Source organism: Micrasema longulum, unplaced genomic scaffold (assembly GCF_059751315.1).
Source record: "Micrasema longulum isolate JH-2025_06_02 unplaced genomic scaffold, ASM5975131v1 h1tg001094l, whole genome shotgun sequence".
NCBI classification, from domain to species: Eukaryota; Metazoa; Arthropoda; class Insecta; order Trichoptera; family Brachycentridae; genus Micrasema; species Micrasema longulum.
Window position 1 is genome coordinate 107,456 of NW_028278282.1, and position 144,179 is coordinate 251,634.

General features: G+C 33.4%; 5 protein-coding genes and 1 long non-coding RNA gene across 12 annotated transcripts; 4 read left to right on the plus strand and 2 right to left on the minus strand.

The window, feature by feature from the left end:
- Positions 1-19,359: 19,359 nt before the first annotated feature.
- Positions 19,360-38,109, plus strand: Liprin-beta (liprin-beta 1). Of its 4 annotated transcripts, none has more exons than XM_088233404.1 (13): positions 20,729-21,026; positions 21,133-21,282; positions 21,379-22,172; positions 22,572-22,751; positions 25,125-25,358; positions 26,739-26,973; positions 30,105-30,312; positions 31,761-31,983; positions 33,220-33,430; positions 33,962-34,186; positions 35,136-35,344; positions 36,899-37,009; positions 37,895-38,109. In XM_088233404.1, exons 1-13 carry the CDS (start codon positions 20,864-20,866, stop codon positions 38,006-38,008), a joined length of 3,057 nt encoding a protein of 1,018 aa, XP_088089530.1. In that variant the 5' UTR covers positions 20,729-20,863; the 3' UTR covers positions 38,009-38,109. The 4 variants fall into 4 exon arrangements, with proteins under 4 accessions (XP_088089531.1, XP_088089530.1, XP_088089532.1 ...); XM_088233406.1 differs by having other exon boundaries at positions 26,739-26,907; XM_088233405.1 differs by lacking the exons at positions 20,729-21,026; positions 21,133-21,282 and adding an exon at positions 19,360-19,968 and having other exon boundaries at positions 26,739-26,907.
- A 5,060-nt stretch (positions 38,110-43,169) lies between these two features.
- Positions 43,170-45,509, minus strand: LOC148277048 (testis-specific serine/threonine-protein kinase 3-like). The gene is made up of 4 exons (XM_088233409.1): positions 45,277-45,509; positions 44,117-44,891; positions 43,756-43,851; positions 43,170-43,319 (listed from the first exon to the last, which is right to left on the minus strand). Exons 1-4 carry the CDS (start codon positions 45,376-45,378, stop codon positions 43,246-43,248), a joined length of 1,047 nt encoding a protein of 348 aa, XP_088089535.1. The 5' UTR covers positions 45,379-45,509; the 3' UTR covers positions 43,170-43,245.
- A 79-nt stretch (positions 45,510-45,588) lies between these two features.
- On the minus strand, positions 45,589-53,627 carry Edem1 (ER degradation-enhancing alpha-mannosidase-like protein 2). The gene is made up of 8 exons (XM_088233408.1): positions 53,369-53,627; positions 52,043-52,339; positions 51,274-51,517; positions 50,663-50,813; positions 50,109-50,288; positions 49,443-49,699; positions 48,329-48,573; positions 45,589-46,335 (listed from the first exon to the last, which is right to left on the minus strand). The coding sequence occupies exons 1-8, from the start codon at positions 53,473-53,475 to the stop codon at positions 45,663-45,665; spliced, it is 2,154 nt and encodes a 717-aa protein (XP_088089534.1). The 5' UTR covers positions 53,476-53,627; the 3' UTR covers positions 45,589-45,662.
- A 1,742-nt stretch (positions 53,628-55,369) lies between these two features.
- On the plus strand, positions 55,370-66,212 carry LOC148277050 (cyclin-A2-like). Of its 2 annotated transcripts, XM_088233402.1 has the most exons (7): positions 55,370-55,812; positions 55,898-56,136; positions 57,680-57,890; positions 58,580-58,803; positions 60,746-60,950; positions 62,063-62,343; positions 64,587-66,212. In XM_088233402.1, exons 1-7 carry the CDS (start codon positions 55,669-55,671, stop codon positions 64,759-64,761), a joined length of 1,479 nt encoding a protein of 492 aa, XP_088089528.1. In that variant the 5' UTR covers positions 55,370-55,668; the 3' UTR covers positions 64,762-66,212. The 2 variants fall into 2 exon arrangements, with proteins under 2 accessions (XP_088089528.1, XP_088089529.1); XM_088233403.1 differs by lacking the exon at positions 64,587-66,212 and having other exon boundaries at positions 55,376-55,812; positions 62,073-62,337.
- A 15,081-nt stretch (positions 66,213-81,293) lies between these two features.
- Positions 81,294-88,334, plus strand: LOC148277051 (putative polypeptide N-acetylgalactosaminyltransferase 10). Of its 3 annotated transcripts, none has more exons than XM_088233399.1 (11): positions 81,294-81,405; positions 81,729-81,896; positions 82,123-82,195; positions 83,239-83,550; positions 84,047-84,235; positions 84,319-84,496; positions 85,315-85,543; positions 85,949-86,170; positions 86,628-86,791; positions 87,368-87,479; positions 88,014-88,334. In XM_088233399.1, the coding sequence occupies exons 2-11, from the start codon at positions 81,735-81,737 to the stop codon at positions 88,188-88,190; spliced, it is 1,818 nt and encodes a 605-aa protein (XP_088089525.1). In that variant the 5' UTR covers positions 81,294-81,405; positions 81,729-81,734; the 3' UTR covers positions 88,191-88,334. The 3 variants fall into 3 exon arrangements, with proteins under 3 accessions (XP_088089525.1, XP_088089527.1, XP_088089526.1); XM_088233401.1 differs by having other exon boundaries at positions 81,326-81,645; XM_088233400.1 differs by having other exon boundaries at positions 81,326-81,529.
- Positions 88,335-97,820: 9,486 nt separating this feature from the next.
- Positions 97,821-101,856, plus strand: LOC148277052 (uncharacterized). Its single transcript, XR_015823604.1, has 2 exons — positions 97,821-98,050; positions 101,471-101,856. It is a non-coding gene; the product is annotated as an uncharacterized LOC148277052 (long non-coding RNA).
- Positions 101,857-144,179: the final 42,323 nt, after the last annotated feature.

Genomic DNA, 144,179 nt, shown 5'->3' on the forward strand with positions numbered 1-144,179 from the left:
TTACAGTATGTATTATTTCATTTTGACGACGCGTCCTTAAATCGACACTATGAAAATAATCAGGGGTTTGCTTGCAAAGTGCATGCAGGACATGCAAAGTATATAACCCAGTTAAGCTCAGAGTATGCCCTTTCTGAATGAAAGTGCTACAATTTAATTGTGTGAATCTTCATATGATAAGCAATTAATTTCTACCGCAAGAAAGAATTGTGTTTTATCTACCATAAAAAAAATGTTTCAGCTTTGATCAACGGAATTGCGAACAATAGTCGTCCAAATACTGCTTGACTCCCGATAGTTAAACGCACATTTCAAATTATTTATTAAGTTTTTAGTGTTTAGTATTACTATTTTTTGTTATTATTTTATTTTTGTTAAAAAACATTCTTGTAGATTTTTTTTAGTAAAACGCGGGCGCGTTTTCGAAGAAAATAAATTCGTATCTTCAAATTTTTTAATCTTGCTTTGGCGGACAGGCATGTAATCATTATTTTAATAAAAATATAACTCTGACCATTAAATTACAGAAAATCGTAAAAAGCTTTTTTGACCAGAAATAGTTACCTACAATTTAAGAAACATAAAATGGATTCGTAATATGATAATACTCAGCTCGTGGTGTGTAACTGTCAACCAGACGTTCGCGCTCGTTAGATGTCTCCCCTCCCCCATCACTAAAGCGTACTTTAACAAAAAATAATATCGAGGGTATTAAGCTCAAGAGACAAAAGTTTTGCTATAACAACCAAAAAAGAGCAACGTCACATTTTTTCTGTCAATATTGAGGATGAAATATAAAACGGATCGGAAAACTTAGATACTAAGATTATTGCCATTAATGCTCTTGTTAGAATCCTTAAAGGTATATTAAAGAACTCGTCTAATAAAATTGTATTTTCGAGATATTCCTCTTCGATTATTTACTGGCCTGGCAATATTGACATCAAAATAATATATTATTTTTCTTTGTTTGTATGTTCTCCAGGCGGCGATACAGTGTGAAGGTTATTTTTAATTGTCTTTAAAGTAAAATCAAATTTTGTAAACGAAAATATTATTTTTTTATATAAAATTGTTTTTGAGACATGTTTAATTACAGGTTACCGATGAAAAGATTTTAAATCTTCGTACAAATATACACATTTAAGTTCCAAAATTCAATTTTACCTCATAAACAATTGACGATAGCTCTGTTAACTTCCCATTGTAATCGGGGCTTAGATATATGTTAGATCTTAGGGAATTTTAGTATTTGCTCATTGCCGGGATAAAGCCGTCGGAATCCAAACTTATTTAGTTTATTTTCGTCAGTGGTCAATGGTATAATGTTTTGCACTCGTGATTTTTACTTTAACTTTATATCGGCACTTAATACTAGTTTCGTTTTCATCAGATTTTTTTCGCGTAGATTTATCGGATTTCAAAAAAAAAAATTCTCCACTGCTCTCCTTTGAGCTACAATGATTACCTAAAATTTAAAAAAAATGTATTATTGTTTATATTCATTACCCTGTTTCTTCCTTTTCCAAAACACGATAATATATCGTGTCAGACGTCGATATTTTATAAGCTGGTTTTAAGCGTGTTTTGGAGTTTTTTTTAGGTAATCGGTGCGTCTCAATACTGGCTTTAATTTATTTAAAAAAAAAACAAAACGCCATGTGGGGCAAATGTGGTGGTTTTAAAAAACGATCCTTAAAAGGGAAATATCACATTTTTTTACAATCTTAAATCATTAAGCGTCTATGAAGTACCTACGGTCGAGTAAAATTTTTTTACTTATCGGTAGCATAAAAACATTTTTTTATTTATAATTTTAAATTCTCGAGAAAACGGTTAATTGCATTGACCACGCCTCTTATACGTCACGATTCGGTTAAATATGTCTCGTTTTTTTAAAGACATATTTTTTAACAATTTAATTATAATTAAAATGCAGTTCCACCAAGAAATGTCAGTAGAAAAACTCGATATTTTAACAATATCATTTTTTTAATTATGTATGAAAATATTTCTCCACAATTTCCATATTGATTTTGAAATCCAATTAATTTTTCTAAATCCATTTCACATGTTTTTATCGGTATTCGTAGTATGTGATATTTCCCTATTGTTTAAGTGCAGTAAATAATACATAATTAATACGAAAAAATAGGTAATCATTTTCATGTTTGTATATATTTATATTTAAATCAATTACTCGAATTATTATTCTCGTTTATTGTTCTATTTCGAAAAAATAAAAGGTATTTTTATTTCACGATGTTGTTCACTTCAATTCTATTAAAACAGGCTATAACTGTCAATTCGAGTGTATTAAATTAACCAGCAATCTAGTCGGCTACATATTTCAGCTAAGTGATTACTATTTTTAGCGCTTAGTGAAATAACTCTCATCTCTTCTTCTCTTATTTTCTTAACTTTCATTTGCTTAATCAATGAAAACCCCGAGAAAGTCTAGTTGTGCTCGTTATATGCCATAAAGTTTAACTTTTGAAGAGAAAATCTGAAAAGACATTTATTTCGTTGTTTTTTAGAGCCTTTTTTAAAACTATTTCAAAAGGTAAAATTGATCGTTATCTAACAATGTTTTGAGTATGTCCAAATGTTTATGGACAAGCCGGATTTTCTACCTAGGGAGTTAGATCTAAATGTGTTGCAACAGAGAGGGAAATAACTACCTAGGGAGGAAATACAGCTAGTCCGCAAACATTTGGACATACTCATTAACATTGTTGAATTAACTAACTGTTAAAAGAAGAAGTACAAAAATTGGAAAATTGTTTTCGGGCGTTGCCTAGTTGATGAATTGCTTCAGCCGGACGAATCTCACCCACATGATAAACGTTTTAGCTCTTTTACTTCACAAAAGTCAACAGATGGAAGAATTGAAGAAATGTGGATGTTTAAACATAGGCAAAATGGCGAATGTTACACAGTGTGTAAAGTGGCCACTTAAACCAGCCAATGACAGGCCATAAGCACTGTAAATGCCTAGACTTCCATATTCCCTTCACAAAAATGTTTTCCCTCTCTATTGCAACAAATTTTGTTCTTTATTATTTGCCATGACATCATTGACATTTATGACAATCATGGTTCTCACACAATTTGTTTTATATGTCTTCTCGATCGATTTATTATGAGTTTTCCTTAGAATGGTTTGAAAATACTTTGGTTTACTATTTACTTGAGCCTACCTCTCTACTGTCTGTCTGGAAAATATTTTTATTTGAGTTTTTGTTATAAAACGAATAAATATTGTTGTTAGAATCGTATTTTTTAACATCAAAAGCAAACATGTTCAAAGGAAAACAATACGCGGTGAAGTTAAATTTAGTTTTAAATACCGTCAGATATAAAATTTTAACATTTTCGTTCTAAGACTTTATCACAAATACATATTTATACATTTGAATTTATTCTCAGTAGATAAAAATGTTTTTATTTTTTACAGTTATTAAATGAAGTGTGTAAGTATTTCTTTTTATTTCACGTAGGATCATACTCAAAGCCCATATTAAGTAAAATTTTAAACTTTAGGGCGTAAAAGTGGAGTCAGTTAATCAATTTGGATTTAAGATGATTGGAAAATTGTTGTTTGCAAGTTAGGTTCGTTACTTTACTTCGAAGATTATCAAATTACAAGTTTTTAGAATATTTTTAATAAACCATTTTACTAATACGATAGTTTCAGATAAAAATTGGGGTCATCCCCAGTTTAGCCGATATTAAATTCCACCTTTTAATATGAAAGCACCCCTGTCAATTACTTATTAGAAAAGGAATTAACTACAAATAATACACCCACAATATTAGAGAGTGTGGACTTGATGATGCTTCTCTATTTCTGGAATGGCACACGTGTGCGTGAATTATCAAATAAAAATATTTTTCCTCTCTTTGAGTTCAACGGTCTATCATCTCCTTATCATATCTACTATCTATGTACCTACATGTGCTTTTCGACTCGAGATTTGATATCTTTCTCAAAATAAAACTTTGTGCCTGAAAATATAAAATATATTTATTATTATGTAAAAAACTATCGTGTTAAATATATTGAATTATTTTCCGATTCCCCGAAAATTTTTCTCAATATCAGTTTTTTAATTCAGAAATCCAATTCAAAGTTGTATAATTGACCTCGCTGAATTTTCTGAATTTTATTATTTTGTATATTGTGTATGTATATGATTTGTTTACGCAAAATGATTTTAGAGTCCTCCTCATTCTAAGGAGGACTGTACCTGGACAGTGTTCAAATTTTATTGTGCATAACATCGCATGTCTCTTATTTAAAAAAAAATTTTTTTTTGTAATTTAGCTTGTATGTTGTTGATTTATTGATTGTTCTCGCTTGATTTTTTTTTGTTGGTTTCAATTGACAATCGTTAAATAGTGATCACTTACGGCAGATGTAAGAACTGCAGTCTACCCAGCAGTTTTAGTTTTAATCATTATGTGGTGTATATGACGCTAACAAATAATTTATTCAGCCACTAAATTGGGCGTCTAAGCTGTTTGTGAAATGCCGGCATTCAATTGAATGGCTAGGCCGTTCGTTGAATTAATAAGGATAGCTCAACGTTCCACGTGTTGGCCGGTTGAAAGCTAGCCCTTTGGAAACGGCCAAACCAAAAGCCGCCGCGTAGTTAGCCGGGTAAGTTTTTTTCAACCTTTTTAAAAATATTATTAAACTTAACTCCACATAACAAAATAAGTTTAAGAAAAAAATAATTACTATTTTTGTATTAAAATTAAAGTGGCTAAGCGACGTTCAGCCCTTTCGTTAAACGTTGATTTCAACATGTTGGCTAAGCGTCCGTTAGCCATTCGACTGAATGCCGACATTTAGTCTAGCCGCCCAGTTGAGTGGCTGATTTAACTATTTGGCGGCGACATATACATGATTTTGTACTATTTGAAATTCGTGTAGGAGCATTGATTAACCTTCTTAGTCCATGGTTTGATAATATTTGTAAGTATTCATATCTCCTAGAATATGATTATTCTTTGTATTTTTTCATATTTTTACATTAGACTGAAACAAAGTATATAATATCATGTAATCAAAGTAATAAGTGTTTTAGTTAATTTTTATTACTCTTAAAATACTGTATTGAATAATTCTTGCGCGCGCAGTGATGTAATATCGTGTTACCACAAGCAAAAGACGGAATATTCTAAGGTTAAAACATTTTTAAAAAAACACGAAGACATGCTGTCAAATAATTCATTTTTCATTATTTATAAAAATAAACATATGATCTAGCCCTGCTAGAGCAAAATAAATAAAAAATCATAAATACGCCGGTCATCTTACGTGCGTGCGTGCATCCCCCGCCACTGTCAATAACCGACTGAATCTCTTCTCACAAACACTGGCCACAGAACAACGTCTCTGTCTTCCTTGTTATGAGTTCCATCTACGTGCTCTCTCTTACACATACACATTTTTTTCTGTATTGGCGTCACATTTATTCTTCGCGTAGCAAGGATAAATGTTTTTTGTATTAAAATCCAGCATAGTTTTACATCCAGCATAAATTTTACCATACAAATCCGATGTGAAAATATCCATTTGAAGACAACAAAAAAAAACTTTATCGTTTAAAAAAATAAGAGAGTTATATCAAGTCTTATGTGGTATGTAGACTAGTGTGACATCACAGCCACACAGGAATTAACAACAAAAAAAAACAATCGGTGATCATAATTTGTGTGAACGATTATTATTATATTTACTATATGTTCAGTGTTAAATTGTTTTTGAAAACGAATATTTTCAGCACACAAAGTAATATTGACCTTAGGTATTTGTCATTCTGACATCACAGTGGGTTTTAAATATATGGAAAAAATGCTAAGTATAATATGTATATTGAATCGGGTAACTGATAAGATATGATAAATATTAACACACCTAGAATTTTACCTTTTAAGTTACTCTAAAACAAATTTAGAACAATATTAAAACAATGATAAGAATATCAGTTAAATCAACTAGATCTCATATTAATAATACAAAAAAGTGAACCATAAAAGCACATTTCATACAATACTAGCGGACCGGACAGACGTTGTCCTGCCCGAACGTTGGCTTGCCTGCTATCATCTTGGAAAAATACTTTTCTTCTAGGTACTTGTTTGTGATTAAAAAAAAAACAAAACTAAAAATTGTTGATATTTAAAAAATATTGAATTTAAGTAGGTACTTTTTTATGGTTGAATTCCAAAACATAAAATAAATAATTTTTCAAATATGGCATTCTTTTTACAAACGTCAAACTCCGGTCGTCTCACCAACAAAGTGGTGTTCTTATGTAGGAATACGATTTTTAAAAATGTATTGAATTTAATATTATTTTAGTGTTACCAAAAATCTAATAAAAATAGATAAATGGGTAGAAATTATAAGGAATTTAAGGAAAGAATCTGATTGAGATCCACAAAAAACAAATGCTGTTTGTAAACATTCAAAAACAAACTTTTTTATACACAAAAAAAAACATCTTTCCATTTTTTTGCAAATGCATTCTCCTCGAATGCAACCCTGGTAGATTGATGAATAAAACATTTATGTTCCTAACTTTTTTTTTACATATTCGATTGAAGATTTTAATACCTACGACTACGCACAGCGCAAAGATCTATATTTCTCCGAAAACCGCACGTAAATCGGTTAAGCCGTTTAGGAGGAGTACGGTGACATCACACGTACAGAGGTATATATATATAAAGAAGATGTATATAATTATTTTTTTATATCAAAATAAATATTTGCGTTTTTATGATTTATACAAATATTTTAATTTTGGCGGCCATTTTCAATAAGTTGTTGATAACTGACTATTACAAAATGTAATCAAGTTGGGATAGAGTGGGGTACGAACCTCGGACCTCTGATCCGCGAGTCCGCGACTCTTGGCACGATATATATAATTTTGTATAGCTACTTGTATAAAATATTAAATGTGTTTTTTTATGGGGAAATAAAAATTACCTGCGTAAGTAAGTATAAAAAGTAGTATTAGATATTAAAAATAACATTTTGATAATCGTACATCATAGATATATGTAACTACATATATAAAAACTGATCAGCGTAATAATTTGTTAATTAGGCAATCTTATTGTTAATACACCAGCTACGTCACTATTATTATTATTATTATTTTTTATTTTTTTTCTAATATAAACAATTAAATAATATGATAATCAAAATAATATGACCTCACTTATCCGTGCCGAGGACACTTAACAGTATACTTTTTTTATATTTTTAGTGAGAATATTCAAATAAGACTTAATATACAGAAATAATTAACAATTTTATTAGACAGTTTAAACACGACGTATTTATGTTTATATTTAATTAATGTATACCTATATTTATATTTTAAAACGCACAATACAAGACCAAAAACATAACATAAACTATCCATTTGAAAAGCAGTTGATTCAATATTGGTTTGGGCGAATAAGACAATCCATTTTACTTCTACCCAACTCCACTATCCATTTTTTTATAGCCTTTTTGAACATTTCCTCGTTACTTATTGTTTTAATGGACAGTGGAAGTAGGTTATAGATTTTAATTGCATAATATTTAAAATCCCTATGTCCGAAATATATACTCATTACCGAAATTTTTTTATGTAAATTAAGCATGTAAAATTTAAAATTATTCATGTAAAATTGAGTTCTATAAAATAAACACTTACTCGATCAGTATGTGGCTTTATTTTTATCTTCGTCCGTGTGTTTCAATTTCAAAGATAAATTTAGGTTTTGACATCTGGTTAGTGTTGTCTGCACCAAATCTGCCAGGAACCACCGATAGTGCAACTATTAAAGCTTTGATTTAGACAGTGAAATCTAAAAAAATGATTCATTTAAACTTCGAAAGCCCTGTGCTTAAATTACACCTATATTCCGAGTGCTATTGTAAATATTACGCAACGTTTTTCTCAAGGTGTAAAGCTAGGGTTTCCTAGGACAGCGGTGCCTGTATTTTAACGGCCGTAGTGAACGGTGATGCAGTGGACAGCCGTCGTAAAGGTGACTAGAGTGTGGTTTTCTAGGAAAACGGTGTTATCAACACCATTTAACACCGTTTTCCTAGGAAACCACTCTCTAATCACATTTACGACGGCTGTCCACTGCATCACCGTTCACTACGGCCGTTAAAATACGGGCACCGCTGTCCTAGGAAACCCTAGCTTAACAATGAGAAAAGCTATTGTTTAGTATAGTGGCTTTATTTTACCTCTATATTCAGTATAAATAGATATTATACACATCGTCCTTGTTGTGTAGTGGTCAGCTCTTTTGCCTACCATGCAAGAGGTCTCGGGTTCGATTACCGACATGGTTGACATGAAATATTTATTTAAAGAGGTGTTTTTACACTAGAATATTTCTTAGTCCCTGGACTGGTAGCTGAACTGGTACCTGAAGCGTAAGACTGATCGTCCTACCGTCATAAAATGATCGCTGCGATTGATGTATCAATGCAGTGCCCTATGCACCATTAGGTGCGGAAAGGGAATGATGATGATGATATATGTAAAACTAGCGCGTGTTGTAGTGGGTGTATCAGAAAATGACTAAAATATTTTCAAATTATTCTCAATTACCTACCGAAATATCAATAAAAAATAAAAATATCGTATAGGTAAAGTCGGGGTCTACGTTCTTGGCTCGCGATAGGAATGCGGTTTTGTCTTTTGACGCTGCCCGGTTGAGTTTCTATAAAAATTGACGCCTCGATATTCAAGTAAATAAATATTTATGAATTAACAATTTACAACAGGGATGGATAACATTTTAGAGAAGGGATATAGAAGTCTAGGCATTTACAGGGCTTATGACCTGTCATTGGCTCTCTAACCACTTTCATACACACGTTTGTCTAATAATAATGTAAAAAATAAATCGAATTGAGCGGGAATTTCATACTCATTATAAAACTAAATAATTCAGACTAAAATGGATACAAAGTCGTTGGAACAATATGCTTGTTTCCCCCTCTGGCAACTACACATGGACCGGACCATCTAGGAATTTAGCAAAAACATGTGTTTGCACATGTGCGATACTGCAACAGTGACTAGTGACTACGAAAGCTACCCTTCAGATATTGTTATCTGTTATGTTATCCATAGTGTTGAAGTGCTTTATCTGTTTAGTTTTTTATTGTTCACTTTTTAGCACGAACACTTTACAAATTTACTATTATGCTCAATGTTTGTTTTTGTAAATTTATTGATAATTTTAAGTTGCCAGAATTTCACTCGTCCATGCATTTTGTAGCTGTAAGACGATTAGTAATCTAGCTTCAATAGGTAAATGTTATCAGCGATGAAATATCCAAATTTAGTAAATGAGGTCTAGAATTCCAACTGTCCATGCGCTCAGTAGCTGCAAGACTTGTTGTTATTTAACTTCTGTTTTTATAAATTTGTTTTTTTTTTTTAAATATCACTAAATCTCTAAACTTTATTGTCAAATAAAAAAATGTAAATAGGGGCTAGATTTCTTATTGTCTATGCGCTCTGTAGCTGCAAGGCGTGCTGTAATCTAGCTCCTGTATATCATAATTGGAGACGAGGAACAAGAATCCCAACCGTCCATGTGCTCTGTAGCTGCAAGACGTGGTGGGGTATTTATTTATTGTACAGCGCCCTTGAGGTGATTTTCACAAAAACGGCGCTATATAAATTATCCAAATATATATATATTGGCTGGTTTAAGTGGCTACTTTACACACTGTGTAACATTTACCATTTTGCCTTTGTTTGAACATCCATATTTCTTCAATTCTGCCATCTGTTGATTTAGTGAAGTTGAAGAGCCGAAATCTTTATTGTTGTGAAGAGATTAATCTGATCGAATTATTTCACATACTAGGCAACGCCTGAAAATAATTTTCCAATTTTTAAACTTCTTCTTGGACCAGTTGGTTTTATTACAATATTTTGAGGTTGTCCAAATGTTTGTAGACAAAATACCGGATTCCACCCCCTAGAGAGTCATTAAGATTAACAAATTACAATAAACAAATAAAATATTTATATATTGACCAGCTAATTTTTATCTAAACTCGGCGTCACAACACGATACCGCATTTCTTCCGCGCACCTCGACCTACTTCCATTTTAGTTAATTGTGTACTGCAGAAACTTTATCAAACAATATTTTGATATAATTAATTTACATTATTCATTATTATTATTTATTATTATTATCATCATACATATTTTTGAAGGTATAAAAATTTTCGGAACCAAAATATGTATCCAGACGGGTAGATTGGTATACAATAATTTTGTTTTTGTAACACAAATTTCATTACGAAAAACTTGACATGTGTACAGTGCGTTTGAGTGTTTGATAGCCTATTACTAATGTGTGAGTGCCTGTGATGTGCCTAGTAAACATACTATTTTTGTTTGTGTTAGTACGCACATTTTAATGTTTTATATATGAAAACTTTCTGCTGCCCACGCATAAGCAAATAGAATAGAATGGACTGTACTTTATCTGTGCACGGATTTATTTATTGGCATGTAAGAAAATTAATTCTACTACCATCACGCTATTTCCCCGTAGGGGTAGGCAAAGAGAATGGACCGCCACACACGTTTATCCTGGCATACATTTCTAGCTTCTTCCACATTCATACATCTTGTCATACATGCCCTTCAGTTCTGCCTGCTTTTGACGTGACCAGACTTAAAATTTTGGTTTATCTGATCATGCCACGTTTTCCTTGGTCATCCTCGTCTCACGTTACCGTACATTTTCGCCATGTGCACTTGTTTTACCATTTTTTCGTCATCCATTCATTCTACATGACCAAACCATCTCAGATACCCTTTCTAAATCTTATTAATTATACCTGTCTCAGATTTACACTCTCGCCTGATTTCATCATTCGTAACATTGTCATTCATCGATTTCCTACACATTCGTCTAAGAGATCGCGTTTCGACCGTGTTTACTCGGCTTTCATTCCATGTTTCACTTCCATACATAAGTGTTGGGACTAAAACTCCGTTGTGCACTGCCAGTTTCGTTTCGATTTACATATTTTTATTAGCAATCACTGTGCTTCGTGCGCCGTTCATTTTGTTGCCCGCATTCACTCTCCTTTCAACATCTTTTTCTACTATTCCAGCTCTTGAAAACATGCTTCCCAGATACACAAATTGTTCTACTTGTTCAAGACATTCGTTGTTTACATTTATTATGCAGTCAGTAACCTCACTTCCCCTTTCAAATAATATCACTTTTGACTTACTTTCGTTCATCACCAATGCTATCTCCAGGCATACATCATACAATAAAATTAATGGATGCAATTTATTTTATTGTAAATCTTACTTAAAAAGAATTGAATTAATGTAATTATTTTTGTCGGCCTCTTGGTGTAATGGTCAGCGCATTTGCGTACCATGCAAGAGGTCTCGAGTTCGATTCCCGACATGGTTGATATGAAATATTATTTAAAAGGGTGTTTTTACACTAGAATATTTCATAGTCCCTAGACTGGTACCTGAAGCGTAAGACTGATCACCTTATATTCATGTAACAAAATGATCAAGATACGCTGCGATTGGTATACCAATGCAGTGCCCTATGCACCATTAGGTGCGGAAAGGGAATGATGATGATGATGAATTATTTAACAATATTTTGAGTTTGTCGAATTTTTGTAGACATCGTCGTTTGTCAAATTTTGCGTTAGCAGGTCATTAGCCCTTTAAATGGATAGACCTTCATTTTTTTTTTATTTCATTGAAATAAACGGCACTTAGTGCCTTTTACATATTAGTTACAAATACAATTAAATATACATACATGTAAGCATAAGTAATACAGAGCATTTAAAACAATATTATTAATTGACAAATTAAGAAAGTTTAAAAAAGATAAACTATATAAAAGAATTAAATATTACCAGTTATAGAATTGTCGATAAAAAAAGATAATTTGTTATTAGAAATACTTGGAACCAGTTTTTAAAAAAAACTAAGAAAAAAAAATTGAATAACATTAAAAATTATTATTTTTTAATTAATGTATTATTATTTAAAACTAATACTTAGGTTATATATCATATACCGTTCTCTAATATGGTCTCCATTTCTGTTGTAATGTGTTAATTATGTACTAATTTTTTTTTAATGATTTACTCTATGTATATTTATGCTTGACTACCGAGTTCCTTTGTAGTTTCTTCCTAGTACATAATGGCTCTGATGATTTCAGATGTATTGATAGATATGCCCTTGGTGAATTTGACGTCAGTGTTATATTAAATACGAGTATTCCTTACTTACATCTTCGTTTTGGAATTTGAATTATGGGTATCTTTGCGCCACACACCCTGTGACCAAATTAATAATTATGTAAGGTGAATCAGGGTAAGTGTGGCATGTAAATTGAAACGAAATTTAAAATTATATTAAAAATTAATTTTGCAAAATTATAATCTATCGACTCCAAATATAATAACTTGTGTGTACTTATTTATATATTGGTTAACAATGTTATTAAAATATTGAGAAATCAGCAAAATAACGAAAAACGAGCGTATGGGCACACTTACCCCTGTTTTACGGTAAGTGTAACTTTTATACAATTTCTTTAGTATTACTGACTACGTACAATAAATATGAAAATTGATTTATATTTATAATGAAGCACTATCGAAAATTCTTTGTTTTTCTTTTGAAACAAGGTTCAATTTTGAGTAAAATATTGAAATTTATTTTCTCGGGTTTTGCTAGCTAAACTAGTACTAATGAAGCATTTTGCGACCTACAGAAATGCCACCTATTGACGAAGTTATTAAAATGACCTTGTGTTATTTAAAACTAGATGGCGTTTTTAATAGAATATTCTTTTGAAACTTAGGTAGATTAGTTGCAACCTTTTACTTAAACCGATTCACCTTACTGTTATTGTAATTTATTTCAATCTAACTCTACCACGCCTGTACGGAATGAATTGTAATTAGCCCCAAAACGAAAATTAAGTTTCCGTAACTTAAAAAATATGGCAATTTACAACTTTGTCATTGTTAAAAAATACCATATCGCCGTTTTAACACAACCGCAAAAATCCACACGGCACGATAAAATAACTTTCGGTGGATGGACATGAATTTATCGTATTATAATTAGTATTTTTATTTATTTAACGCCTGGTAAATGTACTAACCAGTAGGGGAGAGCGGGGGAATTGAAGCCTACTAAGGGAAAATGTTGATAAAAACCACATTTGTTTACTTTGTTATTATTTTTCATTAGTAACTTAAACCTTGTTTATTTGATTATCTTTTCATCACAGTTTAAATCAACTACAGCCATGCATTAAGGTACAGTAAATATTTAATTTTAAAAAGTAAATCGCTCCCATTACCCATTTAACGCTCATATGGGAAATGGGAGCCACAATGTTTACTTCTCCAAAAAATAAAGCTCAAATTATTTAAAAGCAAATCTTTGTTGTGTGTTTGCTAAGATTTTAGAGTGAAGTTTGATCTTCAATACCTAGTTTTTATTGATGTACGGTTGTGGCATTGGGCTTACAATGGACTCAATAGGCTCCCATTACCCGCTGATTACCATCTTTAAAAGTAATAACACAAATATCTTATTCGACTTTCAATCACAATTTGACGAATGGCACTTGAAAGAAGACGAATCTAGGTATGTAATAAGCGTAAACATAATACAATAAGAATATATCTTCTTCCTTACCTGAACGCTGGCAATTGGCTGTTTTTTATAAACGCGGACCGAAAAACTCACAAATGTCTCTCGTGACTCAACGCAGGGCACTAACGGCTCATGTGCATCAGACGAACTTTCTCGGTGGTTGACAGAAACGGCCGAGTGCTTAAGGTCACTCGATTGTGCATAGGTTCCGTACAATTGCCATCGCTCCGATTACCTCGCAGTGGTCAAGACGCTTGACTCACAGACGGAAGGTTCCGGGTTCGATTCCCGGTGAGAACACAAAAATTAAATGTGATTTTTCTCAAGCCTGGGAGTTCTGTGATGTAATTCACCACTGTAATTAGGTCTCCTGGCCTGTTGTGGTGAAAAAATAAAATAAAATAAAAATGAAAATGAAAAATGAAATACCTGCCCGCTCTCATTACCCCGCGCTCCCCTACACCATGAGGCCGACTAATCTCCATTAGATTTTCTTTCCCAAGAACTTCGCCTAAAAATAATCGCTAAATAAATTTTAAGAAATACAAAATAATATTATAAATGTCAATCCACCCCAGGATTCCGACGACACGTGTGAAATGGGCTTATATCTTTAAATTACAATATAATTTTTAAATTCCCCTTTTCCCTCGGTAGTGCAGTTTTTTCGGCCACCATAAATTCGATTTGTAAATCTTTATTTATATTTTTATTATCCAACGCAATTTCGTAACTAAAATCGGAATCTGTCGTCTTGTAAAAAACATTTTAAAATATTAATAATTAAGAATATACCTACTCCGTGGAAGTATAAAATCTTGTTATACAACACCGTTTTATGCAACAACAAAAAAATAATCACCCTTTAAACTTAAATATACAATATATAACATAAGTGGGTTCCTTTGTAAAATTAAAATACATATGTGCATAATATATACATGTTCATAATTTTTTTTGACGTATATCTGTTTCTCACTACATATCTTTATAACACCCATACCAATGTCGTTATTAATATACAGAAATCAGGCTCAGTATACCAAAGGTAGAAACCTAAGTATTTATAATATATGCAATGAATTGTAGGCAACTGTTATTTTTAAGTTATTTTACATCTATTGTTCCTTAAGAATATTTTACCACACTTCGTTTACGCAATGTATGAAGCTAATATTACTTAAAATTCAATTTCCCAAACATATTGTATCTAATGAACTATGTGTCAGGTACAGTTGAGAAGTTCAGTGCTACGGGAAATTGGATATAAAAATATTTTCTTGCACGCGATAAAAGTTATTGTATTTAATTCTAAAGCGAAGTTTCTCGAAAATGTATGAAAACATTAATAAAATTGGTTTTAATAAAAATGAACTACTTCGAACGATGTCACAAGTTCATTCGAATAAACCGATGATAGAGTGTTGTGATAGATTTCCGGTATCCGAGAAGCCAACTAACCAACCAGCAAAACTTTTCGACGAGAACTTGTGACGTCGCGTGCGGAGTGATTATAAATTACAAAAAAATTAAAAATCCTAGCGCTGATAATACGATACATATTTTTTTTAATTGGCTTAGTTTAATAGTCTATTAACAAATAAATAAAAATACAGAACTTCCTCATTCGCCGGCTTCCAGTTTCATTTTACTCATATATAATCTATATTTTGTATGATTTTGTTAAAAACATCAATAAAATTCCTCGGTTAAGTTTTGCTTTGTTTAATTTGAGCAACTAGCGCTTTCGCCGTAGGCATCTTGAGGACTGGTAAATTGTTAACAACATTTTCAGTATTTTTATTACTCCCGAAGATCCCTACTTAGGCGAAAGCGCTCGTCAGTCAAATGAAACAAAGTAAAACTTACCGAAGAACTTTATTTATCAAAATCATTAAATATGTAGTTTTATCAAAATCATTAACATTCAAGTACACCGTTCGCCGTGTTCACTCTTTTAATATTTTTCTCAGTCTTTCCATCTCTAGTAAACATACTTCCCAGATACACCAATTATTCTACCTGATTCAGAATGTCTCCGTTCACACTGATCTTACCTTTATCCCTTTCAAAAACTATCATTTTCGAATTATTATCGCTCATTAGCAAATCGCTTTTTTTGCAAAACAAATAAAACATTATTTAAGTCCCGAATTGATAATTCCTGGGAATGTAATTCATATGTATTATCATCATCACCATTCCCTCTCCGCACCTGATGGTGCATAGGGCACTGCATTGGTACACCAATAGCAGATTATCTTAATCGTTTTTGGTACATTAAGGTAAGATGATCGGTCTTACGCTTCAGGTACCAGCCCAGGGACTATGAAACATTCTGGTGTGAAAACACCCTCTTAAATAAATATTTCATATCAACCATGTCGGTAATCAAACCCGAGACCTCGTGTATGGTAGGCAAACGCGCTGACCATTACACCACGAGGCCGACTGTTATTTTTAGATTTTGTATATGTTAATTTAATTGCGTTTTTATGCTCATCAGGACGCAGTAAAAATTTAACATGTTTATTTACTTAAAAAAGTACATTACACAATATATCTTACGTATAAATCTTAATAAAATTCTTATTTTAATCAATTAATTAAATTAGTTTTCATTTTGACGTGTCATATAAACTATCCTCTATTCAATTGACGTTTTTATTCGCGTTTTATTGTTTTTAACCATCTACACGTCGGGCCTTACTCATAAACTTGGCATAAAGTTACGCCTAGGTATAGTGGTAGAATAAGGATGGTGTCATCATGCCTAGGCGTAACTTTATACCAGGTTTATAAGTAAGGCCCATATGTTTTTTCTCACGCACTAAAATAAAATATCTTTCAACGCTCGAGATATTTTTATAGAATTCGCCTAATGCATAAATCCCTTTTAGCGATTCTTAACCGTAAAACAAGTATTTTTTTATATTTACATCAGTATCTAGTCAGAAAATTTATAGTTCTTAGAACGCCATAAATCGATGTTTGTGATTTTTAGATAGTTTTCTCATTGTACTTGTTAGATCTCTTTCTTCTTCTTCTTCAGCCTTATTCTCTCCACTGCTGGATAAAGGCCTCTTCCAAACGTCTCCATTCCTTCCTATCACCCGCTTTCATCATCCATGTTTTACCGGCAATAGAGGCGATGTCATCGACCTATTTTTTCTGTGGCCTTCCAACAATTCTTTTGTTTGCCCATGGTCTCCACTTTATTATTCTGGGTGTCTACCTGCCATCATTTTGCCTCGCCAAGTGTCTTGCCCACTGCCATTTCAATTTCGGTGCACGTTCCATGATATCCACGACTCTGGTTCGGCGCCTTATTTCTTCATTTCTTACTTTGTCTCTTAGACATACACCGAGCATCTGTCTTTTTTCCATGGATCTTTGCGTGGATTTTAATTTCTGGCTACTTGTTTGTGTTACAGACATGGTTTCTAGTGCGTATGTTGTCACCGGCAATATGCACGATTCATATGTAGGAATAAGTAGTTGAGGGTTGGTTGGAGTTCCTACCCCGGTTAGAGATTGACAGAGAAGACACGAGGTTGCTGTTTGATGCGTATTTATTACATGGCGAATAAATAATTAATTATGTCAGACGAGTGTTAGGTCGATGATGGGTTGAAGTAACTGCACTTGAACTACATGCTGGAGCCGAGTGAACTGCACTGATCTTGTTGGGCTGACTGAACGAGCTGACTGATGTTGGCTGCGTCCAGTGGTCTCTTTATAGACCATATTCCTTTGTAGTTCATTTATTCATGGTAGGGGCGATGTAAATGTACTGCAGGGCGACGATCCCGTCTTTATGTGCAATATTGCTAGAGTTGTATATATAAGTTGTATTGGGTTCGATAGAAAATGATGACATTGCATCGTCGGTCATTAGTCTACTTCAGGTGAACTAATTTAACACGCGTGTGTCATCGACTATGGACCCTACACATATACTAGTCTTTTTAAGCATATATGGAATTTTAGCTGGCGAAAGTAGCCCTATTCTTCTTGGTAACTCCTCTGTCTGGTTATCTTTTCCAAGTTTGACTTTGTGTCCTAGATATATGCATACTTGTATGTATGCTTGTTAGATAATAATATTATAAACTATGCACAATTTAGTCTTCTCTTTTATAACCGAACAATAACCGATGTTTTTTTTTCTCCAAAAGAACGAGGGAGCATTTTTAGCGTAAGCGCGTCACGTTGGGACTACAAAAAATGAGTAAATATTTTCCCTGCGTGGTTATATTACGGTTAGTAATTGCTTTAGCAGTGATTTTATTATCTTGAGCATCCTAGCTGTCGCTCTCCGTGACCGACATTAATGTTTCAAGGGCTTATAATATGATTATGATTAGTTGTTATATTTAGCTGCTCCAATGAACTCATCAACTCTGCTGTACTTTGGTGAACTGTGATTCTGTAGGCGTGATTTTGTGGACTTCGCTTGTTATGGTCTGAGAATTCATACAATGAATATTTCTGAACTAATTTTAATGACCCTGCCGTCGTTACTCGGTACTACTCGAACCATTCATTCATCTCAGCTGTTGCATAACATCACCTATTGTTTTATTATTGTTATGTACCTAGGTACCTTTTATATTTCCTTTTGTAAAAATTGCAATGCCTAGTGCAAAGAAATAATTCTTACACGTTAAATGGCTAGAGACAATATTATTGAATTGCGTATTTGAAACCGCTTTTTTTTCAATTTTTCGATAGTTTTACTGCTAAAATATACATAGATACATTTCGTTTTTATAAAACACTAACAGGTATTTATTTTGTTTATTTTATTTTATAAGGTAATTCAACAAATATACATACTAGAAAACATACAATTTTAAGGTATTCGTCGATACAATTTCACATGCATATACATATCTTCAATTATAGAAGTACACAAAATAGAATTACATTTTGTTGTTTGTTTTATTTGGTTATATGTATATTTTCAATTTCTTTTACTTACAGGGAAAAATACAATGAAACATAAGTTGTACGTGTGTACTTATTGACTAAGATTTTTTCCCAAGAGATTATTCGCAAAAGTTGGGAGAGTGTCATGAAAAATTACAATTTTGATTTTTCGGCAGTATACATTATATTCCCGACACATGCAGGCCATAGGTGTGTGGTATGTAGCATTACCTGAAAACAAAGGTATCAGCATAAAATATGTGTTTTCAAATAAATAAGTACACGCGAATTCATATGAATAAATTATTATTGGTTTTTAATGTTTAAATGACGCTGCTATAAATAATATTCCACTGATTTAATGTATTATTTTACTAAGTGCAGTATTTTTACATTCAGTGATGAATATTCCACCCTAAAATTGGAATCGCTACATTTATGTACACACGTGTGCGTAGTACTATGGACCCCTCCGTAAACAGCAGCGATCCAGATGATAAATCCCAACATAACCCATATCCGCACCCTCGCCTTTCCTATCAGCTGGTGATTGGTGACCCCCCGCTATAGCGAGTTACGCGTACGCCGTGCCGCGTGGCTTATAGAGAAAAAATAATAGTTTCCGAGGGGTGCAGCACATCCCTGCTCAGTTCTCCGTTCCCTGCTCCCTGCCCACAGTTTCCTACTCCCGGTTCCCACAAAGGCCGACCATCTGGCTCGAGTCAGTTCGCGGGCTACACTCGAACCTGGAGTCGCGCGGCTATTTCCATCTCCCAGTTAGCGATTCGGTTCGTTTAGTTAGGAACTCGGTTACTCGCGCGCCGGCAATCCCACTGCACCTCTCGCCTCTTTCGTTCGGTGTATCGTCCAAATAATAACAACGCCGTTTTCTCGTTTCGGTGTAAATCGCGCAACTAACGTGTGCCCGGGAGTACCCTCGCGCATGCCGCGCCGATGTAAACACGGCCGCGATCGGGCGGAAGAATGCGAGAGCTGGGGCGGGGCGGGGCGCTCGTAGCGGCCGCAGTCGCGCATCTGGAGAACAAGGCGCAGCGTCGTCCCGCGCCCGAAGCGTCCTCGTCCGGAGACACGAGTGCGCACATGCCGGGGGAGATGAAGAAGCCGCAGCTGCAGCCGGCCGAGTGCCGAGACTCCAGCTCGGACGACAAGGGAGACAAGGTGGAGTCTACCGCCTCCGAATCCGCGCGCTCCAGCGACCGGGAGTCGGACGGCAGCGGCAGCTCGAGCTCGGGCCAGAGCAGCCCTACTTTAGGGGCCCCTACTCAGGAAGGGCCTAACCGAGGTTCTCGTCCCGACACTACTACTATCCATCACCTTCTCCTCCAGCATATTCTCATTGTGGCTGTTGTTTCGTTGTTTACATTTTACTTTACTTAACTTCATTTTCGCATTTTTAATAGTGTTATTTTCGTAGAGCATTTCATTCCGTATAAAATTATGTTTTAATCATTGTAGAAATAAGTTTTGTGTGTTGAAATATAATATTAATTAAATGTGATTTTCTTCTTTTATTATTTTCTTTCACGTTCATAAGATTTTTTCAACTCATCGATGATAGTTATTTATGTGTATTAACTAAGAAATTTGACTCGGGTATTTTAAATGTCGAGCGGAACGTAATATTTTTATCAGGTACTCGTATACCGAGTGCGGGTGAGAGGATGGAATGGAGAAAATAATATTTTTAGTTTACTTTTCCAATTTTATCAACAAAATGTACGAGTATTTACGCACCTAATAAAGCGATACGCTTCATTTGTGCAAAACATATAATTCCGAACGTTCTTTGTGTTTTTTATATTCTTGAATATTTAAGACGATTCATTCTTATGTTTTTTTTTTATAATGTGTCTAAAAAATAAATAAACATTCTTCCGACACCTCGGTAAACAATACTCGTAGGTGAATGTTAGTGGACTCGCGTATCTCACGTTTTGGCTGTGTTTACCAGCGTACGTGAGATTTGCTGGAAAGCCGCCAAGTTCTGCAACTCATTTACTGAAATAGAAACTGTCTATTCTCGGGCGTTTGACATCTCTTCGCGTTAGTTAAACTCGAATAGCGAACTCGGTGCACTCGCTGACCTCACGCCTCGCTCCGATCCTTTCTGTCAGCGCTAATTACTTCCATTGACACGTCGTTGTACCTCTCGCGCGGTCTGCCGCTCGGTCCTGCCGATGTGCGACGAAGATGACGGCTTCCCGCTCGACGGGGGCCCGTGGCGCGGGGGGGAGGGAGAGGACGAGGGCGCGGACAGCGAGGAGGAGGGAGACGCAGAGAGCGTGGTCACGGTCAGCGGACTGCACCCGGCCGTCAGCTCCTATATGTACTCGGTCATGGGTCAGTATGAGGAGCGCCAAGCGGTAGTCGCCCCTGTCGACTCCTTCCCTGCCTATCTTTCTGTCCTTTAACTTTGAATAACTTTTTTCTCGGGGCTGTTCTCTAGGAAGCGATTCTGACAGCCCGGACGATTTCTCCACGTTAAAGCGCGGCACTCGATCAGACAGTAATTATTCCGTCCGCCGCCGCGGCTCCTCCAGTTCGCGCTCTTCCTCGTCGTCCGGAAAGTCGTTCAAACAGGAGGATGATGCGGAAGGTCGAAATTTTATTATCCAAATACTGTTTGAGTGATATTTTCTTATATTTCATACAATTTTATTTCTCGATTACCAACATTCGCTGTATTACGCAGACACGACTCGCTGTGACGACTTCCGATGGATCAAGTCGGAGCCCTCCGCGACTTGCAACTACGAAAAGGCGGCTCGAAATCTCACTCGCGTTTCTCCCACTCCGGACACCGACGACGATGAGAGCGCCAAAGCGCCGCAAGCGAAGAGATCAGACGGGCCTTCGAAGTTCTGTAGCGACAAACCTCCGGTCCCTAGCGCCCACGACAGGGTCGGACCCGGTAGTTTGGACCGGCGGAGATACCACAACACTAACAGGGTGGACAGAGATCAGAAGTCCAGGTCCAGTCATAACCTCAAGTCGCACCAGCAATCTCCCAGCAGGCAGTACGCAAATGGAAATGTATACAGGAATACTAACGAGAGTCCGGGACCACCGAATTCTTATCCCGTAGACTACGCTGGCAACCATTTACGAGACATCTATCAGCCGGATTACCCGCATCAGTACAGCTCCTACACGCCTCCCAGGCAGCTGAGCGATTACCAGAGGAAAGCCATCTCTTACGAACACTTTAATAGACGTCACGAACACAATGATCCTCAGCGATATGGTAGTAACTCTATGCTTATGGAAAACAAAGATCCTTACAAGCAACTGGATTATCACGGTTATCATCACGATGGGAGGAGCTTGCCTTATCAGTACGGCAGCCGGCCGGAGCTTCACGGTTCCCACGGGGAACTCTCGTACTGCGGAGCTCCATACCCCACATCCTGCTACTACCACCCCCCTCCCCCATGGTGCGGTTGCCAGGAGCAGCAGGGCCGATACCGGACTCCCTATGGCTGCAAGGTATAAGGAAGTCTGGACTGAAGTTTTACTGATTAACAGCATTGCATGTTTGCGTCAATAACTAATAAAACCATCCATCCAAAGAGTTAAAACATGTTTAGACTAGTTTTAATTATGCTGTCAAATCTTTATGTATAAATTAGCACAGTTCCATTTCAAAGAACTGCCAGTTGACTTTGCTTATTTTAAGGACTATATCCTGCTAAATCCAAAACCTCAATTTCATATGTTGCCTGCTACCGTATTCTGTCTTTTTTTTCTACTTCAAAATATTTTTACAAATCTTATTTCCTCTTTTCCTATTTGTTGTAAAATTAATTTATGTGGTCAATTAGTTGTTATCCCAAAAAAAAATTGATATTATATTTGGATTATTGAAGTTAAATATTTATTTTTCAGAACTCGGAAGCTGTAGATGACAAAATCAGAAGACTAGAAAGCGACAAGGAATCTCTTCAACTGCAAGTATCGGTGCTATCGGAGCAAATTGCTGCCCAATCGGATAAAATCAATGATCTGGAGAGGTTACTAAATGAAAAGAGAACACTTCTTACCAATGCTGAAGAATTACTTCAAAGAGTAAGTATTTTTATTCAGTAAAAACATAGTAGTTTCAAAAGGCACATGATTAAATCATCAGCTATAAATAAGTTATTTTTGAACAGTAAAAACGTTTCTATGTCTATTAAATTCAAATCTGAAAGTGAGACATCCTCCCTTTTTAAACCCCTAAAAAAAAATTCATGTTTGCCTGCTATAAAAGATAAATGCATAAGATATCTATTTTAGTGGAGTTATGGCGAAGGCATAATTCTACTCCATCTAGGAAAGTTTTAAAATGTAATTTAGTGGGTAAGTAAGTACAAAAGTATTTTAAATGTATAATATTAGAAATCGAACATTGATTTGAGTCTACTGAACACTTTTTTTGAAAATGCCCTAACAAGGCAAAACAATTGTCACGAAATTTTTGTTTTTATATTTTTTTTTATATTTGTAAAAATAAAATAAAGTGTTCAGCAGACTCAAATCAGTTTTTGATTTCTAATATTATAAGTTTAAATATGGAGTTCTACAAAATAAACACCAAATCAATCAACAAAAGAATTTTATTTTTTAAAATGTAGATTTTTAGGCAGTATAAGTCAGAGACTTATTATACAGGGTAATTATTTTGTGAGATGTGTTCATAGATCAGACTAGATATTAATTTATTGTATTATGTGAACAAACAGTTTGCACAACAATTTTCTCTAAAATTATAATTGCTTTTTTATTCCCAATTAACAAATGGTCGAAGAAAGTGATAATGTAACTTTACTTGTATAACTTGCAATTCTTTGGGATAGATCTTCCGTCTTTTTATAGATCTCTTCGCCACTAAAACAGTGTGGGATAAAGATGGATTGGCATGGTTTAGCTCGAAGTCTTATTTATATTTTATTTTATTTTATTTTGTTCAGAAAACATACAGTCATACAAAATAAGTATTAAAAACATTAAATGCGACAAAAAAATAAAAAAATAAATAGGAATTTTAAGTGAGAAAATAATAATTGTTGACATTTGCTATGTTTATCGTGTTTATGAATGTATTGTATACCATTATTTTATTGCCCTTGCTTGTCTTTAGTTTTTTATTATTTTTGTTCAGTTTCTTTTTATATGTTTCTTCGTATAACTGTTGTAATTGGCTTAGGCCGTATATATAATAAATAACTAAATAAATAAATGTTGGAAGACAAACTGAATTAATGATGTCAAATGATCATTACATTGTCAATAGGATAACATTTCTATGATTTTCTGTTTAAATTACGGTTAATTACCCACTAGACCACTGAATTAGCATAAAAATTTGCATGTTTTCAACTTTTGTGTGGTTATGATGTCACACTCATCTACAATGAATTACATACAGAATATTGACTACATATGGGTTAGTATTACAACCTCTTATTTTTGCATAACCTTCTTATCTCTAAACATGAAGCAATGTCACAGTAGCATCAGATGTTCGATTAGTACTAACCCCTAATGGAATAAACAGTTACCAGTATAAAGCTGTATTATTAATTTTCTGTTACAAATCCACATCTTTATTTTTAAGTACGGTGATCACCCTGTCTCCAGACCATATCTTGCCTGTGAACAGCTTTCCTCACTTGAAATTCTCCTATGCTGCTCTGTTAACATTTTGCGCCAAAAGATCTGACTATTCTTTGATCAAGCTACTCCATCTTATCTATTGATGTCCTTGAAGGCTTGTCTTAACAAATAAAAATTCCATGAAAATGTTTCTTTTTTATAGATTTTTCCGAGAAATTACTATACTATCTTGTGTGGAGTTTTGCAGTACAAGTCAAGAGACACGATTACGGCTGTTATTTTTCAGCGTAGATCGCCAAGGCTTGACAAAAATCACATTTTAACTATTGTGTCAATATGGGAATCGAACCCAGAACCTTATGCGTATTTGATGCGTGCGTGTAAGCATGTTTGAGGCCCCCAGTGAAATTGCTAACAGAAGTTACTAATTAGTTTTCTTGCTATCTGAATTATTCTAAAAAAGCGTTAATAAACTGACAGATCCTATTCTCGCACATGGATAAATTTTTGCAATTTAGTCATGAGGAAGAATGACAATATCCGACGTGCGCCCTCCATATAATTTGCTAAACTCACAATGAAAGGGACAATAAACGCAGTTTACTTCAATTAAATTTTATTGTGATTTATTAAATTCCAATTAAAAAATAAAGTTACTTACTTGATTTTTGCCAAATTTTTTTTTTAATATGAATGAAACGAATCAGTAGACCCTCGATCTTAAAAACAGTTTTCTGCTATGTGAAGGGAATGCTTTCACTGTATGTATTTTTTCTTTCTTCTTTGTTCTTCAGCTGGTAATCGATAAATATGCTTAGTAACTATTTTTATTTCTTTATTTAGGAAATGTTGACACGCTCCTCCCTAGAGACACAGAAGCTAGAGTTGATGTCCACCATATCGGACTCTAGGTTGCGTCAGGCCGCTCTGGAGAGGGAGAATGTGGAGCTGAGGGGAGGGATGAGCAATGGGGGAAGAGGGGTTATAGGAACTGGAGGAGTGGCTAATAGTAACCGAACTAGCCCCTCTCCCTGCCCCTCTCCTGCCCCTAACCACCGGGAAGGTTCCACTCCCAGGGTAATTGAAAAATTATAATTCTTATATTTACGCAACTTTGTGATTTTTATTAGCATGTTTTGTAAGTTGTAAAGTTATCGTAGAATTTATAATCAATCAATATTATTATTATTTCAAGCAGAGGCCTGTCTGGTGCTTCTGTTTCCACACAAATAATGCGAAAGGTCTTTTTTTTGTGATTTATTCCAGTATTATTTTTGGTTTGGTGCTCCGGGCCTCTTTCTTACCCAGCAATTTGCCCCCCGTAACCTAAAGCTAGAAGGATAGTAAAATCAAGGCTTAAGTCACAATGTTTAAAACGTGAATTGAAAAGTTCAAAAGATGTTTTGACCTTTTTTACTCATTATCCATTGTTTGGATAATGGAAAAAAATGGTTCGATTCTCACCAGTTGCAACAAAAATCAGAGAAAGATTTTTTGTCGTGCAGAACTTTTTATAACTTCCTTACATATTCTCTTTTTCCTACCTGCTGGCAAACCTCTTAAGTAAGTCCTTTAAAAAAAATCATTATTATAGTTGCGTAATAATTGAATTCAATTAAAATTAATAATAGAATACGTTAGTATCTCTGTATGATAATTATGCAGCTGTGTTCAATAGGAGAAAGACGAAAAGAGAATTTTAAAAATTTAGTTTTACAATACACTGGAACCGCTTTTTACTCAGTGGATATGTTACACAGTATTGTGTAACAAAAAAAACAGTTTGAATAAGTTACAATGATGAGTAGGTTTCCTTCCATAAATATCGATTCAAGATTTCAAAAAGCTTCAAAGAGTATTTTAATTTATTGTACCTTAATTTTATTCAAAAATATAACATGACAACTAAATACTTATCACTATCACAAATATATATTATACGCTAAATAAATAAAATAGCGATGTGGGGAATTCCAAAAAGGAATAATATAACTTTATTCCTATTATGTATTGTTTAATTAATCTTTAAAAAATGAATTCTTTTTGGTACCTTTTTATTTTGAAATCGTGTAAAAAAAACCTCATAAAAAGAGGTTTCAGTGATGCAATTGTTTTAATCAACGGCCATTAATTAAACTAACTGGCATGAAAAAAAGTATAAAAATTGCAAAAAGGCGTTGCCTAGTAAGCGAAATAATTCAGACATGAATCTCACCTACATCAATAAAGGTTTCAACGGTTTTACTTCACAAGAATCAACAGTTGAATGAATTGAGGAAATAAGGATGTTTTAACATAGGCAGAATGGAGAATTTTACCCAGTGTGTAAGTTAATCAATGACAGGTCATAATCCCTTGACTTACATATTTTCCTTCCCAAAAATGTTTTTTCTGTCTGTTGCGAAAAATTTAAAACGATTTTTTTGTTTATATCATTATTTCCTCTTCTTATTCTAGACACCTCCCTCGACCTACCGCCGCCTAGTGAACCCAGACCAGTCTCCGCACTCGTACAGCTCGCTCCCGCGAGGCTCGTCTCTGTCCTCCACCCCCACGGGCAGGCCCCCCGGCCCCGCCCCCCCCCAGCATTCCACCCCCCTGGACACGGCCGTGGTAGTCCGCTTCGGTAAACCAAACCAACAACACTGTATGGTGGTGGCCAGGGGCCGGGGACACTCTGTACCCAACTTAGGTTTTGTGCCGTTACCTTTTGATGTGTATTGTTGTCACTGTAGTTTGGCCCCCTTGTCGTCACTCCCGTAGCATGCCTTATGGTTATTTTATTACTTCAGTATGATTTATTTTGATTTTAGCACAATATTTAACGTAGCACCTCGAGTCTTCTAATCTAGTAATGCTGTAACCCGCCCCTGCTAAATGTTTACAATCTATCTCACGAGACTTGTTTTATAATCCTCACAGGGTTTTTATTCATCGTGTATTAGTTTTGTTGATTCTTATAAAAACACAGAATTTTGTCAAAAAATAAATAAAAGTCAACATGAACACAAAATACTAGAGAAAAGGGAAAGATCAGACTCCCATTTAGAAAGAAGGCGAAGTCACAGAATGCAATTCTATATTAAAAAAATATTATGAAATGGGAAAAAATATTTACAACAAAAAAAAAAATTAAACTTAATGTTAAGACATGTGTTAAAGAATTTATTAATAACATGTATATATTATGTATGAAGGGTACAGGATATAAAGGATGGATGCCAATTTTTATGTGTTTCAAACTAATAATGGCATCTGACATGATCTACATTTCTGTTGAATAAAATTTTACATTAAGGCTGTTCTTTCCAAGATACCAGAACAAGACAAAAAATGCATCCAGGGGATAAAGGATGAATGCCAGTTAAATACTGGAAATAGAGCGATAATTTAATATTAACGAAAACCATTTTAGATGCTATAAAACAGTTTGGGCTATTTACATTAGGCTGGTTCTTATATGTTTATAAGTTTATTTAAATGTCCAAAAGGTTTAAAAACTTTAAAATGTTATATATCAAGACTTCCTTTTTTTATCCTTTATACCTTGTACCCTTCATGTACTTTATAATGTTGTTTTTAGAGAACACATAAGAATATCTTTATTTGTGCTCTGTTTTAAGATTCAAATATTTTATTTTTTTGATTCTCGGGTTTGATTCTCAGTAAGGTTTATTCACTATGAAGTCCTCAGTTTTCCTTGACTAGAATTTGGATTGTAAGACTAAGAGACAGTTGGCGTGACTATGAGTGGTTTAAAAAACTTCTCCACAAAATAACTCCTTATTGTTTGCTGATTGATAATGCTTGTATTTTGTCTGGATTTTTGAATACCTAGTTATAACATTTTTTCTTTATGAAAATCTTTCACATTTATATTTTGATTTAATATATTTTTTAATATTTTGTTCAAAGTTAGCTTTTATTTATTTTGCTGATTAGTGATATTATTTTCAACAATATATAAAATACACGTAATGCACTAGAATTTTTATATATATATTAAAATAAATCAATTCTATGACACACCTTCTAAAAATCTTGTCACATCACAACATATGTTTTTAAAATCAAATATTCTATAGTTTTGAGAAACAAAGATAAGTATCTCCGCAAGTGATAATCTTAACCGGTTAAGTGCCATAAGCGCATTAACGCGCTCTTTGCGTTTGTGCTTGGAGGCCATACAGAAATAGCGCATAAAGACGCGTGCCTTTGTATGCGCTTTACGCATCGAGGTTGAATTCATACGCTTGGAAGATATCTGTCAGAATCTAGAAGAAACACTAGGACATGAGGAATTATTAAAATAACAGCAATTTAAATGAGAGCTATGTTTGACGTTTGACATAATGCAAGATTGACGCTTAATTTTGGGAGTCTCCTTGAGTATTGCGTTTTATTTTTTGGCAAACTTTTATAGTGAAATGCGCTAATCCATGTTCGTTTATTTTATTATGTTTTTTTTTTTTAATATTGGGACCTAAATACGATGTGTTAATGTTTAATTGACGGTTTTTAAAAATAGTTTTCTCTTCTAAATAATAATAATTGTTTGTATGGCTAAATATTACTTAAATTAAACTCTAAAGATAAAATTTATAATGATGTATAATATGAATGTATGTGGCAAGTGACAATTCAGACATTTTATGAAAAATTTAATTGCATTTTTTTGGGGCAATGGTGTCTTAAATGACACATCGTGTATTTATTTGGTAAATTTTGATCATTCCTTTTGGGCATACATATTTTTAAAATAATCATTTAAGGTTTTATCTTTTCTAAAAATTGCCTCAAATTTCGCAGCCTACTGGGAACTGCCATAGCAATACCTAGCGGCACATAAAAGGTTAAAAGCAGTTATCATATTGTAGCTTATCTTGCATGATAAAAGCATGAATTAAAGCACATATCACCAACATAAGCATCAAGTGTATTTTTGATATTGTAGCGTTAACATTGTGGTTTGGGTTTTTTTGGTAAATTTGCACCTCTACTTATTAAAATAATAACGTTTTATAATGAAATTACTGTGAAAATTCCACCCAAAACTGTGATAAAAGTAAGCACCAAATTGTAATTTTTCTATAAAGTTTTATTCAAAAAGTTTTGTTTTGTTCAGCATATTGTTTGTTCCGCATAGTGTTCTTACGCTAGAAAAGGTTTTTGATGTGTGAAAAAATGTAAATTTGTTTAAACAATGATGTTTTTGTTTAAATTTAATATTTAAACTCACACATATATTAACAAATCACTCAAATATGCTATGCTAAGGAAATTTATCAATTATTAAAATAAAAAAACAAAATCTCCCAAAACATATGTTTTTTATGGAGTATAAAAATCCTAATTGATTTGGTTGAATAATATAATTCCAAAATGCATTTTTATCACCATTTTGAACATTTTTGTTATGTAATTCACTAAAAAGCATTGGAAGTAACTATTTAGAAAATATTTTTATCTTTTTGACAGTTCTGTTTAATTATCATTGCATACAAATTAAAACCGGGACCTCAATGGCTGAAAAGAATGAATTTTCGAGGTCCCGGGTTCGAATCTTAGCAAGGTCGACATGAAAATCTTGTTTAAAGGGTGATTTTACGCTGCTTTATTTCATTGTCCCTCGACTGGCACCTAAGCCCGAAGTGTAACAGTTGATCGAGATACGATATGAACCATCGGGTGCGGATAGAAGTATGATAAAGACTATGATGTACCGAAGCAGTGCCTTATGCAGCGTTAGGTGTGGATAGGGAAATGGAAAATATGAAAATCTATATTTCATACTTTAGTGATGTAATTTGTTGGTTATTTCAGCGGAGAAAGACACGGTGCTTGGAACAGCCAGTCCCATTCTGGGCAAGATAGGGGGCGGCAGCAAGGGATGGGGCGGGCTGTGGAGGGGGGGCAGCGGGGGGACCCTGGAGGACGTGGAGGCCAGCCCGAGGAGTGGGGAGCCCTTCCAGAGGGGAGGAGTCAGAGCAACCGCTGCACCCCGATTGCAAACTACGCATATCGATAGATGGTAACATTATTAAATATTATATATACCGCCTATGCGCTATGTAGCTACAGGACTTGTTGAAATCTAGATTCCATCTGTAAATTATTATTTTTAACAATATGTATTTTGAGTTGATGTCCAAATGTTTGTAGACAGATACTGGATTACACCCCTAGACAGTTTTCCAAAATGGATATCACAACAGAGATGGAGAACATTTTAGAGAAGGGAATATGATAGTCTAGGCATTTACGGAGCTTATGAACTGTCATTAGCAAGTTTAAATAAAATATTTTTTTATATAAATCATATAATACAAAGCAATGATAATATAATTACATTCCAAGGACTTACTGAAACTCAATTCTGGACTATAATAAGATTTTAACATAAAAATAAAAGTACATATCAAGAACAATAAAGAAACTTCATCATTCCCTTTCCGCACCTAATGGTGCATAGGGCACTGCATTGGTTCACCAATCACAGCGTATCTTGATCACTTTTGTTACATGAAGGTAAGAGCAGGTACCAGCCCAGAGACTATGAAATATTCCGGTGCAAAAACACCCTTTTAAATAAATATTTCATATCAACCTTGTCGGGAATCGAACCCGAGACCTCTCGCATGGTAAGCAAACTTGCTGACTATTACACCACGAGGCCGATAAAAGAAACAAGTAATGGTGAATGTCACATATGTAGTACGTAAAAGTCATGGGCTCCGTAGATTCCTAGACTTCACATATTATTATTGTCACTATTATTATTAAACAACATATAAATAAGAAAAACCACTTTAAAATTGTTAAACATAGAAAATCACATAGTTAGTTTCTCAAATATAAATTTATTTATTATTATTCAAAAACTCAATCCAAAATTGATTATTTACTTCCACGCGAAAGTCAGCCTAGTTTTTTATTTAATTTATCATTTTGTTTTTACAACATTAGTTATGGAATCGAAAATTTAATTAATGATCTAAAAATGAATGTTTTTGAATGCAATTAAATGGCACACGGCAAAATGTCATCATCGATAAAGAATAATTTATTATTGTTATTTTTTTTTTTGCACCACAACAGGCCAGAAGGCCCAACTACCACATTGAGAAAAATCACATTTATTTTTTGTGTTCTCACCGGGAATCGAACCCGTGACCTTCCGAATGTGAGTCAAGCGTCTTAACCACAGGGGAGCATACAGGAGAGCAAAGACAAGTCAAGTTTATGGAGCAATGTGCCCTTTTTTGTGCGATTTCTCATACAATGAGCCCATTTTCATTGTGACACTATACTTTTTTCCTACAATTTAAGATCCAAGGGGCCCAATTTTGATTGTTTTAAAAGTGCCATTCTATAGTACTTATCCAGAAAAAAAAAATAGCATTAATATAACAAAAATCTAATAAATGTATTGAGTCCATTTTTGCCTTCAATTGTTAGCATAATGAAATCATTTTCCAGGAGCACATCACCAGTAAGAGAGTGGGATGCAGATATTACGTGTGAATGGTTAGAATCCATGGGCTTAGATTGTTACAATGCGGATGCTAAGAAGTGGCTCACAAACCCGGCTGGGAACAAAGGAATTATCGCCACTGCATCGCCACAACAAATAGAGAAAGAATTAAACTTGAAAAACTCCCTTCACAAAAAGAAGATCGTTTTAGCATTAATGGACTTACAGGTAGTGTATAGTTTCCCGTCATTTCATATTATATAACAATACTAGCGGACCTGACAGACGTTGTCCTGCCCAAACGTTGGCTAGCCTGCTGCGAGCTGGTATACCAAACGTATTTTTAAATACGAATTTTCGATAAACTCTATATATGGTTGACATTGAGTTCGGCATTTCAATATTTTCCTTTCATCATTGGGTGATTTTCTATTACCCAAAGCAAAATAAAAAAAAGTGCAATATCACCAGCCGTATACATAATTTTTCTGTATGTATGATGAATTATTAATATTCAAATATTTCATTTAATTAGGTACCTTGATACTTATTTATGGTTGAATTCCAAAACATAAAATAAATATGTTTTAAATATGGAATTCTTTTTGCAAATGTCAAACTTTTGCTCTTCTCACCAACAGGGGTGCACTTATGTAGGAATACGATTTTTTTAAATGTATTGAATGTCTGTTGATATTTTTTTGGATTACAAAAAATCCAGTAAAAAGAAATAAATGGGTAGAAATTATAAGGAATTTAAGAACAGAATCTGATTGAGATCCACAAAAAACTAATGCTGTTTGTAAACATTTAAAAACAAACTGTTTTTATACCCAAAAAAACAACATCCTTCCATTTATTTGTATATGCATTCTCCTCGAATGCAACCCTGGTAAATTGAAGAATAAAACATTTATACTCCTAACTTTTTTTTTACATATTAGATTGAATATTTTAATATCTACGAACACACGCAGCGCAAAGATCTATATTTCTCTAAAAACTGCAGTAAATCGGTTAAGCCGGGTCGTAAATCGGGTTGTGGTCCCGTGGCTAGTGTTGCGGACTCACAGATCAGAGGTCCGAACCCCAAACTACCCCAATTTGATTTCCATTTTCTAATAGTGAGTTATTTACAACTCGTTAAAAATGGCCCCAAAATCTAAATATTTGGGTAAATAATAAAAACGCAAATATTTCCTTTTTTTTAAAAAAAAAAAGCCGTTTAGGAGGAGTTCAGTGACATCACACATACAGAAGAATTATATATAAAGATAGGGGACTTGTGTTACATTCTACTGTTTCAATATTTTTTCATTAAAATTTTGCACGCCATCAGGCAAAAATCCCCAAAATGGCTTTCTATTTTTTATGAATTATGAATTTTTATGAATATGAATTAATTCTACTTAGTATTCATTCGCAAATATTATTCTCATATTTTTTGTCATGTTTGTGTGCTAGAACCCTTCCGGGGTGGATCCTCTGCTCCGAGCAGCCGGGCGACTGGAGTGCGGTTGGGTCCTGCGCTGGCTGGAGGATCTGGGCCTGCCGCAGTACCGCGAGGCCTGGGCGGCCTGCGCAGCCGACGGTCGTGTGCTGCACCTGCTCTGCCAGGAGGACCTGACACCGCTGCGCCTCACCAGCCAACTTCATGCCCTGAGTCTTAAAAGAGGTAAAATACACTCACCCAGAACAATCTGCTGTCTGGGACTCTAGGCCAGCGGTCCTAAAGGGTCACAGGGGTTTCGAGAGTTAGTGCGTATTGTCGTAGAACTGTGAAAAATCTTATTCTTATTTTTTAAAAATTATTATTATGGATAACTTACATAGCGTCATTTTTGTAATACCTCAAGGGCGCTTTACAAAGTGATTTCTGCGAGCCATTGAATAATTTTTAAAGAGACCGCCACATAGGAACTTTTAAAAAGTTTGAGAACTGCTGGATTAGGGACCGATTGAACAAAAGGAGGTTTTGAAAATGCTCACTTTCATCTACTTGACATTCCATTTTGAAGGCTTGTAATCAAATAAAATAAAATATGTAACGTAAAAGCAAACACAATATCTTGTAGAGCAGACAATGTTTAAATTTGGAAAGAACGAGCACAACCTATGTTAACACCTAATACCATTGAATTTTTAGCCACAGTTAATAAAAACTTAAAAAATAAATGATAATTTATTTGCTCCATTTTCTTTACAGGTATCCAAGTTCTACGCGAAGCCAATTTTAGCCCGGACACCATGATCCGCCGCGCTGGCGTACCGGACGGGCTGGTCCCTGTGGGGGCGGACGGGAGCGCGGGAGGGGAAGGTGAGGAGCAGCAGGTGGAGTGGGGGCACGTGTCTCGCTGGAGCAGCCATCGGGTCATGGAGTGGCTGCGAGCCGTGGACCTGGCGGAGTACGCACCTAACCTCCGGGGTGCCGGTGAGACTATTTCAATATTACTCTGACCTATTGAAGAGTTGATGCCGTTGAGAGTTAGCCGAGTTTTGTGTACGCTTCGTGGTGCTTGTTTAAAAAGCCAAATAAAATTGAAAATCCCGCTGCTTGTGAAATAAAGTCTGTAATTCGTTTTCTCAATGCGAAGAACATTGAACCTGTACACATTCATCAACAAATGTGTGAGGTGTACATATCTAAGGTGTACATGAAAAGATCATAAGTGATTCAATGTTAAGGAGATGGGTGAGACAGTTCAATGAAGGTCGTGATAATTTGCACGACAACTAACAAAGTTGACATACCGGTTCATTCTTAGTCATAATGGCGTCAATTCCTTCTCAATAGGTCGAGATAAGTACTACGCGTGCATAAAACTGCGATTGCAGCATTGCAATGGCAAGAAATACAAACGGAATTATTTTCGGGATATATCTCATAATAAGGAAATATCACTCACTACGAATACCGATAAAAACATATGAAATGGATTTAGAATAATTAATTGTATTTTCAAAACCAATGTGGATATTGTGGAAGAAATGTTTTCATACACAAATGTAAAAAATTAATTTAATAAAAATACGTTCGTAGAAAAACGCAACTTGTTTGGCCTTGGTTGTTGTGATGTCAAGATTTGTGATATTGTTCTACACAAATTTCAATGGCAAGGAACAAATAAACATGAATCGTGACATATTGGGGGCGTGGAATAACCGTTTTTGCAGGAATTCAAAATTAAAAATTTAAAAGTATTCTTGGTGCTCCTAATAATCAGCAAAAATTTTTTTTTACTGGACAGTATTTAATAGACCTTTATTACTTTAAAAATGTAAAAAAATCGTGATATTTTCCTATTGGCAGAAGACATTTTCTTAAGAAATACAAAAACTTTCGTAGAATGAAGAACAATGACATAAACTTTTTTATTCAGGTGTTCACGGTGGATTGATGTATTACGAAGTCCGCTTCACCGGAGAACTGCTGGCCACGCTGTTGAATATCCCTCCTAGTAAAACTTTACTCCGAAGGCATCTCAACACAAGATTCAATCAACTCATCGGTAAAGAAGTCATACAGGAAAAGAGAGATGCAGAAACTACTTTAGGATATCAACCTCTTACTCTAACCTCTAAAATTAAGGTAAGTAGACATACCAACATCGTACTGACATTTTGTTGAAACTAAAAGTTCATAAGTTGACTGAAAATAGTACCTTAAAATTTACTAGTCTTTTACTTGAATTAACACAGGTTAAGGTCTTACAAAAGTGAGACACATATCGTCAGCCGAACTTGTAAAACTCGTAAGTCGCAAACTTACTTTTGATCAAGGGAAAGTAAAAACAGTTCTTACTTCAGTAGCGAATGGTAGCAAAGTTTTTTTCAGTATGTATTTTTTGAATTAATGGAACACTATAATTATACAAGTTTTACACACATAGATTATTTTAAGTCCTAATAGGAAACGCCAAAATATCATTTTTGACCATTTGTGGGATTACGAGTTACATTTGTTGCTTACTGTTCAAAAAATTAATTTTAAAAAAAAAAACAAAAAAACTCAAATTCACCTATCAACAAAACTTAATAATGAATGAGTTGGGCATTTAAAGTTTTAATGTATTCATTCAAATATCCCTATTTTATTTATGATTGGTATTTCTTTTGATAATAATATCTAAAATAAAAATATATTTTTTCTCACAAATTATTAAAAATTATGATTGGTGAATTTTTCCTCGAGTCTGTCGATTTACTGTATACCAGTCGCGTGCCTGTGCAAACTATGTAGTTTTTATAATTACAAACCCTAATGGGTACGGAGTATGAAAAATAACATCTTACTTATTATAAGTATAAAATCTTACCAGACAATTTCCTTCACACAAGAATTGCTATGTCGCATCATTGGCTGTAGTCAATGTTGAAAGTACCTAAGCCCCTTTTAATCAAAGTTTTAAAAAAATGTAACCGCTATTATTGTTTTAATATTAGGAAATAAAATAAAAGGGAAATATAATGATATAAACAGTCCTCATTAGCCAGTTAAACTCTTCACAAAACCCATCTCTTCATTCTAATATAAAGCAGTGCCTAACAATTACTAATACGCATTGTCCTGAAGTAAAATGTACATAAAACTTATGTTTACCCATACAAATATATATTTTTTTAAAGTAAATGAAGAAGGCATTTGTGGTTTGTGCCTTTCATGCCGCTGACCAATTGCGACATGGCACACCGGTCGGTACGGCGCGTGCGGAGTAATTATTATTGTTCGAATTTTGTGTGATTTTAAAAAATCTCCTTTTTAGGCACTGCTATTTGCCTATATGGCCACTGCTGTATACTGCATAATTTCAATGTGTATTTCATATCAAATTTATATCGCTTTTGTCCAATTAACGTTGTATTCTTTAGAATTTAATTTTATATGAAAGCTTTAGGTAAATAAAATTTATTCTGGCTTTAAAATACATATGCTTAAATATTATCAACCATACAGCCATTTCATTGTGGCAAACTAAATTATGTTTAGAAAAATGTTACTAACTCTGCAGTGCAATTATTATCTATGCCTAAAGATTGACTGCTCCGTCAATTCAAGAAATAGGGATGGTATGGAGAAGAAGAAACAATTAATTAGCATTTGACTTATCTTTTACTTGAAAATCTGTGCTTTCTGTGTTTATAGATTGTTAAGAAAGGCCAATTCACGCTTAAAAGGAAAAAGAACAAAGGAGAGACAGAATATGGTGATCTTGTCTGTCCTATTGTGGATCAAGCTTCAGGTGAAATATTAAGTGTAAGTCTCTAACACAACTAACATTTACTTACATTTCTTGTCATCTATCGAGTGTACATATTTACATGGTTGCTTTTACTGTTTTCATAAATCACTTTTGGTTATTATTTGTGGTGTTGTGTATCTACATGTTTTTTTATTAGTTGTTTGCTTATGTTAAAAAAAATAAATAAAAAAGAAAACACTATTTTATGTATCCTTTTTATGAACAACCATCAAGATTTTTTTTTATTGCAATCAAAATAATGTGTCATACGTATGTTAAACAAATTAAAAATATTAGTATAAAAAGTCGAGGTTACCTACATATTCTAATAATATTTAGGTAGTAGTAGAATGTTATTCATTTAGTACAGTACTGCATTAATAGAATTTTTTTATTCGGATTTTAAAAATTAGGAATTTTATGCAATATGTAGGTGTGCTAGAGGTAAAATTTAACAAGCGAATTTAGTTGATTACCTTTCTATGGGATATCAAACTCTGTGATAAATCTATGGCATTAAATATGTTGAAATATGGCTCTTTATTATTTAATTGTTTTTTTTTAAAGTTTTTTTATTCTCGTTTATTATTTTTCTCGTGTAAAGAAATCAATATCCCTTTGTATAAATATATTTGTACATCCTATGTATTTTGCAATTATGTTTTATTTTATAGTCAACTGTAAATACTCAAATACTTACTATGTATGTGTTAATTTTGTCTCTAACACGTTTAACTAACTTTAAACTAATATAAAACAAATTAATAATTGGTTTCTGGACAAATTCAAATGGTTTAAGGTTTACATTTTCTCTATATCCTCAATCTTATTTATCTTATTACCGACTGCACAGTTTTAGAGATATTTTCCATATTTTGTATTTATTATTTCTTATGTAGACGATGAAGATGGAAGCCTTCGGAGGAGAGGGGGGTGTCTCTCGGCAAATTGACGAGCTGTCCAGCTCCACGGACTCCCCGCACTCCCAGAGAAGTGACCTCAGCAGGTCCTGAGGAACACTCCACGGAGCTGCTCCGACCAATATCTTCAACCACTTTGCAAACGTCCCGAGACTTGTAAGGTAGAAGCGTAACAGTGCTCGCCAATACTAAAATTTACAATGCGAGGCCTTTTGTGAACATGTGAAATTGTTACTACATAATTGAAATTCGTGACAAGGTGTAACAACTACTAAAAACATCGTAACATTTTAACACGTAATAAATTATAACTAATACGACTTCATGATGTGCGTACCGTTTACATCTAGATATATGATCTGCCGAAATTCGGATGTGTTTAAACCTAAATATTGGAAAACTGTGTCAAAAAAGAATAACAGGAAGTATCTGACTGAAGGAGTAGCGTCACATATGTTTAAGTTTACTTTAGCTATATAACTTTTTATACTGCATGTTAAAATTGTCTTACGACAATTAATTTATTATTTATGAATATAGAATATATTTTATAAAAGATCACGATATCACGGATCATTTTTAATTAGTTAGAATGCTTAATTATTTGTTTTATTGTTGTATCATTTCAATTAGAATCCAATAAATATTTTTATTTGAGTTGCATATTGGGGGGATAATTACTACATAGTAGTGGTAACCTCAAAATCAGAATTTGTGAGTTACCCACTAAAAACACATTTTTTTATCCTCCTCCACGATCGTGCATTATATCATTTTAATGAATCACGACTTGTCCATTTGAAGCATTCGTGGAGGAAGATACAATATGTCTTTTTAGTGCGTAATTTAAAATGCTGATTTTGAAGTTACCTAGTTGTAGTAATTACCTCACAATATTAAAATTATTATTAATAAAGTGGAGAACTTTTAAATATCATAGTGGCATCTATAAAATTATCAAATTATTGTGTTCAGAGTGTAAAGAGCAATAGTTGGTCATTATAAGTTAAGGGATGTTTGTATGTATACTCAAATAGAATTGTGTAATAATATTTTGTGTGTTGTTTTTCTAGACAGTTTTTGCATATTCATTTGTTTCCTATTGGAAATAGATGTTTATTTTAATAAATGGACAAAACAATATGTTCAAATTATATGCATGCAAATAATGACAATAAAAATTACCGAAATGTTTAGATTTTGTATCGATATTCAAAAATAATGCTTCAAATGAATACTGCACAATTCAAATGTCTTTCAAAGCATAAATTTAAACTCCACACCATTTATGTATGTAAATATAAATAATATTTTTATGTTTAAATTTCCGTTGAGGATTTATATTGGCGCTTTTTATAAATGTTTGTACTGTGTAATTTGAAATGCGAGTTAATCAATTTTTAATATAATATTTTTAATCAGAAACTGTGACACACATTTTTTAAATATTTCTACACTGATTTAAATTTTTGACATTATATAATATTTCTTCTGTTCCATGTATATTTTTCTTTGTAAATACTGCTTACACAATACAAATTTCGTAGAAATGATAATTCCAATATTGGATGAAAAATACAGTTCTTTTAAGTAAATGTGACAACTAAGTCAACTGTCTCTTTCACAGTCTTATAAAATGTGTAAGACTGAATGAAACAGAGAAAATACGTTTGTACTATTTTTATCTTGGATTTTTATTGCTTGCAATAAATTTATCTCTGACCATTTAAAATTTGAATGTTGGTATATCTGAAGATATTTAATATTTACTGTAGATTTGGGAGATTAACATAACTAGGATTTTTTATAAAATTATTAATAAATATTTTCACTACCGTTTATCGCACAGCTCTTTGGCTTAAAAAAAATCCTGTTAAAATTTCTTCTATCCTAGAATAGAAAGTACGGAATAATGTCTTCCTGTTTATCCAATAGTCAAGTAACTAAACTATACTAACCATATAACATAAATATAATTATTACATGTATTCAGATTTAAAACATAGTATAAGTTTGTATTCTACCATTTTATAAGAATATATATAAATTATATTAGTATAAAGCTATTCATCGACTGACGACCGCGATCGGGTCTGAAAAATAGGTCATAAGTCGGAACATGCAATAATTTCCTTATATAAACAAATACTTACACTGCGTGATGATATTATTATATGACGAAAATGAAATCCGGTGTCACTCTCATTTGTCGGGTTTCTATATGTTTCTTTTCATATTATTTTGGGTTGGTCTGTGGTTGAATAATCATTAGCTTACTTGGAAATCTCGATTTATATTCAGCACAGGCGAACGACTGATCGCGGATTGTGGTCGTAAAGTCGTAAATCGCATAGATCGTAAGTCGACGAATAGCTGTATTGTCATTCTACGTCTACTTGACATATTATGAATATTGGGGAAAACTTGACACATACAGGAATACATACAAACTGGAAGAAGTTTTCATTAAATAATATTTATTCATAAAAAAATAGATTTTTTATAATGCTTAAAAGTTGTTCGGGGAATTTAATATATATGTATTGTGTTTTGAAGAAGTTTATTTCAAAATGCATAATAGATTTTGATAAAAATACAGTTTTTTTTAAGTTCTTCAAAAAACCTTTAAAATAGGCATAATGCCTGCCAATAATTATTATTATTATTATGATGGATAACTTATATAGCGCCATTTTCGTAATAAAATACCTCAAGGGCGCTTTACATGGTGATTCTATTGTTAAATTAATCTAATTGAAGCTTTTAAATTTGTAATTTGATTAAAACAATTTATTTTGTTGTCACGTGCTACGGATTTATTCAAACGATTTAGAGAACAAGTGGGTTTTAAGTTTTTTCCGAAACATCACTTCACTTTCACAGCCTCGCAACTCTGCTGGGAGAGCATTCCATGCCATAGGGCCTGCGACCACAAATGCGCGTTCACTAAATTTAGTGCGCTGTTTGCGTAGAGGTATAATAACTTTTCCTCTCGCCGTAGACGTAGCTGTTCTAAGCGTGAGACGCCTGTCAGCTAGTTCATCTGGAATGCATAGTTCCCTTAGATATTCCGGAGCAGAGTTGTGCAGTGACTTATACATAAGCCAACAGAGTTTGTATTCGACCCTCTGTGGAAAACGTAGCCAGTGTAGCCACATAATGTTTCTTGTTTGAAAACATTTTGTGTAATTTTAAATGTAAATATCACATACTTAAATAAATCAGGTACATTTTAACTTTTGACCATTTAGTAACCGCAAATGAATGTATAATTAGCATCATATACATATCACTTATTTCCTTACAGTGATATATGTAAAAGATTTTTCCATTATACAGGGTGTTCATAAACCCGGTCACATCCGAAACCACGATGATCAGTATGAGCAAGAAGACATATTAGCACATTAAAATATTTTTTTAAAACGAATAAAATTTTAAAAAATATCAAGAAAAGAAAATGGTTGATTACTTCTGCAGGGAAGAGACGAGGAGGGGGGAGTCTGATACGCCGACAACCGCGTGTCCGTGCTCCCCTCGCTTCTCCCCCGCAGAAGCAAGCCACCGTTTGTTTTTTTTAATATGCTAATAAAATATCTTCTTGCCCATACTGGTCATCGTAGTTTCGGATGTGACAGGGTTTAAAGAACACCCTATACTTTCTTGCAGTTGTATATGCCATTACGTCACAAAAAATGATTATCAACTATATTGCATCCATTATTATATTAAAATAACATGATTGATATTAAAAATATGCTTTTTGTGCATTTAAACAGGAAAAATACCATAAGTATGTGTATAAAGAAAAATATATAATGTTTTAAGCTGAAAAAAATAGTATAAATTAAATAAATTTTGTTTTGTATTCTTTAAATATATACATATTTAAAAATTGGGCTTTATGCGAGAAAAATCTCCTTATATTAGGAAATTCAAAGTATGTAAGTAAGTATACCTGAAAATATTTTGTTACTATATCTTATATATGATATGTTTAATATATGTATATTGTATTATGTTTATTTATTATTTAAATTGATCCAAATAATAAGATCAGGAACTTAAGACACAAGCATTTGATGCAATGTAAGTTTATCATCATAAACAAAACTATTGAATTTGCACATGCGTATGCGTAAATGCAAATCTTTTTAAAAGTAATTTACATTTTGTAAGGGGTAATTGTCATTATATTTAATATATGAATTTGTCAAAAGTAAAAATGTGAAAATCAAATGGTCCACGCGTAATAAACTAAAGTAGTTGAAGTTTTAAGTGATATTTACAATTACATACAGTGCGTTTGAATGTTTAATAAGCCTATGTTAATGTGAAAGTGCCTGTCGGTGAACCAAGTAAATATACATTGTTTGCTTGTGTAAGCACGCCATTTGCTACGCACACATGAGCAAAGTTTCTTAAAGATTTGAATGGACTGTACAGTTTTTTGAAGCAATGAAGATATATTCTACCTTGTAGCTATCTTCTATATAATTTAGATATGACATTTAAAAAAATATCTGGGATAATTTATTTATTTAATTGCCTGGGGATAATTAGAAATTAACGAATAAAAAATAGTTTGAGATCAAATTAATCAATAAAATATGATGCTTTTGAACCACAGTTTAAGTAAATGATTCCTGTGTACAATGTCCCAGTTGCCTTTGAATTATTTTATATGTATATAAAATATCAAAAGAGCTTTGTGAATTACATATGTGTACAGTAAAATTTTGACAAAAAAATGTTAATTATATACAGATATTTAATTAGTATTAATATTAATTAGTAAAGACCAAATAAACACATACACATATAACAGTCAAGAGCTGGACAATAATGTCGATATGAAAAAACCACCCTATTCTTGTTCAGTCTGAAATGCTTATTCTCTAAAATGACCAATATATTATTTATTAAGTTTACCAAATCATTGCTAATAAACAGTGTTTACAGCACAAATTAATAAATAATATTGAATATTATCGAATTCTTTTATTTTTAGAATTACATCCTTTTTGGCCTTTGCACCTTCCAACTGGGGTGGGGTGTCCTTGGATATTAATAAACTTAAATTTTCATACTACCTTTTTTTAGTTGGATATAATACATGATGCCAACTTTTTTGTCTACGGGTGTTCCTTAAATATTCATAAGGTAGTAACAACCAAATTTGGAAATAAAACTGAAAATTAAAAAGGCTAATTATTTTATTCCAGAGTTAAATAAATTATTCAAAAACCCAAAATTTCATATAAAGATTTATGTAAAGGTAGAATTTTAATAAAAATATATTATTTACAAGAGAAGACAGGTGGTTAGGTTTATATAGAATTATTTGATACAATTTCTGTTGACTCTTTAAGAACTTTAACGGTGTCTTCTTTCTTGGAACTTCCTGAAACAAAAAGAAAACTTTTATATCCCTTTAGTTGTTTAGAAATTGTTCTTGAATCACGAGTCGCGGACTCACGGATCAGAGGTACGAGGTTCGAACCCCACTCTGCCCCAATTTGGTTTCCACCATTAGAATAGTGAGTTATTTATAACTCTTTGAAAATGGCCTCCAAAATGGAAATATTTGGATAAATGATAAGAACTCCAATATTAATTTTTTCAAAAAAAAAAATTGTGAATTAGTTTATTTGAGATAAAATCTAGGCTGCAAAATTATTGTGGCAAATGATTAAACAAATACGTACATACAGTATGAGTATAACCATTTACTAACCTTAGGAGAGTTTACTGTCTACTGTCAATTTATTATGCTCAAACAAAAGTAGTAACGCATCAGATACAAATTAATACTACGCTTTTATAATTTAAGTATTTACCTGTATCTAAACTATCTGCATTTTTATCAGAATAATCTGTGAAGTTTTTATCTTCTTTAGCTTTATCATATGCAGACTGCTCCAATGGACTGAGATCTGTAAATGATTAGTAAAAAAAATAAAATATTATTCCATAAATGGTCGCTGAGGTTTTAAAATTATAAACATATACTGTTAAACATACAAAGTTAATGGTCCATGATGCAAAAATAATATATTATGTACCATCATACAAATAAAATTAATTGAAATGTTGTTGATAGATTTCATAGGCGTGGTGGGTCACCTTTATTTTTATACCTCTCTTTTACGGTTAAAAGCAAATTTCTTAGATATATAAGTAATAAAATACCAAACTTACTCGCTAAACGGGAATCCATTGCTATCCAATCTGAAGTAACCACTTGATTAATTGAATAGCGAACTCCAACATCGGGTTCCATCATCATAGAAACTAACTTCTTACACTGTTCAGACAGCCCAGCTACCTTAGTCCGAAACTTCCATTTTCGTTTCATTTGTAAATCATAAAGTTTCCTAATGTTGGAATCATCAAATGGCATTGACTTATTAAGCATCACATAAAGTAAAATGCCAAGGGACCAAACATCGGCTCCCCTCGGAACATACGGAGTTCCTCTAAGTACTTCTGGAGCGGCGTAAGATAATGATCCGCAATATGTGTTGCTTAGTATTGGCTTCTTTTTGTCATCGACACAAAAACGCGAAAATCCAAAATCTGATAATTTAGTGTTTTGGTTGCCAGTTATTAATATATTTTCACACTTGAGATCTCTGTGGGCAATGTTCATTTCGTGCAAATATTGAACGGCCAAAGCAATTTGCCTGGCCCAAATCCTCGCTTGGTTTTCTGCCAATTGGCCGTGTTTTAAAATGTACTGTAACAAGTCACCCTTCTCCGCGTAGCGCATGAGAATAAAATATTTCTGTCTTCTGTGAAAAATGCTATGAATGTGAACTATGTGAGGATGATTAAGTTTTAAAAGAATATCCAATTCTCGAGGCAAGAATTTTTTCACAAAATCTTTTGGTGCCTTTGTGGCATCAATGATTTTGCAAGCTAAAGTTATTGAATTTTTGTTTTCTCCACTACTTTTTGGAATTGCTAAAAACACCTAAAATAAAAAACACACTAAATTGGACAATTTTATTGAGGAATATCTGAAAATACCTTAAATTCGCTTCCGCTTAAAGAGAAGCCCTTTAGCTCTATTGCATAGAACAAAAGTGTTCCAAATTTTTGGTTTAGTTTTTAGTTTTACAACAAACGTGTACCGGACGGTTTCGGTTTGCGCTTGACATTCTCAGCCCGAGTACATACGGCTCGTTGTATTGCTGTAAACCGTAATTAACATCGTAGTTGATAATCATAAAACGGTTTTTGTCCGTATGGGCGACTGTATTACCTGGTGGCGTATTATAACTCCAAAGGAAAATACTGATGTTTTTTTAGCAATCTAATAGCGATCTTTAAAAATAAGGTTAAAGTATCAAACTTACCTTTGCATATGATCCCTCACCAACTTTTTTAATCGCTTTAAATCCTTGCATAGAAAGAGTATCTTCTATCGATGCTGATATACTTAAATTTTGATCAACCATTGTAGAGACGTATCAACAAAGAAACATTATTTACAAATTAGACTGTAAGTCCATATTGGATGAATCAATAACATACAAAAATTTGGCCACTGTATTAATCTGTACACTTCAATTTTTTTCATTATTGATAATTTAATAGTAACTCTGTATAAGTCACAGCATTTTCCAAATATGTTTTGGTGGGGAAACTAAATGTCAAATGTCAAATAATTTATTTATAAAAACAAAACCATTTATTATTCTAAAATTTAAATATTCACAGAATATTCATTATTACATTAAATTTAGTCATATTGATTGACTATGATAAATTCTCCTGCCAGAGACAATCTTTGCAGAAAGGATGGTGCTGGTGTTTGTAATAAATAATAATCTTTTGTTGTGGGATGGCGAGGATAAAGTTTTTCATTCCGGATCTTTTCAAGCATCGATTGAGGTTCGCACTTTTCTTTGGCTGGAATCGAACTGGTCAATAAATCGTGAACAAAATCTGGTAAAAGTGAAACTGTGGACTTTCCCTTATCTTGAGAGAGGGGTGGGGGAACTGGACTAGCATCAGCTCGTTCATTAGACACATTTTCATCGGATAAGTGGATATAATCTACATCTGATTCATTAAAAGGATAAAGACGCTTATCTCTCGAGCTATCATTAGGAGCGGTGATGGTTTCACCTTTGGGGTCAATAATTTCCTTATCCGTGTTCTTTTCGTTCAATTCTAATCCGATAGTTTCAACATGTTTGGTGGAGTTGTCTTCTTGAGAAGCATGATAATCTGAATTATTCGGCGCAGATGCATTACTTTCTGGAGAAGAGTCATCAGAAACATTTTCCTCTGGATCACCTGCGACAGAATCCTCTGTTTGGTTTTGCTGGTCTTGTCTAAAATTCTTCAAATTCATTTTCTTTTCTTCAATAAAAATCTTGTAAAATTCATCTACCTTGTCCAAGTCAATACTAAAAGAAAATAAATACAATATTTATGTGTATTAAAGTGCACCAAAATTCTTATATTATTATTTGTTTTCTTTTTAATTTTATTATTATTGTTAATTCCAAAATTAGTTTTACGTAATGCAAATGGAGTAGGGTAGATTTTATTAAGAAACCTAGTAAATAAATTCATTTAACATATTGTAGTAGGTTACATTATTTCGCTAACAAATGTTTTTATGCAGTTGTATTATGGACCAAGGTGGTCTCATAAATTTTGTGAAATCTGACCAGGGTCCTAAACGTGTTGTCAGCGACAAAGTCTAGAGGCAGGATGCAACCGGAGATACAGTTGGCTCTTTTTGGCACATGCCATTTACGTAAACAATCGATACCGTGGACAAAGGCGACGCTAATTTTTACTATTTACGTAAACATAAGACGACTTCTCATTGGCTAAGAATACACCAATTACAGACAACGCTTTACAAAAGGATGCAATCGTTGCGTTGGAGCTGAGTATTTGTGTGTTCTTACAGTTAGTAAATTTGAAATAATTGCATAAATAATATGAAAATACTTTGGCCCGGTAAATGATAAGATGACATTGTCTTTCCTGAATAGGAATAATAATAATAATCATAGTTTATTGACAAAAATAACAATTACTTTATCTACTACACACACACTTAGGTAATAGATTTCTCTGGATAATGTCTTGTCTGCCTAACTAGGTACAATCTGTTTTAAGGCAGACATTTTTATGCAAAAATAAACAATAACATTACTACTTAATAGTTAATTTACTATACAGTTATACAATATTAATTTATTAGGAATGTATTTTGAGTAAATTTTCCGATTTTTCTCGACCTAAACCCAGTAACCAATTTTTTACGAATTTGTTAAATTGAATCCGGGTCATGGTTTTGCAATCTTTGGGTAACATATTGAATATTTTGGGGTCCAGAAACCTGAGATTTCTTTGCCCGAATTCAGAGTTTGTGATAGACCACAGCAGAATGAGTTTCATCCCATTTGTCACAAGTAAAAATTAGAGCAGTGTCATCTGCAAATGCAATTATGTCACAATATTTTATGTGTCAGACATAAATCATTAAAATACAAAATAAACAAAATCGGTCCCAAAATACTACCCTGTGATACACCAAAATCAATGTTTTTTTCTTCGCTGGTGATATTATCTATTTTTACTTGTTGTGTTCTACCACATAAACAGCTTTTAAACCAAATTAGTAAATTACCTTGCAAACCTATATTTGACAGACGTTTCAACATGATTTTATGTGATAGTGTGTCAAAAGCTTTTGCTAAATCTAAAAAAATTGAAAGACATTTCTTGCCGGAGTCTACATATTTATAAATAAGATTTAATAGAAAATAAAAAATATTTTCAAACATGTGGTAAATATTAGTTTCTCAAAAATGTATGAAAAAATTATTAAAAATATGTTTTGACAAAAATGAACTACTTTCAAATGTCACAAGTTCTGGCCAACAGCTGTTTAGAATAGCCAATATATTATGTGTTGTGATAGATTTCCGGTTTCTGGGAAGCCATGATTAGCGTGTTTTCATATGTATGGGATTCCCTATGTCAGTTCAACTCACTGACGACAACTCATGACGTCGTGGGCGAAGTAATTTCAAAATTAAAAAACTTTAAAAAATCATAGCGATGATAATACGATACACAAAATACCAAAAAATATTTTTAGTCTATTAATAAATAAAAAATAAATATTTTTTTCAGTGCTAGAAAAAAATGCGTTAAGTAGAACTTACTGAACACATCGTGTAACATTAACCATTTAAAATAAATAGGAATTGTATGTAGTCCAAATGTATGTTCCTAAATTAAAAATATCTGTAATATTTTTAAGTTTTTGACCATCAAATCTATAAAATTTTAAGGATTTATTTGAAAAAAATATTTTTTCAATATTCTTAACCTTTTTTATATTTAACATTATTTTGAGTAAGCGAATGATTGTACCCTTTATTGGCATTGTGGCAACAATGAAGTGCAGCAGGGTCTATAGGATGCGCTTCTGTATTGAATATATATCCACCAACATCAATAATACATTCACCCGATGGGGTCTCTATAACAGTACCACTGTTACCGGGGTTGTGTATAAAGTTGTCCGGATCAAACAACAAATATAAGTATTTGGTAGTTTCTGCAAGGAAAAAAGACTCCATTCGATCTTCTTTGCGATGGTCTCTGACATCTTTAATCTGTAATTATTAAAAATAATTTTATTTAGCACAAACTTTGACATACTGAAAAACACCATTAATGTGCAATATGTGTGTGTATTTTTTTATATTTTATAGAATATGTTATCGACTTGTTTTGCCTTTTTACGGTGGAATTGTTATTAATAATAAAAAATAATCACATATTGGTATGAAGTTATTACATGAGTATAATAATAGCTCTTATAGGTTTATTTAAAAAAAAAATATTGTTATATATTAGTATAGATGCATAAGAAAATGATACATAAAAATAAATATTACTAGTTAGTTAGATTTTAGATGACATAATGCGCATGCGTCTTAAGGTGCAATGGCAACACTTTGGAAGAAATGAAACACTGAAAAATAAATATTGCCATTTAATTTTTTCCATCGATAGTCATATCTTCCTGAAAATACACATCGATTTGTTGTTAGAGCTGGCTTTATAATACTGAGGTAGATAAAGATAGTCGAAAAGTTATGTTTATATAATAAGTGTTTTTGACTACAATATTTTATAAGACTGGCATCTGAATACTTTTTATCATTTTGCCTTTATGCAACAAATGATGTTGCAATTAGTATAAGAATGCGTGCATCAAAAGGTGAGGATTAAGACAAAAAAATGCGTTTATTATTCCATTTGTTGTTAATATTACTGGCTAGCAGAATCTGTGTGGAGTTATATTTTCAATGAACAGTTCCATGGCATTTCAACATGCCGACAGTGCATTAACCATGTCTGGCGTAACAATTAAGAAAATGTTAATATTAATTTCACTGATAAAAATGGAGAAAATTGATTTTATATATAGGCTCTTTTTTGGTTCTCAGTAATAAAACAGCTAGGAATATCGACATACAGTGGCGTAACCGCAGCGTGTTTTGGCACTGTGCTGCAGACTTCTAAGAATATCCTCGCCCATCTGAAGGATGATGGGGTCCCTCGTGTCTCTGTACAGATACATCAGGGACTCCACAAGCTCGGGGCGCAAGGGGTAACTTTCCCGGCCCTCAGAGGCCCCACCAGCCCCAATGTTATATACCTCCGGAGTAAAGCCATATTGGCGCCACACACTATGATAATTCTGGACTATTCGCATGGCTGTGTCAGAATCCCCTGAAAAGATTGTTTTATTTATTTATTATTTTACGCTGCTACCATGCATTAATGGCTAAGACAATCACCTCCCGCATGGAGGTTCCTGGTTTGATTTCTAGTGAGATCGCAACAAATAATGTATTTTTTCTCAAACCGGTGTATTCTATACTGTAATCCACAACTTGAATGTGTCCTTAGCTATTTGTAATAGAAACAAAAAAATCTGTGTTTTATTTACAATATACACAAAGTGTTTACATCTATAATTTATATGCCTACAGTATATCACAATTCAGGTAATTAAAACCAATTCAATTTGAATAAATTCAACATTGTGTCTGTGGTAAGTACATTTTAAGTTTTTACCTAGCAGAGGAGTATATTTATTTTGAGTACAAATATTATAATTGCATCGAGAATAACTTACCAACTAAACTGAGCACTCCGGGCCAATATGCCTCCAGGGACTGAAATACGGGGAGTGTAACTTGCCCTTTAGTCATGGATGCCCACACATACCAGTCATCTTTCTTCAGATACTTGTCTATCGTAGCTCTGCCTTCATTAAACATGTCCATCAACTCAGGTTTTTGAAAAAGAATGGCCCCTAAAATTATTAAATATGTGCATTTCAAAAAAATATATGAAAATAGCAAAAATTGAGAAGAAATATGTAATGAACATCAGCTGACAAAAGAAAGAGAAGAGTCATGAAGATAGTTTGCATTAAAATATTTGCTGCTGATACTATCTTGAAGAGAATTATTCTTCTTTAATTTTTATAGATACTATCAAGTAATTTATTAAAACCATAGAGTTACAATCCATCTAAACGGAGAGATGCCATAATAATATATTTTATTTATAGTCACTTCTATCATTTTATTTGCCGACAAACATGCTTGTTAATTCACAACCCTGCAACTTGTTTTAAATATTGAATGTTTACAAGTATTGATTTAATAAATTAATATATCAGACCTTTGACTAGATATTCATAATAAGAATCGACTCCAGCCCCTATACCAGCATCTTGAGCAACCCACCGCCCGGTTAAAACATCAATATGGTTTCCGAGAAGACCTATTGGCGACCTATGATTATACAGTGCGTACAATGCATGCATGGCCACCTGAAAATAAAACCATATAAGAAACATTAATCGTAATTCTAAAATGTAATTCTGAAGCGTGGATAAAAATAAATGAGAAAATATTAAATTTGTAGTTTTTAATGAGATCATTAATAATTATTCGTTTTACAGTCATATGAAAATCGGGAGATCGTTATTTCTTACAGTCAAAATGTAAAATGTGTTGTTATACATTTAACTGGAAAATTTAGCTTCATTTACTAGGTTTTAAAATATTCCACCCCACGCTATTCCCAGTGGACTTTCTCCATGTTTGTTTAGGAGTTTTGAGATTATGTTTAACTTGATATATGAACAACCCTTGCTTAAAATCTATCCTACGTATGATATTTTCAAAGAAAAACTCTTCAAACTAGGTCACATGTACAAATCTAAAAGAAGTATTCATAATATATCAGTAAATTACAAATTAATTAATACAAAGATAAAGACTACATACTTCTTCATAAAGTGGGTCTCCAGTGAGTCGACTCAGAGCACCAAACTCAACAATAAATGTTCCGATCCCAGCCGTGCAAGTAACGCTAGTCTCCCCTCGAGGAATGCCATGCTTCAGGTTAACAGTTCCATATGGCATACCCGTAGGAGTATCAAATGCCACGATCAACCTCTGAGCAACATCTTCGGCCAATCTCAAAAGTGGTCCATTACACGGCCATCCTGGCTCTAATTTAATACCAGCTCTGAATGGCAGGTAGAAAATTAAAAGAAATCTTTATCAGGCAGTGAAACATGATATAATGGGCTAAAAGACACTTTTCTCGGGCAGAAAACACAAGATGTAAAAACAAAAAAATAAATGAGTGTAAAATGCATTTTTAATGTTTGTGGTAATAGAACATTAGGTTTGATTTAATTTTTCTACAAATACATACATATATCATAATAAACATTAAAATCATGAAAACAAAAATGCATTTCAACACACAGAAAGTTTATATTGAGTTTTACATTCAAATGTTAATTATTTATGATGTGCTTCAAAACAATAATATATTTTATATAGTTCATTTAAAAAGCATCAGCTGGGAGGTTAAGTACCTATTGACAGTAAATTTAGTTTAGATCTATAATTTCTAAAGAATATGATAACATCATAAATATAAGTGATGTCGACTCACATGCAGTAACATATTTGTGTCTTGAAATCCGTCTAAACTAAATACTTAACTGATTACCTACTTAATTGTAATCATTGAAAATACTACCTGTGAGACATGAGATGGGCACTAAGCAACCCACCGACCAACCGGATATTTGTTTCAAAAACAGATATGTTGATATTTGCATCGAAATTCTCCCTTGCAGTGACAATATCTACAACTCTCTGAAACTCGGAATAGTTTCCCATAATAGCCAGGGTATCCAGGGCATCAATAAGCGTCAGTGAGTAGCTTCCCCAGGTATCTACTCCATCACAACTGAGAGGCCGGAGCTCATCATAAGGATATGCGTACTTCAAATAACTGTCATACGCATGTTGAAACATTTCTCGTACTTCTTCCCTAAACATAAAAAAATGTAATATTAAAGATAGAAATAAAAATCAGGCGGTCCCCGACTAAGATGCTTGTTTCTTAAACTAGGGTTCTAATTTTTACAATGCACAATGGCTTATTCTTTAAGGTGGAGATCAGTGCTATACAAGCTCCTGACATCACTGCGACCTGTGAAGATCTATTGTGACAGGCCATTGCCTATTATGCAAATTAACAAATAATTGGGGCCCTAGTGCAACCGTGCTTCTGGAAAATAATTAGTGTTTTGGCCAGTAAAACGAGTTTCTACTGCGGTTTCTTGCGGGATGTGCTGGATTACGTTCAACTGTAGCCGGGTGCATCTTATGGTTCATGACTAAGTTCTCGTGAGTTCTAAAAATTTTCATATTTATATTTTTGTAATTCCTTTGCAGTTAATAAGTTAAAGTTCCTATAGTGTACATCGAAGAACTGTTACATATAAGTTATATATATAACAGAACCATTAAATTTTTGTTTTTTATTTCATTATGTATTTTAATTAATTAATTTATTTAACACTTATTTTAATGAACTCGTAAGGTTATGATTATAAAAACACCCAATTTTGGGAGTATTGAAATTATTTTCAACTTATTTAAATTTCAACAATATTTTGAGTTAGTCCAAATTTTTGTAGACAAGGACTGGATTCAACTCCCTGGGGAGCTGTTTATATAAACATATTACAACAGAAATGAAGAACATTTAAGAGAAGGTAATATAGAAGTCAAGGCATCTACAGGGCTCATGACCTGTCAATGGCTGGTGTAGGTGGCCACTTTACACACTGTGTGACATTAAATTATTAATGTAGCCGTTACTAGGATTTATTAAACGTGTTAAAAGGATAGAAGAAAAACAGTGCCCTATAAGATGGAGAGAAAACGAGGGAAATACATCAGAGTAAAAAGTAATTTTGAAACTCGTTAACTTCTGCATAAAGAACAAAAAGTATTTATAAAAAATCTGCATAACGCATATGTCATAAAGAGGAAAAGAAATACTAAATCTCACCTTAGTTTAAGAACATCGTCTTTGGAGTATTGTCGAATAGCAGAAATAACCCCAACACCGTAAAAAGAAAATAGCAAAAGAAAAACAAACGAAAACTGAAAATGCATTTTAAACGTAATTAATAAATAAATATATTCTGTTCTACAATGTCAAGTTTTATAAATACAACTCGGGTCATCGCGTTATTGACATCATTTTGACAATTTTGATTTCTTAAAAGTTCTCGACAGATTGACAGATCGTAAATCGTGACACATCTGACCAGAGATTATTGCACCTACACATCTGACAGGAGAAGACTTAACTCGAGGGTAACGTTCACTATGATTGGAGTTGATTGGAGTGGTGATCTGGTGTGCTATTTTGAACCACTCTTGCGGCACTAGAAAACAGTTTTTCTCGTGTATTTTGTATGTAATACACGAAATAATATGGCTGCGAGAGGGTTTTGAATACCAGCCCTGTAGTGATTTGAGCAGCTGATGAAGAGAATTTGATGTTGGATGTATATATTTTTTTATGTCTGAGAATAATGCTTAGTATTACACAAAAATATTAAACCTGTTTATTTATTATAGGAGCAAAAAAATCATAAACTTTTATTGTGTGCCCACGAACCAGCGAACACAAACGCGAAATGAACCACGAACCATTATTTTCATAATACTCTGTTCTGCCTTTTATGTATATTGTAAAAAAAAACGGAAAAATAAAATAATAATAAAAAAAAACAAAAAAATTATTAAAAGTTCATTCTAAAAACCGTTTCATTCTTCATTTCAAACATTACCCTGATTCGAAAACAATTTTATTAGAATATTGCCATTTTTAATTCTATAATAAATATTTATTTCACTGCATACATTATTTCTAGACCAAATTTTGATAATGTCGTTTATTTAATATAAAATACCTCATAGTAGAAAGTGTAAATACAATGTAATCTTAAATTCGCAGTAATGAATAATGGTCACAAAAAATTATTATGTCAACAATTTGAAGGGTACAGGTAGAAAAAGAAAATAGTCCTTCTTTTTAAAAAAATAACTAATAACGGCACTTCGTTCAAAATTCTGAATTTTATTATATTTATTTTCAATATAGGCTAATCAAAAGTATTATACCGATTTAAACATGATTTAAAATATATGCCTTTATACTAAAAAGAGGGATTTTCGAAGTGCAAAAATGTTCTCACGGATTTTTCTTTTCTTTTACCTTTCATTTTGAATTTATGGTTTTTTATACAAGGCAAGAGACCTAAAGTTCAATAACTCATATATTACAATACTTAATCCGAAGATATTTATGAATTATGGTGATCTCACCTAAATTCGAACCCGGAATCCCGTACGTGAGGTGGTTCAATAAAATACATCACTACTCCATTAACAAAACAAAATACTATTTTCAAGAGTGCTGGACGCTGGAGTAAAATCCGTTTAGTCGTAAATTATGATATTGACATTGTTATAACAATTCGAAAATCATAATTTGTTCTTATTCTATTATTTTATACATGTAAGTATACATTTATATTTTTATTTTGTTTGGTCGGTCTAATTTATTCCGACTTCCGACAAAAACGTGGATTTTTAGAAAATTGAAGCAAGTTACACGAATGAAGTGTTTTAAACGCCTTTCTACATGTTTTTGCCATTGCATAAATATTATGTACATAATGAGAATACTGTTTTTTAAACCGTTCAGCCGATTTTGTAATAACTTTGCAATTATATACATTTTTACGGGTAATTTTTATGAACTATTTATGACCCAAGAGTACCTCTAATATAATTTTACTATCCAACGATGCGATGCGATGGCGACACTGTGTTGCTGCGATTCTCTTATTTTATTTACCAAAATATTTATAAATTATTTGTTTTTAAATATTGTCTTTAGTTAACAAATGAGTTTATTGTCTGTTACATATTTGTTACACCACGTGACGTTATTCAACGATTTTTATTGGTTGAAATACAAACTGTTCGAAAGTTCATAGACAAAAAGTACCAAACGACCAGCTGTAGGAAAAGTTCATCCGGTTTAAGATTATTGTTTGTTAATATTTTTTCGTTAGATGCTGGGTCGTCCGTTGTGGGCGTCGCTATTTTCTTATTTAACGTCTTTGAATTAACAATGGAGGTGATACTACATAAAAAGTGAAGATGCTTTTAATTTTGATAATTTCTAAAACGCCTTATCTCCTATAGTGCGTCAATTTTTGCGGTCGCTTGTATCAGCGAACCCAACGGTCATTATTAAGTTTTCATAACAATTCTTTTTAACCTTTCGATATGGCTTCGTTTCAAATATACGATGATCAAGAAAATGCTCTTAATAGCAACAATCTCATGCCAAAAGAAACTGTTGAAACTACAAAAAACCAGCGGAGAGCCTTGGGGGGTATCAACACGAACCAACAGCGAGTTTTGAAATCGGTATGTAACCTCGAGTTTTTAACGAAGTTTGCTAACTTTTATGTATTAAACATAACGCTTTATTAATGCTTGTATCTGTTTACAGAAATTGATATCTAACGATGTTAATATTCGCAATAACGAGAATCGCCCGCGCCCTGTGTCCAAGCGCGATAAAACAATCGCAATATCTTCTGTCATTCCGCCAGTAGCCCAGTTTGAAGCATTTAGCGTTTACGAAGATAAACCGGAGGATAATGAAATCGTAAAAGATCTTACTAAGGCTAATGTAAAAAAAGTGGAAATACACATACCCTCCTCTGTATTAAACCTTCACCCCCAGAGGTATGTCGATGCAAATTTAGTCATATTTCCGTTATTTAAAAGCACCTCTCAACCTTGCGCTTTAGTTACATATTTTTGTCAATACCAGAAAGTTCTAATTTATCCATGAGTTTTCTCTTCAAGCAAATGCGGAGAGTTCCATGAGGTTTATGTGTTTTTTTTTTGTTGAGAAGTTCCTTTAAAAATCCACAGCCGAAAATCCCTTCTCTCCCAACACTACTCTGATAAAGATAGCCAGGAAACAGAGCCCACTTGTGAAATATAAACCTTGTAAATTATAAGAAAGCCATCTCCCATAAAAAAGCCTCATTAATCCACATAACACCTGACAATTATAATACCAAAACACTTTAACAAGGTTCAGTGAATTTAAATGACTTTTTGTCTGTGCCAATGAATTGAATAACTATTTAAACGCAAAATTGAGTTGTGTCCATTTCTTCAACAAATTCATTTTTACAGCCAAAAAATTAAATTGCAATATAACATACCTACAATTTTGGTGCTTTATTTGGGTGTTCTATAATAACTACAGTGATAATTATAACATCGTAACAAAGTTTTTGTGTTATAACTTTTTAATAACAAATACCTTATATGCTATGTTTTTATATTCAAAAGATATATTACAAGATATCTCATGAATACTATGAATTCTACATATTAACTTAATTTAGTGTTTGAAAGTTTTCTAGAGATGCACAGAAAATATATTAGAACCATTAATTTTGTATGATTAATTTGTAAAATGGATCTATTTTTCAATAAAACTTTGCACACAGTTGCACTTTTCTTGTCACAACTCTTATTTTATAAAATATAAAAAAACATAACAAAACAGATGATAAACAAGTGGTTTGATTAATATTTTTTTTTTTTTATAAATTTTATATTTGAAGCACTAACTTTGTGGTTATTCATTATAATAAAATAAATAAAACAACTTTGTTTTTAACCACTAATTTATTATTTTTAAAAAAGACTTGATTTATTGGCTTCACGTGTTACTACACATAAGCATTCATTATAATAAAATAAATAAAACAACTTTGTTTTTAACCACTAATTTATTATTTTTAAAAAATACTTGATTTATTGGCTTCACGTGTTACTACACATAAGCCCTCCAGTAAACATGATAAAAATAAAATATGAAATCATTCATTAGTTACATAAACCTTGACGAAGAAGTTTGTTTGCTTTGAAACCGGTCAGTAGAAAGAAAAAAAAATTGTTGTTAAAAACAAAGTTGTTTTATTTACTTTATTAGGTTTGATTAATGTTTAGATTATTAGGTAATTTGGAACTTGTAGTTACATTGCAATTTAGATAGATAAAATAGAAAGCTGGATAAATAAATACTAGCGGTTAATTTTCACCGTGTAATGAAAAAGCCTATTGTATCAACATCTTGGTATTTAATGGAGTTTGATAGTTTTTAAACGAATGCATCGAAATACATTCTTACTTAAGCAAAATTCCCTAGAGAATTTCACTTTTAAAGGTTAAAACCGAATGTTTCAAAATTATTTACATTTTTTAGGCTTCCCTTCCAAGAAAAGATTAAAGATGTTATCCCTGAATCTCCCATGTCGGTGGGGTTGGACAGCAGTTTATGTCCTATGTCCATTGCCAAATCAGAAATCTTGGAACCCGAAGAAGAGAAACGCGCTACTGCCAAAACTGTTAGGGAACTATTTTTTCATGTCGCTGAATACAGAGATGATATTTATAAATACATGAAAGAAATTGAGGTAAGTTTGTTTTGTTATTTTAGAATAATGTCTATCTTGATATTTTACCAATTTATAAAAAATACTGAGTGTGTTTTTTAAAAAAGTTTTCACTATGCAGCAAGGACTTATTTCTTGGTAATATCCTCGTTTATCAAATACAAAAAACCTTGAATTTGTTGTCTCATGTTTACTGTGTACATGGCTTAAGAAATAGTTATCACACATTTACAGTTAAATATTATCAAAAATTAACAGTCAGTTAAATAAAAAAATCATGTAAATATATTTACAATAGTGTTGAAATATTAAGACTCAGTCAAGACACTGTGCTTCTGGGACTTATATGTAAGTTATTGCTATAAAATGTTATACGTGAGAAAATATAAAAAAATATTATAATGTAATGGGATTACGTGAACCAGCTAATGATAGATCATAAGTCCTTTAAATATCTATTCACTCCGGAATAAAAATCTGTCTGCCGAGTTATTTATTTATCTTTATTTTCCATTCCATTACATAGGTGTTTAAACATCGTCGTTAGAGTAATAAATAAAAAAATGGCTGCGTACAAATCAATTTAATGTTTATTTGCTTAAAAAGATTTTGACATTTTCTAAATTACTCACATTTATTAAAATGTTAAACTTTCTTCTCTATGTTTAAATAATATCAAAATATTGACTCTTTGTTTTGTCTTGTTCCAGTGGAAGCATCGTCCCAAAGCGGGATATATGCGCAAGCAGCCCGATATCTCCTACTCCATGCGCGCCATCTTGGTGGACTGGCTGGTGGAGGTTGGTGAGGAATATCGCCTGCAGACAGAAACACTGTACCTAGCTGTATCGTACATTGACCGCTTCTTGTCCTACATGTCTGTGGTGCGAGCCAAACTGCAACTTGTTGGAACGGCCGCCATGTTCATCGCCTCGTAAGTTACAATATACGATAGTCTTAAAAAGCAGTAAAAAATAGAACTACAACAGTTTCTACGTTGCCAACACCAAATTATAAGTGGCAGATTTTTTTTATATATAATGTAAGTACACTACTGCCTTCAAGCTATTTCCACTTCCAACAGACTACTTTAAATTACAATGTGTTTTGAGCAATTTTAAACAAAATTTTTCATTGATTGTGCATTCATGAATTGTCTTTTTTTATGTCTACTTAAATATTATAAGAGAAATTTTGTATGTTATTATTATATAAAACATACATTTTATATTATTTTATTTACTTTATGTCTACATTTTTAACTTTGCAATAACTTAGTTTTGTATGGCAGCTACATATATTAAACCTATCTTTGTGTATCTATGATTCTTCTGTACGTGTGATGTCACTGAACTCTTCCTAAACGGCTTAACCGGTTTACGTGCGGTTTTCTGCGAAATGAAGATCTTTGCGCTATGCGTGTTATATTTAAATTTTCAATCTAATTTATAAAAAAAAAGTTAGCCTAAATCAATGTCAAATGTCACTTAGTATATAGTTTATCAAAAATTCAAATTTTTCGAGATTTTGCGTTTGCTGAACCAGCTAATAGCAGGCAAGCCAACGTCGGGCAGGACAACATCTGTCAGGTCCGCTAGTTAAATATACTTTTAGACTCCATTTAAATTAACTGTTGGTTAAGGTAAATTTGATTTGAATTATTCTAAATATTTGTTTTAAAACTAGTATGTTGCCAAGAAATTATGTAGATATATTTAAAAATGAAATCTACAATTCAATTATGTTGGAATGTTGACATGTGAGTTATATTTAATTTTTAAACTTGCACATTTAAAAAAGTAAATTATGGCAATGCTTGTCTTTATACAGGGTGGGCCTTAACTGTGTTCGCAGTTTGTTTTGTTATTTTTTATCAATACTTAGGGCGGGCGGGGTGCGAGGGGTAGCGTTAGATGCTCTATTTTGTGGAATTTTTAGTCGCCATGGAGCCATTCACAGGAAAGTAGCGCGCGATTTGTGATGCGCATATTACGTAAATAATTATTTCGTGACGATTTCAAGACGAATTTACCGGGCTCACTTCGGTTTACGAGACATCAGTCAAGCACCAAGCGCAAAGTCTATTCGGAAATTGATCAAAATGTTTAAGACAACCGGTTCAATGTAAGAATAAAGAATGAAGGCCACCCGAAGTCGGTGAGGATACCAGAAGTTATTCACCGTGTTGGTGAATCAGTAAGGGAAAATCCGCAACAATCAACTCGCAAGAGAAGTCAAGCCTTAAACAAAAAGAAGACCACTTTATGAAGAATTTTACGCCATGGTTTACATCTAAAAGCTTATAAAATTAAACTGATGCGAGAGTTGAAGCCAAATGATACCTATCTTCAACCGTTTAAAGGAGATGTTCCCGGGAAACTCAATTCTTGAGGAGGAGACATTGAGTGGCCTCCACGGAGCCCGGATCTTAGCCCGTGTGATTATTTTTTGTAGGGATACTTAAAATCAAGAGTCTATAAAGACAATCCAAGAACAATAAATCAGTTAAAACAAAAAAATGTATGTCAATTTAACACCATCCCATGGGCAACTTTTCGACATATTTTTTGAGAATTTGCGAATCCGCCTTAAACAATTTAAACAAGTTGGTGGAACTCACTTGGACAATATAATTTTAAAAACTTAAATGTAATTAAAATTTCCATTTATTGTTGTTTCTGAAAAATAAATAACACATTTGAAAGTTCTACAATCATTAAATTTTTGGTAATTGAAACTAGGTATACATTTAAGGCCCACCCTATATTAAATTATTATTTTTTTACAAAAAAATAGTTTTTAAAACACTAATATTGTCAATATTTGTGCATGATATTAGGCATGACTTTTTGGTAAATTAGTGTATTTATTCACAGAAAATACGAGGAGATTTATCCACCAGACCTTGGCGAGTTTGTCTACATCACGGATGATACCTATACAAAGCAACAAGTATTGCGAATGGAACATCTTATTCTCAAAGTCCTTTCATTTGACCTTTCGACCCCAACACCGCTAGCTTTTATTTCTCATTTCTGCATCTCCAATGGCTTATCGCAAAAGACTCTCTACTTAGCTATGGTAAGTCTTATTAAAAACATAATACTCTTTTCCTAGGTCAGTTCATAACAGTTTGATTTTTTTTTTAAAAGCAACATAAAATTTTACTACTAGTACCAGGACATACCATTATAGCAAATTCCATTTTAATATTTATATTTTCAAATAATGTTTTGGCTATTTGTTGGGTTTGTGCGTATATTATTGCACATTATAAAATAATTTCTTCAAAAACTAAATAAACATTTATCTATGCACAAAATTATTGATAAAAAAGAACTTGCCAAATAAAGAACCTTTGGAACTGGCCAAATAAACAAAATGTTAATAAAAAAAAATCAGTTAATATCTGGCTTCTTAGACAAAAGTTGTAATTGGACACTGCATTGGCACACCAACCACGGCGTATCTAGATCATTTTGGTAACATGAAGGTGAGATGGTTAGTTTTACGCTTCAGGGACTGAAATATTCCTATGTAAAAATACATATTTCATGTCGACCATGTTGGAAATTGAAACAGAGACCTCTTGCGTGGTAGGCAAACGTGCTGACCATTAGATCATGAGGCGTTCAAAGTAAATATAAGTCATAAATAGAATTAGTCATTTTTTGCATTGTTGTGTGGGTAGAATGTCCATAGATCGATGACTTTTGTGTTTTTACCAAAAAACTAGAGCATCGACAGAAAAGGCAACTTACCATTTTCTATTATTTTAATACAATATGTACATTATATTATGCGAGCCAACATTATTACACAGGACGTAAACTACTTTAATAACAAAATCGGATGACAATTCCAGTGCAACATTCTGGAGGACATTAACTTCATCCCATGGCCATGGCCAAAGAGACATGAAGAACAAAAGAACACGAGCTATAAAACTAAGTCAGTTCAATTAAATTATCACCGTTACACTCACGCTTCATAACACATGAGTTCTGAATTTTATTCACCATGTAATAAATACGCATTGAAAATCAAAATAGTTTCTTTTGTTCATCTCCAACTGGTGTAGGTGCTCCCCTAGCAACCAGCAAAACCGTACAGTTGTATTAATTTTTTGGTCGGAATATAATTCTTGTAATATGCAACAGTCTCACACAAATTGAAAATTGATGTCTGTTTAGTACATATCAGAGTTGGCTCTACTGGAGGCCGACCCGTACCTCCACTTCCCCGCGTCTGTGCTGGGCGCGGGCGCGCTGCTGGTGGCGCGGCACGCGCTGTTGTGCTGCCACTGCGAGGGTGGCACGGCATGCGCGGGCGTAGCGTGGCCGCCAGGCTTGCGTGCCTGCAGCGGCTACAGCCCGGCGCAGCTGGAGCGCTGCGTACGGCGCCTCGAGCGCACGCATGCCGCGGCTCCTGCGCTCGCGCAGCGGGCCATATTTGACAAGTACAAGCTCAGCAAGTGAGTATAGCTATGATTTGTTTAAATTTTATAATTCTTAAAATCCCCACCGAAACTTAAAAATTACACCACGAGTTCAGGTAAAATAATTCATTCTTATTTAAACAATAATTTTTTTCATTCATTTTTCAGAAAATTCTCTGTAAAATTAAATGCTGTAATTTTTTCGCGAATAAGAAATATCCAATAATGTTCTTAGCATACTACAACTGAAAGGTACACGGCAAAAACAGGCTTATTAAACAAATAATTTATTTTACAAGACAGTAAAAAGAAGAATAAAAACCTTATTATTTGTGGGACACTAGCTTCATATATTTTTTTAAAAATTGTTCCGATCAATGTTAAATATATTTTTACATACAGTCACAAAAAAAAGAGAGCAAAAAGAAGAATAAAAACCTTATTATGTGTGGGACATTGGCTTCATTTTTTTTTTTTTAAATTGTTCCGATCAATGTTAAATATATTTTTACATACAGTCACAAAAAAAAACCCAACAAAAATGTATACTTTAATTTTTTTTTAAAACTTCTTGAAAACAGAAAAAAACTGTTAACTGTTTTTTTGCAAGCCATGATCCCATATTATTTCCTTATAAGAGGCACATTTTGATAGCTTTTAATATTATTTAATTCTATTGTACTCATTTAGGAGAAGAAAATGGCATTCATTTCTTGAAAATCGGAAAAATGCAATGTGGCTGTTTTTGCCGTGTACCCTTGAATTGAATATGACAGAAGCCATTTTCTTTTTTTTTAAACTTTCAAAGAAGTTTTTCACCCCACAGAAAAACTTAAATTATGAAATATATATACTTAAAAGTTTTTTTTATAAATTTAAAGTATTATTCGTTGAAATAATATAATACAGTATAACCTCATTTTTACGTTCCTCGATTTTACGTTTTCCCGCTTTTTCAACCGAAATGTTCAGGACCTATTTTTCTTCATAAAAATATTCCCCCCAATTAACGTTTTATACATTTTTCATCACCCCGGTTTTACGCTTAAAAATTTCCGGAATTCATTTGATGTGTCTAAAAATTCAAAATTATGTCGTAATAATGATGCCGCGCGCCACCGCATGTGCCATGCGAATGAAGAATGAAAACAGCTAAACAACTAAATAAAGGATAAATTATTGTCTTAACCTAAATTCAAAGCAGGTGCAGTGTAATTGACCTTATTGTTTAAGTGTCTTCCTTTAGGGTTAGTCTTAGTCATATTGACTTGTACAAATCATGATACGCAGTTGATAAACGTTTAGAAACAATAAAGTTTTAATATCATTAAATTGTGATATTCAAAACATAACAATAGAAATATTTAAAGTTACAAAAAAGATGGTTTAAAAAGTTGTCATAAAAGTGGAAACATTTTTTCCGCGATCTATGTGACATTTGTTTTTAGTGATGCCATAGAAAAAAGTGATACCGTATAAATAAAATTTCCCAACATTTAGGAGAAAAAAGATTTTATGTTATTTTATGCAAATTCAAAATTCTATTTTATTTTTTTGTTTATTTACGCATAAAATAATTTTGAGGTGCGGTTTTTAAATCAAATAAAAAACAGATTACATAATATTGTTTGAAAAAATATAAAAATACTTTTAGTGAAATCATTGAAAATAGGTAAAAAAAATATTGACAATTTCCACTTATCACTGTTTTCACAATTTTTCTGGAAGTATATGTACACTATAGTGTAGCAAATCAATTTAATTCCTATTTTTTTCCATACATTTTTAATTTCCTCAGTTTTTTGCGTTTTCCTCAGTTTTACACTTTTTTCTTGCTCCCTTGAAAAACGTAAAAAGGGGGTTTTACTGTATTTGATTTGGTATATCAACACAAATGGATAATATTTTTTGATATGGGGATTAGTCTAGACTTATTTATTTTATGACTTGTAATTAGCTGGTTTAAGTTGTCACCTTACCCCCTGTGTAACATTTACCATTCTGCCTATTTTCTTTTGATCTTTGTGTGAAGTAAAAGCTAATATTTTGGTTGCCCGTATCACATAAATTAAGTTTTGTCAAGGTGTATTCTTCCCCAGTCCCTCTCTTCTTTTTATTGTTCTTCTGTAATATTTTAAACTCAATTTTTACCAATTTTCTTATGTTCTCATCATAAATCATTTTTCATCTAATTTTTAATTGTAGTGCCCTTGTCATCGAGAAATATAGAGTTGGGAATGAATCCTTAAATATGAGATAAATTATTTTACTCTTTATAGATATGAAGGCGTGTCACATATTGAAGCCAAACCTATGTATCCTGTTGAAATTATAGATGAGAAATCTATGTCATTCAACAAAACATTGAACGACAGTGATGGCTCTCTATCCAATAATCAAATGAAGCAACTAGACCTCAATGATTCGGGTAAGAAAAGTCTAAAAGAAAGTTAGTGATGCTTTTCATAAACTGAATAAGAGCAACAGTGCCCTTTTTATTGGGAATCTACAAAACTAAGCTTTTTCAAAATTATCAAAATTAATATATTTCAATTCGGAGTAGATAGTGATTACATTTAAGTTGTGTTAATGAAAAATCAAGAAACTTTTGTACATGGCAAACAACGGAATGTACCCCATGTGTTTTGATATAATATTTTAACGTAATTCACTATACGTTTTTCTGCTATATTTCATGGTTATGTTTAACCACATACTTCTATTAGTTAGATCACATTATTTGATAGGCAATGATTTTATAGGCAGTACAAAGTAAATATTAATTTATACACGTATTTGTATTTTAATAAACCATTATGTATTTATTATGAATTCGATATAACTACCTTTACTTAGATTTAATATAATTTTGAATGAAAGTTCATTAAACTGAATTTTGTACCATTTATTTTTGGCAAACATCGAAAAGCGTTGATTTAAAATTAATTTTCCTCCTTGAAAAGTACAAAATATTTCCAAGAAGTCCTTGTAAATTTTGAGTATAAGTCTTAATAATTAATTATTATTAGATTTAATTAAATATGATTGTGCAAATAATGGTAACATTAAGACTTTATAGCTTTAATAGAACTGCGGATTCTTAAAGTTATCTCATTCTGTATTGCCCGGCGTATCATAGTCGAACATTTATTTCTTATGCCAATCAAAAATTTTATTTTTATTTGTCTTGTACACCGAACAGGTTAATTTCTTTATTTTATATTATGCGACAAGAGAAAAATGATGGTTTACATCGGTTGTTTTGATTCTCCATAGATTAAAGAGCTCTGCTTTCAGTAGGCAGGTTCATGGGTTCAGTTCCCTCCTGAGAAAGTAGCGATTTAATGTGAAACTCTTAGTCTTTAGATAAATTGATAACTAGGAGGTTTAATTTTTAAAATAAACCCAACTGATTTTATAGTTAATTTTTGTAACCTCTTGCCATATTATTTCTATGAAGAAATTATTTTAACTCATCGATTATAAGTGTGATTGATTCTATAAAAAAACTTCAGTTTTTAATCGGAATTAGTATGCAAGTTAGATGAATGAATGCTGTTTTAATGAATATATAATTAAATCCTTGTATTTTCTATGCAATATTTTACTTTTGGACACTTATTTGTTAGGATTACTTGAATGTTTTTTTAGTGACTGAAAATATTTAATAAAATATCGAACTTTCGTGTCTACATATTATTAAATTTCAGTAGAACTGCATAATAACTTCCATCACAGATAATAAAAGTTTTGTGGCATTTGATTCATTGTTTCGATTATGTGTGTGTTTTTTTAATAAACCGGACATCTATTTATATGGGTGTAATTTCTATGTAATGTTAAAAATGTGTGTATGCTATTATGTACTCAGTTTACTTTGAATAAAATGTGAATAAAAAACAAAACTTGTTTTTTTTTTAAATTACAACATGGAAATATTTCATTACAAATATGTATCATTAGGTTTATAATAATTGGATTAGTTGTTACATCAACCCAATAGTGGGATATCGTGAAAAATGCTGTTCTGAGAACTGCAAGATGTTGTATTAAATAAGTATAAATAGCATTGTTCGTTAAATGAATCAGGAAAATTTGTATGAAAGTGATAAATTAAAAAAAAAGAATATTTTAATCAAAATCAAAAGTGGAAGAAGCTAAGATTGTATGCCAAGATAGAGATCTGTGGCATTCCTTCTTCTCGGCATGACTAAATGGAGAAGTAATGCAATAACTAGCAAGCAACAGTAGGCTATCACTGACTGTTGCATGCTAGGAAATTCGGCCATTTGAGCCTTTAAAAAAAAATTGTAAATGCATTATGTGTAAACATTAAAAAAAATTATGTCATCAACAAGGATTCTAATGATAAATGCCAAGCATTGGTTTTGAATCAAAATATGTAAGTTTAGACCAGTAGCGTGCCTAGGGTTAACCAGTAAGGCAAGCCCATTATTTTTCACTTTTGTGAATACATTATGTACCTATAATTTTTTCACTTCTTACCATTCCCAGTTCAGTAAGCAGTAAGCACCCAGAAGGCATAATGAAGATAAACATTGTGTTGTAATAAGTGTGAAAATATGCATAAACGTAACTTTTGTAAGGGATAGCCATCACCTTTAAATATAGGAAATGTTCACTATAATAAAATATGTTTTTATGAAAATTGTTCCTCAGATATCAACCATCACCAATGAGTACCATCACCATATTATGACATGCATAGATTGCATAGTGTTTAATAATCATCATCGGAACTCATAAATACATACGTATAAATATAATAAGAAAGATTGATAAAGTGCATATTTGCAAAATAATATACGTAATATTATATATACATATAATACAACAAGAATGATTGATAAAGTATAAACATCAGTTTGGTATATTGTAGATAGGAAAACAAACAATTAATAATAACCCAAAAAAAACATATTTGCCCAAACATTATTATGAACTATGAATAAAGCTTTAATATTATAGAAAATGTATCCGTACCTAATATATTATATTTAAAATTAGACGAAAATAGCTGCGCAACGTGCTAAAATATTTTTATTTGTATTCTAAAGCGAACCGCCTATCTTTTTTCAAAAACGATTTTATAACATCCTCATAAAAAGTCACTGAACGTTTGAGATCTGCTAATAGTTTTTTTTCTATGGCTATCATAGAGAGTTCGGAAAGGCGATTTTGTCCTTGTGTATTTCTTAAGTACGTGTGTATTCGTTTTAAAGCTGAGAATGCGCGTTCTGCTGAAGCACTTGTAGCTGGTATAGTAACCACCAAATGAGCTAACCTTAGCAACTCTGAAAATGCATCTTCGAGACTATTTTCGTTAATAAAATCTACAAGCTGAAAAACATTAAAATCTTTTAATTCCGAAGAAGAGTACAGACATATTAATTGATTTTTTAATGATTGTTTATCAAAATAATTACCGTAGTGTAATTCTAAAGATTCAAATTCACTATTTGGAAAATTCAGTTTATACCCGTCGTAAAGTTTGTTGTTTAGCAATTGAAAAAAATGGAGTTTGAATAATTCAGAATATCTATCATTAATTTCGGAAGATATGTTATCAATAATTTGGATGAAAATTCTTTTGTATTCCGTACGAGCACACGATACATTTCGTCTTAAGCGAGGGGCAGAATTATTTTGCGATGCAACGACATATATTTTATCAAATTGAGATTGAAAATCATTACTCAACCATTTATGAAATTCCTTTATCTTATTGCTGCAGTAACCCACGTCGACTTGCGATTTTTGTATGATATTATACAAACTATCGGTTTTTTCAAATATTACGTGAAATACTTCCAAGAAAAAATTAAAATTAAAAGATTTTAAAGAATTATAAAAAGATTCCACGGACAAATTTGTATCACCTTCCCATTGCTGAGGATTGTCAGCCATTTCAGTAAATAAGTCAATAAGATTATTTTTTTGTTCAAATATAATATTTACAGTACGCGATGAGTACGCCCAACGAGTTGCAGAAATGTGTGGTATTTTTTTACTGCAAAATTTATCGTAATAAGCAGATCTTTTTGTACTGTTGCTAAAAAAATGAACCAAAGCCTGAAGGGCAGAAAAAAATGAACTGACTTCGCCAATTCTGCTACAAGACTTGGATAAAACTAAATTTAATATATGGGCATTACACCAAATATAAATAGCCTGAGGACAAAACTCTTTAATTTTTTGTTGCACTCCGTTTCTTACTCCAGACATGACGTTTGCGCCATCGTAGCTTTGCGCAACTAATTTATTTTTGCAGTCATAAATATTTATGTAATGCATAATAATCTCAGCAAGTACATCTGCGGTTCGATTTTCGGACACGTCAATAAATCCTAAAAATCGATCATGTATATCATTTCCAGAGAAATATCTAAATATCATACATAATTGTTCTTTATTACTAATATCTGGCGTTTCATCTATAATTACTGAAACAAAAGTAGACATTTTTATTTCCGATTCTATTCGATTTTTCATTACTTCCGATACGCTGCAAATAATATCGTTTTGTATTTTATTAGACAGGTAACTGGGACCCTGTTTGTTGCTTTGCAGCATATGTTTCTCTAAAACAAGATCATATTTAGACAGCAATGAAACGAGCTCTAGGAAATTGCCTCTATTCAGTGATGTTTCGGACTCATCGTGCCCCCTAAAAGGAAGCTCTTGTTGACCTAGATGGCACACAACATCGACTAAACGCTGAAAAACACTTCGATTATGGTCTACTTTCAAATTATGTCTAATTATCTCCTCAGATAATTGCCGAGATATGGAAGTTTCTATTCTTTGTTTACCGAAATTATGGAAACATATTACAGCGTTCAAATGCTTATGTGTATTTTGATGTCTTTTTATGGCGTTTGTTAAATTGTTTAAATCATCATAACCGGCAGAATTCCATACATTTTTGTCGTTGGAAAAAAAAACGCAATACCAACAAAATAATTTATTTAAATGAGAGCAACCGGCAATCCAACGAGTTTTGTATACTGATCGATTAAAATTCCTTTTATGTAATTTAACAGTTTGGGATATTTTCAAATCAGGAGTAGGTCTTTGAGATGTAATCATTTCTTTTTTTAAAATGAAATTCAATGCGCTCACCTTTCCATTATAAATTAATTCCTTCAAACACTTTAAATCAGCACAAGGGACGATGGCAGTATCCGAACTCATTATGACGCTTGAACGAAAACGTGCAAAAATAATAAGAAAACTTATTCAAATCTTAATAATTCCTAAAATAAGCGTGTTTAATTATGTATTTCGAACTCTTCAAAGGCGTAAAACTAGTTGATAACAGTTTGACGGAAGAGCATATGAACAGAAACAGATAACAATAATGAAATTCGTTCGATACAAGTGAATTGTGAAGCGCTTTCTTGTAGCTAAGTTCACGTTAATGAAGCGGGCTTCAAAATTCCATACAAAATGCCATGTGTGTACCACATTTTATGATTTAAAGTTGTGTTTTTATGCCAAAAGTCTGATACATTTTACTAGAACCAGAAGCCTGTACTGAACCCAATAAGAGTGAGCGAGACTCAACGAGATGGCTACACTTGTATCGCCTGCACCTAACAGATACGGAGAAAGGTTCGGATTTCCTCGGCTATGCTCGGTTCGTGTCGGCCAAATGCTTCTAATGTATGATTCGAACGCTGACGAACGCGCGATAATTTGAAAACGACGATGCATTAATAACGTATTTTTAATTATTTGATTCAGATTTCGTAATTTTTCTTTGGAGTTGTTAGGCAAGCCGGGCTTATGGGCTTCTATGGAAATACCGCCACTGGTTTAGACGTGTGTGGCATTCCATCTTCTCTGCCTACCCCTAAAGAGAAATGGCCAGTAGTCTTTTAGAGGCGCAGAAAAGTACTTATTGAGGGAAATTGCATAGATAATGGAAGGCCTCTTGATTTACTGGTGTCTAAAAGTTATTGTCTTGCTTCTGATAGTTGAGAGCCCGAAACTCTTGTAAAAATGTTATGTCAAAAGGTTATTTTTATTAGATATTTTTTAACAGGGATGTGCTGCTGTTGCTGTCGAAAATGTGGAAGCATAAGCATTTTCTGAGGTTATGATACACATATATCAACAGTTTTATGTCTGTAAAAAATATCTAATATTCAATCCCACCAGGGAAAAAATACAGAGTTTGTTTACAAAGATTTGGACATAAACCAAAATACTGTTAATTCTATTTACCAGCTGTTACATAAAATCTATTTCACGGGAAAAAAAATAAATATGGATTTAGATAATGCATGCATTGTACTTGCTTAAAACTGTAATTGTGTCAAAAAAAAATTGGAGGCAAAAAAAACTAAATATAGTGGAAAAGAATTTATAATAAGGAAAATATTGTTGAGGTTTTGAATAAATCGCAGGTGATGTTTTTGGAAGTAATGGTAAAACAGAATTAAGTCGAGAGGAAATTAAATATTTAAAAAATTTAAATGCCAATATTTAGTTAGCAGAATAAGAAACAAAGCAGTTTTAATAAGGAAAGCATAAAAAAAATTAACACTAGACATACATTTAGGACTTAACTGGTTTTTAATGTTATTTATTTAAGTGACTTCTAAGTTTATAACATTGTAATTATCTTCTTCATAACCAGGTAATCAATTATTTATTATTAATCAATTGTTTATTTCACCTAAAAAATCAATATGTATTATCATCATTATTATTTAAAATCGTTTGTCAATGAATCAGCAAGTCGCAAAATTCAATGAGGAAGTTCAGCCCTCAGAAAATTTGATACAAAAATTATATTCTTACGCACGGTAAAAATTAGAGTGCTAAATTGTCCAGCAAAGTTTCTAGAAAATGTATGAAAAAAAAAAAGATTTCAATAAAAACGAACTACTTTGAGTGATGTCACAAGTTCTTCTGAATCAACCAATGATAAGTGAGTTGTGATGGATTTCCGGTTTACAGAAAGTCAACTGTCCAATCAGGAGAACTCACCGAGACGAAGGGGAAGAGGAGAGCTTGAGATGCCATGACGAATTGAAAAAATCATAACTCGGATAATACGATACATAATTTTTTTTTATAGTTTAATAGTCAATCAACTAATAAAAAAATATTTTAAAAACCACTGAACTTCCTCATTACATGGGGTAATTTCACCAGGCTTTAGTATAAGCAAGTGCCTATTTCAGTGCCATTTGCCATTTGTTTCGTCCCATGCAAACCAAAACACATTATTGAGCTCCACTTTTTTAAATATCTTTAAATTATAAGCACACAGTTTTCTACTATAGTGCAATAGTGAAACGTCACTGCAAGAAATTTAGAGAACGCTTTGCAAATCCATCGTAGCTGTCATGAATGTGCTGTCTTTAGTTGGTCGTTCCTTATCCATTAGCTTTGCAGTGTTACACCCCTGTTTCCTAATAATATGGTTACCAAATTTGTTGTGCGATAATTTTCACATACCTAACAATTATTTTTTTTGGTCTATAAAGTGATAAATTAAAATATTTTCCGTATCTGACGTTCTTTCATGCGTTATCCGTTATCAATATGATAACTGCCGAAGTAATTACAGTCACATGGTCTTCCTTAATGGAGGAAGGTTCCCTGTTTTCAAGTTCACTGTGATAAGATTAATGAGCAACTCAAATTCCTTTGCTCGCAAATTTGACAGTCGTGAAAGAACACTTAAATTAGATTGGGGATCAGGAGAGGATTGTTTAAACCAGATGCATGAGGACTAATACAAATCAAGATCATCGTCCGAATCAAACGCATTATTCTTCCATATTGTTTAAAGTCTCCATAGGATGCAAAATCGTGCCACTGGTTCCGGGAGAAGGTTCCATAATATCCAAGAGAATAAGTGAAAAAAGTATCTGCGCATAAACTTTCAGTCTCTCTCACTTCTGTATAATATTCATCATAATCCTTGCGCTTCAAAATATCTTGCTGAGAATTTAATTTATCTTTCTGATCATGTTCTTTCTTAGGAGAGAACTCTTCGTTCCTCGACGTAGCACAACATTTTTCCGCTATTATTTTTCTGTTCAAGGTACTAGACTTTGGAATGAGCTACCTGCTCATATAAAAAATGCACCTTCTCTAGCCACCTTCAACAAAACCCCGACCTCCCTTCATTTTATTGTTTTTTAAAATACATATTGTTGCCGACGTAAAAGTACATGCACCAACTTGGCGGCCCTTCCTGGGGTTTTAATGTAGCATAGGAGGCTTCAGTATGTGTAAGCGATCTACCACCTCCTCAATAAAGACTAGTATTTGTCACTTTCGGGGGTGGTGATCGCCATACTGAAGCCCACATATAGATTAGAATTCATGAAAATATTTGTATGCCCATAATGTGTTTTTATGTTGTTCTGTATAAGTGTTGATCGCCGCGCGGTCGGCGGGGAACTGCGGCCGGTAGCGGGAGGGTGGGGACCTTATACGTGGCGCGAGAGAGACCGATAGAGCCGGCAAATGTGCTCGCTATCTCTCTCGCCGCGTGATTGGTCAACCTAGCACCGCCCGCTATTGGCCTAGCCCACCGCCGCACGGCAAAATGTTGTATATATAGCCCCGCCGGGGAAAAATAAAGTCAGTCATCTCACCACACTACTAAGGCTTTCTACTCTCCACTTCACCTCCCTACCTCGCTTCAAACCGGACCTCATCGCCACCTGGATTCGAACACCGCTACCCCCCTGGACTTGGAACTCGGATACTCTTTGGATTGGATTTTGGACCCCGGATAATTTGGACCCTTGGATACTTCCCCGGAACACACCCCGCCGTTCCCACCGACGGAGAGATACCGGCCTTACAACCCGGTTGCCTGACTCAGGATTGCGGCCGCCAGCGCTACTCGCTAGCGACCCCGCAAGGGATCTCTAGGCGACGATACCTCCCCCGGAGCTTATCGTTCGTCGGCCGAGGCCCGCCTACGCCCGGCCACTCTGCGTTTGACACCAGCACCTATAGAAATACAGTTCTTGTGACGGGCGCGATTGCTACGGACGAAGCAGTGATCCGCCGCGTCTGTTACAAGTTGGTCCTTCGAGCCGGATTTTCATCGCAGAGCGCCTAGAGATGACTTCGAGAACCCCTTCACTCCGCTCGGGTCGAGGAGGCACGGAACCGAGAGAAGACCCTGCTACAGATCAGGACTCAGCCGAGTCGGACACATCCGAAGATACAGTCCAGCGGCTGAGGACGCAGGTTCGAACGCTCCGTGCTTCACTACACGATCAAGACCGACGCGTGCCCTTGGAGACGAATCCCGAGCCCGCGCCGCGTACTACGGATATGGACGGCATCATGACGGTGCTGTCAAAAATGGCGATTCTACTAGAGGCTTCGCAAGGAAGAAGCCCGACTTCAGCCCCAGAGGACGTTAGCAGAGTCGGCGCCATGATAGCGCGCCAATCTACTGCCAAGGACCTACCCGCCTTCGCCGGAGAGCCGCAGGAATGGGCTACTTTCAAATCGCAGTACACTCAGTCGACGGAGATGTGCTGCCTTTCGGATCCAGAAAACCTCCTGCGTCTACAGCGTGCGTTAAAAGGACGGGCAAGAGAATCTGTGTCGTCATTACTAGTGGATCCAAGCCAAGTGAGGGTGATAATGAAGACGTTGGAGCTACACTACGGCCAGCCGGACATTGTAGCGTCTTCCTTGTTGGAAAAAGTGAGAAGGCTCCGCTGCATACAGAACGACGGATCTACGCAAGCATTAGTAGATCTGTCTAGCGCAGTTCGGAACGCGATAGCGACCTTAGAAGGCTTCGGTGGCGATTACATGTCTACGCCACAACTACTAAGTGAACTAGTGAGCAAGTTACCGCTGTGCATGAAGTCTCTCTGGTGGTACAGCAGAAGAGGAAACCGGGTGAGGCCCTCCGCGAAGGATTTCGCGCTCTTCTTGGAAGATTTAACGGAATCTTCGATGATAGGCGGCGGAATAGAGCCGCAAGTGTACAGCGGAAAACAACGCGAGAAGCCACAGAAGCGAGAACAAGTGCATACAGTGATTTCAACAGAGGGAAACGGGAAAAGTGTAGCGTCATGTGTTTTGTGCGGACGAGGACATTTACTACAAACGTGCCAGGAATACATAGAGTGTAGTATTCCGGAAAGATGGGACATAGTGAAGCGAAAGAATTTGTGTTTTTCGTGTTTATCGAACACTCATCGGGCGATAAAGTGTAGAAATGTAAAAAAGTGCGGCCTCGATGGATGTCGCCGAACACATCACAAGACATTACACGACAGAAATAGTGCCGATATCAGTGAAGCTCGGTCTAGCGCCGATATACGAGCGCCAGATAATAATGCCCGCCGCAACACGCCTGCAGCGGCGGGCGCCGGGGGAAACAGACCGACCGCGAACGAAACCCGCGCCGCGAGTTCAAATGAAAGAAACTACGATTACGGCCACAGTTCGCGGACGAATAATATAGTGACGAGCACCTACGCTCGGGAGGAACCGGTCCTCCTAAAAGTGATTCCCGTCATGTTAAGTGGTCCGCGAGGACGAGTGAACGCGTACGCGTTACTAGATGAGGGATCAACCGTGACATTGATTGACGCAAAAATAGCAAACGACATCGGCGCGCCGGGAGAGACTCGAGGATTAAAAATCCACGGTGCCGGCGGAATGTGCGTAACAGATAGTGCATCAAGAAAAGTCACAATTAAAGTGCGCGGAGTTACGGAAGATTTATTCACTCTCCGCGCAAACACAATACAGAAGCTGAGTCTGCCGCTACAGCCCGTGATTGAAGGGGAAGGCAGGATGCGACAAGTGTGCCCGCAGTTACTCATCGGCCAAGATAACGCCTCTCTCATAGTGACGAGAGAGGCACGGAGATGCGGGGAATACATCGCCTCAGTGACAGCCTTAGGAAAGGTGATACACGGTGGGCGGACACGCCAGACTAACGCCAGCATACTAATGGCGCTTAGTACAGAACAGAGACTAGAAAATCTAGTTAAACAAAATTACGCCGTCGACGCGTTAGGTATAAGTTCGACAGCCAAGATATCGCGTCAGGAGGCGCGAGCCACAGAAACCATGAGAGCCACGACACGTTTCCTACCGCAAGGACAGTACGAGACAGGGCTACTGTGGAAAGACAATCGAATATGTTTACCGGATAATCGCCGTACAGCGCTGAATCGATTTTTAAGCATAGAGAAAAAGTTCAGTAAAAACAGTGAATTCGCCGCGGCTTACAAGTTAAAGATTAAAGAATATCTAGACAAGGGGTATGCCCGGGAACTGACGCTGGCTGAAAGACAAGACACTGCGAGTGGGCTTTGGTTTTTGCCGCATTTCGCAGTGACGAACGTGAATAAACCGGATAAAATACGGATAGTATTTGACGCCGCCAGCCGCTGCAACGGGAAGTCATTGAACGACATGTTGGCCAACGGCCCGGACCTTCTCTCATCGCTTATGGGAAATATAATGCGATTTCGCGAGGGAAAGATCGCGCTGGCAGCAGATATAAGGGAGATGTTTCTCCAAATTAAAATAAGAAAAGAAGACCAGAGGGCGCAGCTGTTCCTCTGGCGCGATAGTCCCGAAGAAGAAATTCGGGAAATGATTATGACGTCGATGACGTTCGGCGCGGCGTGTTCACCGAGCAGCGCACAGTACGTGAGAAATCAAGTCGCAGAAGATCACGGGCAAGAGATGGCCGCCGCCAGGGATGCTGTGCGAAATAAATTCTACATGGACGACTATATGGATGCCGTAGACAGTGCAACAGAGGCGATACAACTGCGCCACGATGTCAGCGAACTACTACGGCGGGGCGGATTCATCCTCGCGAATTGGGCGAGTAATGATCCCTCCGTAATGGAAGCGATTCCTTCAAGTCTGAGAGGGAAAAGCGCACGCGAAATAATTAGCGGAACCTCCGTGACAGAGAGGGTCCTCGGCATCAAATGGGACCCGGTGACAGACGAGTTTCAATTTAAATTTAAAGTGTCACGGGAGGTTCCAACAGAGAGGCCTACAAAACGGCAGATGCTAAGTGAAGTTATGAGCATTTTCGATCCACTCGGTTTCGTAGGGTGTTTGACAATACGCCCGCGAATACTGCTACAAGATGTGTGGCGCTCCCACATAGAGTGGGACAAACAAGTGAATGAAGAACACGCAGAGAAATGGCGCACTTGGGTGGACATATTACGCAATACCGAGTGCGCTATACCGCGGCGCGTATCGAGCGCCAATGGCCAGCCAGTAGAGCTGCACGTATTTTCCGATGCCTCGGAGCAAGCGAGCTGCGCCGTAGCCTACATCGTGGAGGAGAACGCCGCCGGAAGGAATGCGACGTTCATGGCTAGCAAGTGCCGAGTTAGCCCGCTACGAGCGCTATCAATTCCACGCCTGGAATTACAAGCCGCGCTCATGGCCGCACGACTGGCGGCCACAATCAAGAAAGAATGCGGAAGTAATATACGCGATACCTACTACTGGACAGATTCTACTACGGTGCTGTGCTGGGTCCAGAGTGATTCGCGCATCTTCACGCCATTTGTAGCCCACCGCCTAGGGGAAATAGATGAGCTAACGAACGCTCAAGAGTGGCGGTGGGTACCAGGAAAGAAGAACCCCGCTGATCTCGGGACGCGGGACGGCGAGATACCAGACATCTCCCCGGCCGGCATGTGGTTCAGTGGGCCGAGTTTCATAAAGAAAAATAAAAGTCAATGGCCGCCGCTCAAGGTAATAACGGCGACCCCGGATACAAGCAGTGAAATAAAGTGTGCGAACAGTGCCATCGTGATGACAGCCCTCCCGGACGAAAGAAGATTTTCCTCCTGGCGGAGACTGATCAGGACTACAGCGTGGGTGTTGCGCTTCATAAACCGCTGCAGGAAAAAGAATACAGGAAGCGCGACACTCATCGCCCCGGAACTCAAGGCATCAGAGAGGGCGTGGATACTCATAAGCCAGACAGACAGTTACCACGCCGAGATAGCCGCAATTAGACGGGGGGAGTGCCTCCCGCGGAACAGCCGCCTGCTGGGCCTCACTCCCTACCTCGATAAAGATAGCGTCCTCAGAATGGGGACGCGAATTATGGAAGCCCCCGCGGTGAGCGAGCAACTAAAGGCGCCCGTCATACTGGACGGAGCGCACGCCTATACGCGTCTATTGATAAGGCATTATCACGAGTCGCGGCAACACGCAAGTACAGAGCGGACACTCAGCGAACTCAGACAACAGTTCTTTATAACACGATTACGGACAAATATAAGGAAAATTATATACGAGTGCCGCTACTGTCGAATACAGAAGGCCCGCCCGCAGCCTCCGCTCATGGGACAGCTGCCTGCCGGCCGACTCGATCATCACGTAAGGCCTTTTACCCACTGTGGGGTGGACATGTTCGGGCCCGTATACGTAACTATCGGAAGACGCCGGGAGAAACGATACGGGGCCCTGTTTACGTGCATGGTTACGAGGGCCGTGCATATTGAAATTACACCGTCGTTGAGTACTGACTCGACGGTGCAGGCCCTCAGAAGGATGGCGGCCCGCAGAGGACATCCGACAACGCTCTACTCGGACAACGGGACGAACTTCAGAGGCGCAGACAAAGAGATGGCGGCCGCCATGAAGGAACTAGCCCACGATCCCGAACTACAGAACGAGGCGACAAGGAGAGGGATCAAATGGGTGTTCAACCCGCCATCGGCGCCACACATGGGGGGAGCCTGGGAACGGCTCGTCCGGTCGATAAAGGGGGCGCTTATGGTGATTCTAAAGGAACAAGCCCCCCGAGAGGAAACGCTAATGACAGCGATAGCGGAGGCCGAGTACACAGTAAACACTCGGCCCCTAACCCACGTCTCGCTTGATAGCCGAGACGACGCTCCGCTGACTCCGATGCACTTTCTCATCGGGTCGAGCGGGGCCCAGCCGCATCTGGCCGATTACAGAGACGCGCCGCCCGAACTGTGCCTCAGAAAACAATGGCGGGTGGCGCAGAAACTAGCCGACGCATTTTGGAAAAGATGGATGAGGGAATATCTCCCGACGTTGGCACAGCGACGGAAGTGGCAACAGGCCGCCACACCGATCATGGTCGATGACCTGGTCATAATAACGGACGCCGCCCTCCCGCGGAATGAATGGCCGCGGGGACGCGTCATAGCAGTCACACCAGGGAAGGATGGACAAGTCAGGAGCGCCCGGGTCCAGACAGCCACCGGAACCTACACACGACCCGCCGTCAAGCTCGCCGTGTTGCAAATCAAGGACGACGTCGGCGCAGAGATGCCTCCTCGGCAGGGGGGAGTGTTGCCGACGTAAAAGTACATGCACCAACTTGGCGGCCCTTCCTGGGGTTTTAATGTAGCATAGGAGGCTTCAGTATGTGTAAGCGATCTACCACCTCCTCAATAAAGACTAGTATTTGTCACTTTCGGGGGTGGTGATCGCCATACTGAAGCCCACATATAGATTAGAATTCATGAAAATATTTGTATGCCCATAATGTGTTTTTATGTTGTTCTGTATAAGTGTTGATCGCCGCGCGGTCGGCGGGGAACTGCGGCCGGTAGCGGGAGGGTGGGGACCTTATACGTGGCGCGAGAGAGACCGATAGAGCCGGCAAATGTGCTCGCTATCTCTCTCGCCGCGTGATTGGTCAACCTAGCACCGCCCGCTATTGGCCTAGCCCACCGCCGCACGGCAAAATGTTGTATATATAGCCCCGCCGGGGAAAAATAAAGTCAGTCATCTCACCACACTACTAAGGCTTTCTACTCTCCACTTCACCTCCCTACCTCGCTTCAAACCGGACCTCATCGCCACCTGGATTCGAACACCGCTACCCCCCTGGACTTGGAACTCGGATACTCTTTGGATTGGATTTTGGACCCCGGATAATTTGGACCCTTGGATACTTCCCCGGAACACACCCCGCCGTTCCCACCGACGGAGAGATACCGGCCTTACAACCCGGTTGCCTGACTCAGGATTGCGGCCGCCAGCGCTACTCGCTAGCGACCCCGCAAGGGATCTCTAGGCGACGATACCTCCCCCGGAGCTTATCGTTCGTCGGCCGAGGCCCGCCTACGCCCGGCCACTCTGCGTTTGACACCAGCACCTATAGAAATACAGTTCTTGTGACGGGCGCGATTGCTACGGACGAAGCAGTGATCCGCCGCGTCTGTTACACATATTTTTATTTAATTTCTTCGGTTCCTCTTTCTCTCTCCTTCCAAACTCATTCCCTTATTCCACATTCCTCATCCTTTAATATGTATAACATATAGGCCATGGCCATGGCGCAGTCGGTAAGACTGCTAACTGTGAAGCTAGCGTTGTGGGTTTGATTCCCGCCAGTTGCAAGAAAAAAATCCAAGAAAGACATTTTCTCAATTGGTCTGGGTGATGTGGCATATTTAATAATTTCCTTCCATATCCTATTTCCCACCTGCTGACAAGCCTCTAAAGAAGAGGCTTAGTGGGTTATTCCTATAAAAAACATAATGTACTTAAATTAAGTTAATATGTGCAATCCTTATCTCCCCATTTAAAAAAAGGCTGTTTTTTTTAACTAATTGGGTTTTTTCATGGTCTCTTTTTGTATACATTTTGTTTTTTAGTACATGTTACCCACTCTTTTTTTTGGCCGGTCTGTTTTATGTACTTGAAGATTTAAATAAATATTATTTAATAACATCTTGCTATATTTGCACTAATACAGCACTGTATAATAAAATTACAAAATACTAGCAATAAAATACTTTACTAAATTACTATTTTATTTTCTGGTTTTATCTATAAAAAATATGATTATTAACTTATTAGAAAAACTTTTTACTCACCATTTTGAGCCCCCCTTTTCAAATACGTTTTTATCGCAGTTTTTTTTGTTGGGGAGGGGTTGGGGTTTGCGGAAGGGATGCTTGTCTGCAAAATTAAAGATTTACTCCATTTTGAGATCAGTTTTTTTTTTAAATGACTAATTGGATAAAAAAAAATAGGATTTTTTTTAAGCTTACCATGAGGAATGTTCCTCTAAAGTTTCATGATCTGGCCCTGAAAACCGTGTCTAACACCAATTCAAATCAAATTATTGTACTGTGTGCTACACATTGAGATATAATATATAGAGATATCACACCATACAAATCCGAGCTAAAAAGACGTCCCTAAAGGAAAGGCAATGGCCAGCGAGGGGTGCATGTGTCATCACCTCATATCACATCAGCTTTGGCAAGCAAAACATGTAGTATAGTAAAAAGCTATACGACGTGTTCAGTATGTCGCTACCTTACCTTAATCTCCCATTTACGCCCGGCTAGCTGAGAAGTACAAAGACAAAAAATAGCTCACGACTAATAAGTACTGGCAACAGTTAAGAGTGGCCTCAATGGTGCTACATTCGCTTTTAAAAATATAGTTTACTATTTTTTTGGGCCTTCTCGTTACTTTCGAAGGAACAGGTATACTTGGATCCATTTTGAGAGGGAAACTAAAAAGATGCAAACATTAGAAAATAAATAAATAAAAACATGAAAATAAAAAATAAAAAAAAGGCTTTTTATCTCAGGTAGACAATATTAAACACTTTCTCCTGTCCAAATGAATGTATATCAAACCTAAATTATGGACCCCCAAGTTAGATGCAGGGAATAAAAGAACAACGCCTAGTTTTTAATGAAAAAAAAATCGTTTTTTCAAATCTAAGATTAGATTCTAAACATTCCAGATGCGTGTAATCTCTGTGGTAAAATAGTGGCTAAGTAAGTACTTACTATTATCGTTTTCGTTTATTTTAAAATAATGGCACGTGTAATATAAAAAGTTCCCTAAACAATTTTGTTAATCTAGTTTTGAGTTTATGAAAGCATAAATTCTTTTATAAATTGAATAAATTAATTTTACGCTTTTTGGGATGACAGATCTTCACCCGTGTTGTCAAAATAATGCCATAGATTTCGCAATGTTTACGTTTGGATTTGGAAGGAGGTCGCCTTCATCTGTCTGATCTTTAGTAAAAAACTATTATAAATCTAATTTCTATTTATAATTCAGGTAAAGCTCGTGATTCGGCGTTTCAAATTAACAACAATTTACCGTATTTAAAACGTATGCATCAAGATAGTTATGAATTAGTGACAACTGTATTTTACCTAAATCATTACAGTTATTGAAACCGGTTAGTAAAATGTATGTTTCAGCATACAAATGGATTCCCTTATCTGTCGCTATGGATTATCTTGAAATATCACATAGTTGAAGATTGCAAGTAATGTCGTCGTATTCAGTGCCACGGTTACTGCTATAATTGTTCAAATACGATAAGCGGAATTGGTGCTTCCGTTTTTCTGAAATACTAATTAGTTGTTTTGTTTTAGTTAAAAATGAAAATGAGGAGGCGGGTAACTAGTTTATTGAAGTTTTTGTTAATGGCATTGTTTGTCATAACAATCACAGTTTTTACATTTAAATTAGTGCGCCCTTTTACTCGAAATTATCCTCTTTCTAGTCCAGTTTATCAAGCCCTTAAAGAACCACAACCTCCGGTAAGTATTGTTCAATGGTTTATTACTATCTTCTTTTTATAATAAAAAAAGTAATATCACCCACAAATGAATACCTAAAAATATATGGAAGGGTGCAGTCTTAGTAGCTTCAGTACCTTCAATATTGAGCTATTTTTCCAGAATAATATGGCACATTATTTTGTCAGTGATGTATTGTACATAAATACACAAAAAATGTTTTAATAAATACCTTTCTAATTTTTAGCCTGAGTATAAAAAAGGAGAACTTATTGATTGGCACGATTACCCTAAAATAAAGAAGGACCTTCGACGTAAAGGTATGTAATATTTAATGCCTTGCTTATTTTATTTATTTTATTTTATTTTATTTTATTTAGAAAACATAAAGTCATACAAAATAAGTACTAAAAACAACAATTTTTTAACATAAAAAGACCAATTAAGTTTTCATAAATTAAAAAGATATAAACATTAAATGTGACAAAAAATAAAAAATAAATAAGAATTTTAAGTGAGAAAAGGATAATTGTCGACATTTGCGTTTTCCATGGAGGTAATAAATTAAAATAAATAAAAATACCGAATGTACACTCCGAGCCATCCATGCACACACATGAACGTACATATAAAACATACACAAACATATACATTACATGCGGCACATATACATAGCATAAACCACTCAAGATGCACATTCAGCAACTATCCCAAATAATCGACCCCATGAAGAAATATTCTGTACAAATGCAACGTGCAGTTAAAAATGTCTACATCAATACTGAGTCCGTATTTTTATATAAATAATTTTAGAACCGTTTATGTTGAATTAAAAAAAAAAATGTTGCAATTCTATAAATATTGACTGCAAAAATTAGTTTCGGGACAAGGTTTGTAAAAATTACACTCATGATTCCGGTCCATTAGAAAGAGCTAGTTTTTAGACCGCTTGAACATTTACAAAATATGTGAGACAGTAATCAATATTTAAATAGTATTTTGTGTTATTGATAAGCTCATCTTGAACTTTTAAGACTGATTATTTATACTATGATATCTAATATTGTTGTTTCCATAGATTTTTATGTAAATTTAACTTAAAATAACATAGCGACATGTAAGAACAAAGTGGTGCATAAATATACCACCAGAATTGAGGTTCTAATATTTCATATTAATAATAAGTCTTATGTCTTAAGAGTATCATAATAACGTACACTGGTAGATCAGTCTTCCACTCAGCTTTTTCAAATGCAATAGGTTTATTATATTTTATTAGGTTTTTAAGATGTAAATCAACACAAAATGTGTCCTATAAAGGGTTAATGTATTTGTTCAATTCATATTAATAAATGCATTTTAGGCCCTGGCGAGCAAGGAGTGCCATTTGTTTTATCATCAGAAGAAAAAGATGAAGAGGAAGCACTTTACAAAGTGAATGGTTTTAATGCCTTAGCCAGTGATCAAATTTCCTTACATAGAAGTATTCCTGATATCCGAAATCAGGGTTGCCAAAGTAAAATGTACAATTCCTATCTTCCTGAAGTCAGTGTCATAGTGCCTTTTTACGATGAACATTGGACCACTCTTCTTCGCACTGTTTATAGCGTCATCAACAGGTCACCGCCTCAGCTATTGAAAGAGGTTATATTAGTCGATGATGGTAGTACTAAGGGTATGTTTTTTTTCTAAGATAAATATTTACTTTATCCATTATTTATTTATCCAAATAATTGAATTTTGGGGACCATTTTCAACAAGTTGTAAATAACTCACTATTAGAAAATGGGAATCAGGTTGTGGTAGAGCGGGGTTTGAACCCTAGACCTTTGATCCCAGAACCGCAACCTGGTTCTATTTGAATTACTTATATCTTTTTGTAAATTTTCCTCCACCTAAAGAAAAATTACACGTTGAGAATACAATAATATTATAGAACTATTACCAGCTCATAAAGACAAAAATGTAATATTACAGAATTTAATAATTTAATTATGCAGTCTATATTTAGTTTATTAAAATTAATTTTTCTGGCCACGGTAGGTCATAATTGCATTTATGATTTACAAAATAATTTTTTTGCCAGATTTGTGTCTGAAATGATAGTCAAATCAAATAATACTTATATACTTCATTACTTCCATTTATTTTTACATTGTTCTTCTTTGCAGAATTTTTGAAAGAAAAGCTAGATGACTATATAAGGGATTATTTGCCATTAGTTCACGTTATCCACCTTCCATCCAGGCAAGGATTGATTGTGGCTAGATTAGCTGGAGCCAAGATAGCTCTTGGAGAAGTCCTATTGTTCCTTGATTCACATTGTGAAGCCAACGTAAACTGGCTACCACCTTTATTAGGTAACTATATTTTAAATATATTTCATCAATTGATTTTTACTAAAAATATGTGAAAAATATTATTATTTTGTCAATTGTTTTAGATCCGATTGCGGAAGACTATAGAACTTGTATGTGTCCATTTATTGATGTGATAGCCTATGATACATTTGAATACAGAGCGCAAGATGAAGGGGCACGAGGGGCTTTTGATTGGGAATTATTTTATAAACGCCTTCCATTATTACCCGAGGATACAAAAAATCCTACCGAACCATTCAAGTAAGCAGAAATTCCCACATCTTATTATTCAGTTTATGTAGTTTTCTTTTGATATATATAGAAACACCTGATTAATTATTAGAGCATTATTAAGTTTGTTCTTGATGCTTAGATAGATTATCGTCGAAAAATATTTAGCATTGAAAACCATTTGTGCATACAAGGCTTCTTAATGTTTACATAATACATAGCTACATTCATTTTACAAATTTACTTATTCGGAATTATGACAGTGTTTAATTTATTAATTGAATCTTTAATAATTCCTACTTTTATGATGTTTTGAACTGTATTTTTTTTATTTAAGTTTTTAATTTTTTTAATAGAAAACCATTTTTCTTTCCAAAATGGATATGCTATGCAAGTCTTTTTTAAATACATTCAGATTTCCTATTAATGCACCCTATCTTACATTGTTAAAGCATTTTTTATAAATAAAATATTGTTATCTTTTAAGACACGAAATGCCAGATTATAGTTCATAAACTAACAGCATTGTAAATCATTTTTTTTAGTTTTTTTTAAAGATAATAATGTCATTATAAAATACTTAAAACCAAAATACAAGATCGTACACAGTCAAGGATAGGAACCAAATGTCCCAGTAATGCATAATAGGCTGTAAATAAATAAATATTATAGCGGTGTACTACCACATTACTCGCATGTCATGTAATGAAATAGTATGTAGTTTTCTGCTTTATATTATTTACATTAAAACAAATTTTTAGAGGTTTGACACTGATAAATTTGTAATGGGTATGGAGTAAATCGGTAAATTATCAGTTTCTTATCGGTCCTTTTTTTATTTATTTTAGGAGTCCTGTAATGGCAGGTGGGTTATTTGCCATTTCCGCTCGCTTCTTTTGGGAGCTGGGAGGATATGATGATGGTTTACAGATATGGGGCGGAGAGCAGTACGAGCTGAGCTTCAAGATATGGCAGTGTGGTGGGCGAATGTTGGATGCGCCGTGCTCTCGTGTGGGACATATCTACAGGAAGTATTCTCCTTTCCCTAATCCGGGCCGCGGTGACTTTGTTGGAAAGGTAATTAGAATTGTTCAATTATACTAATTTCTTTATTCACCTAAGTAGGCATCTTCCTGGTACAAGACTTATTTGTACATAAATGATTCATATCATTAACTGTAGTGCTTTTACAAGGATAATGTTCCATTTGAGTGTTTAGTAAAATAAATAAAAACAACATTAACAATACTGTTTTGTGGTATTAAAATTCCGAGATTCGAACCCTGCTATATCACAACTCGATTTAAATTTTCACAATAAGCACAGTTAAGTAACTCGTAAGTAAAACTAGTTGAAAATGGACCAAAATCATAATATTTTGGAAGTTATAAGCTAATAGTTGTCTGCGATTCATAAATAAAAATGGCCGTTATTAATGCTAGATGTTATGTATGACAAAATCATATGTAATTTTGTTTCTAGAACTACAAACGTGTTGCTGAAGTATGGATGGATGAATATAAACAATATATTTATGACCGACGTCCCCACTACCTGAGCATAGACCCGGGAGATCTCACAGAACAGAAGGCGTTGCGACAGACTCTAAACTGCAAGCCCTTTAGTTGGTTTATGAAAGAAATTGCTTTTGATTTGCCAAAAAAATACCCACCGGTTGAACCTGAGGATTTTGCATCAGGAGAGGTACATATACTGGGATAAATAAATAAATCAACTTGTTTCTTCTTAACTGATGTACTACTGGTCACAGTGCCAAGTTTTAGGTTGTGAGGCTTGAGCTAGTAGAAGTAAATCTCTAAAAATAGCTTCTTATCAAAAGACAAGAGAGAAAACAGAAGTGAAAGAAAATAATAAAATATTTTTAAAAGTGCACTGCATCTTTTTCAGTCGTTTAACACGCATCAAATTATTTATCAGTTACTAAGTAATATTATTATTGAATTTGCTTGCATGAATCTATTGAATTTTAATTATTATAAACACTAGCTTATTCTTATAAAAAATCGTGATTAATATATTTTTCAAAAGTAAATTTAAACAATTTTTCATTAGAAATAGGTGTTTTTTGTAAATCATTAAAATTATTTTTTGTGTCAGCCAATTAGTTTTATTTTTGATTGAAGTTATTTTCTTTTTACAGATTCGAAGTGTAGCATCACCATCTCTGTGTATAGATACCAAAAAACTGGGAGCCAGCAAGAGGTTTGGCGTAAGTCGATGTGTAATGAACAAAAAAAACAGCGGTGATGAAGATTCCTACAACAGTGAACAGAGCTTCCGACTTTCTTGGTCGAAAGATATCCGGTAAGTAATAATAAACTAAAAATCGGGTTATTGTCCTGTGGCTAGTGTCGTGGAATCACAGACCAAAGGTCCGAGATGCGAACCCCACCCTACCCCAACTTGATTTCCATTTTTTTAATAGTGAGTTGTTTACAACTTGTTGAAAATGGCCTCCAAAATAAAACGTTTTGGCCAATCATAAAAACGTAAATATTTATTTTATTTTTATGTGAATGGCTATAGCAAAATCGTACAATGATTGAGAGCAACAATGGAATGTTTAACAGGCTTCCCACCAAGGTGAAGGACTCTACTCTACTAGTCTGGAGCAAAGGACCAGATGGTTATAGAACTTTCTCATAAATAATAATCAGAGTATGAAAGTGTATTTATAATATATATTTTATGTATGTTGATAAACTGTAATTGTTATTAGTTATTAGTCTAACTTTAGGTTGTTTTTTTAAACTGTGTGAATATTCAATTGATATAAATAAATACGGATGATTATTAAAGCATAGTGAATAGAACTGAGTTTTCATGATGGTTTACATTAATTTTGTTTGCTTTGTAACATGTTTCTGATATACATTTTAGACCAAAAGGTCGATCCATGTGCTGGGATGTTGCAGACATACATGATAAGGCTGAGGTTACATTATTTGGTTGTCACGGCCAGGGAGGAAATCAGCTGTGGAGATATAAACCTGTGAGTTGTGATTACCGTTTGTTATTTGTCAACTGCTTAGAAAGGAAACTTAATAAGATAATAGAATACAGAAGAGTTGATGGGATAGGCCAATGTTATATTACAATAGAGGGCTGCGAGATAAATGTTATTGATGAAACAATTGTTTTTAGTTTAATATGTAATTTAATTATTGTATTAATCAAAACAAATTTTGTTTGTATTATTTTTGATTAATTTTCTGAATAAAAATTTAATTAATGCTGTTTTGTTGAAAAACCCTTTAGCATCATAAAAAAATACTATGACCTTTTAAAAGTATTGTGTTGTTTGTTTGTTGTGTTTGCTGTTTGTTTGTTGTTTGTCTATCCCCAGATTTCTATTAGTTTTCTCCACAGCCAAGAAATTCAATTCTAAAAAATAATTATAGAACTTGATACTGCTAAAGTATTTTGATGGTGATATCCCATCAACAATTAAAAAATATTTTTAAAATACAAAAATTGTTACTGACAAATGCATTTTGAGATGTTTTATAGATATTATTTTTTCCAGGATGAAAAGTGGCTTGTTCATGGTGGTAATCCTAGGTGTTTGGATTTAAATGTGATGAAGAAAGAAATATTTGTGACAAAATGTGATCCCAAATCAAAGACTCAAATGTGGAAGATTGAGCATGTTAATTTGGAGAGGCTAAAAGATTGGGAACATGATTTAGAATCCTATCTTTAATTTTGTTTCTTTGTTCTTTTCTTTGTGTTTATAATAATTCTGAAGGGATCAAATTGTTCTCAAAATTTTAACCTATTTCATATTATGTACATATTTGAAATTAGTCTCTGAGAATTATTAATAAATATTGCGATTAGTTTTTTTGTACTATTGTCAGTGATTTTAGCATAACTGTATTTATAAGACATATTGTAAATACTATTTTTTGTTAAAATTTTGGATGAAGGGAAAAGTAGATTTATATATTACATAATATCAAGTGCAATTTTTGAATTTAAGGTGTGCTATATTTTTTGTTAATTTTGCTGCATACATTTCAAATGTCCATGTCATATGGAAAAGCAGTTGTGATTGATGATTAAACGTAATTTAGATTTGTAATTACAATAAATAGCATACATAATTACATATCTACAAAATAACATATTTTATGGAAGGATAAGAACATTAGAGAATAATTTGTAATAAATCTATCCAATAATAATTTCATTTGCACCTGCTCATGTTATTAATTCTCGATCAAGTAGAATTATTATTTTATTTGATCCACGTGGTTTGTTTAGATTCAGTGTTTTAATTAGTATTGAAATTTTTTCAATCTATTTTGATTTGTATAAATTTGGAAAGCTGTCTTTGTATACAGGGTGTTCTTAAAACCCTGTCGCATCCGAAACCACGATGATCAGTATGAGCAAGAAGACATATTGGCACATTAAAATATTTTTTTAGAACGACTAAAATCTTAAAAAATAAAATATTTAAACAAATGGTTGCTTACTTCTGCAGGGGAGAAACGAGGCGGAGGGAGAGAGGGAGGAGTCTGATACACCCTCAACCGCGCGATCGCACCTCCCTCGCTTCACCCCTGCAGAGGTAAGCAACCATTTGTTTTTTTATATTTTATTTTTTAAAATTTTCTTCGTTCTAGATATTAAAAAAAATATGCTAATATGTCTTCTTGCCCAACCTGATCATCGTGGTTTCGGATGTGACAGGGTTTGAAGAACATCCTGTATAATAAATTGTGCTAGATTATTAAATTTCTGTGTTATTAGGAATCATATCTAAATTTTGCATGTGTAAAATAGATAACGCACCATTTCACTGAAGGAGTTTTAATTTTACTTGGAAAAAATATGCATTTGTATCTTATACATAATTTGAAAATGTTTTTCTCTATTGTCTATCCAAAATTTGGAATTCCTCAAATTTAAATAGAAAACATTCCTATATTAAATGTAGATTTTGTGTGATTGCTAACTTTAAAATATAAAACATTCGCCATACATATGTACTCATACAAATAGACTGATTTAAATAAATAATTAATCTTTTGAGTAACTATTCTACAAAATATAGATTATTTTGTTTTTGATGCATTCATAATTTGAAGGGTAAAGCCACATAATGTTACACCTAAATATTTCAATAATTCGAGTGTATTTAAAAGTAATTACTTTTTAGCAACTTATTTGTTTTTCATTTTTTATTCATACGCATTGTTACTATTATTTAAAAGAAGGTTTTTAATAATTTTTGTTTAGATGTGTATCCTAAACATTAACGCCGTCAAATTTAACCACAATCTAATAAAAATAGATCACTCATTATTTTTCTTCAGATTTTCAGTAGGTGCTAAATATCTGTTTTATTTTTAAAATATTTACTTTTAATTTTGTGTGCCAGATTCTTATTTAAAAGCCAGATATATTATATTTTACATAGTATTAATTTTTATTTAATTTGTAATATAGTAAATTATTGTTAATATTTTATAAGAAACAAGGTTTTTAATGTAAGTGTGCTATTGTTTAGTATTTCTGTTACGGTATTATGTAAATACATATGTATTTGTGATAAAAATATTATGTGAAGTATTTTAGCACGGCACATGTTGTCCATCACACGTATTATAAAAGAGCTAAAAATTACCCAAATGTAAGCAAGAGTATTGTAAATGTGCTAGAGCCACACAAAATAGATGTATTATTTTGGTTACTAAACTCTGTGTACTTTTATTGAAATATTTTACACTCAGTTTTATCAACAATGCCTTGATGTATTCATATTTTAGCTTAAGTAAAATAATGAAAAAGGCATAATATAGTATGTCAAGCAGTTTTTAGAGAAAAAAAACAAATATCACTGTGATTATGATAAAATTATAAATAAACTTATCATAATCATTAACTATGGAGTTTTATCAAGAAATATCATCAAAAAACATTAATAAGTATAACAGTTCCAAATCAACCCCATGTTTTCACTGTGATGGTTAAAATATATTAAAACAGAGATGGAGAACTTAATTGATATGGAAGCCTAGGAATTTACAAAGCTTATGACCTGTAACTGGCTTTAAGTGATTATTTTTCACACCAAACTATTTTTCCTGCATTTGAATATTCATGTTTCATCAATTCTTCTATCTGTTGATTTCTGTGAAGTAAAATTGCTACCTCTATTGATGTGGGTGAGATTTACCCTATTTATTTAACTTGCTAGGCACCGCTGAAAGTACTTTTCAATTTTAATACTTTTTTTAGACTGGTTGGTTGAAAATTGAGCGAAAAGCGTTTTCATTAATTAAAAAAATATATTAATAATATTTTGAGTATGTTAAATATTATTGGATGAATATTTTTTTCTTGTCGTAATGTAATTGTTATTCGCAGAAAATAAATCATTACCTAAAGACCACCAGCGAAGTGCCATGATTTTTTTTGCTAATGACACCATTGAGTCATTTTTCTTTTGGTTGGATGAAAAATTGACCCAAGTGAACATAATTTGAATAGAGCAAGACATTATTTGTAGACGTTTTCGTTTATTTGAATTTTTAGAAAGCTGTTCTGTGTGAAAGACATTTAAATTGAAAGTCTGCCATTTTGTTAGTGCCACTAATAGACAAATAATGTAACTATGATTTACAACTTAATAACAAAAATGTAGGAGTACAATATCAAAGATAAATGCTTAATTACTGATATATGCCGCCATACGCTTCTTTGATCTATTTTTTATACTACCAATGTATTTTTTATTTAATGAATTGCTCAATGTAAGATAAGTTACATGTCGCCGTCTGGTGGTGAAAAGAAGCGAGTTATAACAATCCATAGTTTTGAAGAAAATGACTTAAGTTGACTAGCTTACAAAAAATACATTTGTCCGTTGCAGCACTGACATATATTTAGCTAAATTAATGAAACTCTAAAATATTAATAAGTAGCTATGTATATTTCAAATTTTAAAAGAAAATATTGAAAAATATTGTTATGAAAAAAGGTATTTTCACTCTTTTCACCAAGATGACGACATAAAAAGTAATACATCAATTATCAACAGTCTCACATTTGCCATTGTTTAATTAATAGTCATGTATGTAGTTACTATGGTATGCTTATTTAGTGAAAAAGGTTCCTTTAAGTTTTTCAAATAATAAATCCCGCCATATTTTAGTTTACACGTTACAATGATGTTCAAATGACTGGCAACCCCCCCCCCCCCCTTTCCAAACTAATTTGACTTCTCATGAGTTTTTTTTTAATTGGGAATACCGAATCTTAGTATATCTATGTATTTATTTTTCACACTGTGAAAGATCAAACATTTGGAATATTCGTAAATACTTTTTATTCAGTTTCAACATGACAACCATTGAAATTTATTTTAAAACTACGTGATACACAAAACATGAGGTACAAGTGTTCTTTTCAATTGAAGTAGTGAATTTAAAACAAATTTAATATATTATACATTTTTGGCACTAAAATTAAATAGGAAAACCTTTATTATTTTATCACCAGTTTGCATCTTTTTGACATGCTCCTAATGAGCTTTTTAGAGACATCCTCCGAAATGCTCTGGGACAAGGTGCATTATTGTCTTGAAAAACAAATCTTTTGCCTTCAAAAAAGTTATGTGCAATCCTCATCATCATTTTGATGTGGAGCCTGCCAAGTCCAACACCTGACATACAGCCCCAAATCAATCTTGCTTTAATTTGTCGCAATTGATGGAACGGCCTTTTTCGTTATCTACGACCCATGAGACCACAGAAGTCTTGGACGTGCAGTTACAGGTGAAACATGAACACCGCATCGGGCCATGACTGCCTAAACGTCGTAACCAACAAAAACAGTATTTTACGGGAGAATATTTTTTCTTCTTAATCGTTAACGAATATACTTTGAGAATCAAATTTTGTTCATAATATAAATTTTTTATTGAAATCAATAAATGAAATATTCTAAATAAAATTTGATTCTCTAAGTATATTCCTTAATAATTGAGAAGAAAAAATGTACTGTAAATTATTGTTTTTGTCAATTTCAATGTTTTGATGAACATGGCTCGACATGTTTCGGTCCATTCCCGCTTCAGTTCAGTAAAAGAAAGATATCTATTTGATAAATAAATTTGATGTAGCCATTTATCTTCCCTTGGAGTTAAACCCTTTAATCTGTCAATTACTACTAATAAGTCCGTAATTATCCTTAACTTTTATTCGTTGTAGATAAATGAACACGCTTTCTGAAAATATACACATTACATGTTAACATTATTGTTATATCTTTGAAATAAATCCGTAAGGTCGTATTTTGTTTAAAAACATAGGGATTTCCAGACAATTGTACATCGTGATAGCATGTGTTCCGCGCCGGATCTAACGGGATCTAGCGCCCCGTCGCTTATCCAAAAGGGACAGGAATATACACATTTGTAAATTAATACCAGCATATTGTTCTTCCGTCACTTGTAAGCAAGTGTCTGGTTCTTTTTATGCTAACTGAATCTGTGGGTCCGGTTCTGCATGTGGTTGTTACACAAATAATTTAACCACAATTCAATATTAACATCAATTCTTTTGAATAAAAACAATACATTTTTAAAGTGAGAAACATTATTGATTACTACCTCAGATTAATATTGTCAATGTTGAATGGTGAAATTTTTTCTAAGCTAGAAGAGGTAGCTATCCCATAAAATAAATTATATATTCATATTTATTATTTCTATGACATACAGTGTACTCTCAGGACTTACTAATAACTCATTGGACTTTATAATCTTATATCGTTATCTCTTATCATCCAGATTAATAAAATATAGGAAACAAAAAAATCACAGTTTGCGTTAGCAAATAATTATCGCACCCCGGGAATAAAAGTCGCACAACTAAAAAAATCATGTTTACAGGAAAGCAGTTACACATACGTCCGTGGTATCAGTTATCTAATAATTATTAGCAAAAACAAATGCAAAACTTGATTTTCACTCACTTGTGCCATCTAGTTTTAAATATTTTCAGATGTAATAACGGCATAATTATTATTGTTCCGCTTTTATATCTTTCTCAAATTAGAGTAAAAAATTCTATAACGTTATTGACATTTTTGCTTTTAAGGCCACGTAAGTAAAAGTATTTCTAAGAATTATAAATTAATTATGCAGTTAGAAAAAATATTCAGGAACATTTCTGCTTTCTCAAAAATTACAATTTTGGACTTGTGCCACAATTATCACCCAGGTGCGTTGTAATGTTTCCTGAAACCTAATGTTGGTCAAAAATAATAAATGTGTATTTCAAGGCTGAAAATATGATCTGTATTGTATTATTATCAAAAAGTATTTATGATTAATAATTTATTTATAAAGTTTACTTTTCGCATTATTTATTGTAACCAATTTTTACAGTATTCTCAACAGACAGTATTCCATACAAAGCTAAATGTTATTTAAATACTATTATTTCTAAAACATAATAATGTGTATTTTCATTAGATATTTTTCTTGTGCTTTAACAGTATTTTACTTTTTAGAAAAAAATATGCAATCAGTTTTAAAACAGAATAACAATGTTGAATTCTTTATTTACTAGTTCATGTTCAGATAGCGGTGAATTCATATTGAATCTTAAATATGTATCTAATTTGTAATATAAAACAAAAAGTTATGTAGGGACATTATACATGTCTCAGTCTTAGAAAAATAATTCATTTTTAACAAAATATTTTTTTAGAGATGGAACCAAAAATACACGCTATTGTAGCGAGTCAATATATTTATATTATGATTTTATTGCCAATTATTGTTGGCTGTTATTCCGTATCTTATTAAATTATTGGTAATTTTTATTGTTGTGTGTCTTCATAAATATCAATAAGCATTGTGTTAAGTGTTTCCTATACCTCATTTATTTGGTTATGGATGTGTTGTATTATTAATAAAAGACTTAAAAAGAATATTGGTTTTCATTAATAAATATTTTTTTACGTACACAAATTAATACTCATTTTATCGAAAGCTCATATAAAACAAACATATATAATATATGCTCGTAATTTAGACAACTCTCAAGTTTATATTTAGTTGAAATTTATAACGGCAGAGAAAAAAAAGCAAGTTTATACATTACAGTGCTTATGACTTGTCATTGGCTAGTTTGAGTGGCCACTTTTTACATTGTGTAACATTTATTATTCTGCTTATGTTTGAACATCCACTTTTTTTCGACGCACTTGAACTTTGTGACGTAAAAGAGCTGAAACTTTTATAGATGTAGGTGAGATTCATTTGGCTGAATTATTTAATCTACTAGGCAATGCCTGAAAATATTTTTCAAACACAGGTAGAATGGTGAATGTTATACAATATGTAAAGTGGACATATAAACCAGCCAATGATAGGTTGTAAGCCATGTAAATGGCTCCTCTTCCTTATCCCCCCATAAAAATGTTTTCTCTCTGTTGCAGTAAATTCCAATCTTGATAACTCCATAGAGAGTGGAATCCAGCCTTGTCTACAAACATTTAGACATACTTAAAATATTTTTAAATATGTATGAATAAATTAGACCTCTTATGTGTGACTTAGAAGAATCATTACCTCTAATGACGTCTTTGGACCGTGAAGTGTCGTAATTTATTACGTCACAACTTTTCTAAAAGTAATTAAAAATTCTCGCCATTGAAAATAATTCAGAAAACCACATAAAATATTTAATTAGCAGGACTCATTCAATTCTCACTTAAATTTTCCGAGTCTAAGCATAAAAAAATCCGCGATTTCCGGATGGTGGGGGGAGGAGTATCAGAATACCCCAACTAAAATGCTATAAATAAGATTGTCACGGTACTTTTTATAAAACTGTTTCAAAATATTTCCAGTTTTCTGCGAAATTCATACATTTTTTCATAAAATAATATTGCGAGAGGATGCTAAATGACATCGCGCTCCTCTCGCTGCTACACGTTAGCGGGGGGTTGGGAAGGGGGAATGTATGTAAAATCTAACCCACCAAGTCCGGATTTTTGTTGTTATTGCTGGAAATAAGCAAAAAGCACACGTGCGAACTGACCAACATTTCGAAGATTTTTAAACTGTAGAGCGAATAAATTGTAATGTTAAACTTTAGAGCGAATGAATTGAATTGTGCTGTTTGCACGGGGAAAAGCAATGACAAATGTGAATTATTATTGAAAGAACTCGGCAGAAAAATACATTGTGAGGTAGGATTACGCATAAAATAAAATCAATATGATGATTAAGAAAACGTATTAAAAAAATATGCTATTTTGGCCCGTATTACAATGGGAAAATTAATTTTTCTCTATGAAAAATAGAATAATATGTACATATTTTTATTCTAAACATATTCAATTACAAGTTACCGACGAATGTACTTTAAATTTTCATACCAATATACTAATTTCGTACATTATTATCGATTTTAACTTTATAAATGGGTGAAGGTGTAAGATGTATTAAAACAAATAGATTTGCGGTTTCTAAGGCTTCTCTTCTTCATTGTTTTTTTTGGCTTTTTCGCTAAGGCTTCTCAATTCACATTTAATAATTAAATCCAAATTAAAAGAAACCCTTTCTCCAGTGATGTAGAGAACAGGGATAGTAAATACGAGTACTTACCCACGTAATTTTTTTTATGGGGGTATATGGAAGATACACACGATTTTTTTTTTTAGATGAAATTCACACCAACCAATAATGTTAGAAATAGTTTTAGTAAATTGTATTTTGTGATTAGGTGGATAAAGATTATGTGTGTGAAATCGAACCGGACTCCTAGACGAGACGAGTTGACTCGATGACTGTTCCTGAAAAAGGAAATCGAGTGGAGAAACGTCCGCCTCGCAGCCATACCGCGTTAGCCTACCATTCTTGAGGTTCCGGGTTCGGTTCCCGGGAAGGTTGACGTGAAATATTCGCTTTTAAAGGTGGGAAACCTTAATTATTTCACTGTCCCTGGACTGGCACCTGAAGCATAAGACTGATCACCTTTCCTTCCTGTAACAGATGATTGAGGTACGCTGCATCTGATTTGACAATGCAGTGCCCTATGCAACACCGGCTGCGGATAAGGGTTTAATGATGATGATGATGATATTTCAAATAATGTCAGGAAGACCTGAAGAAAATTCTATCTTTGAAATTTATTGTAGCGGTTAATAAAGTACTCTTTTACCCATTTGGTATTAAAACAAAACCAGATGGCTTGGAAAACAACATTGATCGGTTGCCTTCGGGTATATTTTTCATTAATAATTCGCACTACCAGAAGCACACTGGCATGTCTAAATCGGCCATTTTGTAGGAGAGCAAAAACAAAGTTTTAAAAATTTATCAATGCTCGTAACTTAATGTGATTAACAATAATGCCAGTATTTTTGTGGTATTTGCTTAGTTGACTGCTAAAATTTGAGAAGCACACTGTAATATCACTATATGGAAATATCACAAACTATGAATACCGATAAACAAATCTATGCAATAGATTTAGAATAATTAATTAAAATTATATAAACTCCTATAAATAAACAACTAAAACAGTGTAAGTCACTCTCCAAGCACAAGAGTTAGTCTCTTTTTTTGAAGAGTTACAGCGATAACATTAACTAGATGTGTAAAAGTAGATATGTTTAGAATTTTACAAAAACATATACTTGTGGTGAAGTTTATTAATAAAAAAATAAAAAAATTGTATTCACAAAATCAATATGGATATTGTGGAAAAATGTTTTCATACATAAATGTAAAAAAGAAATTTAATAAAAATATGTTGCTCGAAAAACGAGACGTGTTTGGCCTTGGCTGTTGTGACGTCAAGATTCGTGATATTGTTCCAAACAAAGTTCCACGGCCAGGAACAAATAGACATGAATCGTGACGTATTAGGGGCGTGGCCAATTTTCCGTTGCACTGAACTTCCTTATTGAAGTGTTAACATAAATTAAAACTATAATAACGAAAGCTCCTCACTTCACTTGTCTTCAATTCACGCTCGAAATTACCGAGCTACCCGAGCTTAGTAGCTGCATGTATAAAAACGCCAGATTACTGGCAGGGCCGGAGAAGTGAAGTGCCTCTATAAAGAGGGAGTATTGTATTTATTTGACATTGGTCAGTAAATAATCCAAACTTTTATTTATAAAGTGTTGGATTATAAAGTCTAACGTCATTGTTTCAGTACCAGTAACTATTATTAATCTCTTCAATTTTTGCGTACGCCTCTGCAACGTGTTTCCAAGTTGAAGATAGTAATTTACACAATGGAAGGTTGTGACGACTAGTATAAAAGCCAAAATCCTGTCAGATTTGGGTACTTTCGATTGGTCAGCGGTGCTGGTAGTAACAGAAGAGACCATTGCGCTATGGGACAATTGCAAGGAGCCTGTGTGCTGTTCCTCATGATTTCTTTACCAGCAAGGTTTTCAATGGGTCACATGACGGAGATAATGGTGGACGAGGAGAGTCCTGGTGGCGGAAGGAGTAACTCTATCGAAGCAATTCCAGCTGATGACTCTGTGGCTTCCATTCCCTGCCATGTCGAATTTCAGGTACGTCACTCAAAAGAACAACACGAAATTAATTTTCAAATCGAAAAGAACAACTTTGCTAAAAGAACCATCCGAAAATGCTCCAACTTCCCAAGGCGAAATCAATTTTCAAAAAGAGTGTTTAATATTGGATATCTCAGAGAACGGAAGGTTTATCCCCCCGGTTTAGTGAAGACTCCAGCAGTCCGATTCTGAACGCTCTCCAGGTTGTAGAGAAAGCTTCGCTAGCACGTAATTCGTGTCAGCAACACATTTTCATCTCTTAGAGAGCGTTCAGAATTGCACTGCTGATCATGTTACGTGTGAACAGGTTTCTTGTGATAGATTGATTATGAGTGTGGATTACAAAAATTATCATTGCATTGCATAGAAATTGATCAGTGAGGTATTTTTTTGTGTTTACGTGTGTTCAGTTTGCATATTGATTATGTTTTTATTTGACACAGGGCAGAGGTCTCACGGGGTCGGAAAGTGGTCTCTTTCCAAAAGAGAGATATGTAAATGTGAAATAAAAATAAATTAATAAAATGTTCAATAAAACTTCTTTAAGGAAGACGGCAAGGCGCAGCAGTAAAATGGTTGAAACGTTTTGAAGTTACTTTTTTATTAAAATGTAATATTGCCGTATTTGAATTATTTTGTTTTTAATCTTAAATTTCTTTGGTAATAAGATATTAAATATAATGTTATTTATGTAACTTGGAAAACTAATAGGGATTATTAATTGAAAAACTTAAGTTAGATTATTCCGCTTTAAGGAAGTCCAAAACATCGTGAAATTATATATTTTAAACACGTAAATTATCTTAATTAGTTCAGCCGCTTGTTCCCTTTATATAATAAATTAGCACAATCTCAGAAAAAAGCAGATTTAATTAGTCATGTACTAGGCATCTTTATTTTCTTTTCCAAGGACATACAGGACGCTAAATTGGTGCATTGAATTCTATGTATCTCAATCATTGTTACATGAAGACAAGATTATCAGTATAACGCTTCAGGTATAAGTCAATATGTTGCAGTGAAATAACACATTTTTACATGTATTTCACGTTTATCTTGCCGGTCTACCCAGTAAGTACCTAATATCTTAATTTCCATTAAGATATCTATCAAAGTAATATCTTTCGCCACTGTTAAAATATCAGTCTCTGTAGATGAGTGATCGTAAGAAGGTAAAATTCTAGTACCAGTCTACAATGATTTGAACATATTTACTCAAAATACTTTCAAAAATATCTGGGTTAAACAAAGCGTATTTTCTTCAATTAATTTAGTTTAAAATAATATTACTACGTAAGGTGTTAGTAGTAGGGGGGGATCGGGCAAGGGAGCAGGGGGTGGAGTACAATAATTAGCAAAGATGTCAAAAGTGATTTCAGGAAACGGAAGGTGGGTACCTACCACAGAATAATGCCATTCCGGGAAATGTTAATTACAATTGTCAAACCAAATGTTTTCAGATATTAGAATGTAGTGTCTAATAAGACAATTAAACGTTTATGAACGGATTACAAATTTTGTAAGATACGAGTAACAAGAATGATATCGCTTCTAAAACATAAAAGGGGTTTAAAGAGCTAAGACTTACAGATACTTTTAAATTATTTGAATGAGAGATAATGTCACGAAATATAAAACCTTTTGTAGATTAATAAAAGTTTGAATAATTTAATTAGAAAATTAATATATTATAAAGAAACAAGAGTCCGTATTTTAAGCTATTGCTTACAAGATAGTGTTTTTGCAAGACAATGTGGTATTTTTTCATCCGTAGTTACAGCATTTCTAACAAATAATTTTGAATTTTCTTTAAAAAAAAATAATATTCATAAACGTAATATACAACTAAAAACATAAATTAATATTATATTTCCCGGGACTTATCCTATTCTTATATTATTTTACAGATTATTCATACCGAAATAGTTAGTTAGTTAGTCAAAATAGTTAAAATAATTTATCTTACGCTTAAGTATTTGTCATGTGAAATATTTTAACTAAAAGATTCTATTTTAATGCATTTTCATAGATACGAGTATGTATCAGTATCACATTCATTCCTTTATCCGTACACGACTATACTAAACGCAACCTATCTCGATAATTTGTTACACGGGCATTTGAAACATCAAACAATAATTTATTTCATTTTCCCCATTCAGATACGTTTGTCATATCCGCCTAGAGAGTACAAAAATCATCCAAAGTTGTAACCCTCAAAAATAGTTTTTAGTCATCACGAATAAAAACAACGTTAATTGACTAAAACACTTTCATATCATTAATAAACATAGAGAACAGAAATGGGCCCCGGTTAGATCCTTGCGGAATACCTGAGTAGGTATAATTTTTTTAAGCAAACAAGCCATGTGAAACGTATTGATTTCGGTTTTGGAGGTAGTTTGACATTAATTTTAGCATTCCATCCAAGAAACGGATTTCACTCAGCTTGTTTATCTTAACGTCTTGATTGACTGTGTCAAATGCGTTGGCAAAGTCGTTTTATGAACAATGAACAGTCAACCTGATGCCCTGCATCCAATGCTGCTGTAATATAGTTTATAAATACCATTAAATTTGTTTCAACCGAGCGACCCTTTCTGAACTCATGCTCTTTATCCATTAAAAATTGCTGGACTCGAGAAGCGATAATTTTATTTATTAAAGTTTCAAATGCCTTAGCTGGTGCTAAAAGTACAGCTACAGGTTCATAGTTTTCTACGGATGACTTAGAGCCAGTATTGTGTATAGGGGTAACTTCAGATATCTCCTAAATTTCTGGAAAGACTCCTGTATTCAATGATAAATTTGATAATAATAATAATTAGGCCCTTTTGAAAAATTGCACATCCTTTAAAAAAAACGTGAAAAATCTGGGCCAAGAGAATTGGTATTATTCCATTTTTCTATGTTTATAGCTAAATCCTTCTAATGTATATTTTGAATAACGATGGATTGTGCACTTTTTTGGGTAGTACACTGCTGAGCAACATCAACGTCAAGAAGCGAAGTTCTCTATTGTAGCTATACTAAATATATTTCTTGTACCTAGGCGGAATGAAATATACAGTTCCAGAACCAAGACTCAACTCAATGGTTTTTTTCAGGAAGAAATCCTGAAAAATAAAATAGAACGGAGATAAATCCGCCTATTTGTATAGTGGTTGGCATGTGTCCTTTTACCATGTTTGAGGTCCCGGTATCGATTTTTTAGATGAAATTCATTGTCCCTGGACTATTACTTGAAGCATAAGACTGATTACCTTACCTTAATGTAACATATGCTCGAGTTACGCTGCTTTTGGTGTACCAAATCAGAGCCTTTATGCACCACTTGGCGCGGACGGGGAAATTATCATGGTTTTTTTATTAGCTTTAGCAGAGTTAGTAAATAAGAAGTTTTTCCTTTATTTTCAGGTTATGAAAAGAGTCGTTGGACGGTGCATGAAATTAGGTAGAAACTCCAGGGGGTGTGTTGCTGGAACTTACCTACACCCTTTTCATCCCGAGTGCCTATAGACGTGTCTTTATCGTTATAGTGTTATATAATGTCACTTTTATTATAATACACACATTTTGCGTCCTGTCCTTATAATATGCTTTCTGCAAATAGCTACAAAGTTTCTCTATCAACTGCCAAAAGTTGTGTGTCGTCTCATAAGTTTTAAAATTTAAACTGCCAATAAACTGTCATCAATCCAGTATCCAGATCCTGGGCTCCTATTCTAAACGCTCTCGCGCTATAAAAGTGTTTTCTACGCCCGCTAGAGCGTTCAGAATAGCAGCGCTAACAAATTAAAAAATATTAATTAAAAAAATAATCAATCATTTAACACACATATATGTTCTACACATGCTCGTATTCAAAACCAGTTTTGTACTTATTATATGAGTTTTGTCTGATTGACACCGCTCGCTTAATATAAGTTTTATTTTAAATGCTTGTCACATTTCTATTTTAAAAATTACAACACATGTATTTTTTAAACTTAATTTAGTTAAATGGTTTTCTTATTGACGGCGAAAGCTTAAATACATGATCTACTTCTTCTAAGAAGAGTCATAAAATACATTTATTTAAAATGTTTTCTTAAAATGAAGATTTAAAAATGTACATTATTTTTTTGAAAAAAATTTATGTATAGTCTTTAAGTATTTTTGTAAATATTTATTCGCATTACTCTCTGGTTTTCATTTTCTAAGATACATTGGTTTGCAGCAAAGCTTTCCAGATTTTCTGCCACTTCGGTCTATCCTGTGCTGCTCTGTTTAGGTCTTCATATGACCTGCAGCTCATATCTGGGCATAAATAATCATCAAGGTATTCTCGGCGATGGCGCCGCCTGTAGTTTGTTCCCTCAGACATCCCGTCTATCCTCACGTAGGAGACCTTATTTGCGCTCACATAATAGAAATCAACGACACTTACAATTATATTATATGGTAATTAGAGTTTGGATCCATGGTAGATGAACTGCCGAAAGCGGCATCGAAAGACGGTTTCAGCTTATCGACTGCAGTGTATATTTCTGACGCATCTCCTCGAATTCAGAACGAGACGAACCGTTAATGGAATGCTCAGTGGGAATTGACTTTCAAATGTAAGGGTATTCAAGAGAGAATTCCAAACTCTCCGTGGTTTCATTCAACAAATTTGTCTAAGAGATTAATTTGAAATATTAGTAGGTTACGAATTGGTCACTGTAGCACAAATAGCCACATATTCAAAATTAATGTTGTGGGAAGTCCATGGTGTGACTGTGGTCTGGATCTCGAGACTTCAGATCACATATTCTTTGGTTAACCAAAAAGAGACAGATATAGTATGTACCCCCTCTTTAAAAAAATATCCTCATACTATTAATATATTATCGCTCCTCTCCATATTAGATCCTAAAATTATCCACCATGTAGGAAGATTCTTGTTAGAAAAAGAGCTAAATTTTTAGGTTTCTTCGGCTTTTCCCATTTTCACACAACCATTTTTCTAATGTTTATTATTTTATATTTTACCTTCAATCTTTTTTAGGATGGAATGTCTAGAAAAAATATATTACACTATCATATTATTATACTATTACATTACTACATTTATATTATCGCCTAGGAATCGCTGGAGTAAATTTTAACACAATGCGTGTTGCCTTGAACTCTAGTATATACTCGGTAAAAACGAAATGTCAATTATTTAACTTTTTAAAACCAGCACTTCTTAAAAAAACAGAGTTTTGAAAGTAAGTGCTTGAGGAGAATATAAGGTATAAGGTGGTTTGATTTAATTGCATTGAAGTCAGAAAACGAACGCAACAGCCTCCTATAACGAGCGTTTTGAGGGTGCGGTGGTGGACCTAGCTTGGACACGTGCTGCGGATGCCTCAGGGGAGCCTTAACCCAAGTTGCCTCTTTTTCACTCCTGCTGGCCCCCGCCGCCTTGGAAGGCTGTCGATGACAATCTTTCGGCTTTATTCGTCGGGACTAAGGGACGCTGGATTGGCGTGGGAGGAGGCGAGAGTGCTGGCTGACGATAAGATCTCCCGGAGTCATCTGCTGATGTCCATCTGTGTAGAAAAGAAGAAGGAAAAGTATTTAATGTAAAAGTGACATTACATAAACAAATATTATATACTATATATTTCCCGTATTCGTAAGATGAATCGAATCTGAATTTTGACTTGGCAATTATCATGGTAAACTTAGTGTTAATTTAATTTAAGTAAGCATCCTTGAAAATGGTCCAAATTGTATTAAAAAATTATGCTTATATGTATATAATAATAAAAAATCATACAACTATTTAGTTTTGATTTTTCTTTATATTTTGAAAAAGCTCCCGGCAAGTAATTTTCTTTCCCATGACCGTTACCATTATTAAAAACTTATTATGCTGATTTTAAAATTAGAAAAAAAAGGATATGTTAACAAACAATTGTAATCATTTTTGGCTTAGTGATGATTTTTAAAACGCATTAGAATATTAATATTAACTCAATCATTGAAACTTAGTAGATCATTAATAAACTTGATAATCATCCAAACATCTCCATTTTTCTTCCTTAATCTCTCCCTTTTTCATGTCTTTTTATTCCATTTTCAAATTAAAGACTAGTATCGACATTAATTAATGCATATACGAGTACACGTATTGCAAATTTTATTTTTGTATATATTTTATTTCGCATTCGTTTTAAAACCAAAATGATATTAAACCTTTGATTTTATCGATAGGTTGGGGGAAATTACCATTTGACTATAAGTCCGCCAATTTCCAAATATCTGTGTACTAAATAAAATAAGTTAAAAAAGTCAATTCAGCAAACAATTTTTACGTGCAGGTATTTTGTGAAAAGTTTTCATTTCTAAATTTGTTGCAACAGGGAGGGAAAACACTTTTGAGAAGGGAATTGGACATACTCAAAGCATTGTTGAGTGTTCATTTTATTTAATTATAATTAAGCGAGGGATTAAAATCCAGCGGTAGTGTCGTGGAATCTGGATCGGGATGTCCGAATTTCGAATCCTGCTCCACCAAAACTTTTTTCTCATTTTCAAACACGGTTAACACATCTAACATAAAATGACGAAATTAAAATATTATGGTAAATCATAAAAAATCTTTAACGATTTAGACGAGATGATATTTTAATTAAATAACTACTACTAGTGAAGTATTCACTGGTTCAAGAGAAATAAAAAATATGGCTTCGTTTGATTCTTCCATATCTTATTAATTTCAATGTTTGAAATGTCAGTAAGGTCGCAGTTAGTCACATCTAGCTGGAGGGTGTAATTCTGTAAAATGCTGCGAGTGCCCAGTTGCATTCCACCGGCAACACTACTGACTAGTCCAGTCCAACTCGTTAGCCTCAGCGTCGCAAATCCTCGGCAATGGGATCACACTCATAACGATGTGATCACAGCAGATAACGACAGGATGAAAGGCGAGTTCTTGGCGCCTCCGAATCAGAACCAACTAGCTAAGAAAAGGTAACCCCGACAGAAAAATCCACCAGAGAAGGCAACGGGAAACCACTCTGATCATCTTTTCCCAGGAATCTCTTTGGCGAGTACATCCGACGAGCAGTTGTCCTGGCTGCGGAATATAAGAGTAGCGCAGGACCGAGATGCTTTCGCTGTAGTGATCGACAACGTCGGGGGGACCTGACAAGGCACCGCAAGAAGAAGAAGAAGGAAAACATTAATGATTATTTTGTCGATAAGTTATCATTTCAATGATTCTATTCTATTTTCGAAATACTAATTTTGAGTAAACTCTTAAACAAAAATGAATGAAATATAATAAATCAGTATTTTGTAAGGTATATTCTTAAAAGGTCACCTGTTTATATTATAAACGGGACCATTACTTACACTTGCGCAGCAAAACCTTCGAGAATAATAATTTTCTCGATTTATGACGTCATAACTTTAGTGTCTGGTGCAATTTCTTACAGAAAATGCACTAAATTCTGGTCTTTAATGCTCTCACAATATACCCACACCAACTTCTGGGACCAAAATGTCTCGGTCATATTTCAAAGAAATTGGTTAAAAAATATAATTACTTTAAATTATGTTGACGTCCTTACGTAAATTTATGTTTTGGAAAATGTTCATAATTCACTTTAGAAGTTAAGTGAATTTCAGAACGGTGTGATTTGATAAAAAATATTAATTAAATTGGTATATTAAGAAACCAATGAAAAAATAATTGGGTACTGTTAAACATTTATGAAGGAACAAGCATTAATAATATTTTAAAAAGTGACACTTTAGGATTTTAATAGTTGTTGTTAAGGGAGCTCTTACGCTAGTTGGAAATGATAGAAGAAACGATGTTCATATTCGATATATAATCTTTTAATTTTAATTTTAATTTTTTATTCATAAATAGTACAAGTTTTTGTAAAATTCTAAACATAACTACTTTTACACATCTAGTAAATTTTATCACTGTAACTCTCCAAAAAAAGAGACTAACTCTTGTGCTTGGAGAGTGACTTACACTGTTTTAGTTGTTTATTTATATGAGTTTATATAATTTTAATACGAGTACATGAAAAGAAAAAGAAAAACATAGGATATATAAATAATAAACATAAAACAATAATACATTCATACTAATTAAAATTTAATGTTGTTTTTACACGAGTTCAAAAAATTTCTTAAGATTAATTTTAAATTTATTTATTGATTTATTATTTTTAATAGTTTTTAATAAATTAGGAAGATAATTATAATTTTTTACACCTTTGAAGACAAAGCTATTTTGACCATGACTTGTATGGAACTTAGGAATTTTGATATTATGTTGGTATCTGAGTGACTTATTCATTTCAAATTCTTTTATTTTTTATATATTTGTATAATAGAATTTATTTTATAAAGAGTGTCTACTGTATGAACCTTAAATATTTTAAATAGGCTTTAAAATCATTATCATCATTTCATGTCCGTTCCCTAGTTGGAGCAAATGGTGACCACGAAGAGCCTCCAGGCATCTTTGTCGGCTGCCAGCTCTTGTGCATACTCCCAAGTCAGGTTCGCGTCCTCGTAACTGCGAACGAACAGTCAGCAGAGGATGTCCAGGACGTCGAGAACCGGATGCCTTGTAAAGTAGGTAAGCATGGTTTTGCCTCCTGAATATAATTCAGGATAGCAACAACTGAACCGAAGTGGATGATATGACTACGTGAAAATTGAACGATGATATCATGCTTTGTGGTTCTTTCATAGGTCAAGTTCTTTAGTTCTTGACGTCTTTATGGTGCGGCGGGTCGAAGTTGATGTTATGATGAAGGGTATTTACGAGTTAAAGTTATGTTTGTAATTAGTTGGTCTTGCACAATATAATTTATTGTGTTAAATCGAAAACACTTTGTTGCTTTCTTCGGTAGGCGTTCTAGATTTGTGGTAAAACAATTTGGCGCAAGTGTGTCATAGATCTATGGACGTTGTACCTACAAAACCACAGAATTACAAGTTTTCCCATATTTTAAAAATCATAAGCCCCTTAGTTAATCATAGTCACGTATTGCGAATATCCATTTGTTAAAATAAGAAAAAAAATTAGCTTTGAAGGCAACCACTAAAGAAGAATTCACACTAAAACAGACAGCATATTTATGTGTTAAATTAGGCGTGTAAAAATTAATAACATTTTTATTATTAGACCACATAAATTTATTATATTGTTTGGTTAGAAGATACCCCGAAGTACAAATAATATGTATGAAGCAAATTTTTAAGAAAAAAAGATGAATACACAGTGTGTAACTTGGCCACTTAAACCAGCCAATGACAGATCATGAGCCCTGTAAATGCCTAGACTCATTTACAGGGCTCATGATCTGTCATTGGCTGGTTTAAGTGGCAAGTACAACTGTGTAATAAATATTTTTCTTAAAAATTAGCTTCATACATATTATTTGTACTTCCGGGGTATCTTATAACTACTTAAGCTTCTAGGAACTTAGAAAATCAAGATTTCTGTACTCCATTATCTAAAAATTTCTTCGTCTCTGCTGAGATAGCCACCATCGTCATCATTATTACCTGTTACATTAAAGTAAATCTGCTCAGCTAGCCAGATCAGTGGAAAACCAGCTTCTACATGGATATTTCAATAGGAATCAAGTATGGAACCTTCAACATAGTAGGCGAACTTGCTAATCACCACACTAAGAGGTGGATGTAAGTTAGAGTCTACCGATGATGTATAAAGATTTTTATTTTTTTAGACATCAAAGTGAAAGGGGTCTAAAAAGTTGCATTTTGGATCACTTTGTATTCTAAAATTATTTAAAAAAAATTCCATACTACTTTTGGCCCTCAACCGAGGTTTGAAGTTTAGAACTGTCTGAATATTTTGTCGATTATCTATATTGATAAAATAGTTTTTTTGTAAGTAAAGATATAACTTAATCACATTTCAAATTCGAACACGTTTTAAAACTACCGACATGCAAAAAGTTTACACTCCGCGGAACTGATTCCGTTGAACGCTTGGCTAATATATTGAGGAAAACAATGGCTCATTAAAAGAATGCTACCCATTTATTACAAAACAAAGTACAACTCACGCCTAGATCCTTATTTAATAAGGTTAATGCACATTATAAAATTGGACTGATTTTCTTACTTAAATATGAAATGACCGCCGGTTTAGCGCAAAAAATCGACTTTTTCGAAAACTTAAGGCTCTGATTGAGGGCCAAAAGTTGTATAAAATTTATTTAGGATATTTTTGTATTCCGAGTAATCCAAAATGTAACTTTTTAGACCCCTTTCATTTTAAAATTCAGAAAAAATATTATCGGCCCACCCTTATGTACGTATCTCCTCCCAATATTATATTTTATAATTTTAACCTGAGAATAGCGATTGAGTCAAAAACGTTCTTAGTGAATTTTGGTTATATTTCACAAACACAGAATTGTAATCTTCATCAGCCCGGACATGGAGATACCAGTCAATCTATTCCTTGAACGAGGCTCCAACACGTAGAAATATATGGAAAAATACAGATTTATAATTAAACAGTGAATTGTAAACACACAAGGTAAGTGTATTGACTGTAATATATGATTTTTACTAAATTGTTTTTTTCAGGGTGAGCTCGATGGAAACATTGTAATAGCGAAGGGTACAAATGGTTTGTTTTCAAGAGAATTGCGTTCTACTTTAATAAACACCACGCTACCCGAGTTGTTATCTTTAATAATCAGCCGATGGTGGCATCGTAGCAGACGTGGGTCTGTTGGGAATAGAAGCTATCTAGAAAAACTATTTTTATTACGGCGAACTTACATATTACGTAGAAGATTTGGGAAAGAACACAACCAGGGACCTTATTAAAGAACTTGATTCTCCGTGCTCGGGAGAATAAGAAAACAGTTGTTCTGTGAGTGAAATTGAGAGGGGATAATATTATCTTCGCCTCTTAGTGTAGTAATTATACAATGAAACGAATAGTAGTTTGGCCGGATACCGGTTATTCGGCGAGCCCCTAAGCCGAATAAATGGATATTCAGCCCATTGTCTCGTTTCTCTCGCAAATATATTTTTGATTAAAAAATCATTTTTGATAAACCTTTTTTATTTCCGCATTAAATTTTTTTTCTGTGCAAACGTCAATTCTTCAAATATGACCTACTTCTATTCTCCCAAACACGGTTGATATCAATAAATTAATTTAGTGGCGTTGATCATTAATTTTTCGTAGTTTGATGAATACTAAGTATCTGTCGGATACTAAGCTACTATCCGGTATTTGACCGGATAATAGGGTCAAGCTGGATGGGGCGGATAGTTACTGGGTATCCGTTTCATCTCTAGTAGTAATTGGCGTTTTCGCCTACTATGCTTGATATCCCAAGCCCGATTCCTCGTAAGGTAGATACACTTAAAACATTTCGCGGCACTGATTAAATAGAGTCATAACACAAGAGTCAGTAAATGGAATAAATAAAAAAACTCTCACATGCTAAAAAATAAGTACGTATAATTAGAATTTTAAGATTGAACCTTGTTTTCTTACTCAGCCTTCTTCTTGAGTCCAGTGTTAAACCAAGGTCTTCCTTGGACTTCCACAATAGGGAAATATAACTTTTTAAAAAACATTTATAAAGTATTAAAGGTCTATGAAATACTGTCCAGTAAAAAAATATTTTTTAATATGTAATTTTGAATTCCCGCAAAAAACGGTCATTCCATTGGCCACGCCCCTAATACGTCAGAATTCATGTTTATTTGTTCCTGGCCATTTAAATTTGTTAAGAACATTATCACGAATCTTGACGCAACATCAACCAAGGCCAAACACGTATTTAAAAAAAAATTCTTTTTTACGTTTGAGGGCATTAGAAGCAAATATAGCAAATTCTCTTTGTGGTGTTTTCGAGAAATTAGAAATTTCATTTCTAATGTTTTCTTTATGTTAGAAATGTTATTTTCACTGAACTTAAACTTTAAGATACTAATAAATAGCTCTAATAGAAACACGAATCCAAAAAACTTTCTTAATATTTGTATGGTACGGCCAATTTAAAAAATTAAAAAAACTAAATTTCAAGCCTGTCATTGGTCGAATAAAGTGCCTGATAGATACTGCTATGTTTGCTTCCAAACACTATTTTTAAACCATCAGAAGTATGATTTAAAACTACATTTGCAACTCAAAATTTTTATAAAAACAAAGTTGATTAAATACAGAATGACGACGAAATTGGCGACCTCCGTGGTGTAGTGGTCAAGACGCTTGACTCACGCTCGGAAGGTTCCGGGTTCGATTCCCGGTGAGAACACAAAAATCAAAATGAATTTTTCTCAAGCCTGGGTGTTCTGTGATGTAATTCACCACTGTAATTGGGCCTATTGGCCTGTAGTGGTGCAAAAAAAAAAAATAAAAAAAAAATGAAATGAAAAAATAACAAAAAATATTTTTTTGAAATATCTTTGCTTCCAATGCCCTCATTTATGTATGAAAACATTTCTCCACAATATCCATATTGATTTTGAAAATAAACTTAATTAATATATCGGCATTCGTAGTATGTGGTATTTCCCTATTCCCTGTCATCTGCCACCCTTTGCCACTTTGGACCTGCAATTCTTCTAATGTCGTCGGACCATCTGGTCTGGGGCTTGTCCACGCTACTGTGTCCTGTTCTCGGCCTCCAGCCAACCACTTTTTTGTCCGTCTATCGTCCGACATCCGAGAAATATAGCCCGCTAAATTCCCTTTCAGTGCCGCAATTCTTTTTCCCACATCCGTAATTTTAGTACTTCCCTGATCCACTGATTCGTCTTGCGACCCCTAAACGAGATGTTTAACATTCTTCTTTCCATTGATGGCTTTATGCCATAACAATTATCGCTTATTATATTTCTGAATCTATTAAGAAAAGTCATAAAATAGATGCTCACATAAATGATGAACGACTAACTGAAATTGAACATGTTAAATATTTAGGACTAACAATAGATAGACAATTGACATGGAAAATTCATATCAGCAATTTAATTAACAAAGTGTCGACATTATAGTCTTTTAAATTTTTTTTTTTTCCAAAACGTGAAAAAATAAAGCCTATGTAAAAACTAAAATATGCTATATGCAACTACTATGAGAAACAGGATATCAAAATGACATAAATAGACTACAAAGACAACAAAATAAAACCTAAAAGTTAGTATATGACCTTCCCTATCTAACAACAACTAAATAGCTTTTTAAACGAACTAAGCAATTAAATATAACTCTTTCAACTAGAATCGTTAAAATTTATCCATAAAATTAGCCACTAATGTAATTTTAGAATAAGAACTAAAACTTGTAAAAAATTGTAGTAAACATGGACATAATACAAGAATATCAGAAAAGTATCATATACAACTTTCAAAACAAGACAATGACAGTCGAGACTAATAAATCAGCGACTGAAATTATACAATAAACTATCCGACAAACTTTTCAAAAGATTTCAAAAATATTATTTTGTACAACAGAGTATGAATAAAAAATGTTTATATTATTTTTGTAAAATAAATGTAATAATCTGCAAGGGTTAATAAATACATTTTAAAAAAAACACTGCCAATCTTAAGCAATATCATATTTAAACCGTTTTCTACATGAAGAAAACGTGGTTTAAATGCGAGTCATTTTAGTTTTTAGGCTCTTCTAGAAATTTCGCCTTTTTAAATAATAACTATATTTTGTCAGATTGTGATATGTTTATACTGTAATTTTACACTGCAGTGTTAAAATGTTGCTGGTTTGGCATCAGAAGTGTAAAACTGATCACCCTACCTTCATGTAACAGGTGATTGTGATATGCCGCTTTTAATATAGAATAGGATGTGGATAAAGATGCTGTTGTGGTTTCGTAGGTTGTGTCTTGGACTCCGAATCAGGAGGTACGAGGTTCGAACTTCAAACTTGTTACATCATCATTATTCTCTTTCCGCACATAATGGTGCATAGCGCACTGCATTGATACACGGATAGCAGTGTATCTTGATCATTTTTGTTACATGAAGGTAAAATGATCAGTCTTACACACCAGGTACCAGTCAAGGGACTATAAACTATTCAAATTTGAAAACACCCTTAAAAGTAATTATTTCATGTCAACCATGTCGGGAATTGAACCCGAGACTGGAATAGTACTCTTGCATGGTAGGCAAACGCGTTGATCACTAAAAGAAAATGGTATCCTCAAAATTAAAATACTTGGGTAAATAGTTAAGAAACGCAAATATAAAAAAAAGTAAATAATGATGATTATTCAAATAAAAAAAAAAGATGTGATTTTATCGATCATCAAATCTCTATATTTTGTGTCTAAGCTACGGGACGTATGCGAAGGCCAAGAGTTTTTTTGTAGACATAATATTATGTTTCAAGTAAGGAATAAACACGTAATGAATACTTAATTTGATTTTTAGTGAATTACACACATATGTTCAAAACGGTTAATTTGTTATCAAAATATAAAAAAATATTACTAAGTTGCTTAGAAACATTGCCATGAAAACGGATATTTTAAATAAATATTCCACATCAACCTTGCCAGGAATAGAACCCGGGACTAAAGTAGTGCTGGGCAAGCGCACTAATCAGTACAATAGCATAAAAAAATAATCTTCTTACAATTTTCTGGCGTTCAGTAGTCAATAGATGGACGTCAACAGAGATAAGAGTTGAGAAAACATGGATGATCCAACACAAGCAGAATATATATATATATATATATATCTCTCTGTTACGTTATATGTGTTGTAACGGCCTTCTGTGAGGAGAATAAAAAAGGTCCAGATTTTCTTTTAAAATATACTTCAAAGATTTAAAAAAAAAAAAAGTTAATTATTTAGAAAAAAATGTGCCTTTATTGGTTGACAGCCACGCTCTGTGCATTGTTGTAAGACAATGAAAAAAGTAAGCCGAACAAATAAATGCAGATCAAACTCCTCACAAAATATACGCTATTCACCAGTGTCGCTCAACCAGTAAATATGAGAATCTCTCCAAAATGAGGACAATAATTATGTCCGACCTTCCCACCAGATGTATGGAGATTCAAGATAAAAATAGGATTCAAAATTTAAATAGTCTCGGAGCCTCAATGATCACTGTGTATTGCTGTGTATAATTAAAACATATAGACCAGGTAATTGCCAAATAACAAAAGTATCTCTCGAAATTACAATTTTTTTTTACAAGCAAAAATATTCTACAGTTTTATGCGTTTACCTAGCTAAATATACAATCTAAAAGACCAAATTGTCAAATGATTTAGAAAATTAAATTGAAAATGATAATAAATATTAAATATTTGATTCTTGACACCAATCATCCAGGTTAAATTATTTAAAAATCTTCTTTGTAGACATTTAATTTTTTTTTTGTATCAAATAGCCAGAGTATTATATAAAAGGTTCCAGTTTTCAAAGGTACATCCGGCTTAAATCTTGGCGTAAGCCATCGCTGTACGTGTCGTTCCTCTAAAGAATACTTCAATCCATTTTATTGTTGTCGAATCAAACCCGGATTTTATAATTTATGATTTGTAGGTAGAAATTGACGTAAATTGTCAGCATTTAGACAGAAGTAATGATAAATAATCCATTACAAAGTTGGTAATGTACCATATATTATAAATATATTTAATATAAAATAGGGTGTTTAGGAAGCCTATAATTATGGACAAAAATACCTCATTAGATTCTTTGTTCTGGCAAATTGAAACGACAATACGATTACAAATTAAATTACATAGTACTCACATGCCGTAGGGCCATGCTTCCTCGATTATAAAAGAACTACATCCTTGATTTAGTCACGTTGCACGTTTCCTCCGCTTCTCACGGGCGATCTTTTCTTTTCAAGCAATGCACGGTCTAACGCAGTATTGCCATGCTAGGATCTTAACGTAGCAAAATATCATTTAGACTCGTGCTTAATCACGCGCTATTTAAATGGGGCAGGATGAAATATAGTCGTTACAATGTCAATCCAGCCTGTGTCTACAAAAGTTTCAACGTACTAAAAATTGTACTGATTAAACCAACTGGTATAAGAAGTATGAAAAAAGAAAAGTACTTTTTTAGGTGTTGCCTAGTAGGCGAAATAATTCAACGAAATGAATCTCATCCATCATAACAAGGCTTTCAGCTCTTTTGCTGTAAAAAAGGCTATAGATGGAAAATTTGAGGAAACATGGTTTAAACATAGAAAGAATGGTGAGTTTCAGTTAACGACAGCTCATAAGCCCTGTAAATGCCTAGGCATAGTCTAGACTACCGTATATTCATTTAAAGATGGTGACAATATTTTTAATATCTTAATACATATTTTACACCGCAAAAAGCCAGAAGGCCCATTTACAGTGGTGAATTACAGCACAGAAAACCCAAGCTTGAGAAAAATAACAATTAAATATTATCTACTTACCGGGAATCGAACCCGGTGCCCGGTGCCCGGTGCGAGAGTCGTTCACCTTAGCCATTACACCACGGAGGTCACCAATGCTTTAGTTTCACGATAAAACATTTATTATTATCATTGAAAAATCTTGTTTAATGTGAGTAAAAAACACCGCTCTTCGTTTTCATTGCTAATTTGCAAATTTTAAGGAGTTTATTTTATTTTCGATTTTAAAAAAAGTTCCTTAATAAGGTCCCAGATCCTTCAAAGTCATATTGCGTAACTTTGAAGTACGTTAGATTTACATTGCTTTTTGAAAATAGAAATAAAATGATGTGTCAGTCGAGAGCTTAAATAAATAAACCCTCTTTAAAAATAAATTCTGCCGTTTTGCATTAAATGAGAAGTTTTATTCGAATAATAATAACTACCGAGCTTTTATTGATATATTTATCATCGCCTGTGCTTTAAAAAAATGCAATTTGGATGACATAAATTATAAAGATAGAAAAAAGAAAACAAAGCAGATAAATTAAACAATTTTATTTTTGATTCGTTCAATAAACGCAATTGAATTATCCATTAAGAAAATTACAAAATTTATTTTTTATTTAAACACTTTATAAACAAAAACATTTTATACACGGAAAGGTGGGTATATTGTTTTAAAGCAATTTATTCCTACCTACCCAAACTGTTTGATTTGAGAAAATACAAAGTAAATATTATAAACAAATTTTACGTATTATGAAACGGTTGTAATTAAAATTTGATTTGAAAAATATGATAACCTAATTAAATAATTTAAAGTAACATAATTATATTAGAAAAGATGAAACTATCGTTTTAAAAACGTTTTCTCTTGAAAATCGCTCGCGAAAATTCTCTTGAAATTTTGCTCCATAAATAACTAGATTTTCATATTTACTTTCCAAAAATGTTGTTGTACGATATAATACAAATGTGTCAATAATTACAGGTCAAGTTCGGTTGAGCAAGCGCCTTCGAAATCTCCTCTTTTAAAGTTGAAAACTTACATAAAATCGATCATGAAACCTCCAAAAAACCACAGTGACTTTGTAACTTGCCTTGAGGTTGAGACAGTTTTTTTAACGTTTAACATCATAACACCAGTTTGCGTCAGTTTAAAATTGTGGATTAAAGCGAAGATTTTTAGTTTTAAATACGCAATAAATCACACTTAGTATAAGTGAAAACATTTCTCTTTATAAAGAAAAAGGATTGTATCAGTCTCTGAAAAGAGATAAGATTGGCCATACATGGTTGCGGAAAATAACACTTGAAAACTCTTTAGGGGCCATAAATCCCGAACTTTGCGTTGTGTTGTAGTAAAGTAGTTGTTCTCTTGGGATCGGACTTTTTCACTTTGGCCAGCAAAGTGAAATAATCTTAACATAATCATGATACACGTTAAATTAGAGACGTTTCATAGATTACAATGATATTATTTTTCAGTATGACATAAGTTGACTGCGAATTAGTTTTTTTTATGCACACCTCTTTTTAAAAATATTTATTTTACATTTAAAAATTTTCAAAAATTTGTGCTTTTGATACTAAATAGTTAAAAACTTTACATGGCAGAAAAAAACATGATTAGTATTTGAAATAATAATTCAATTGATGACAGAAAAAACACACATATCTCAAAACCCAATTCAGCTACGATAAACAAATATTAACTCAAAATAAGTAATAAAATGCGAGTAACGAAATTGTCTTAATTCCAGTTTGATTGATTTTCTTTATGCTAAGAAATAAAAAAATAATAGTTTTTTGGTCAACCTTTTAAAGTTAATTGTCAACCGGATCGTAATAGTTTATTTCGATTTAATATTTTTCAAACAGTTCTTATTTATTTAAAAATGCCTTATAAGTCAAAAAAGTTTTTTTTTAAATAAGACCAATCTTCTTTCCAAAAAGTCTTTTCAGAAAGCTTACAATAAGCTCTTCAGACTTAAAAAAATGTGTAGGTGTATGACGTGCTGTTTCATACAACGCTTCATATTTACACGTACTTAAAAGTATTGTGATTTAAAAATGTGTCTTTAAAACTTAGTTATACAAACGTCACAGGAATATTTATTTAAAAAATATTGGACGAATTCTTAAATCATAGATCTAAATTTAATGTAAACCACCTCACGATGGATTTAACCCTGAAGGTCTTTGAAGATTTGAATATTTGATATTAAAAGGTTTTACGAAAAATCCTACCAACTTATTTACCCACGGAAGTTTAAGTAAGCACAAAAACTATTCAAGATAAGGCTTCGGTAATATAATATTTAAAATAAACTTTTTGTGATTCCAAAAAAGGTTCAAGGTTTAATTTTTCAATGTTTTAATAAAATATTTACTAGTAAATGTTGTTTAAAATGTATTTGATATGAAGGTTTTTTTTTTGTTTCAATAAATAACTATTTACATAACTTTTTACAATAAAAGCGTAATTTCATAAGAAAATAATATTGCTTACGAAATGAATATTTAGCTTGAGTGAGAAAATTTACGACATGATTTTAGTTTTTATGAAGGAAATTCAATCATCGAACCTGGTACATCAATAAATATTTTGAATTGATTGTTAAATATTGCTTATGAGTTTTGGCTATCGATTGCAGCGTTATCTTAGTAACGAATTATATTAAAGGCTCCGCCCTTACCATAGTGAATCGGTAGTTTTTTGTATTAAATGCATTTAAGGTCACGAAATACAAACAAAACGTTTGTATATATAATTGACATTAATCTATCGGCAATAATAATTGGTCAACGTAAATTCTACTCTCTGTAATAATAATGAATTATAATTCTCTCACACATTGAATTATTCATAAGCCATGAAAGTCGATACAGGTATATATACTTTAGTTAGATGAAACATTCAAAGAAAAAAAACGTTGTATCCGGTGGTTAGTAAATAATCAATATCCGTCATATTCAATTTATTTTGAATAATTTCAAATAATTTAGTACCCATTTGATGTTTAAAAATTGAAAAGTAGGTTATGTTAATGCGTCAATACGTTTGTTTAAGGAACTTATTTCCAAAAAAGGTTATGACGACATTAAAAGTGTTGTATTTCGAATTTAATCACTACTAATAGACTATTCATATGTTCATATATACAAATGATATCTGTACGAATTACAGTTTAAATTGAAGCATAATAAAAAAGAATTTATATTACCCAACTAAATTAACGCATTTTATAAATTCCATATAATGTTTACAGCGTAGAACGAATATAATCAACTGTTAAATATTTTTTCTACATTTGATAAATTTTCTTTGAAAAAGCAGATCAAAAAATATGTTTCGCTTTCGAAGAAAAGTTTATTTGACTTCTTAAAATTTTCCAAAAAGCTATTACGAGAAAATCACGACTCGTAATTACTTGAACGTAGAAAGTTCCACACTTTGAGAGATAAGTGTTATGAAACCGTAAGAGGATATGTGGAAATTTTAGACTAAATCACATAATGGAACTAAGCTCGATGGTTGACGAAGAAGCACGCACGCGTAAACTTTAAGTGCCACACTAGATTTTACTGCTAGATTGTCAAACGGTGAGATGTGTTTTGAGGATTCTAAATAAAATACTAAAAAAAATCTATGTTGATATATGTTTCTGTGTTCAGGCGGATGAAGAATGTTCTGTGTGTAAAATATAATTAGAAACCTGGTCGAGTGCCTTCGACGCGATGGCTTCTCTTAAGGAAAAATCCTGAGTGGAATGGAAATCGAGTGAAGAACACAAATGCAGCACAAAATTATTTTTTTGTGGAAAAAAATAAAATTCAATAAAGTTATTTTTATCTTACATACTTCCTTTTTATCTTATTATTTTTATCTTATTACAGTTATTTTTATCTTTTTATCTTACATATAACTTTGAATTATCTATCCTTACCTCTGTTCTGTATAAATACATTTAACTTTTTAATAAAGATACCAGTCTCGAAGATGTCGCGAAAGCGATGAAACCGGTCACTGGATATTCCAAATTTGTGGATTAAAGTATCACTCGTTTTTTATTTATATTATAAATTACATTGAACTTCCATCAAGAATTTTCACTTACAAACTTAAATGTTTTATTATATTTATTTTTAACGTTTTTCCCGATTTGTAAAAATAAATTCAATCGCTTCTTAAATAAAGTCAATATTTAAAGCTCCAACTTCGTAATTTTCCATATAAATAATAATAAAAACGTATTTGCTCTGCGTAAAATCATAAAGTAAATTTAATCTGTCCACCAGTTTCAGTATATGGTTGATCCTTTGTCAACGCTTAAAAATAAACCCCTAGTTTAATAAACGTTGTTGTCTCTAAGATTATTTTTAAGCCTTAACAAAGGAACATTTGTGTACTGAAACTGATAGGCCGATTGAATTTATTTAGTGATTTTACACAAAGCAAATACGTAGTCTCATATTTAACAACTTCTTAGCTGAGGAAAATGAAGATTTAATTACCATTAAAATCATATTAAACGTTCAATTTAAACCACAAAGTAAACATTACGATGAATAAGAGAGGGAAGCACCCCTACTGCCCACGGATTTAGATTCTTCTGTAATCACTTTGACTTGCGACTTGAAATGGTGGGTTACGTTTCTATTTAAACATCGCATTTTCAATAAACGAAAACTGGTTATTAGATACCGTTCTGCTTTTAATTTTGAGGTCACAGTTTGGGCTTTTCAACAACATGCGAAAATGGTTTTCACTTTAAAACAAAAATTTCCTCATCAATGTGACTTATTTATCTACAACCATTCTTCGAATTACGTTAAAATGTTATTTGAAAGGTTTTTACTTTAATTTATATATGACGAAAAAAATTATTGTAATTATGCATATTCATATAATATGTACATACACTAAACATAAATATGATATAAATTGATTTTTTAGCACAAAAAAAGTTTTTTTTAAATTTCTATATTACTTAAAAACATAAAAATAAAGTGTCGTTAGTTACCACAAATTAAAGAAAAAAAATCTCTTTCTTTTGATTTACCGAAATATTTATGTTTTAGTTGCCATTTTCAACTAGTTGTAAATAACTTTCTATTAAAATATTAGGAATCAGGTTGCGGTAGAGCAGTGTTTGAATCTCAGACCTCTAATACGTGACTCCGCGACACTAGCCACGGGACCACAACCCCGTTTGATTTTATGACTGACAATGAATATTTATGTAAATAAAGCTAATTCATGTATTTATTATATTTAAAGTTTAAGCCAATTACAACAGTTATACGATAAAATGTATATACAGGGAAACTGAACGAAAAGAACCTACCTAAAACTATTTAGCATGGACAAACAAGGGCAATAATATTTATATTGGTTTACAATATATTTAAAAACACGGTCATCATATAAAAATTCGAGCTGACCCATGGCCAATCCATCTTCATCCTACACTGAGTTAAAGGTGAAAAGATCTACGAAAAGTCAGAAGATCTATGCAAAAGAATTCCAAGTTGTGTGACGCATTTACTAATCTACACAATATGGATATTGGGGCATAAAAACATCTTAAAAGTTGCTCTTAAAAAAATTGATGAAAAGCCGATTTCGACTTCTGGTGACACGGTTGGGAACATGTAAAGAAATTGTTTGCAACAGAGATGGGACATCACTCAGAGCATTCAGTATTTTGAAAACGCATATACATAAGGTCCATCTCAGTTCTAAATTCAGTCCTTCAAAATGTTTTTTTGTTATGTAAATTAACTATATTCGTTTATTTCATAAAATCATTTATTGGTATACAAAACCAATATATTTTCTGAAATTGTCTAGTTATTTATTGATATGCATTTTTTTAATGCTCTTAAATACATTTTTTTTTACTGTTGATTATTTTGTGTTAGCATATGTTATTGATATGCATTTTTTTAATGCTCTTAAATACATTTTTTTTTACTGTTGATTATTTTGTGTTAGCAACAACAATTTAGAAAAATTATATTTTAGTGATAGAAAATGATGAAAATGAAAAGCATTAACATAGTAAAAAAAAGTTAAAGAAATCAATAGATAAAATTATGTTTTGTAAATACGTTTATCTTGGCCAGAAAGAGATTTTCAATGTGATTGTTTTTTGGATAAATAGAGCGTTTTTGTTTTTCCGAACCCAACCAATTATTTGCGCGCCTGTTGACAAGTGTTTGTTGAAAAATAATCTAAGCAATTTCCTCTGTTAAAAGGGGAATCTTTTTATCTCGCCGACAGGTTAGTTTCAGAGATGTCATGGTAACACTGACAAATAGCTCTCCAACTACTTCTGCCATTAGGCGAGAGAAAGAACTGTTTTTTGCCTTTGTAAACGAGTTTGTAGACAGCTCCCGTCTTGAGTAGAGGAAAATGCCTTTTTATCATTAAAAACAAAAGATGTATCCTTTTTTTACGCAATACAGCGAAAGTGTATATGTTATAAACTTGAATTATGTGATTGTTACACGCACATTATAAAAAACCTATACTTAAAATCTCACAAATTCACCAGTGGCAGTGACCAGCTTGAAAACATCGGCTAATTAATACTAAGGAGTGCCTGCCCTATAAAGGAGTGACACGAAAACATACCCATAGTTACGGAATTGTATTATTTACTCCGGGGCTGCATTCTGCAAAAATGTTTGTTTTTAATGTTTAAAATCAAGATGCGTTTTTGGTGGATTTTAGATTTTTTCCTTCATCATCATTGGTAGGAAATCGAGTTCCCACGCGGATGCAGGGCGCAAACTAGCGGGGTGCGAAGCCATAGGGCTTCCACGATATTATTGAGTGGAGTGGATTGTAATAAAATTTTATGAAAAATAAGTGAGTATCCTCGATATGCGGTATGCAGTGTTAATCGGTCACAGCCCCAACAAATGAGATGAATTACAATGAATTACAATCCACCTCTTTCCCGAAACTGTTCATAAAGACTTAAGTATTTCTACAGTTTCGCATATCAATATCAGGAAGGGATACCACTAACCTGGTTCTCGTTCTTGATGGACTTGTCGGATCCGACTTCACTTGTGGCGGCACTAACACGAGGGCAGGCCCTGATCTAGAGGTCAACACTGGTGGTTGGTGGAAACAAAGTTTTAGAATGCGGCACACACGTTCAACGAAATAAACGCATGATGTACAACACGAGATCTTAATGTGGCGGGTGATCAAAGGATACTGAGGGGGAAGTGAACAGTGGTTAAAAAGATGTAGAAGTTGTGACAATACTTGACCCATGCAAACCCACTTAATTCGCAACCAATCATCATCATTCCTTTTCCGCACTTAATGGTGCATAGGGAACTGCATTGGTAGACCAATAGCAGCATATCATGATCATTTTTGTTACATGAAGGTAAAATTATCAGTCTTACGCTTCAGGTACCAGTCCAGGGACTATGAAATTATTTCCTTAAATTCCATAAAATTTCAACCCATTTATTTCTTTACATTGGATTTTGGGGAACAAAAAAATAAAATCAACTAATATTTATTATATTTTTAAAATGTATTCCTATTAGTGCACCCCTGTAAGTAAGAAAAGTTTCACAATTGTGCTGTTAGGCGTAGTTTGACGTTTACAAAACAAATTGTTTTTATTTAAATATAAATTATTTTGAGGTAGTAAATATTTACCAATGAAAAATTATGCAATTTATTTTACAATCTTTATTGGAGAGGTTTTTACACGCTTTTATGAAACGAGCAGACATTTTCGTTTCGATTTTAGAGTTGAAGAATGACGTTTAGACGTCACATCTGGCTGGCGGTCGAAGATCGACTAAATACGCGTAGGGCATCACTGAGCGTTTGGGCAGCAAGTGTCATCATTATTGTGGGCTCAAGTCACGTTTATGTATTAATTGTTGGAAGCATGAAAACCGAATTAATATAACAGTATTCAGTGGAAGAAAAATTTACATTTATTATTGGTACCTACTCCAAATTACAATAAAATATCGACGGAAAATAATATGTAGATAAAAAACTTTTTTACATATTTTATTTAAGTATTTAAAAAAACAAAAAAGGTTAACTACCAAGAATTATATTTTAGACTCAGTTGCACTTTCAAAAAGCAAATAATGTTAAAGTGTAAAAAAATGATGTGTTTAGGTAAAAATAAATAGAAAAAGTCACGTTATCCTTTTATCGTGCAACTCATTTTGTAAATTTTTATGAAAAAGTGATAAATATTCAATAATGTTTTGAGAATGTCCAAATGTTTGTCGGAGGAATTCCAGCTTATCTACAAACATTTGAACATACTCAAAACATTGTTGATTAAACAAACTGGTATAAGAAGCATAAAAATTGGAAAGTTGTTTTCAGGCGTTGCCTAGAGGGTGGATTGGTTCAGACGGATGAATCTCACCCGCCTGATAAAGTTTTCAGCTCTTTGACTTCACAAACGTCAGCAGATGGAAGAATTGAGGGAACGAAGATGTTTAAACATGGACGGAATGGTGATTGTTACAGAGTGAGTAAAGTGTACACTTTAACCAGCCAATGACAGGTCATAAGCCCTGTAAATGCCTAAACTTCCATATTCCCTCCTCAAAATGTTTTCCTCCTCTTTTGCAACAAATTTTGATCAATATTTAATTTTACTTTTTTTTCCCCCAACTTATATATTTGTACAATATTTATCTGATGAATAAAAAATGAGGGTGAGTTGTTTAAAAATTGAAATTTCTACCCAGAAACTACTGATGTACGTCTAAATGAGAGTTCTCCATTTACTGAGAAAACATTGATATTTTAATATTTTTAAAAACACGAATAAATAAACACAAATGCACGTTGCATTTGTACAGAAAATATCTTCATTTAGTTGATCATTTTGATAGTTTCTAAATGTACACCTTGAAAGGTTCATGCTATGTATATAATATATCGCATGTAATGTATGTGTATGTCTTATATGTAGATGCATGTGGATGCGTTCATATATGTGTGCATGGTTGGCTCTGAGAGTGCATTCGGTATTTTTATTCGTTACCAATAATAGCCTCCATGGAAAACGCAAATGTTATTGGTTTAATGATTATTTTCCCACTTAAGTTTTTTTTATTTATTTACTTTTCGTCACATTTAATGTTTACATCTTTTACGAGTACATAATTAATGAAAACTTTATTGGTCTTTTTATGTTTAAAAATTTTTGTTTATTAATATTTATTATGTGTTTTCTGAATAAAATAAAAGATTTTTTATAATTTCTCTATCCATATATTTTGAACATCTGAATTTCCATGAGTTAGTTAAACTCATTCTAAAACACTTTGAAATCTTATGCATGATTCAGCAGTACTAATTTTGAATTAGAAAAATTGTTTCCAAAATAAAATACTCTTGAATCAACATTCAAAATTTGATCCGAAATGGTGCTGCTCAAAGCCAATATTATTATTTTTCAAACTCAAGCGACGGAGTATTCCCGCCAAAACCAATATTGGCGGAAAAATGAGAAAGAAAAATTAAACAAAGAACCACTCAAATAAATTGAAACAATCGAAGTGTAAGTGAAAGGAACGAAGAGCGACAGAAGGATACCAGATATGGCTAAAGGACTTCCGGTAGATAAAATTGTAAGAAGTCCAATTTTCTTTATTGAAAACAGAAAGGTTCGAGTGAACGTAATGAGAGAATTATTAAAATTTAAGATGTCCTTTATCTCTTCCATTTTTATCTTTGATATAAGTCATATTTAAAGAATATTTCCAAAAATGATAATAAATGAACCTTTTGTTTTATGCTAAAAGTACAATTTTCAACGAAAAAAATACCTTAATATTTTAAAATACCAAGTATTAAATAAAAAAAAAACTTATGAAATAATGTTAAACAAACATTTTTAAATATAATGAAATAATAAAATGTTCACAAACTTTGTAATTTATATCCCCGCTATTAAAATTTCCCTTTTTACAGAAGTTATTCGATGGATTAGAAATAAAATAATACAATTTTGTCAGTGCATAAAATTAGCTACAACTTGAAAAAATAATATAAAAGTATTATTAGCAAGTGCGGATTATAAAGATAAACATGGATTAGATTTGAAATAATTATTACTAGGAGTTACACTCTATTTAACCATATAATTCATCAAAGGGAATTCAGAATATATTTAAAACTAGCCAAGGACCTGCGTGCAGGGGAGGCGAAAGATTGAAAAGAAATGCAGCGAGCGAAGTCCTTTCAAGTGGCATATAGAACCTCGTATAGAGTGAAATTAGGATCGTATCAGGTTTGCCAACTGAAAAGGCGTTCTAGTTTAAAAAACCTGATAATGTTTATTCAAGTACTTTATTTAAGTAAATAATAAAAAGTTAGTAAATCTAAAATTTTATTTATCATTTCGAACGATTTAATATATATGGGAAGCAAATGAAAAAGTCTAGAAGCACGTAAAAAGTAAACATCGTAGATGCCTAAAAACATTATGTATTAGAGAAGAAAGTTACGGGAAAATGTTTTTAAACGAGGGTGTGCCGGGAAAAGCGTAAACGTTACGCTTTACTATATTTCGTTAAGGCAAATAAATACTAATTGCTGGGGGCAAAATGATAACAGAACTCTGATACTGCTTACATTAGTATTTAGCAAAGTGAGAGGAGAGTTTAAACTTAAAAGTTTGTTAAATGTTGTTAGTTTGTTGGCTGTTAATATTTTTTTATAATGATTAACTTATACCCACACACAAGATATGCCTTTGTGGGATTTTTTTGTGTTAATGTAATAGTTTTTTTGTATTCGTAACTTTCATTTACCTATTGTAAAATGCAAAGAAAAAAACAAAAAAAATGATACCAAATCAAAGAAATATGTATGAAATAAATAAACAAGCGGAATGTTGTTTATTTATTATCATGAAACATAAAAAAATACAAACATGCGGTGTTCAAATATGAAAATTTATTCGAAATATAATGCTTTAATAAGTATAAAATTAGTAAACAAACTCGTAAGTTGTTTATTAATAGGAATATATCATAATTAATTGTTTTAAAAAACGATGCAGCTTCTAAAAAACTATTAAATGACTTAGAAATAAAAAAATACATAAAAACGTTCCATAATGAAGAAAAACTTATTTTGTGAAAAATTACTGAAATAAATGTAATGTTACACAAAATAAATATTTTAACGTGAAAATCACAAAGTTGGTGTTTCAAATATTATTTTTTTTTAAAAACCTCTCTTGGCGTAATGGTTGAGACGCAGAAGTTTGCCCCATGAAGATGGATTCTGGCTTCAATTCCAGGGAAAACCGTAATTATTAAACCTGTTTTTTTAAAACTTGAACACTCCGTTCAGGAGAATGAATACTACAGTTATGTCGGTGAAAGAAAACCAAAACCCTGGAGGAGTGTTTTGGACAATCAGGTAAAAATCCTGAAAAAAATCGAGTGGAGATAAGTCCACTTCGTAGTGTAGTGGGTTAGAAGGTTCTCCTACCGTGATTGAGGTTGGAGGCTCAATTCCTTGCAGAAGGAACGTAAAATTTGATTTTAAATGCGGTTTTATACAGTAACATTTCATTAAAATGAATGAATTGATGTTATTAAATTTAACAATAATTGTGATAATAATTTTAATTGATATTGTGAAGTGTATTTTGAATACCATAATAGTAATGGATAATGGGTATGTAAATTTACAAGTGAATAAAATAGTTTTTGCTACTGTTCTGTAATTGCAATTTGGTCATGAAGACGAATAACAATATTCAGCATAAGCCCTCCATGTAATTTTCCAATTTTGTAAACAGCGTAGTTAAATTCAATAAAAATCGCTGTTACGAAATTGAAATTTAAAAAATAAGTTACTCGATTTTAAGCAGATTTTTTTTTTTAGTATCGTCAAAATCCATAGGTAGACCCTCGGTCTTTAAAACGGTTTTTGGATGTGTGGAAGGAGTACTTTATACACTCATCATATAGTAAAATTATATGATGATTGTAGGTAACTCTTATGTTTTCCAATACGACGTTTTTTCCTCAGGATCCTTTAAGTACTATCTCGCATCAAAGCCTTCAATGTGAGCATAGCCAACGTAAATACGTGAGCGATTTTGAAGTATCCCTTTTATGGAATATCATGAACACTTGATTTCAAGTGCCCTTACTATAACAGCACTGAATGTTCGTGTCTGATAAGGGAGCCATGTGTATCCTCTATCGTATATTACATATCCTTCATCGTACATTGTACATCCCCTCCGTTGTATTATAGGGCTGAAGTGCCGATCGGGCCAGTTTTCCAATACATCGAATCTATTTTTCCACACAACAAACTCTGGAAGTTAAGATAAAAAGTTCGCCCTTTAAAAACAATTTCCCGAAAAATTCTGGAAAAAATCAACCAAGAAGTTTTAAACTCCGAAATGAAACAGTTTGTTTAAAACTATAGCAGTTGTGTTTTAAGCATATTTTATATCTACACAGTTTGTTCATGGACGTAATCTTGCTTAAATTTATAAGATTTTAATGTATATAAGTATTAAGTAATATCTATCCAATCTGAAAGTTTGGGAGTAGTGTGCTTACTAAAACAATTAAAGTGAGAAATTTATTGCAACAGTAAGGGAAAACATTCTCGAGAAGGGAATATATAAGTCTATGTGTTTATAGAGCGTGAGACCTGCCATTATCTGATTTGAGTTGCCACTTAAGACACTGTTAAACATTCACCATTCTCCATTAACATACTCTTATACAATATTTACAACACAATATTTATATTTATACTTATTTTTGCCGATGTAACGGCACGTATAATAACTTAGCGGCCCTTACTGGGATCTCTCAATATGTGCACAGAATAGGGACTTCGGTATTTGTATGCGAGGTACTGACCCCATAATAAAGACTAGCACTTGTCACTTTCGGGGGTGGTCATCGCCATATCGAACCAAATGGAATCGAGAATATTAAATATATAAAACAAAAATATATTTTTACTGTAACAAATTATTATATTGAGGGTTTATAAATATTTTTTTACGACTTTTAATTCAACTACGAAATCATTAAACATAATGCATTTATTCAACCCTTGTCTTACCGTGCTTACAACATCCGAGCGTTATTGTGCTGTGTAGTAATTACACATGCAAAAAATTAAATATTTAAAATTGGAAAAAAATAATATGCATTGGCAATTACTTCAATTATTTATAATTGAAGTCAAAACTGATAATATTTTAAATCTAATTGTTGAAAACGTGGAAAAACCCTTAACGCCCCAAACGAAACTCGGAGAGCTACGAACGTAATAAGTAATGGTCAGCGCGTTTTCCTACGATTTAAGAGGTCTTTGATTCGATTCCCGACATAGTTAACATGAAATACAATCGGGTTGTAGTCACGTGGCTAGTGTTTTGGACTCACGGCTCAAAAGTCCGTGGTTTGAATCCTACTCTATAATAATAATAATAATAATTATGGATAACTTATAAAGCGCCATTTACGTAATATAATACCTCAAGGGCGCTTTACAAAGTGATTATATAAAGATATAAATTTAATTTTGATTTTTTAATTCAAGAAAAATAATGTATTTTTTCATATTACTTTTAAACCACAAGCTAAGAATTTATTCAAATGATTTAGAGAACATGTTGGTTTTAAGTTTCTTCCGAAACATCACTTCACTCTCACAGTTTCGGATTTCGGATTCGGAGAGCATTCCATGCCGTAGGGCCTGCGACCGCAAATGCACGTTCGCCGAATTTAGTGCGCTGTTTGCGTAGAGGTATAATAACTTTTCCTTTTGACGTAGATGTAGCTGATCTAAGCGTAAGACGTCTGTCAGCTAGTTCATCTGGAATGCAGAGTTCCCTTAGATATTCTGGAGCAGGGTTGTGCAGTGACTTATACATAAGCCAACAGAGTTTGTCTTCCACCCTCTGTGGAAAACGTAGCCAGTGCAATTCCCGAAGTAGTGGAGTGATATGACTGAATTTAGAGATTCCAAAAATAAGTTTCACTGCGGCATTTAATACAGCCTATAGTCGAGTCATTTTATTCATTGGTAGACTTGCGTAGATACCATTAAAATAATCGACTCTAGACACTACAAACGCATTTATTAATTGACGGGCGGCATCAACTGGCAAATTTTTGCGTATGCATTTAATCTGTCTCAGCTGGTAAAGGCATGAACTTATCGTTCTACTAATTTGAGCGTCAAGAGAAAGGTCAGAATTAAGGATGACTCCCAGTAGTTTAACGGTGTGCCGTTACATCGGGTAGTGCCGTATCCTGGATCAAATTCTGTCGTCTGGCTGAAGCAATCCATAACTGTTCCGTTTTAGATGGATTAAGTGTTAGTCTATTTTCAGCCATCCAGTTTCCTATTTTCTCAATGCATCCATTAATCAAATCAACAAGCACATTTCTTTCGCTCGGTTTACAATAAAAATAAATCTGCGTATCATCTGCATAGCAGTGAGACCACAATCCACATTCTTTGATAATATTCTCTATATCTTTGGTGTACAGGAGATAGAAGAGTGGTCTCTTGTGGTACTTTACCCCAACTTGATTCCCATTTTCTTATAGTGAGTTATTTACAACTCATTGAAAATGGCCCTCAAAATTAAATATTTAAATATTTGGGTAAATCGTAAAAACGAAAATATTTATTTAAAAAAAAAAAAAAACTAGAATATTTCAAAACCCCCTGGACTGGTACCTGAAGCGTAAGACTGATTACATAACTTTCATATAACAAAAATAAAATAGCAAACAACAAAGTGGCTTTTAAAATATGGGCAGTCCTTAGAAATTAGGGACATACTATTATAATAGGCCTACCCAAGACCCTTAAAAGGAATGCACAATTTATATCGAACTACATAAAACAATTTAGAGCCTTCCATATGTACAGCTGTTGTTCAGTTGTTCGTTTAGTTAACAGATAACGCGGGCAAAGATAATCCTAAACTTCTGATATCCTGGAGGCACTGAAACGATTGACGAAGGTTCGACAGTAGGTCGAACGTGACTGTTACGGATTTGAGGGATTGTCAACCCTTTACCAGACAGTTTTGCGCAAATCAAATAAATCAAAATATTGAAAATACTAGCATAAAATACCCATGCTTGGAATCTAGAAATCAAATTTAGCTGGGGTGTTCATATTGATGGAATTTGCGACAGATTAAGGTACTGGATTAAGGTGATTTATGAAATCAAAAGCATTCTTCCTTTCAAAACGTTAAGATATATATATACTGCGCTCATTGAATCCATTATATATTACGGAGTGCGTGTCTAGGGTCTCACCTTCCAGTCTCATCTGGGTAAAATTTATGATATTCAGGTGAGACTGTTGAGAGGGATTGTACCGGATAGCATAATCCGTGAGGCGAAACATATGGGCGAAGGTGTATATATATATTTTTTTTTTTTTTTTTTTTTTTTTTTTAAATTCTGTAATGTCCTGCCGGTAAAACAGCTTTGTGACTACAAATTGATTGTTGATTCGGAATATAAAAAAAGAGTTTCCCACACTCACAACACTAGATTAAAAACTAAGGGCTCCCTGTTTGTTTTCCGAATTACAAATTACTTCGGAGAGTGAACATTAAATTGCGTTGTTCCAAGATTGTTCAATGATCTCCCACAAACCATCATTAACATGAAAGATCTTCAAATGAAAAAAAAAACTGAAAAAATATCTTGTAGATACTTTGTAGTGCTTGTTTATAAATAAATTTGTAAAATATAAATAAAATAAATGTAATATAAACCTGTCATAAAATAAAAAAATGTGTCCCACCGAAGAGTCTTTAGACTTAGTGGGTAACAAACTCTTGTATGTATTTTTTAATAATAAAATAAACGCTGCTCTGCAGCACTGAAACTGAAATTAAAAACGCTGAAGAAAAAATGCAAATAATTGAATCATCGTGTCGTTTCTTCGAAGAGGTAGGTAAAGAGAATAGAACACTAAATTATTGTGTATTAACATCCAGACATTGGTTTCTTTACATTCATTAATCTGTATTTGTTGAATATGGTCATATTATGTATTTCCCATGGTCAAATAATTTCTTTATCGGGATGTGTTTGTAATGGACCCGAAATCGACGAGTGTTTTCGATTTAATGACAACTCTATTTATCGAGGGGTGATAAGTCCGTTTTGCAGTGTAGCGGTGGGCGTGTTTAACAATCATGCCATTAACTTTTTTTAAAGCTGGTGTAGCACTTTTAATTATTTTTGGACTGGCACCTAATGTGTAAGACTTATCACCTTATCTTCTTTAAACTTATGATCTAGATACGCAGCATTTAGTTTAATAGTGCAGTGCCCTATGCATCATCAGGTACAAAAGAGAGTCTGATGATAATTATGTTTGTGATTTTTAATTAACTCAATTAACTTTGGTAGGAAGAAAACAGCTCTCCTGGTTTCGAAATATCCGAACATGGACCAGGATTGGAACTGTCTAGGAGCTGTTTCGCACTGCTCAGGATTGAGAAGTTTTCTCCCAAGTTGTTGTTAATGTCAGGGAGACCCAACATGACACGTAAAGAAGAAGATAATTTCATCTCTCACTAGAGCATTGCGTACTGTACATCACAAAAACACAATGGATAAATGCCAACTCGTGCGTGTTTCGACAATTAAGGACCCTGGGTCATCTATAAAAGCAAATTGACTTTTCATGCTCTCGTCGAGAGAACATGTGACTTTGCACTGAAGATGTTGGATTTTATCCTTCGAACTGGCAGGGTTTTCAATAATCCTGTACAACTCGAGGGTTTGTACCAAGCTTGAGTGTCTCTGTGATATAGAGTCCGCACAAGGCGAGATATTTTCTCATGTTAGAGAGGGTTCAGAAAAAAAACCTGAGGTATCTCTACATGAGAGATTATAGTCGTTATACGTACTACTACTACCATCACGCCATTTCCCCGTAGGGGTAAGCAGAGAGAATGGACCGCCACACACGTCTATCCTGGCATACACTTCTAGCCTCTTCCACATTCATACATCTTGTCATACATGCCCTTCGGTTCTGTCTGCTTTTGACATGACCAGACTTAAGATTTTGGTTTATCTGATCATGCCACGTGTGTTTCTCGTCACGAGCTAAGGTCATGGGCCAGGAAGTAGAGGGTGAGGCTTTGGCAAAAAGTACCTGGTCAGCACCATGCGAAGGAACTGATAAAAGGGTACTCGCAAAGATTAACTTTCTACTAATAAAGCTCAGCTGAAATCAAGTGAAAGCAATCACGAGAGCCCTTAAAAAGCACTACTGATTGAAAAAACGCCTTGCTAGAATTAACCTTTCCGAAACTTCTAGATGTAGGTTCTGCAGAGCAGATGAGAAAACACCTATACACATTCTGTGTGAATGTAATGCTTTACATCATAAAAAAAGCTTCATCCTCGAGAAACTACTGGTTAAACCTTAAGATGTTAAAATAGCTCACCACCTACCTAATAGCCCAATACTTTACGGATCTAGGCTTAGAGGGGGAAATTTAGCAAAATAAGAACTTTCGCTTTCCACACAGTAGCCAGGCACTTTTTAAACCTAGGCTTGAAGGGTGAGAAGTATTCACGAGGACTAATCACAATAGATCTTCACAAGTCGCAGTGACATCAGGAGCTTAAAATATAGTACTGACCCCCACCTTTAAGAATAATAATAAATAATAGTTATTTTACATTTTTTTACAGTGGTGAATTACATCACAGAGCACCCAGGCTTGAGAAAAATCACATTTTAATTTTTGTGTTCTCACCGGGAATCGAACCCGGAACCTTCCGTGCGTGAATCAAGCGTCTTGACCACTACACCACGGAGGCCGCCTGGCTCTATCCGTGGCTCTATCCCACTGCATTCCTCTTGGGTATGCTTAGGACCAACAGTTTGCAAATTAGAAGGGGTGGGTTGACACTTACTCATTTTTACATACTGATAAGAGGTTTTATCGAGAACTCAGCTATTTAAGAGCGTATCAATTTGTATGTTCCTGATGGTTATCTCCGACAGCGTAAGCATATAATGTTTTACCTCTCGGCTTCCAAAACCAAGTCGCTTTTGGTTATGGCGATTTGAAGAACAGTCGGGCAGCTAAACACTATCACTTTGGAGATCGGCATGTTTCACATCAGTGAAGATATATTTAAGAGGAAAATGCTTCCTTTGGACAGTATTATACCTTAATAATGTTGGACCATGGCTCAAGAGTTCTTGGTTTGATATGTTGTCCCAATATAATGGCTTAAATATATTATATTATATTATTTGTAATGTTATTTTGGTGAAATAAATGATTTTGAATTAAAAAAATTAAATGAGTGCAAGTCTGCCTCGCTCGGACGCTTAGAACAAAATGCTGCACTCAAAAGGATGAAGTTGGATACTGATATTTGGCTTGCCTGCCTGCGCTTGCCAAACGTTTGGCCAGCGTGTGGTGTAATGGTTTATACGAATGAGAGAAACATGTGGAATATAAGTTTTTTTCCGAATCATTACTTTCACTCATTAAAACGTAGACCCAGTAGTATGTATGTATAGTAAACCCCGAAGCCTTACTTTTACACAATATTTTCCAAAATAGGTATCAGTTAATTATGTCACATGATACTTTATAATTACATATAAGTATACTTGGATGAAGAGGTGAGAAGAAAAACAAAGGTCACTAATATCATTCACCGTATAACGACCCTAAAATGGCAATTGGAGGGCCATGCAGCCAGAAGTTCAGACAAGAAATGGCCAAAAAGCCTGATGATTTAGAAACCTCGAACATCAAATAGAATAAAAATAAGGTGGAGAAATGACCTATAAAACCGTCAAGTCAGTGTGACCTGGAAGCAATCTGTAAAATAAATCGTATTTGAACTAGCTCAGAAGAAATATTTTACAATAACACATCATCTCCTAAAAACATATGAAATATGGCGTCCACTTTTTTATCTTGTATTAAAGTGGTTTATCAAATAAAAGTTAGGTAAAAACACAGATGAAAAAACAAAAAATTTATATTGGCCCAAATTTAGGCGGTATCTCATTTCCAAGAAGGAGTTTATTCAAAAGTGTGTTGAAATTTCCAAGAAAATCTAAAGTGTTTTCAAAAAATATATGATGGAGCAGAAATTTAAGAAAATTTAGTTAAAATAATTACCAATAAAGGGTTAGCAAAAAAAAATTGGATGCCTTTTTTGGACACTTGCTACGGAGTTATTGAAAAAAATTGGAACAAGTTTAATTTAACCCTTAAAAAGTCGCACCTAAAAAGTGACACAAATACGAGCGCGCGAGCGAAATGCTCACGCATCTTTATAACTTTTCCCCACAAAGCTACTTATAATTATGAAAAGAAGAGAAGGAAAATAAATAAAACAATTTATTTTGAGCCGAATGCAACTATATTTTAGAAAAATAAACGGCACTTCTCTGAGAAAATAAAACAAATATATTTTTTTAGACTATTTTTTGTAACATAGGAATAATATTGTAGTACACTTAAAGTACTTATAAAAACTAAATAAATTAGTCTTCAATTAGAGCGCAATAAAAAAATCATTTAAAAAAAGGACACATCCGTGTTAGGCGTTCAGTGCAAAGTATTTTTTTGTATGAAAAGTAAGTCGTCGTTTTATACGGGGTTTTACAAGTTCAAGTGATAAATCTTTTAGAAACAATCATCTCCTAGCAACAATTTGACTATTTGCCTTGTGTATAATTGAGACATTTATTTCGACTACATTTAGAATTGAACATAATATTTCCATTGGCCATCTGCATGTGATTCTTTCAACACAAAAATCCTCCTTTATTTGGTCCACAGTTTTCACTTCCCTTTTGGTTAAATTAAAAAATGCTACAACCTCACTATTTGAGTCAGCTCCAGATACTACAGGTTAATATCATCATCCTCATGGAATGAAGACAACATGAGAACTACCTTCTATGTTCAATGTCTTCTTATTTGGTATGTAAGACAGCGAAATGTAGTTTTTCCCAAAACGCAGTCTTCACAGTTCAAAAAACAATGTCATCATTAAAAAAAATTCTAACCTAAAAGAAATTTGATTGTTTTCTAGTTCTTCTCTAGATGGATGATGTCCAAAATTCTCTATCGACTAAATACAGGCTGTCAAGTTTGTTTTTATGGATAATTGTATTATAAAAAAAACAAGTCTGACAGAAAATATTTCATTGCTCGCGCGATGAGCGAAATATCGCGCTTTCGATATACTTATGATAATTGCTTTACTGCACTAACGTGCAGGTACTAGGTAGTATCATACATGGTCAATAAAGTGCAGGCAATTGGTAAAATAAACCAAAATAGGGAAGAAAATACCGAACACTCCTCTAGTGGAACGGAAGGCCTGTTGACTACTGCCAACTGGCCGGCTTCTCCTGAAGAGTTTTAAGTAGTTTCCTCTCCACATGAGCAAATGCTGAGAAGTTCCCAATTAGTCCACGTAAGTATATCCCTCCTGATCTTAACAGTTTAGATAAATTTAATTGAAGAAAAATCCACCTTTTTATACATATACCTTGTATATTATAATATATTGCTTATAAGCAAGGTAAATAATAAAGCAACTCCCATATAAAATAAAAAAAACGTATAGGTACTAACGGTATATGTATTCGCCCGGATGATACAGGAAAAATACAAAGAACATCTAGACGCATTCACCCAAATATGATCAAAAACTGCAAAAAATAGTAATTTAAAATTAGCGTGAGCAAAATACTCATAGCGCGACTCCTGATGGGTTAAAGGACGTCAGATGACGACTTTTAACATATTTTTTAGTTTAATAGAAACAACTAATTTGAAAATACATTGTAAGCACAAGATGCTTTTACTTTATATCAAGAGCATATATTTGTTAGGATGATTCAATAGTGAAAATTAAGCTACTGTCCTTTGGATTCACGAACCAGAGGTTCAGTATTTAAACCACACCTATTTCCTTTTTTAGTAAGATTATTTACGACTTGGCCACTAAAAACTGGGTGATAATTTTGGTGTGTGTAGATAAAAAAAACTGATTTTTACGGCAACAAAAATTAATCTTGCTTTTCTGATTTTAGTCTTAGATTATTATTTTTAATTGACATATTACAACAGAGATGAAGAACGTTTAAAAGAAGGTAATATAGAAGTCTAGGCATCTACAGGACTTATGACCTGTCAATGGCTGGTTTAAGTGGCCACTTTACACACTAGATGCCTAGACTTCTATATTACCTTCTCTTAATTGTCTACAAAAATTTGGACAAACTCAAAATATTGTTTATTATTTTTAAAATGAAATATTAAAATACATTTTAGATAATAAATAAACTAAAAAGAGTTGATTGTAATTTGAGGCTCTTTTTTTTTCTAAAACACGCGTGAGAATAATTAAAACCAAATTTTAATATGTATGTTTAATAGATTTCTTTGAATAAGTTTTGAATCACAATTAAGACCTAAGAAATTTACCCATAGTATTGAAATCAGTGTACATTAATTTATGAGTACGCACAATAAATAAAATAAAATATAAAATAAAATCATTGACAACTTAAATTTCAAAAAAAGTCTTATTAGATTGATCTAATCGACATATTCCCACATCTCTTTATAACCTTCATTGCCTTTCACGTTTTAAAATTAATAAATGTGTCTTTATTTAAAATTATCATTTTAAGAAACAAGTAGTAAAAAAAATCATTCCAAAACAAATACTTAGAATTACACCCATGAAATTTAAAAAAAATGTTTGATAAAAAATATGCTGACTAAATCGACAGCTAAAAAAAACAATTTCTTAACTATGAAGACCCACAAAAATATTTTATCAAAATAGACGGAATAAATATTGATAAAGTTTGAGGGAAAAAATATTTAAATAATCCCGAAAAAATTCTGTTTTCTTTGTTAAAATGTTTTCCTTTCCCAAATACTATATATCGCAAAAATGTGATAAACATCGTAACAAGAGCCCGAGATGAAAGAAGGTACGTAAAGCCTTCTATTTGTGCTAGTCTCTGAATTTGCGGGTATAATACCTTAAGTAAGTACAGACTTACAATATCGACATGACACATTTATGGAACCGAAGCTTTTTTGTATCTCTGCCTATTTGTTTTTCCGCCGTATTTCCTGTCGGATTATGTTATTTCATAGAGTCGACATCGGTGGAATCAGTACTAGGCGCTCGGCAAACTACAGATATTTTATCGGCCGATAGTTTGATGGTCGAGTTTATAGCATGAACATCAACATACACATACGCGGGTGCGCACATTTAACGATTTCTAATCGGCAGATCAAAACGTTTAATGGACTGCCAAATTTTCTTTAAATTAAAAAAGTCTGCCAATTATCGGCCGATCGTTTAATCAGTATGGCGTGGGCAAACTCGCCAACTATTCAATCGGCAATGATTTCAGTTCGTTCCAAATTTCGGCGCTAAAGCGGTTAGTTAGTTAGTTAGTTTCCTAAGAGAGAGCTGCTATCTACTAGGGACCGTCATGTGACGGTGGATGACGTCATTAAAACGTCTGTACAAACCAATGGCGCTGGTTTCCTAGAGGGAGTTGACTGTGAGCAGAACGTCGAACATCAGTGCCGTTATTTGTAAGACGGTCGTCATACCGGTGCAAACAGTCTTCGAATGGTTTTTCTTGTGTAGCGGTGAACATTTTTTAACCGTTAAAACTGTCGAAATAAATGCAAACGTGATATGGACTAGTGAAATTGATTTTGTAAAAATAATGAAGTGAAAGGCAAAGACGGTAAAGGATTCCTTATTGGCGTTGATAATACGTCTGTATAATTATATGAGTATGTCATTAAAAATTTATATCAATGTTTATGTTTTTTATTTCTTTAATATTAGGTATTAAGTTTCTTTTCTTTTTCTCTTTTTTAATTAAAAAATATAAATTTATAAATGTACTTATTTATTATGAATATATTTTATTTTTATTTATTATTATTACTTTAATTGTTTTCATTTTTTAAACTTCATTATCATTATTTATAATAAACATACATATTTTGATTGCAGTTTCTGAATAAATAACATTTCTTATTTTTTTACACTTGATTTATAACTTACACAGCCGCGGAAAATGATTATGTTATGTTATGAAAATGGCTGTTATGAAAATGGCTGTTTTTACAATTTCAGTTCCAATGTACCCTTATCTTCTATATGAATTAAATGTAAAAACTGTTGTTTTTTCCCAAATAAATAAAAAAAGGCCAGTTAAACAAAAGTTCGTGTAGAAATACCGGGACAGTATTTGAGACATTAGGTACGTACTAAAATGTATATAACCGATTAATGATTTGAATTATAAAACATGTTTATTTGCTACAAGAATAAAGTTTATCGTCTATTACAATATAAGATGATATTATTTTTCAATTTCAAATTATTTTTTGTACTGATATTATTTTTACGTAATTGGTTTCTACATTATGACTATTGGAAAATATGACAGATCGCGAAAGTGTTTTCCAGCGCAGATTTTTTACAGATAAGTTGTCGCGGCCGCCAGATAACGACTCTAGACACCGCCACCGTTAAGACGGTTTTCTTATTACACCAACCGCATCACAGTATATTACAGCCGCTTGATATGGCACCGTTTTCCTAGGAAACCATAGTTTAAGCGTTAAGTGCGCGCAAGCAGTCATGGTGTTATGGAAACTGAGCGAAACATTGGTTGAGGAGATCGAGAAGCGACCTGCACTATATAAAAAATTCTTAAAGAGTACCTACTTTGATGTGAACATCAAGAACAATCTATGGGCTGAAGTATGTGAACCAGTTGTATCGGAATGGAGCAGTTTTCGATAGCATAAATATTTAGCTGAGTACCATTGAAAGCCCCCCCCCCCCACTTGCCCGGATCTGGTTTGAAGGTCTTGTGGCCTTTTTTCAGATCAGCTCATTACAAACACCATTTTTGTTTTAGCTGTAATGAACGGTAATTTTTTTTTCGAATAATTCTTTGTTTTCAAAAGATTCAAGTTATTTTATTTTTTAAATTTACATTTACTGCTTTCAATACCCCCCCTATCACCGTCAGAGCAACCTAACTATATACAGTCAATTTGTCTGTCACCCTGAATAAATATTTTTCAATTCTGATGGTGACAGGGTATGTTACTTTATTAGCTTGTTAGTAAATAGGAAGAAACAAGACCGATCGGGAGAACCAGAACCGTTACCAGAATCCGGTCCCTCCACCGGCCAAATAATTCAAACCTATTAAGCCCAAAAGAAAGTCATTGTTCATAAATTCGCTCTATTCCTAGAACCACCCTAGTATCAACTTATTTAAAGTCTAGCATCCTAGTGAAGACCTATCAACTAATCTATCAATCGATCTATAAACCAACCTGACAACTAACCTTATTAATCACACGCAATATAAAAACCCAATCCTACATACTAGGACAGCGTCTTCAATAACACACCACGGCGGCGAAGAAGCAGCCAAGCCTGCCCCCGACCGGTACACGGCTCCCAGCTCAACTCTTAAGTGTATTAGTAGATAAACCCTCTTCCCTTTTACGGAAATAGACAACACATGACATGAGTTCGGTTCTGCAAGTTTGGTTTCTGTAGCTGGGTACCGAGTTGAGGTTCTGTCAGTGCCAGTGACACATCTGATTAATACAAGTGTAGTTTATCGACTAGCAAACTGCTAGTGTAGCAATCGGCTAAAAAAAATGACTATCAACGCACCCCTGACCCAACAGATTAATTTGCGCAGTATGCGAGAGTATGGTTCAATCCAACTAAACTATCGGCCAATCATTGAGTCTATTTTATTCTACCTTTTATCGGCCGATAATTTGATGGGTGACTTTATAGCAAGAAGACATTCAAGGGTGCGCTCACCTTACAAATCGAAATCACCCAGTGAAAAAGTACGACAGCTGTCTTTATTCATTTCAAACAGTGCTAATTATCTGCCCACGTTTCAATGAAGAAGATGAGTGTTTAAAAAAAATTGTTAATACACTATGAAAGTAAGCCAAAATAAAAAAAAATAAAAATAATTATGAGCATAATGATTATTTTAAGTTTTGCAATTACTCCAACTGTGGCATTCTGCTGATTGGTGAATTGGCTTTCCGTAAAACGGAAATCTATCACAGCACTCTATTATTAGTTGATTCACAAGAACTTGTGACGTCATTCAAAGTATTCAATTAAATAAACTTCGCTGTACAATGAAATGCTCTAATTTTTACCGCCATGTTAGTGCGCACATACGCATTTTGAAGATTATTCAGGGACTCGTTTGTTTTATGTAAATCAAATGTGAGTATGGGCCTTACTCATAAACTTTATAAAATAGTATCCTTATTTTACCACTATGCCTAAGCGAAACTTTATATCAGGATTATAAGTAACACCCTGATTTGTTTGGTTCTTTATATATTGATAGGCTGTGTTATTTTTTAATGCAATGTAATGTATTAATTTTAGGTACTTGTACAAATAAAATTTGAACACCTAGTTCTAGTTTTACCTTAACTAAAAAATAATATATGTACGAAAATAATAAAAAAATAAAACATCGTTATAAAATCCAGACGCTTTCCGATGATACTCTATCTACCAATATGGATGTTTTAATGTTTTGTAGAAATATATTTTTCGTCCCGACTTAATACAAGACTCGAGTCTCATGGAATTGGGACTTGTTACTAAATAAATAAAAAAATAATAAACGATTATAATATAATAATACACGAATATATGTATACAAATAAATAAATAAATACATACGTATGCAGTATTATGTAAACCAATTGATTGACCGGCAAGTAAGTATTGTCCTTGTGTAATCAATATTTGTAAAAATCGTGAAATAGGAAATTGTGTGGGGAAACATCTGTTTCGCAGTGTAGTAGTGTTTGCCTACCATACTTCCTGGGTTTGATTCCTGGGAGGGTTGACATAAAATGATTGTTTTCAAAGCTGATTTTATACTTAAGTTTTCCATTTTCAAATGATTTGGTGTTTATTTTGTAGAACTCCATATTTAAACATAAAATATTAGAAATCAAACACTGATTTGAGTCTACTGAATCATTATCCCTAAACTGACACCTGAAACGTAAGACTAATCATCCCTTCTTGTAACGAATGGTTTTAATACGCTGCATTTTAATATTTAAAGCACATTGTGATTTCTAATGGTTTTAGCCAATATTTCAAACAATATTTTGTTTAAAATCAATTATAAATCAAAAAACTTCTAGTTTTGGAACAAAACTATTTATTTTAAAATGTGTAAAAACATAAACTTATTTATACGATATGAAAATAATTATCATCATTCCACGTCTGCTCATTAGTTTAAGAACACGGTACCCCAAAACAATCTTCGGGCTTCTTGGTCGGCTGCCTGATCTTGTGCATCCTCAAATAAGTCACCAGTTTGTGGGGGCTCTTAATTTCATGTTAGAAAATTGGCGACACAAAAGAATACATATTTTCGTGAGCCAAAAGAAAAGAAAGCCTTGAAAAAAGCATGGATAGAAAAGAAAAATGATTAATTTATTTAAATGGCTATTTTCTCGTGTCGAATAATACAGCTCTGAATGTTAAAAAGAAGCTGAATCCTGGTAAAGTGTTTTTGACTAAACGGTAACTCTAAAGTGAAAATCCTCAAAAAGGAAATCAAGTGGAGATACGAGTAGGTTCGTCTCGTAGTGATTGGCTTGTAAAAAAAAAGTATTTGTGTTCCAAAGTAAAATAATGAAATTAACGGCAAGAGAAATGACATAATGATAAAGTATGGTTGATTATGACGATAAGACTTACGCAAAATCCCTCGCTGCGTCAGAGGTAGTTTTTTATAAAAATTGTGGAGTTTATTTGTTATCCACTGCTTTAATACCAGCAAACCGTTGAATTTTGTTGGAAGCATGCGTATTATAACTGCACTACTGGTGTTTTAGAACAAGCTATTTTAGTAGCGATGAACCAAAAGACTCCAATGTTTTAAGCGTTAATATAATCTGATTATATGAACAAAATGACATTCATCACTCAATTTCGCAAAAAATGAGACTTTAGCCTTTTAGCTTTAAGGTAAAGAAATTATATAAATAATTTCAATAAAAACGAACTACTCTGCATGACCTCACTAGTTCTTCCAAATCAACCAATGATAAGAGTTAAAATTGATTTCCGATTTACGGTAGGTCTATTAACCAATCAGCAGAACTCGCCGAGAAGAAGGGGAAGAGAACTTACGTCATACGTGAAGTAATTTGAAAAATACAAAACTTTTGCTTCGTTTAATAGTTAATTAACAAATATTTTAAAAAAGCACTGAACTTTCTTATAGGGCTCTACTTTGGTACAAATTAATTTGTCAGCATGCGTCGCATTCCGAGTATAAACACAAGTTGGTACATGATTACAACACCAGGTTTACTAGTATGGAAGGGCTAGCTGTTCTTAGATATTGCAATAAATATGGCAAAAGGACACTGCAATACAGTATACCTAAAATATTTAACATGTTACCAAACAATATTAAAAATACTGAGTTGAATACAGGAGTGAGACGTTTGCTCACACTATGGTTATTGGAATTTTTTTTTTCGTATTAGTGATAGTTTTTAATTTTTCATAATGTAATATGTTATGTTTTTCAAGTAAAATTATTGTTAATGTAGGTTAAGTGTAAATAATCATAAAAGTAATTTATAAGAACCTGCTGACGAGTTGTATGTATGCAACTCAGCAGGACTTTAATTTAAGACCATTTTGTAAATATTTTTGTAAAATAAATATTAAAAATAAATAAAAAAGAAGTTGTTTTTTCCAATTTTGTGCCAAAAAAATCGGTGCATTTTTAGTCTAAAACTTAAAAAAACAGAAGATTACTGGATTTTGAAATTTCTTACAAAATATTTATCTAGGTGTATGTCAATCTTAACTGAATTGTGATTATTACACAGTTCAAGTGATAATTTATAAAAATAGACAATGACACATCATTAGCATATTAACATTTATATTTTAGTCTTAAAAAGGTTATCTGTCAATTATTATATTACACAATGATGATCGACGTAACATGATCCGAAATGTCGACAACACATGACTTCATCATCATTTCCTTTCCGCACCTAATGGTGCATAGGGCACTGCACTGGTACACCAATCACAGTGCATCCTTATCATTTTTGTCACATTAAGGTAAGATGATCAGTCTTACGCTTCAGGTACCAGTCTAGGGACTATGAAATATCATATTATAAAAACACCCTTTCAAATAAATATTTCATGTCAACCATGTCGGGAATCGAACCCGAGACCTCTTGCATGGGCAAGCGCGCTGACCACCACACCGCGAGGCCGACAACACATGGCACAGTAAAGCTAAAAAACTCATCACGCACCATAACGGCCGTGAAAATCTTAGAAATTTAATATTGATAAAAATACATTGTACCTTAAGTAAAATATTTGGTTTTCAAAGCTTTGATTAATTTTCGTTTTTTGTGCAAATCGTCCGGACTGATTTTAAATGAAAAGTTTTTCGGATTTGTTATTACTGTTTTATTGTTTTATCGTTTTATTTTTTACTGTACCCAGAAAAAACGGTTTAAATAAAAGTTTGTGTAAAGAACTTTATCAAGTTTAAAAAAGTATATTTGACTTGTTTAAATAATCAATAATAAAAGTAATCAAGAGTGAAGAAACTACTAGATATTTTAAAATACAATATTTTAAGATGTCTAAATTTAGAAGAGAATATGGAAGTCAAGGCATTTACAGGAACTATGCACATACAGCCTTTGGCAGGTTTGAGCGGTCACTTTACACACTAACATTCGGACGTCTGTAATTGACAATCATTAGGTTCACGCTGGCCAGTCCCGGTGAACGCATAAGATAGTCATTATAGTCAAGAACTCAATAAAAGAAGAGCCAAAACAATTATTATCTGTATTTCAACTCGTTAAAATCACTCTTTTTTATTTAAAAATTGTTTTGATATCATAAATCATTAAAATAACATTATTTTAACTCTTGAATTTACCCAATTCGAACTTTGGACGAAAATAATTCAACAATATTTTTGGTATGTTCAAATATTTGCAGACATGATAAGGTCATACGCCTTGTAAATGCCTAGACATCCATATTTCCTTCTCAGAATTGTGATCCCTCTCTGTTGCAACAAATTTAGGAAATAATTCAATTCAATTAGCTTTTGAGTTATTTATCACTGACGTTTTTGTATAAATATATTTCATTCGTAATAACAATTCCAGTCTGGAAGATGTCGCGAAAGCGACGAAATCGGACTCGGGTTATTTCAAAGTTGTGGATTCTATGTGGTTTATTTATATTTTAAAATCGGCAAAATGGTGAATGTTACTCAGTGTGTTATGTAGCCACTTAAATAAACCAATGACAGATCATAAGCCCTATAAATGACTAGACTTCTTTTTTCCAACGTTAAAATGTTCACCATTTCTGTAGTAATACATAATTTTTAATAACTCCCTAGGGGGTAAAATCCAGTCTTTGGATAAACTAAAAATGTTATTTTTTTAAACAATAAGTATCAATTTTAGCACTGAATGTATGGGTAATAAATACATA

Bases quoted from the DNA above. Each gene is read 5' to 3' on its own strand.
- Liprin-beta (XM_088233404.1), top strand. From the start codon at position 20,864: ATGTGCGACGAAGATGACGGCTTCCCGCTCGACGGGGGCCCGTGGCGC. The intron at 21,283-21,378 runs GTCGAAATTTTA...TGTATTACGCAG, and splicing joins ACAGGAGGATGATGCGGAAG to ACACGACTCGCTGTGACGAC. The intron at 26,974-30,104 runs GTTTTGTGCCGT...TGGTTATTTCAG, and splicing joins ACACTCTGTACCCAACTTAG to CGGAGAAAGACACGGTGCTT.
- LOC148277048 (XM_088233409.1), bottom strand. From the start codon at position 45,378: ATGGTTGATCAAAATTTAAGTATATCAGCATCGATAGAAGATACTCTT. The intron at 43,852-44,116 runs GTAAGTTTGGTA...AATCATTTACAG, and splicing joins AATGGATTCCCGTTTAGCGA to ATCTCAGTCCATTGGAGCAG. The intron at 43,320-43,755 runs GTAAATACTTAA...TTTTTGTTTCAG, and splicing joins TGCAGATAGTTTAGATACAG to GAAGTTCCAAGAAAGAAGAC.
- Edem1 (XM_088233408.1), bottom strand. From the start codon at position 53,475: ATGCATTTTCAGTTTTCGTTTGTTTTTCTTTTGCTATTTTCTTTTTAC. The intron at 50,814-51,273 runs GTATGTAGTCTT...TTTTATTTTCAG, and splicing joins GAGACCCACTTTATGAAGAA to GTGGCCATGCATGCATTGTA. The intron at 48,574-49,442 runs GTATGTCGATAT...TAATAATTACAG, and splicing joins CACGCTGCGGTTACGCCACT to ATTAAAGATGTCAGAGACCA.
- LOC148277050 (XM_088233402.1), top strand. From the start codon at position 55,669: ATGGCTTCGTTTCAAATATACGATGATCAAGAAAATGCTCTTAATAGC. The intron at 58,804-60,745 runs GTAAGTTACAAT...ATTTATTCACAG, and splicing joins GCCGCCATGTTCATCGCCTC to AAAATACGAGGAGATTTATC. The intron at 62,344-64,586 runs GTGAGTATAGCT...TACTCTTTATAG, and splicing joins GACAAGTACAAGCTCAGCAA to ATATGAAGGCGTGTCACATA.
- LOC148277051 (XM_088233399.1), top strand. From the start codon at position 81,735: ATGAAAATGAGGAGGCGGGTAACTAGTTTATTGAAGTTTTTGTTAATG. The intron at 82,196-83,238 runs GTATGTAATATT...AATGCATTTTAG, and splicing joins GAAGGACCTTCGACGTAAAG to GCCCTGGCGAGCAAGGAGTG. The intron at 86,171-86,627 runs GTACATATACTG...TTCTTTTTACAG, and splicing joins AGGATTTTGCATCAGGAGAG to ATTCGAAGTGTAGCATCACC.